General features: G+C 30.5%; 2 protein-coding genes, 2 long non-coding RNA genes and 1 pseudogene across 5 annotated transcripts; 2 read left to right on the forward strand and 3 right to left on the reverse strand.

Moving 5' to 3' along the window:
- Positions 1–9,580: 9,580 nt before the first annotated feature.
- Positions 9,581–16,519, reverse strand: LOC121124480 (uncharacterized). Its single transcript, XR_005866313.2, has 4 exons — positions 16,154–16,519; positions 15,754–16,080; positions 9,927–10,144; positions 9,581–9,864 (listed from the first exon to the last, which is right to left on the reverse strand). It is a non-coding gene; the product is annotated as an uncharacterized lncRNA (long non-coding RNA).
- An 8,821-nt stretch (positions 16,520–25,340) lies between these two features.
- On the forward strand, positions 25,341–26,064 carry LOC121124228 (mitochondrial ribosomal protein L20). The gene has a single exon (XM_040719380.2). It carries the CDS (start codon positions 25,489–25,491, stop codon positions 25,990–25,992), a length of 504 nt encoding a protein of 167 aa, XP_040575314.1. The 5' UTR covers positions 25,341–25,488; the 3' UTR covers positions 25,993–26,064.
- Positions 26,065–31,546: 5,482 nt separating this feature from the next.
- Positions 31,547–32,469, reverse strand: LOC139906316 (uncharacterized). The gene is made up of 2 exons (XR_011781755.1): positions 32,318–32,469; positions 31,547–32,255 (listed from the first exon to the last, which is right to left on the reverse strand). It is a non-coding gene; the product is annotated as an uncharacterized lncRNA (long non-coding RNA).
- A 7,174-nt stretch (positions 32,470–39,643) lies between these two features.
- LOC121124540 (cyclic nucleotide-gated channel beta-3) lies at positions 39,644–96,000 on the reverse strand. Of its 2 annotated transcripts, none has more exons than XM_040719703.2 (4): positions 95,738–96,000; positions 44,992–45,271; positions 42,692–43,909; positions 39,644–40,904 (listed from the first exon to the last, which is right to left on the reverse strand). In XM_040719703.2, exons 2-4 carry the CDS (start codon positions 45,200–45,202, stop codon positions 39,868–39,870), a joined length of 2,466 nt encoding a protein of 821 aa, XP_040575637.1. In that variant the 5' UTR covers positions 45,203–45,271; positions 95,738–96,000; the 3' UTR covers positions 39,644–39,867. The 2 variants fall into 2 exon arrangements, with proteins under 2 accessions (XP_040575637.1, XP_040575638.1); XM_040719704.2 differs by lacking the exon at positions 95,738–96,000 and adding an exon at positions 49,032–49,344.
- An 8,425-nt stretch (positions 96,001–104,425) lies between these two features.
- LOC121124398 (glutamate-rich WD repeat-containing protein 1 pseudogene) lies at positions 104,426–105,785 on the forward strand (annotated as a pseudogene).
- Positions 105,786–144,179: the final 38,394 nt, after the last annotated feature.

Raw genomic sequence — 144,179 nt, forward strand, 5'->3', positions numbered from 1 at the left:
AAAGTTTTTTGAAGTAATCTCCTAGGACTTCGATTAAAACTATTTCCACAAAAAAAAAAAATGCCAAGTATGCCGTGCAACAGTCTCCAGGGCCATAAACACTGACCTGAGGATGAATTCATACAGCTTATACAAAAGACATATCCTTGCACACAAAATGTAGACCACCCAGGCTGACAACAGAAGAAAGTTGCTGAACGATTTGGAGTCCCAAGGTAGCCGAATCATCTTTTATTCGGATGAGAAAACAATGGACAATTGGCCACAGAGAGAGGTAAGGTCCCCACGTCTTTAAAACCAAGTTTCCAGCCAGCATCATACCCCTTGGGGTCATTTGGCGCAAGGGCAGTTCCATGCCCACATCTTATTTGAGCCAAAGGAGAAGGTGTGTATCGACATGTAGTGTGAACTCCTTTTTGACCAAGTGATATCTTCGATGAAGGCTGAGGCCAATGCTGTCAAGTTCCTCTTTCAACAAGACTCGGCTCCCGCTCACAAGGTCCGTAAGATCCAAAAAAAATTTAAAGAAGAGAAGGTCTTCTTTTAGGGGGAGTAAGAAAAGAAGGTCTCTGCCAAGTCATACAACAGCATCGACTCCTTAAAGACCTCCATCATCAAGTATTGGAAGAAAGTCTCCCCCACAGACGTGGTCAAGGCCTGCAAATCCCTTAGGCTTCGAATAGGGCGAATTTATTGGCGAAAATGCGAAAGACATTCAAGGTGTTTTTTTTTATATTGTTATAACTTGTAAATAAAATTTCTATCCTTCAATTGCTTCCCTTATTTATCAGGATGCAATGAAAAGTAGTCCGGATTTACTTGAAGGACCCTGTAGAATTGGCAAAAGTAGTCCTTGCATTGTTGAGATATTACTATTAGTATGCACAATAATGTTTATTAAAATATGTTAGTAAGACTGGAGGAAAAACGAGTTTTGAAGTGGGTACGCGTTTGAATGAAAACTCTTCATTGGATTTCGTGGGCGAAAACCACTAATCTCAAACAAATCAAATAACACAATGATTATGATATCTTCTGAGTTATACTCATTTGGAATATATATGACTTATAATAAGTCATTATCGATCTAATAATTTATCTCATTTCACGAAAAGTTTTCTAAAATAACCAAATTTTTGAAAAAATTTCTATGATTTATATATGCAGTGTTTTATGATATTGATGACTAGTGGATAATTTATGAAAGTTTTTCGTTTTTGGACAAAAAATGACCGAATGATGTGAAAAATTCATTAAAAATATTATTATTAAAGATATATTATATGGGCATTGAAATATAAAATTGTTAACTATGAATAAAAGAAAAAAGGGATTTTTTTTAATTGAATTCTTTGGCTACATCTGATTTTTCTGGGGTAATGCTATTTTAAGATTTTTTCATCTCTTTGTATAATGATAATAATACTTTTTTTTAAATACTAATATAATCCTATTTTTAGAAAGAAAAAATATAGGTAATAATTGGAAATTTTATCCTATTATTATCAAACTGTCTACAATGATTAGCTGATTTTATTAGATAGCCAATAAATAAGTCAAGTCCTAATACAAATATTGAGTTATATATAAACTAAATATTAATATCAATTAGTTGAATTATATAGTAATTAATACTATGAAATTATTCGTAACAGAAGAACTGAAAAGTACCGGCCTTCACACAAAGATGGCACACTTTTTTTATTCATCTAATTTTTAGTTAGTACCAATCTTCAAAAGACAGCCGTCAAAATTTCATAACAATCTGGCTACTGATGGGGGAAAAAATTCCGTTCAAGCTAAGTAATTAATTGAAAAGTGTTACTTTGTTCCATACAAAAAGTAAAAAAAAAGGATAATAATAATTGGAAAAAGGCAAATTTGATAGAAAAACCCGTGTTTTCTTTGTTAAGCCTAGGACTGTTCAGCCCATGTGTTATGTACCTCCTTAAAATTGAGATACAATTCTAGGAAAATGAATCTGAAGCATATTCAAGTATGTTCAATGTTTATATATGAAATCAAGGATCATATTATTCAAGCGTTTTTTCCTCCGTTCCAAAACAAAATTTAAATATTATTTTTTTAAACCAAGATTCTTCACTAGACGATCATTTGTTTGATGATTTATCTATGCTTAAAATATGTATATTTATTTACTTATTACAAAACTATGAAGCATTCACCTATGGCTGTCTTACAAGTTTTTTCAGGTGATTCCTCAGGAGGGTAACCTCATTTAGTTAGTATTTTGTTGTCAACGGTCAATTAGTCTACTTTTTATCCCTTTATCAGTATTTATAACTTAGCTTGCAAGTTAAAATAACTAATTCAAATACAAATAAACGGTTTCCAAAAACTATTGAATACTCTTTACAACGTTGAGAAGAATTGGCAAACTACTAACTAATTGTGGGCAAATTTTCTGTTTATTTCGGTAGAAAAGGTTGCAATATACATATAATCAAATTAACGGAGTGACCTCTCTTGGGTAGTATTTTTTTCATTTGTCGTATTTTTATATTAAAAGTAAAGGTTATTTATAATTTTTTTTCCTAATGACTTTCATCTTTTTATGTTATACTTTTTCGGATTCTAATAGTGTTCAAACTTTGTACTAGACGGATTTGTTTCCAGTTCAGTCTTAACACTATTAGAATCCGATAAAGTATACCAAAAAAAGAACCAATTCTTCACACTGGGAATTTATTCTTATTGATGAAAGCTGAATATTTTTTGATTGATCAGATATAAAAGTTGTTGATCTTATTATTGACAATTTGGTATTCATCACGCAGTTTCTCAGATTTTATCAGACTAAAAAATCAGTTTTTAATTCATTTCGACCCTATTTCCCAAAGACTATCCAAAGGTATTAAATTAGCTAAATACTCTTATCATATATATTTATTTTTTGTTTGTTTTTATAGACAATTCAAGTAATTTTTTTAATCTCATAAATTTATCAAAGAAGAAGAAAAACACGTCCTGCTTTTTCTTTTGCCTTATTTTATGACCCTTTCCAAAATAATTTTATTACTTCAAAAATTACAATTTAATGACAAAGATCCAATTATGTATGGCCTTCAATATGTATATGAAATAGGTACTTATTACTTATTTGAATAAAGAAACATATGATGTTGAAAATGAGTAAAAAAAATCAAAGACGCCATAAAGAACTAACATACGCAGAGCCGGCCTAATGGCACTACAACATATACGTTTGTACTGGTACTGCACTTAGATTAAGCCCTCTATAGGTAATTTTTTAAGAGCCGTTGAAAAAAAAAAAAAATCTGGAAGGATTGCATCCCGGTCAAGCTATAACTGCCTCTGGTATTTTTTGGAATTTAAGCCCCATCTAATCCATTTTGCGTTGGGCCCCGCAATAGACATATGAAGGTGGTCTGAAAAGTTTCCGACCTACCAAAGACACAAGAAATTTTTTATCAACTTTTTTTTTCATAGTCTCCATGTAATTCTACACAATTCTCCCAGCGATGCTTCTATTTCTGTAACCCGTCCAGCGTCGGCGTTTTTCTCTGCAAAATAATTGTTCAAGAGAGACTTTGGGTTGGCTTAGACGCGTCAAATTTTAAAACAACATGTCTTTATATGTTTGCTATTGTTTGAATCTATTTAAAGGTTACACCTTCAAAAACAAATTTTTAATGATAGCAACCTACTCGATTTTTTTCATTTTCACAAAAAAAAAAAACTCACATTAACTCATTCAAACGACTGTGGGATAACAACTGCACGTCTAAATTGATTGAAACTTAGGTGAGTAACTGTCAATAGATGCTAGATGGAGGTGACTAGCTTTTATATACGAGTGCAGCCATGTTGAAGTTAGAAAATTTTCAAATCCCCCTTTTACATGAGTATCTTATTTTTGGTTTGTTTGTGTGAATTGAAAAAAAAAAAATACTTGTTTTGTAGCAGGAAGGATACAAAAATTACCTTTCTTTGCCAACGCCTAATGGATTTTTTTTATAGTATAAGTATTCATTTTTAAGCACATTAATTTAATGTATATGTTGAATGATTTAGTTTGTTAATAGAGTGTTACACTGAGTTTTTCTTCTGGACACTTACACGTAGATACACAATACTTTAATGTTCTCTCCTAAAAAATGAAATAACAATAAAAACAACTTAAGTTAGGGATGGAAAATTTATAAGGAGAGAAGAACATCAATTAAAAATGTTTTAAGTTTTGTGCCTGGTCAACTTTTCTTGAAGAAACATCTAAAGAGGATGATGAGCTTGGTGGAGGATGACTCATGCAAATTGTATAGAGATGAGCCAAAATCTCCTGATCATCTTATAACGAGATGTGACACCCTAGAAAGCGTGGGGAGAAATATATGGGGTTTTAGTTGGGATCTGCAATGGAACAAGAAATACATTTTATCTTTTATTGATAGAATTATTGCCACTGGTACTTTTGAACAAGTTTGTGATATTGACAGTAATGGCGAACTGTCATGAAATGACAGTATGTGTGTTGATTTTACTTTAACAGAGGGTTTTTTTCATTGTGCTGTGTTCATGTTTAATTTATTTTTAGTTTATGTTTTGGATTGAGAGTGGTGTTTATTTTAAGTATTTTATTTAAGTGTTTCCTTTGGGATTGTATTTCTACCAATGTGATGATTGCATTTTGATATGAAATATACCTCAACTTCTGGGGTATATGCTATACGCACAAGTTACTACATTAAATTGGAGTTTGCGTGACCTTAGGGCGGCTTTGTCATCGCATATGCTCCAGAGGTAAGAATATAAAAAAAACCAGCTGAAGAAAAAACAATTAAAATGACATGATAAGTAAAAGAATACTTTGGTCTGGAGAGCACTCCCTCACTATGCTTTAGCTACAAATACTACTACTTCAAGTATTTCCGATTCTTCAAGAATATAACAGCCTTGGAAAATAAATAACATCTTTTCAGGTTGTAACGAAGTTATCAATTTTTTTTTAATTTTTGGTATTAACTGATAAAAAATAATAAAAAAAAGTCTTACAGATGATCAATAATAATGACCTTTTGCTACAAATAATTAGGAAGAGTAATATTGAAATAAGGGGTATCAATAAAAGACTATACCAACTGGAGGTAATCATAAAAGTCAGAAAATATACCAGGATCACTGGTACCAGGATCTAAGATATTTGGAAGCGATTGAAGGTGTGTAGGGGCTTTCTCATTCCTCATGTCGTTCACAAAAAGCTAGAAAACGGACCAGATACTTTCTGACTGGGCCCAAGAGGTCCAACAAAGCAAATCCAAGTATCTCAATGACTGATCATGCTTGGAGAAGGTCTATCAGTAGGAGAACGGGGGCCAGGGAAATCAAGGACGACCTTGGCTTAAAATCTAACATCAGAGGAAGGCGTAATTTTCATACCAGAAGGATATCAGGTAGAAAAGAGGCAAATAACACTCCCAAATGTGTAAATCAAATCCAAAGCATCATAAAATTGATGCATCTATTCAGTGATACGTCAAACTTCACCTTGGACACTGCCGACGCCCCAAAGAATGACCAATGCCTGGTAGAGAAATTAGATTATTTTCCTCAAGTAATAAAAAACAAGTTTTCATCCAAGATAATGGTGTCTGGATTGATCCGCAGTGACTGAACGCCAAACCGGGTCACACTTTTGACAACGGTCTCAAGTTGACCTCCTCAGTCTACTTGGACTGTCGCGTCTTAAGAATGTTGTGATGTCATGACAGGGAAGCCACATTCCCTCCATATATGCCCTGGGTTCCTGTGACTATGTTATATATCAAGTTTTAAGCCTTATTACCCCATGAACAACGGTAGTTGATGAACTTTATGGTAAAATATCCATAAAGCGAAAGAATGGAGCTAACAGAATATATTGATAAAAGAGAAAAAAATATGAAGAGTATGAGTTGATTACATAGTGAGTCAATTATATGTGAAATCATAGATGCTAACTATAAATTATGATTGAATCCTTGCAAAAAAAGAAAAATCCATGAGTCTCTTGAGGTAATTAATAGGTACTTAATACATTCATTGTCGTCTTTTTTGGTCTGATCAACATAATTTATTCATTTTATGTTCATATGCGTTAAAATTATAAGTTAATTGATCGAAATATCAACAAACAACGTACTAGCTCCTTCCTTTTCTCCCTCCTTTAGGATTTTACACTAGGAAGACCAGGAACAGCTGCAATAAACAAGTTGATTCTGAAGAGTTAAAGTAATTTTTGGAGGGAACAGTATTTTTGTATTAAGCCTTTTTTATTGTCTTTTCTCTAATTTATCTCATTTGAAGTATTGATTCTTAAGCTACCAGTATATATTACTTTAGCAAAAATTCAAAACTCAGTGGATAAATTTGAGATGTTGTAACGCCAGTGTACAAAGAGCTTAGTAGCTATAACAAGTGTTGTAATTTTCCTTGATTTATTTTAATATTGATAGTACCAGAAATTGATTGGAGTTATCAAGAGGTTGACGAATTATAATAATTCCTCAAAAGATCCTCAGTGTTAGTCTCCGTTTTCATGAGCACACTCTCACATAATTACTCAATACATAGATGTTATCTCCTCAAGAATAATGATAGCATAGCTTGAGAAAATTAAACACATTGTTCAGCTTGCCTCTTTTAATATAAGGCACAGAACTTAATCTATACAAACAAATCGTTAAAAATGGGTCCTCCCTGACTGACAAACCTAGTTTTATTACTATACGAGTGAATATGTTTATCAGCCAGCATATGGGTTAGTCAGAACTTTTAAAGGTTTTTGAGAGCACCTTTCTCCGATCTATAATATAGATTTTATTACTTATTAATCTGCTATAATACATGGAAAGAAAGTTTTATTTACTGAACACCTTGAGAGGTAAGGTTATTTATTTATTTATAAAAACTGTTGCAACTTCCAGGTGCTTACCCACCTAGCTTACCTTCCGAGTAATGGAGTCAAAAACAAATAGTGTTGTAATTGCCTCCGGTCTCCACTACATTTTGTAAATGAAGAAATATATACATTGATATCCTACTATATAAAATTTCACAACTTTAATTTACAATTATCCTCATTTATTCGAGAGTGTTCTCAATCTCAACAAAAACTTTTCGGTCTAAGCTCAATACGTTAATTAGTTATAAGTTGTGTTCTGTTTCGATCTGAGACGATTATGTTTTTAGTGTGCTCATTTGGTCCTTTGATCTCAAAGAAAAATTCAGTCAAGACCGATCCTATAAATGAGTTGTTAGTGATGTCATGTGGGTTTAAAAACTGTGAACATTGGCAAAATAACATCATATGAATTTAAATATGTTGTATAATTTATACGTGTACGACTCATAAATCAGGATAGAGGGAGTTGGAGAAATCTATTTATCGATTAAGAAAAAATTGACGATTTAAAAAAGATTAAGTTTTGGTCTGTGGTCTGAGATGGCGTCTGGACCCCTAAGAACCAAATTGAATGGATAATTTGGTCTTGGACCGAGCCTCAACACTAGTTTTTTGGTATACATACATCATCTTAACCTACTTTAAAGTCCCGAAATGTACTGTTTTTCAGATAATCCCTCCCACTCAAAAGAATGACTTATTTTGAAAAACAAATAAAATTGGTTTTTTTTTTCATGCTGAGAGCTGTCAAAGTTATTGTGAGAGGTAAATTCATTTTCAATCAATGCGATTCAAGAAGGAGAGAAAATACAATTATGAGAGAATATTTTGTAATATAATATCATAATTTCTTTTATCATGAAACTAATTTTTGCAATTCTTCAGTACTATAACGAAATAAATAAAGTCACCCGTCAACACAAAAGCAAGATAGAATGATTTTTCTCAAAATTGAGCGTGGAATATATTTGTATTCTTCTAAGAATAATCGTCAATTTATATTCACAAATACACCAAAAATTGCACTTAAAGTAGCTAAAATTTATACTCACGATGAGAAATCGATAAATTTTAATTAAAGGGCCAGTATACAAATAAAGGTTCTAAACTATAGCAAAAAGTCTCAAGCATCTTAACTCATCTACAAATTTGAATACAAGGCCTATTTTTGACTCAAATATTTTTATGAAGTATTGGGCTGTATATATATATATGAAGTAAATTAATAAATTTGGATTTGACACTTTTTTTTTGTTCGAGATTGTCTTTATGATGAGACATCACAAATATTTTCTTGAAAAGGTCATTTGAACGTAAAAAGAGAAATGCATTTTAATTTCGTACACAAATTGAGGATTCATTTTTATTTAATTTAAATAAAAAGAATCAAAATTATTTTTCAAGAAAAATAAAATTCTACATTTACTTTTAAAAAGACAGAAGGAAAGAAAATAGATCACGGTACAACGGGTCCTGGGGGCAAAGGCTATAAATATACATACATTATTGCGTTTTGACTAGTTTTAGGGAACATATAATATTTATATATTCTTGAAACTATTATAAAAGCCTGAAATTACTATTTTATTTATCATGGAAAAGACAATTTATTTAACGTTTATGTTAATATTACAACTATACGGAGTCACATGTCTGGCTTAACATTTAAAAACCATAATGGGTAATCTTGGTGACTAACAAACAAATTGTCCAAAGAAGTTGAACCTTGAATAGGCCTTGTTATAATGATTGTTATGCAAAATCATAATTATTTTTAATAGAACACACATGAATTATGTTTATATTTCAGTTGTGGGACACAATAATAGTTTGAGAAAACGGTCCCCTAGTACCCCCATATTTACTGCACAGGATCTTAACCACCGAGGAGCTTGGGCTGAATATGTATTTTTAAGAAATTATATTTATATCCATAGTCAATCCCCTTGCCCAATAACAAAACCGTGATCACTGCACTGTGACATTGGATGTATATCATCTATAGATATCAAACGAATGTTGTTCATTATTATGATGAATTCGAACCGGGTTTTTTTACCAATGTACTTAAGCTGAGAGAAAAGAGGAAGAAGCAATAAAGAATTTGAATAAACACAGTGAGTTCTGCTACTTCAACTTTTAGGAATTTTGTGTCTCCGACTCTGGATAGAAGCTCCATAAGCCTTTCTGGGAGATGAAAAGGTTAGATGTCTCTATGTGTGCTCTGCAATTTTCTACCATAGGAAAAAATGGAAAATTAAGAAATTTAGGGGAAATTTTGAAAAAATCGTTCAAAAGTTTTTGAAGACAAAACGAAAACAAAGACATATTATTGGACATAAGTACCAATAACCTAAAAATAAAAGAATTGGAGAATAAGAATTGAGTTAAAACAGCGTGTTTGACATTGTTATATATTCTTTCGGAGTTTTACAATAGAGAAAAACTAATGAAACTAGTCCATATCTGAAATTGTGAAGTGAACTTCCGACCGTCATTGATACCTTTAGGAGAACGCATAATCCTCCTCTCACATATATTCCTTAGTGATAAGTAGGGATGTCGAAATAATGCATACAAAAAGCAGCTGAAATACGCAAATAATAATACTATTAAATAGTTCAAAAATCCAAATAAAAATGCAGAAAAAGACCAAAATTCCAAATTAATATGGTAAAATATATAATTAAAATTTTTTCATACACTTTTCAAAGTTTTCATACAGTCTAACAATTCATCATTATTACGCATAAATATGTCCTTATAAGACATAAACATTTTAAATGAATTAATTCCAAATGTATCTGAACAAATCTTGGACATTTCTGGGCGAATATCTTCATTCCAATGCGTTACTGCCATATGCAAACTATAATCACAGCATACACGTCCATCAGGTTTTGTTCTTCTCTATTTATGAGCCTCAATTAGTGATTCTTCACCTATTACAAAATATTATTTTAGTACAAAAATAATACATTTTATGTACCTCTAATTGTTTTACCTTTGGCAGGAAAGACAAAGTTTATCACCATGGGTGTTCCACCAGCCAATGCAGCCCTAGTTTCAGTGTATAAATGATCACTTGATGTTGTATTCATGAACGGAATCTCGAAGTAGGTATTGGTGTCAATCCCTCCAGGTATTATTAGTCGTCCAGTCGCATCAATTACCTACGTGTCTTCAGGTATTTCTAAATTCTGGCCAACTTAGGCAATAAGGCTATAAGAACAGAAGAAACATTACTTCAACCCTTATTGCATTACTATATGTATAGGGATATTATTAAAATTTATTTATCAACTAAATCCAATAGTTTAACAAAACAGTTGCTTGTATTAATACTACAAACGAATAAACAATAAAACTAAAGCTACCATCTGAATAACTAACAAATTTATGTATAATAGTTTGGAAATTGTAAGTACTTTATAAACAATATGGGGAGTATAATAGTTAACATTTTATCCCCTCACATATAATAGTTTCTAGAAGAGTAAATAAGGCAGCGTCCCTCACTCCGGATCTTGGGTTTTACAGTATCATCTTGGGTGTCATTTGAAACGTTTTCAAACGTGTATGTTTTAAAACGTTTTGAACACGTTTACACTTTCAATGATACTTTTTCAAACTCTAATGACGCTATGGCCACTGTGCCGCCAAAAGTTTATGATATTTAGTGTTTGAGCTATTTATAATATAAAACGTTTTTTGGATGTTGCAAATCATAACAAATATTCTATTAAATAGATGTCATGTCACTCCTAAATAAATTTGAATAAAATCCAATCCCTCAAATGAAATTTCAAGCAAGACTTTTTGTCTCACACACATATTTTGAGTAGAATGCTCAAAAATAAGGATAAAGGTTTAGAATCATGGCACCACGGTAAATGTCTACACCCAAATTATGTTCAAAATGTGATGGTTTAATTCCATGATTTATCATTGAAATTAGGACTAATTCAATTCAATTTTTTTTTTTTTTGTAAAATGCTTAGAATCTTGCATCCGAAATTTAAGCCTAAAATTGAATTTGATTTTAACCCCCCCCCCCCTTTTAGAGAGATAAAGCCATACAAATAAATTAATTTGAATATGAAGGATCTATAAACATGTTTTAATCCCATCACATTTAAATTATTAATAACAAAAAAAAAAAAAAATGGTTAGTTATAAACTCATAAGCAATTCAATGATAATCAAAAAAACAATTTCTTGATTTTTTGTCCAGAAACAATAAATAAAAATACTTTGTATGTATTACATTGAATATGAGTTTTATTCTCTATTTTTTTTATTACCTATTACAATTTCTACATTTCCCTCTAGTCGATATAATTGTTGGTAGGTGGAGTGGAATAGATTGATGAAGGATAATTTTAAAATCCAATAATTCCATTCCTTTTGGATTTTTTTTTTTGTAAACAATGTGCGAATGAACTACACAAATATCCAAGAGATAAAAAACAAGCCTCAAAAATAACGACCCCCCGATGATTTTCGACCCAACATATAAGTAGTAGTCTTTTGATCCAGAATATTAACACCTCCCATACCAGAGTTGTATTTTTTTCTATCTTTTCTTACAGTTCCAATACAGTATAATCCATTTTCTTGTAATTTATTAACTAATTAGGGAGAATTGAAGGAATTATTGAAATATATTGTACATTCTTGAGCTTTTGAGACAGTCCAAGCACAACACTTTCTCCAAGACAATATTCATTATTTTCTTTCTTCCCAAAGTATAAATTAAACTCATAAATACCTATATCCTGTTTTGCTGCAACACCTATACCACCATTTGAATCCCCATTTTATAGGTTTATTCTTCATATATTGTTTGCAGCACATTTTTCCATTGAATTTAGTCATGTGTTCATCAATCGACTGTTCTGGCGCATCGGACATGGCAGATTAAAATGCTTCATTTAAATGGTCGATAACCTCTAATTTTGTCAGCATTTGTCCGATTTATTTGCCTCTAAGTTACTACCAAAGTGAAAGTTTTTGGAAAAAAACATAAATCGAGTTCTGGTCATGGCATTTTGGATACCCTCAGATGATATAAAATTATCAAAGTTCCAATACGACTTCAAATTAGGAAGCTTCATCACTGATATCATGAGATGAATTCCCAGATGGGGGCGGATTTCTTCTACATTTGTTACAAACTCTCTAATATTTTGGAGAGAATAAATGTTTGTTTGTTGACAGTTATAATTCGAAAGAGCTAGGAAATAGGTTCTTCTGCCAGATATTATGTATAAGAATCTTCTAAAAGATTATGCACTTTTCTTTTTGTTTTACTGTCAATTTGATCGATCAATGCAAATAACTCTACACTGCCTTTTTCACGATCTATATAAATATACTATTTTCCAATCGTTTTTACTACACTCCTTGACATCTTTGCTAGTTTGACAATACTAATGATATTAATAATATCACAAATTTCTACTACGCTTCCAAAGATAAAGAAAAATCAAAAATTTCTACTGAGTTTCAAGAGACAAAGAAACATATAACTTAATTAATAAATTTAGTTACCCCTAACGGATTTTACACTTCAGGACAATAGGGACACCCACGTCCCTTTGTTTAAAAAAAAATGTATATGAATAAAAAATTTCGTATCACCTTGAAAGTTTCACACTATATTAAATAGATATAATGCAATAAAAAAAATGTAATATAGCTTCTAAATGAGTAAAAAATGTCTAAATATAAATAACTTAACTTGATCATACAAATTGTTTAAGACTACCAAAACTAAAATCAGTTTAAATAAGATATTTATTTTAAAAAGATCAATCTGACAATAAAATAAATGAAAGAACAGATGTATTTAGTCATTTTAAAGTAATAAAAAACATTTTTGTATGATCATAAGAAAAGTTATAGCCAGTTAAATAGTTGGGACGCCCATATTGTGCCGAAGGGGTTAATTATTTTTGGGTTTCGTAATATTAATACAACCGATGGCTTAACTAAGAAGTTAGCTTTAAATGATTAAGGACTTCTAAACATAACCACCTGTATAGGATTCAACTCATAAGATTTGGTTAACATTGTAAGCATTACACTTCTAATATCTATTATATGTGAAATTTTATTATATAATTTTATATATATGGAGTGTGTTCGAAAAGTAAGGTGACTTTTCAAAATTTGCGGGGAACATATATTTGTTATACTAGAATTTTATGTTAGTACGTTCAAAAACGAACATATAATGGTTGTTTAACGCTATATAGTTTGTTTGTAAAATGCATAATGGTTAAAAGTATTTTGGTTGTTCGGCAATTTTTTCCCATGGGTTCTTTTTAGGTACATATCTTCAGTTTTGGGAACAGGAAAAAGTAACAAGGGGGTAAATCCAGTGAATATGGTGGGTGAGGCATGCCTGTGCTGTTGTTTTTGGCCAAACAATCTCTCACATGCAAAGATGAGATAGGAGCGGCATTATCATAATACAAAAGCCATTAATTGTTTTTCCACAATTCCAGACGTTTTCTTCGTATTGGTTCTCTCAAGCGGAGCATAACTTGAAGATAATACTATTTATTGACCGTATGAATATATAATAAGATCAGTCATTAAATAAAACAGTCAGCAAAATGTTGACATTTGATCGTACTTGTTGTATCTTTTTTGGTCTTGGTTCACCTGGGCTCTTCCATTTGGACGATTGGACTTTGGTTTTGATATCATAACAATATAACCATGATTTGTAACCAGTTATGCTACTTTTGAGCAAATCAAAATCATGATGCCATTCATAAATAAAATTCCTCCATTCCACGCTAGGTTTAGTAAATATATATATATATAAAATTATGTATATTCTAGGTAAAATATTTTCTAATAAGGACAATCCTACACAACCACTAACCGCGAACGAGGTCTTTTCAGCGCTGTAAGATATTTACGACTAAATAAAGTGTTAAGCCTGTTTTCTTCTTCCTTGATAGCTCTCTCTCCGATCAATGGGAGTGCAGCTGTGACATATGTCATTTGAGAGATTAGTTTAGTATTGTATAGGTCTACCCTTTTCTGAAGCCTTAGAGTTCTCCAGGTTTTTACACCATTTTCGTGCTTGCCAGAGCAGAATGTTCCAATTGATATCTGAAGCTTCATTACTCTGCCACTTAATGCCCAATATATTTATCCTCTCCACGACGCTACAACTGTTTATTTTAGTTGAAGGAATCAAAGGAGACCACCAAAGACCTAAGGGCAAAATAGACGTTTACTCGAAATTAATTTTCATTCCATAAATTTTATGGAATCTGTTAAAAAAAGATAGTAGAGTCTGGATTCTCTTATTTATCTACCCAACTGAATTTCCTTCCATTATAAGAGGTATGTCGTTAGCATATAGATCCAACAGGTGTTTCTTTCCAGCAAAGCAAATGCCCAATTCCCCATACTTCCGTAACAGTACACAGCTCATTTGCTCCATAGCAGCAACAAAAAGTAATGGAGAAACGGGGCATCCCTGTCAGTAACTTTTCCTCAACAATATGGGGTTACTATTAAGTCTGTCTATGGAAAGAGTGGATCCTCCTCTCGTTATAAAGAAGACCTTGAATTGGGTTAAATAACCGTCTTGGGAGATATTTCTTAACGGCTTTTAAGATAAAATTGTGATGGATAGAGTCAACTGCTTTATAGAAATCCACTGCTATTATCGCTCCAAACTTCTTCTTTTTCCTAGTTGACTCTATTGCAGTCTGAATATTCCTAGAAATATCTGAGATACGTCTCCCTCTTAAAAAACCGTTTAGCTCCGTACATAAACGTTTATTTAAAATCAGTTCTATTTGCCTAGCTAAGATACCAGCCAATATTCGATAGGCTTCGTTTAATATAAATAAAGGTATCCAATGGACTAAGCTCGTTCCATCATTTTTCTTTGGAATCAATTAAATTCTTCCACGAGGTAGTGCTTGAGGAAGTTTTCCTTTAAGTTCAATCTCCTCTCCAAATTTTAAGAGATGACTTTGGTGTTAGAACATAGGGTAAAATTTTTTCATTTAATGTTGTCGGGGACAGATGCTTTATTATCTTTATAAAAATGGTTTACGTAAAGTAAAATATTTTCATACGAGAACTCAGAGTAAGACTCTACTTTTTTAGATCTAGAAAAATAATACCTGGGGCATCCAATGATATTCTGGAAATTATTATAAAATAGTTTCAGAATTGATTTGGATTCTGTTATACTTTTGCCGTCAATAATAAGTTTCTTTATTTTTATTTTTTTTACTCAGAACAGTTTCACCATATGCCACTGTCAACATTTCAACTCTTTTGGAGCACTTAATTTCATTTGTTACACAAAATTTTATGAAAATTCTTTGATGCATGTTTGTAATAGCAAGAAATCGCCAAACACACAAAATACTTCTAACCAATATGCCTCTCACAAACAAACGAGGCATATTATATAGCTTTAAACCATAAATATAAGTTATGTTTAATATTTTAGGATAATAAAATATGTCCAAGGTCAACCCTACTTTTTTTATAACAAAATGAAAAAAATTGTGTCAAATATTTTGTTGCATAACTCAATAGCTATCAAATAATGTTTTATATGCACACATCAGATGAGTAGTTTACGAATTAGAATCACAAACATAGGGGTATTCAAGACAATTTGGGATCAAATTCATCAGCACTCAAAGCTGGATTGAGTTACAGATATGAAATTTCAATTTTTGAGCTTCCAAATAAAAGTGTATTTGACCTACTAAATTTTTTATAAATTGGAGGAAAAAAAATAAAAAAATGTTAATTTTCCATGGACATATGTTACCTACCGATCCTCAATATACACATCCGCACAGAATATTCCATCTTCATTGACAACATCACCTCCTTTAATAATAAGTCGACTTTGAGAGTTCTCTAGATGAAAGGAACCTTCTTGACATAAGGTTGTTCGTTCATATTATAAAGTTAGTTCAAATTTATTTGAATAAGCTTAAAAAGAAAATATTTGTTTAGAAGGTATCATGATTTAATTGATTCACTTTTCATGAGAATTATGATGCGTCCTCTGTTATGTTTTCAATACGAATTTGAGCTTATATTCATTTATAGGAGTCCCAGAGTGTGTATTAAAGTCTATAGAAACATAACATTTACTAAAGAGAGACATATCATCAAATAAATCAAGTACGTAAGTACATTCATTTTTAAAATAAGTTCAGAACTTACATTTAAAAGAAGAAGAAGTCTTCATTGCTAGAATCCTTAAATACTTAAGACGGAAGTTGGAGGAAGTATTCTAGTGATCAATGTTTGGGACCTCCTTGAAAAATGAACCAATAAATAAATAAATATCCTTCATAATTGAAAAAGATAAAATATATATTATACTCTAAATACGCGGGTCAGTAATTCATACAGAAAATCACTTGATTTTCTGCAGTATCGTCGCTTATCTAATGCATGTGCTTCCAAATATTATACACACCTACTCACAAACACATACACGGAGAAAAAGCCTCTTATTTCTCTTATCCATGATGACTCACTTGCTCGATTATGCATACCTAGTCACTGTGTTATTGAAATATTACCACATTAAACTCTCCTCACCCCCAAATGTTATCGTGAGGAGAGTTTAACCGAATAAATTATCAACAATGTAACATAGTTTGTATGATCATATATAAAACAGAGTTTATTTGTTTGTGTGTCCCTAATGTATGCCCACACTGTTGGAACTAGGACCCTGAAATTTTGGATGGATGTACCTTTTGAACCTGGCCAGGCTAAGACTTATGCATTACCCAAATCACAAAAATCGTATTTTAGAGTTCCAGAAGACTGGATAGAGTCATAAATCAAAAAGAGATTGGAGTTTCAAATAACAACTATACGAATAACTAAGTTTTCTAAATTTATTGAAAATCAAATAAGTTATAGGGGGAAAAAAAAATCGGTGAAAATTTCAATTTTTTTTTTCAAGTGCAAAAAAAGTGAACTTTTAATGAAATATTGAATTTGCAAATAAATAATGTGAGTAGGTATTTGTCTGGAGATTCGTTTTCATATAAATTTGACCTATAAGAATGGAGGTGTAACTAGAATATCTGTCATATTCTGAATAATTTTTTAGGAAAAGTCTCTTCTTTTTTTTTTTTACGTCAATTTTCAATTTTAAAGAAAAAATACCTCTAAACAATGCAATGTTATTTTAGTCTCATAAGGACCTAAGGATTTTCAATTTCCGGAACATTTAATTAGATAATTTTTGCAATATTTGCGAAAATAAATCAGTTATCGAGGCTTCTTTTTTTCGACGACCTTATTTTCTACAACTGTTAGGTTTTTACAAGTACGGAAAAAATAATGGTACTTTTTTTTTCCAAAATTAGTTGTAAAAAAGTTGTAGGAAATTTCCTTTGCTAATTTCGATTTGACAATTTTTTTACAAAAAAAAAAAAAATGTCCTCGTATCGAAACAACTTTTTTATTCATATATGTTGGTATATTATTTTAAGTTTATAAAACAATAATAAAGGTTACAAGAGCCAATAGTAACAGTATTAGTCTATACAGCATAATTAGTAATGATGAAAATCCAGAGTGGAATGGACATTTAAAAAAAAACAACAACCAAAAATCAACATGGTAACCCTGACAATTGCAAAACTTTTAGGAGGAGAGAAAGAATAATGCTCATAACGTTTCATTAGATAATCTGCAATCAGCTGAACAAGGACATTGACTAAAATTACTACGATGTCGATCCTCAATTCTACTCTGAGTCCAACAAGAGCTTACAATTATCACTCTGCAACAAATCCTTAGGGTTACACTCCGTCCTTTATTGGCATACACAAGTGTTCTATCAGGTTTTGAATATAATTGAATCTATATAGGAAAGGATATTAACTACTCAGGAATTAAATAATAATGACAACTGCTAAGGAAAAGAAAATTCATTCTTCAAACTACCAACTCTAAAAAATGGGACAGCTAAAAAATTAGTATAGTCAATTAACCGATCCATCGTTATTATCATTGTATGAAAATTAGAATTAGAATTATCAGAATCTTTCTCGAAAACAACGAAACATTCAGTTTATAATTATTAGTATATGCAGAAGTGAGAAGTATTTTCTGAATAATTTTTCAACTATTTTACCATTGTCAATGTGATTTCCTGCTCCCTTCTTGCCCCGAACAATGCCGTGGTCAGTTCATTATATAAATAGGTTTATTATAAACATATAGCATGTTTGATCTCTTTTTTCATTTTTGGACCAACATCCACCGAAGGCACAGAGTGGCCCAACTTATGCAATTGTACTGTACCCGCACTTCAATTATGTCCCACGTTATTTAGTTATTTAATGTTTTCTATAAAAATTATTATATTCCAAAAAAATATCAAACACAAATTTTAAAAGTTTTAACCTTTCTAAAGTAAAACCCGAGGACATCCCTGGTCTGTAGCCGTATAAAGAATATTTTTTTCCTTATGTTAGTCTAATTATGACATCTATGACATGCAAGGGTTTTTATTCTTTATAATTATAGATAACGTTGGGTTGAACCTTATTTAGGACCAAGAGCTGCAGTCCAGTTAAATCCAGTCTATTCCAGTCCCAATTTGTAGTCTTAAAAAAAGGAAAACTCGATCCTCGTGACATGATTCATGTGTTTCTTCCTTATAAATTAATATTATTTAGTTGTATTTAAGGCCCTGCCTTTGGGACTGGTCTTATACTGGACTAAACCGTAGAAATTAAGATACTCAACACACTAATAATAGGTGAATGTTATGATAATTTTTTAGAGAGACAACTTTAATTTTGTTGCAAAAGTGAGTGGTCCATTGAAATCTGAACACTTACTAATTCAATAATAAATTAAATTTGAGTGATTGAAATTAATTTATATTCCGATACATTAAAGCATAAGTAATTAGTTGCAAAACAAAACAAACATGAGCTCTATAGCCTTCGTACAAGTCCAGGAAATGATACTTAACGTGATTTACGTATTTCCATTCACACACTACAAAGCAGTGTGGCGTCTCCAGGATATACACCATCAGCAAATCCAAAACGTTGGAAAAGAAGAAAGAGCTTTCGAAGAAGTGGGTGGAGAGAACCTTGTGATCTAAGAGTGGCCACTTTTGACACGAGCAATGAAAGAAACCTCCATTGCAAGACTTTTAAATGTGTCTTTTTGAGTTATTTTTAGACACTTTTGCCTCCCCCCCCCCGACTACACATTTTGGGGCACATCGAGATGAGGGATTGTAGTGTCCATCATCCAAATACCGAGGCCCTCAAAGCCACTGTCAGCCATCACTGGAACACCATGACAGAGGACTACATTGGCAGGGGGTGCCAAATCTTCTGCCGCCACCTAGAAGATATCATTGCTGCTAAGGGCGGCTACATTAAGGATTTATAATATTCTCTTTTTTTTTTGCTATTATATTGTTAATTAATAAGTTATATTTTGTTAAATCTTAAAATTGAAAGTGTTCAGACTTCAATGGACAACTCGATATTAATTAATAATTTGGACTAGGATTTTTTTCAATTTTAAAGCTCTTTAAAATGATAACGTTTTATAAAAGATATTTCCTTGAAATACTTTTTTTCTAAAATACATTTCTTTGATGACGATTATTTTTTTACTTGTGATTTTTAATTTGAATTCATTAATTTCATTTCTGGCCTTTTTAAAGTAATACGACATATTGATGGCCTGAGTATCGATTAGTTTGCTTAAAATGCTAGAGAGTCCCTCCAGTCCTTCCATCTGATTAAACATTAAGTTGTAGCTTTTTTGTGAGTAAATACAACCTTTAATATTTTTAGTGGAAGCTGTTCTTTGTCCTGTTACATACGAGTTCTTTATCGGTTACGTAGAACATCATGACTTATTTGGAATGTATATGCATTTTTGCATTAAACATGGTATTGACACATGTTCGTAACTAAGCAAGTTGTTATTATTTTTTTTTTTATTTTCAAAGCTTTTGTTCATTTAATCAAAATACTCCTCCACATCTTATGGCATAAAAATTGAACAAGCAGTTTATTATCAAACAAGCTTTTTGTACAGATGTTAGGGATGTTAAAGTATTGAATAATCTTGTATCTGCATTAATACGGACTATTTTCTTAGTATCGATACTGATTTAAAATGTACATCATTTTCTCTTAAAGAAAAAAATGTTTTATTTTGAAATACTGACTCCAGAAAAGAGACAATAAGGTATATTGTTAATCAGGATTTTTTTCTTATGCCTTATTCTGATTGGTTTAAAATGAAAATTGCACTATTTTAATTTCTTTTAAAATTCGACAAAAAATTAATATACAAAATTTCTTTTTTTTTTTTCATCCACTCAAAGAAATAGATCTATTTCATTTATTTGTCATGCAGGTAGAAAGTTAAGTTTGATTGCATAAGTAAGTCTGAAGCTCACAATAATTTCAAATTCTTCTCTTCGAAAGATAAAATTCGAATAAGTTGTGAATTAATCTTGCTAGGCGTCACAATTACACTCTAACAAATCATTCAAGACTTTGAAATGCATGGATGATTCATGTTACATTCAATATTAATTGAATAACGAAAATACCTTTTTCACCCTCACTTTGAAGATAAAATGTTTTGTCATTGACCTTTAGAAGGACGGTGGCTATTGGCACATGATGTAGTTCTAACTTATTTCGATTATAAGAAGAAAAAGAATAGTCGAAAACCTCCATTCAATCAAATAAGGATAGAATAGAAGAAGAGCTTACAAGAAACAAATCCAACTTTACTTTAATGAATTGGTGGTTGAAGAAGTCTCTGAGGTTGTAATACAAAAAGATTACCAAAATCCATCAAAATCATGGACAAGGTGTAAACATGTTTGAATAAACTTCTTTAAGAAAATAATGCACAATTTAAACCAAATTTAGTAAATATTTTTTGATTAATATAATGCAATATCACATATTATGAAATCCGAATATATTTTTAAAGTTAAAAATATAACCAAAGTAAAGTATACATCAATGAATGACGAAATTATTTAACAAAATATCCAAATAATAATGAGGAAATATATTAATAACCATATTGAAATCAAACTATAGTTATAATTTAACATCAATTTAATATAGTGATGACAAATCCCTCAATTATTAGTCACTAAATAATAGAAGAGCTGAACATTTGTGTTCATCGTTAAGAGCTTTATGCTGACTGTAGGTGTTTTAATGACATAAAATTATAAAATTTATAAAGGTTATTTGCTGTACTATAATATCTTTGAAGAACTATATCTGTTTTCAGTATTCAGGCTTGTGAACGGAACGCAAAATGGAACTGCGTTCAATGGACGGAACGTTGAACAGAACGGATTTGTTTTTTAACGATGAACGCTAAAACTGAGATTTTAGCGTTCCGTTCCAATAGGTCATAGTAATTTCGGAAGGGGTATAGTTGTCCACGGGATAAGTATCCTAGAAATATGACTATGCAAATTGAAGAGCAATTTTTGAAATTGGGGAGAGACTTAAAGCCTCCGCACCTGATATTGATATTCATATAAATTATTATTTATGTCCCTTTAACGCAGTAATAATTTAATTTCTCTTGTACTCAATGAAAAACATTCTCACGCTCTATATGGTTTGAAAAGTACTTTATAGCCAAAAATAAAAAACAAACACACACACAGCATTATTCGTATGGATTTAAAGTACTTCACATTTAGTATATAATATGTTTAACGTCACCAGCAGTAATCAAGGTCAATAGCAATTCTATTAAGTAATTTTTCAATGTTTCCAACATGTCGGGGGTTTAGATTAAAAAAAATTTTTTTTTTGAAAAATATACGGATCATATAATTGTATATTCAAAAGTTTTATACTTATGTAATGACAGGCAATATTTCCAGAATATATTATGGTCAAATATAGGCAATTAATTCAAATTTCTGGGATGAATTGATATACCCAAGAGTGTTAACTGGAGTTTAAAACCTTTTTTTTTTTCCATTTGACTTAATTTGCCCCAATATTATCTTAGAAATATATTTCATTAATTTCCTGATTCTAAAAATGTGGCGGTGAATTTTGACTACTGTAAGTAAAATTTGCAGTGCATCCAAAGGATTAATCAGAATCATTTGTTCGTTGAAATGAACTATAATTTGTTGAAAAATGTATTGCAGGTTCAATTTTGAGAAGAATTATCTAGCTTCCTTTTGGGTTGACGTGTAACAAATATGCAATTTTATTACAATGACTCTGTACTACTTAGAGTTGGTCATAACTGATAAGTTATATACATATAATAGATTTGAATAATTAATCATAACTTAATTCATCTATATTTACATATGGGATTAAGAAGATATCGATACGAATCACAACGAACATAGGTATTCTACTGTTGTGGAAATGATATATTGTTATTTCTAGTGGGCTATTAGTATTTTGAACTTTCCTTTCGTTTGTTTTTTAGATGATGCCCATGCACATTTCAAACAAAAAAAGCTTTGGCGCCCCAGACATAATTTAGCAATCTCATTTAGAGTATCCCAAGGTTAATAGAAATGCAAGGTTAGACCATCATGTAATCGGGCTTGCTATAATTTTCAATCTGATGTATTGTACCGATTGCTAGGCAAGACAGGAAGATTTTGACAGAACACGTAACCACTCATAGTCTTTGACGTTACTATTGCTATAATTTTCAATTTAATGTATCGTACCGACTGCTGGATATGAAAAACAGATTTTGATAAAACACGCAACCACTCATCTACAATAACGTCAATATTAAAACCGTGGTGGAAGTCAAACATCGATCGTACATGCGTTATGGTATAACCTTGTATTTCTATTAACATTGGCCTGACCATGTATTTCTATTAGCCTGGATATGTGTGACTGTTTTTCATTGAGTACAAGATGAGTATAATGATGAATCGAGTCGTTGAGAGGATAAAATATATTATTTATTATATGTATTTTAACTTAAAAAATAATTTTTACTATCTGAAGTTATTTTAAAACAAAAATACATAATTATAATCATCCACATGAGGTATTTATGTAATATTCTATATCTTTAATTGAGGTTACGTGAATAAATAACATGTTTATGCTATTTTATAGCAATGAATACTTACCTTCAAGGAAGCGAGAGGAGATGGGGCATTTCTATTCTATTTTACTTCATTGATATGTATATTACCGTTTATTATTATAAATAAGATCAGATTGTATTGAATATATTCAATATGAATAATAATATTATACAATACAATTAGACAAGCCAATTTTTATGAAGGTCTCTAATAAATTATCCCTATAATCCCCCCTATCCAATTTTAGAATCCTTTATAACTCTTTTTTTCTTATATTTAAGTTATCTTTTTGAATTCTGTTATTAGTTTTAATATGTTATAATTAGTGAATATATTCTTTTCGATTTTTTTGTTGAAGATAATTTATAATTTATGAAAATATTGAATAACAAAACGTAGACGACTAGGAAAAGTAAGCACTTTACTGAATTTTCTTAGAATTCGATGCCTTGTAACTATAACGGTATTCTAAAACGAAACAAAGACACTTATTAATTAACCTTTGACTAATTAGTGTAGTCAACAAAAATCTTACGTTTTTACTTTACACCAACATATTTAGAAGCATTTAATTGGAGTAAGTGTAAATCGTAGTAAAATAATCAAATATCATCAAAATAAAAATATAATCTTAAATCAATGAAGCACATAGATAAATACATATTTGCATTGTACCATTATTTACAATTGAAAATAATTTTAATTATTAATATCATATTAATACGCTTTACAATACTCAAGGAACATAATCTATTATTTAGTGTCAATGAATACTGAAATAATCTTTCTTATATACAGTTTTGTAACATCGGAAGCATTTAGTGTGATCCGTAAATTATTAATTGAAAATTGATGTGGAGATCCTATATATATATATGACAAGTGATTTGGTAATTTAAAAAATGACTTCCGACTCACTAACTTTGAAAATATGTTAAACGAAATTCATATTTTCCAAAATAACTCTTCTGAAGTTAAAAGATCACCGACAAGCGATAATTTATTAACATATTTATAACGCAAAAACTATTTATGCATCTATGTAGATTGTAGGTAATGGGAGAGCTGAATAGGATTTCCGGCTTTGCTGATAAAGATATCTAGAAAAGAGGACCACATTAAATTCATGGTCCAGGATCTTATTCTACTTTTTTTTCCAATGACAGAAGAGGCACACAAGTAATAATGGAATCGGAAGCGAGGATGAAGTGTCTAGAATTACAGAAATAATTCAGTCTTATAAATGGACTCGGTGTCATAGATATGAGTTGTTTGTTATCTACATCAATAACATTTAAGGACTCAAATCAATTAAAGAGTTTTCTAAGAATATTAGGAGACGAAATAAAGTAGACTTTGGAAGGAGTGTCAATGGTAGAGATGCAGTTGAACGATGATAAGTCTCTTTGTTCCTCTCTATACACTTAATTCCAGTATGCCTATTCTTGATTAAACATATCTTAAGTTATTATAGAAGTATTGCATACTTTTTTCCATACAAGATATAGAGGGACGGATGTGTAATTGAACCAATGGATGATGATGTAAAATATTTAGACGTTAAAGGACATCTTTACAATGACTGATACTTCCATTAATGAGAGGACATCCATCGAGTAAGGCGCAAGAACCTTTTCTAAAGAGATGAGATCCCTGAACATGATAGATATCTCAATGTCATAAATACATAGGAGTTGACTCAGTGTTGCGTCTTGACGAGGGAGAGACACAAACTTATTTATAGTAGGAGAGATCCAGGATGACCGAGAGACAAATGAGAAGAAGAAATGGCGTTGAGGAATAAGACTACACTGTTTATAAGATCATATGTATTCTTTATAATACAAAACCATACTCTGTTTTATTAACACAATACAAGACTATTTATATTACGTAAAACACAGTACTTTAATACACTAAAGAACATACAAGAAAATAAGAACAAGAAAGGAAGTATGAAATACATAACACTCAGATCCATATATTTAGATGTTCCGTGAAAAAGATCCATCCAAATCATCCTTATTGTCCTATAAGTAATTAAATTGATGACTCTAGTTTTTCACAAGAACTGTTTTCGAAAAAAAGTGCTAAATTATTTTATTTCTTCCTCCTTTCCCCGATGAAGTAATGTGCATGTAGGAGGTTTCGTGGGATTTTTTATTCTCTCTTGCTTTGAAATTATTGATAATACTCATTTTTTGTTTACTTTTTATTTCAGCCGTCAGCTGTTTGTCTCTTTTTCCGTTTTAATTTTTTCTTTTTTATATATATTAAGAAGTAATCATTGTTCGACTTGACGTCATAATCCTTTTGAGAATAGCACATTTAATATTTCTTATTATTGTTGATTATTTTATTTTTTAAATACGGAATACCAATATTATTGAATATAAACGTTAAGTAATAAGTGTTACCGAAAATGTTTTTCACTCGACCGCTTTTGGGTAGATTTATGAGATTTAAAGACCATACGGATCCCTTTTTTGGTAAACGCTTGGACTTTGGAAAAGACACTTACTGGCGAAGAAGGAAGGTCTTGATGTTAACTTCCCATTACTATGGTCGACGACGGAACTGCTTTTCGATTGCGATTCGAGGTCTCCTCAAAGCAATGCAATATGTCACCAAGTCAGGACGTCTTCGTACAAAAAATTTTAAAGAACTATCCGACTCCAGGATTGAGGGATCATCTGCAGAGTTAAATTACAATGCCTGGAATATGAGAGAAACTCTCTCCAGATTGAATATTGGGCTTAATCGGAAAGTTATCGTCAATCTTGCAGTCTATGAGCCTCGATCATTCCGATCCATTGTTGATCTTTGTTCTCACAAGGAGTCACAACCCAAATCTATAGGAGGAATGGATATAACTCGTTCCGCAGGATCTCATGCCAACGTTGTGGATCCCAATTCGAGGCTATAACAATTATGTACATACATGCAGTAAATATTTATAGATAAAAAAATAAATACAGTCATACAATTTAATCATTTATATCTCAGTATTGTTACAAATTTCCTTTTGTTGATCCGTAATAGAGTTGTTAAGGAATATTTCCAAGGTAACTTTAGACTTAAAACAAAATCAATGAGCTTTAAAGGGTAGAATTCACCAGAGGAGTTTTTCAATAGACCAACTCAATTTGTAGCTATAACTTCAAATCTACTGGAATTTTATTACCTTTTTATTTTTTCTTTTTCAATCAACACTAACATATCTAATGCATAACGAATTACATCTAAATCTGGCAATTATCTAATGTACAGACACCGAAGTATTGAAAAAAAAGAGTAATCAAATTAGAAAAACCAAAAATTCATGTGATTTGTCTTAAAATTAACCGTTTTAAACATTTTTTTACCCTTTCTTTTAGTTGTGAAGTTTACAAAATAAAAAAAATCATGTTTGACTGTTTGCTATTAACTTGTGACGTTAGCACTCTAAAAACAGACCTATAAATGTGTAATTAGTAATTTTTAAATGAAGTGTTAATTAACTTTGAATTTGTTGTAATTCAATAAATTTATAAAATTAAGTTGGATACTTAAGAAAATTTTTTATTTCTGTAAGATGAGAGACTTGACCATACGGTCGTAACGAACTAACTAAATATATTTAATATCTTGGACTATTAAACGTGGATCTCAAGGAAAGACATTCAAACATGCAAAAATTATAAATGTGAAATTTATACACTAATATACATATAATTTTAGTCTTACATCTTAATCAACTATTATTCATTTTTTCTTATAAATATGTAAAGATTTGTTGAAGTCGTTTTTTAAGCGTCCATTATATACCTACATAACAAAATAGAAACGTGTACAAGTTATTTTTGTGTTGAATATGTAGAAAAGTATAAAATAATTAATTTATAATATTAAATGTCAGTTGAAAACGAAGCATACACGAAAAACGTCCAGTAATGTTAAATTACAGATGACATTTCTATTATAACATTTATTTAATATACAGTTATTATATTATATTATACAAATATAAGGATAGCATTGGACCTTAATATGGGACTTAAAATTGGTCCTATTCCGCCGAGTCTCATCTCACTCCTGTCATAGTGCTTTGAAAAAGTTCAAAATTCTAAAACGTCCTCTACAAGGTATCATATTGATTAATATTTTAGTTAAATATTACAGTTTATCATTTGAGTTATTTTAATAAAACTAGTAGTATGTTTATAACACGTTAATATTTTGCCATTATTCTTTATTCAGTCCAAAAAAAGTCTAAATTTGGCTTTATAAAATTATGGAAGATTGATTTTTGAGGACATCCCTGATATGATGGGCCCGTTTGTTAAAGATTGTTCTATAGAATGGTTTTTAAGTCTTATTAACCATAATGCAATTTGTATACTCCCTGGATTAGCACCCATCTTTAAAATTTAGGACGGGACGGCCAAATTTTGGAATCGATACATATCCCTAAAAATATATGTTATAACAAAGTTGCGATAATGTTACGGAACCTTTCTTGTATTTTTGTTGAAAATTGTTTTTGCACCTTTCGTTTACCAAAAAGTATTTTACTTTCAGTTACATGTAGCGGGCTCATTTTTGACCCTTGTATTTTTTTCTGAACTTTGCTTGTAATTATGTGTCATATATTAAAAATTTATTAATAATTAACTCCTTCTAATCTTTATATTATTAAAAAAATTGAGATCGTAATTAGAAGCTTCTTTTATTTCCAAATATAAAAAAAAACCACTAGAGTAGGTATGCCTGGGACATTGAGAAATTAAAATTAGTTATGAACTCTTCTGTTTTCTATAAAAAAAACTTTTTTTAAAGAATGATTCTTGCTGTATGTTGTATTATGTATGATTACATATTTTATCGCTATGGTCTTTGTAAAGTATAAAAAAGTTTTTAAGGGAATTATAAAGTTTACAAAAAAAACCCATCAAGTTGAATCGTTCTAATAATTTAGAGCCTTTATTTTTGTTTTATAGAAGTAGTTGTTTGTATGTCAAATTCTTAGAAAAATGTTTTTTTAAGGCTGCCATGGCTTTTAAGGCCATTTTTTTAGTTCACAAAAACTAGAATGACCAAATTTGAGTTTGAAAAGAGGGTATTTCGCCTGAAAGGGGATGGGAGGTATAGCATGCCTCACCATGATTATGTGAATGCATAAAAATGTCACAAATGAAAGGATACAAAGGACTCTATATGAACATCCCTCTATTGAACTTTGACAAAATTACAAAGTTCAGATGTAAAGCAACTGTTTTTTGTGGCATTTAAATATGTAAATAATGATAGCGAATAAAACATTATAAATTATTTATTTACATATTAAAATAAGAAAATTAGGAAGCTTTTCAGTCCTCCTCATGTTGTTACCCATATTTCAATCTTACCAAGGGCATGGCAATTACCTATGGAATAGTTATTAAAGTCCTTGCAGGTCATGTTTTTGAAATTTTATTGGATGTACAAAACCCTTTTCAGAGAGTCTATAGACAACCGATTCCTCTCTTTGGGCCAGTGGGCTTGGATCAATGAAAAAAATTGCTCGTCTTTTTCATTGGTAGCAGGTATGTAAAAAAAAACAGAAAAAAGAATAAGGAAAAACTGTGCAATTTTGAGCAGCTTTGAATAAAAATCTACATTTTTGGATTTATACAAGAATTTGGTTCACCTCGGGTGTGCTTCAAGTTCAATGAATTCTTCATCTTTGTTAATTCTTCCAATGAATCTCAAGATTGGCGACCTGATCGAAGCACTTTGCCACATCAATTGTCACCCCCTTTTCGGCTAGGTATCTGATACACCCCTCAAAAAAATTCCAGTCCGTTATCTCACTCATACCCATTCAAATGAACGTGGAGAACTCTTCAATGGGCGCCATCCATCTCTCTAAGTAACCAAGACACCCGCTGTACTGTTTACAGGCCCTGCACTTTAGCACTGAAATTGTTACATCCTTGACCAAATCTATTCTTTTGCTTTTATATCAGATTGCCCTTGACTTTAAGAGGTATGAAGTTGTTTGTCTTCTCTTCGTGAAGCATAGTGTGAACCTTGTCAAATATTTTTTTAACTTCACAACTGAATTGTTCTTCCTCTCCATCTCCTGAATGTGCGTCCGAAATATGCACATGAGAGAATGCATTTACCATAGGTAAATCTCGATAAACTCATCTTCAAAAAACCTTATGATCATCATGGATAGTTTTTTCTTGAGACAACAAGAATGCTTTCAAGGCTGGATACATTTGCAACAATCTCTCAATACCTGAAAGCTACTGTGTCTTGCTGTGAGAGAAGAGAGTTTTGTACTCCACATCAGTAAACTCAAAGTACTCCTTCTGGTTATCTGTGGGCACATTAAAGTTAAAAAATATTGATACATTTTTAATATGAGGTTCTCAATGTCATCATCCAGTATGTCTGCTCCATGAAGAACATAATTTTTGAAAATGTGTAATGGGTAGCAAAGTTGGTATTACAGTTGTCTCCTGTAAATGAAATATATCTCGTAAATATCCCTTTCTTTTCTTGTGTTTCTCGGATTTATTCTGTAATGGTGTCAGCTGATTAATTTTGGGGCGATTTTAATTTCAATTAATTTACTTTGTAGACCATTATTCTTTCAATCAAAATATTGAATGAACAGGTGGAATATTTCTCAGCTCCAGAATTTCTGCCTTCAGTAGACACGCCAAAGTACTGGATTTCTTTAATTGCTTTCAGAGTAACTTCGACAGAAGGTGGGACTATCACGGCATTAACAATAGCTTCTGTCTTGGTGCAAGCACTTGAGATTTTTTGAGCTGTCAGCGAATCTGGGAAAATCTTTCTTAGCAAACAAGTCATGCAGTCCATTGATATGTAGCTGTTGTGATGCTTTATTGTTTGAAAAGCGAGGGTACCCTCTACAGCCTTAACATAAGTGTTGGTTTTACTCATACAAAGTCTGTCGCATTACTTTACAAGCTCCAAGTTCTACTCTCCTTTTGCTGCAGTTTTGTGTTTTGCAGAGTGTACGTCAGTTTCCAAATTGCTGCCACTTTTATTTGCCACTGGTACGTAGGTGCCTGCTTTGCATGTCAGCTTCTGAAGCATCACAGCTGAGGTGAAAACAGGACATTTATGGGGAAAAGAGGACGTCTGGTCACCCTACCAAAACCACCTCTTAGGCTAAAGAACCTACATCCAAAATTTCAGCAAAATCCATTCATTGGGTTGCCCGCGATTTCCGGACACACAAACAAACACACACACTCAGACATTTGCAATTAATATAACAAAACATAAGTATAGATTTTATCCATGTCGTACGGTGCCTCGATGTAATAATTTTATTAGTACAATAACAAATCTCCTCATCTGAATTTATACATGAGGATGAATAATGATATTGATCGACTTATATAATAATTGATTTTCTACAGCATAATCTTGATTAATTCCTTCTCAATATCCGTACAAGTATGGTTGTTTTTTAATCGCTCCTTTATGTACTCTTATATCATAAGATAATTTATATTCTTATAAGTCGTACTTATAATTTAACGAGTAAGTTACTACTTATCATATAAAATATAATCTATTCAAGTTTTTTTCCAATTATAAAAAAATACTTCAAAATAATTCAGTTTTCTTTGCCGGAATTACGCATATTGAAAACTTACACACATTCATAGCAGAGACAAGACCTTATTTTGTGATCCTGTGAAACTTTCGGATAAATAACTCAAAAACTAGAAATGTAAAGCAAAATGTGCAACAATACGTCTAGATGATTGGTTCCAAAAGTGGTCTATATTGATTCCTAGGGGTTGATATAAAACTGTCAGGATTCTATGTTACTAACATAAAAATTTCAAAGGTTTTCAGTACCTAAATGAGGATCTACATATTTAAGCAGGTAACGAAATTACATACAATGTAAATTTTGAGTTCATAATTCTGCATAAATATATTAAAAACATTTATTAGAATGATTTATATGCCCTATTTATTTGTGATGTTCTATTTGATTTGATAAAGCAGAAAATGGAAAGGGATAAATTGTCATCGACAAACGTCTAAGATGATTACGTTGTGGTCTACGTCCAACATTTAAATTTCCTCTTTGCAGATTTTAAAAACAGATTTGGTGATGTTTTAACTATGAACATGCTAGTATGGATTTAAAAAAAAGTAGTTGTAAGATATAACTGTAAAGTTGATAATTCTGTAGAGAAAAAAGCGTGCAAGGAGAAGGGGGGAGAGAAAGACTTATGGTATAATTGTTTAAAATACTGATGTGATTATCAGCTGCCTGCTTTATTATGATTTTTGAGGGTATAACGAAAGTATTTATTAGCAAAATGTTTAATGAACATATACTACGTATAATTAGACGTTTTTTATCCATTACAGTAGATTTGAAAACGTCACACTCCATGAAATTGTAATTCATTATGAACCATATTCTCAAAATAAGAACTAATGAAGCTACAAAGTAGAGTATTTCGAAATATATTTGAAGTTCCAAGTTTAAAAAGAAAGCTTAAATTAAATATAATCTACATACTACAAAATAAACCGTCATGCCTTTATGTTAAATATACAAAATTAAACAATTGTAATCATATAACTAATAATAACAATAAATTATATATACAGAATATTGAAATAATAGATTGATCCAAAAAATATTTTCTTGTTCTGACATGAATTCAGTTAAATATGTCATTACTTTAAGTTGCTAAACACAAGCCAGGCGTGGAGTTTAATCAAAAAGATCATCACCCTTTTTTTCCTATTGTGGAAGTTGCTATATACAATTGTGCACAGGATAGATATATCTCTATCGATGAGATCTAAATGATTATTAATAATAAAGTAAATGTCAAAATCATAAAATTAGACAACAAATATACTAATAAAAAAAATGTTAGAATTATATCCATCGTAATGATTTAGTGCAAAAGCTAATCATGTAGTAATGTCCGGCGATCTTACTCCTTATTAAGGGCATCAAAAATGACCCCCCCGTTATTTATGCTTGTATAACAGCATACTATTATCATGAAGGATACGCGCAATTGTTAATTATAATGCTACACCCAATGTAACTACCCCCGTTGTTGTGACCATTTAAGCAGTTGTGTTTGCCTTTTATGAGTTTTCTGAACACCATTTCTTGGAGCTTATCAACCATAGCTAATCCTTAAGCGATAAAAAAGTAATATTTATTGACTATGTAATATTGGAAAACCTTATGATCATACCCAGGTCTTTAAGTGAAGGAACTAGTGTCAGACAAACTAGTTGCGAACCATCCAATGCTATTCCCGTTGTTGTGACCATTTAAGCAGTTGTTTTTACCATTTAATGAGTTGTGTAACATAATTCTTAATTATTATTCTTAAAATAATTTGGGCTAAAATAGATTCATATTTTATGATTAGATTTAAAAAAATGAATACTTACTTTTAGATAGTACAAAATTCAGAGTTCCATTTCGTAATTTGGTGTGACTCTGAACATGGTGAAAATTATCTCAACTTCACAATTTACAATGGGAGTATTTCTATAAATGACATCCCTACCAACATCCTCCATTAATTAATGATGGTACCTCGGGAAGAGAAGAATTTACCCGTGTATTTCTCCATAAATTTTTTGAACGTAGGATGATGAGTAATGGATAAGGTTATATTACATGCAATAAGTATTTTTGTGAGATCAAAGTGAAAGTCTGACTTGATGTATTCATCGATAACTTGATTTTATAGATGATTATCCATACTCTTGATATGAGATGAGGATAATGAGTGGCGTGTAATTCTAGAGAGTGGACTAAAGGCACATTTATACCGACAAGCCATCTGTTTCTCATCCAGTAAGTATTTTCCAAATTCCTGGGCCTCCATTTTCAGAAATCCCGACAGAAGGCAACGTTGTTTTAGGCATTTTATTCAGTTTTCTATCGACTATCAGCATCTAATATTATATTAATATTGAATAATAAAGGCGGGAATGATAACGTTCTTGATAGAAGAAGATTTATATTATTTAATTAATGATGACATAAGTATTTCTTCCCTTCTCCTCGCACGCTTTTGTACTCTTACCAAAATTATCAACCTTAGATATAATTAGTGTTGTGTCAGTCCATATTTATGACTGAAGACTACAGTCCCGTCGAATTCACTCTCGGTCCAGTCCAGTTACGCCCTAAAAACTTAGAAAGTTCGGTCCTGGATTTCCTCTTGTTTATATCAGTTCTAGTACTGACAGTCCGAAAGACCGACAGTCTTAAGGACCGGTCCAAAAGACTGATAGGAACAGTCCCATGATTGGAGTAGACCGTATAAACTGATTACTGATTCCTACTTAAAAGTTAAATATTTAGATTTTTCCTTACCATAATGTATAATTCTTATAATTAATTTGCACATTCAAAGTACTATATTTTTGGTTTCATACATTATAAGGGACATTGCAGACAAATAAAAACCCTAATATCCCTTTAAAAATGAGATAATCCAGAAAATCTCCTTTAGATATCTCCATGAAAAATATTTTATCAACAAGATGAAGGGCTGGATCTAACCCGAAAAGAACTCTGTCAGAAACTCACCAGATGCAAAATGAAGTGGTTCAACCTCAGAAACAATTAAAAAAACATAGTTTCGATATTCTTTTTAAATGTAAATTCTCCACAAAGTCTTAAACGGAAATTTAATCTGTCCCGACTATTGAATTTCCTAGATATCCCTGGTATACTTGTATTGTGTGATACTCGATGTAACTTAGAAAATAATTTTGTTTTATTAGATTGTTATTAATCTTTTTCATCATCTAATAGTGACTTAGTGAAACCGAAAAGAGGTCTCACTATCTTTATCAAAAAAAATAATAATAATATCCTCAAGTGTAGAATTTCGATACAAAGACGGAAACCTTATAAAGGCATAATGCAAATTTTCGGACACTTACATTGGCATTATAGGAATATATAGTCGGAATAATGATGATCTTGAATTTTTAAGTTCCAAATTCATGTCCATAATATCAAAAAGTCCTACTATAAAAGCAATAGAACTTGATGTAAAGCTTAAAGTAAGTAGGAATTCAACTGCGCTTACGTAAAATTTCCATCCTAGAGCAACTAAAGTTCTTAAGTCAATTATTGCATCATATGTTTTTTCAACGCTGTTAGCCAAGCTGGAAATTATATGCATACTTTCTCCTTGTTAGACAAAATTTCTAGGCCTGTATCCTTCCGTCTTCTATTCAAAAGTTTCTTAAAATAATCTTTGAAGTCATACAGGGTGATGGAAATACAACAATCTGACAATAATGGCATTTTTGTCCAAATTGGCACTTCTTAAAAGTTTTAGTTTTAAGTCTTTAAAAATGTAGTGCCTACTATCCAATATGGTTTCGTTAAGACAAATAATGGATAGTACGGCTTTTACCATACAGCCCCTATTAGAATTTGATAATAATGTATTGGTAATGCCATTTGCTTTTGCTAAAGCTTTTGATACTCTATCTCACAAATATATAGCCATTATAGAAATGTCTTTGGATACTATACTATTCTTAGGGTTGCACCAAGGATACTTGTCTTCTGTAATACTTTTTATTTGATGCATCAACCTAAATCAAAGTTTCAAATCCTAAACTTCTCTTCTCACCTTATTTTTCAAGTCTAGAGGGATTCTGCAAAGGCTCAAAAGGTGTTATGATCTATCCTTAGAATGGGAAATGTCGTAAGGGAATGTATATATCAATTATATACCCAACTTTTGTAAACAAAATAGCATTACAGTAACTGTTATTCTTTATTTTTCAAGAAAATTGATGTCCAACTAGCAATTGTCCCCTTCAAATTGATTTGAGTCTCATTGTTAAAAAAAAGTACTCAATCCCCTTCACTGAACCTTTTTTATTGAGTAGTTGAAACAAAGGAAAATCAAAAGAAACATACATGAAGTTATCGGAGCTTTTAGTAGTAAACTTCTAACTTGAGCAGAAAAATGGTTTACTTATCATAAATTATCCGGTACCCTGGAAGTTGGAAGTAAATTTTATAAAGGCAAATGTGGAGAATCCCTTTTTGCTGCATAATGGAGACTAATAATCATTTCTTGTGGGAATGTCCTCTTTTAAATATAATATATAGCGACGTACTGTCGATTTTACATAACTCTTTGGGATGCAAGATCCAAAGTGACAACTTTTTAACCATTTTTTTTCGCGGGACAAACAGTAAAAAAGTTAACAAAGGCACATCATATTTTGTACGTGGGAGTAAACATTATAAAGCTGTACGCAAATATTCTAAAATATTTATAATACCTACATGGTACTTTTTCATATGATTTTTATTAAGTCTTGAGAAAAAAAAGCCATCTGGATCTATGCATTTGTGGTATATTAAAAAGGGACATCTTGCAGTGGAAGAGGGGTTAAGTAGTCAGGGAAATCTAATCAAGCTAACAAGCGTGTTTTGTCTCTTTGATTTATAATTTTGACGAAGTATCAAAAGTATTTTTAAATCACAATATTTTATTCTTTTACTTTTGTTTATGATTCACTTCAAATAATGCAAACTTATAAGAAGGGTCGACATTTTTTACTCAACTTACTTTCAGTATGAGGCAAATAAAAAGTCAAAGACATCTAAAAAAACTCAGCTCCTGTATTTAATTTATGGGAATGTTTGATTTATAGAGTATACTTAATGAATACCTAACAAACATTAAATGAATAATAAATGTAAACAAATGAATATTTATATGTTAAAGTAAAAGTAAATATCTTTCTCCACACTAAGAAAATTATGATTAATAATTAAAACCTTCCTTGCCAACTTCTTTTCATCAAATCTAAATCTCCAATTCACATACAATTATAGCAACAACACATCCAGATAAAGTTAGATACATTTGGCAAAGTGAGGTCAAAAAGGTGAAATTTTGGATTTAGAGGATTGTCCCAAGAAATTGGTCGAACTTTTCAAATATGTTAATTTTGAAAGAAATAAAATTATGAAAACTTTAATCAAAGTAGAAGGTCAGCTACACCAATTTGAACTAATCAAAACTTTATAAAAAATGTTATAAATTATCTTAATTTAATGCTCTGGTTCCTAGAGTGGTCTAAGTTAGCAAAATAAAAATTCAGGGGTCTACATATTTAGGCATGTCACGCAATTACAAAAAACGCTAACTTTGCGTTCATAATTTTAATAAAAAATTAATATTCCGTATATTTATCCATAACTCTTTATAACGTTTAACAAAATGCCTATTTTATCTTTGATGTGCTTCGGGCCACCTTTCTTGGTAAAATTGATATGATGAAGCAGAAAATGGGAAGGCTTGAATTTTTCAAGTTTCTCAAATGTTCAGAATGATGCCGTTTTACGTTCAACATTAAAATAAATATTTCATGTAGATTTTAAAAACAGGTTTGGTGATGTTTTGATAGTGGACTTACCCCCATCAATGATAAGCCCATAGAATGAAATTGAGAACACAGATGTCATGCAATAAGAAGAACTGATTGGAATACCCTGTAACGAAGAACTTAAGATCCAGTTCAGGAAAGAGCTATCGGCAGTTTTGCCTTTACAAAATAAATCCCTGTCACTTACTAAGGGCGCCCGCAGGCATTTTTTTGGGGGAAGGGGTGTCTATGTGTGGTGTTGAATATTTTATTCTAGAAAATTTAAAAAGCTTTTTTAAAAAAATTCTTTTGAAGAGACTAAATTTGAGCGAATAACCTTTTTTATATATTGATAAGACGAATTGAAACGAGGAGACGATAATTTTATGGTACGTTAACGATACATCCCCTCCACATCACTCCTTTCAGTTAGCCCAACTTATCCTACTTCATGGGCTTTAACAAGTATATTATTGATAGTTTTTTCATCTCCATACTCCATGGATATCGCTTTTGCCAATCTAGTTATAAAAAAAATAAATCAACCTGATTAATTTGAAGCCAAATGTTCACAAATTGTTATCAGAGCCATTTGGGTTTTGTGTTCTTTCAATAAACTTTATTTTTTATTACAATGGTCTAATTTAAAAACACCATCAAAGTAAGAATAACTGTGTAAGCTGTTCAAAATTTTTCAATTTAATAATTTTAAGAAAATTCAATAGGTGGTACCGAAAAACAATTAATTGAGAAGTGCTCTATGGGCTAAAAAGTTTGGGGGCCTTTTACCTTAATTTTGTTTAAGCTTAGCCTTTTTTGAGGAAGTCCATTGAAATAAAAAAAACAAACATTGTCGATTTATATATAAATTAATTAATTTCCTTTTCTTATATGAGTATTATCACCGTTCGACTCCCCGTTAGAAAGAGTTATTTTTTGGGTCATTTAATTTTAATAGGAAAAAATCCATAAAACTCCTAAAACTGTACGATTTAATGTATTTTATGAGCCGATATCAAATTTATATCTATTTTTTTTCTTCGAGTTTGAGGAACTTTAATATAGGGTATTTAAAAAAAAGATACAAATACAACTTGATAGCCCATAGTAGGGTGTTCTTTGCTCTGCTTCGACCTTTTTAGATCTTGCTGGTCATTAACATAGGCCTGAGGATTGATTTATTGAGACTAATTCCGGAATTTCATAAAAATAGGTTCATATCTAGTTTTGGCAGAATCTTATTCCCGATCATTGTTATTATGCAAAAAAAACAAAAAAAACTTTGTTGTGTATTTTCTCTTTATAATATTTTTTTCAATAATAAAAAAATTATGTGCATCGTTGATCTACTATAGAAATGCGAAATACTAACCCATAATTTTTATTACTATAGTGTTTTATCTTAAGTGATGAAACTTTAAACGCCTTTTAGCAGATAACTTCCTTTCAGTGAATATAAAAAGGAAATATGAAGCAATCAATGTGTTACAAATCAGATTTACCGTTTCTATGATCAAGCAAAAATACCAACAATCACTTAAAAAACATTACAAGAAAAATGTATTCTCCCATGACATCGACTACAAAAAAAAATCTATTAAAATTCCTATTGTTGGAAGATCAACTAACAAAAGCGTTTTGTGTTTCCATTAATAACTAATGAAACCATGCCAATCCTCCACAGCAATGTCGAGGAAAATATGTGGAACAGTCTGACAAATAAATAAATATTGTTTTTAGAAGATATGAAGAAAATAACTTTTACTTTTGAACCAAAAGACAAAATTTGTGAAGCTCTTTTATTTAAACATAATATGAGATTATAAAATGAGCAAATGTGCCGCCAGTTTTATTCTTCAACTTCAACAGATTTCAATTTACCTGAAACTTATTCTGGCTTTCTTGTAGATATCATGTTGGAAATAAATTGCTTACATATTCTTGGGATGCTTTAAATATTGAATTATCAAAAAGTCGTTGAGTCCCTTTATTTGGAAGATTTAAAAATAATTGAAATATTAAAGCACGAAATAATGGCTTATTATTTAATACCTACAATAAGAAAAAAGTATGTGATCATTTCACTCTGTAAGCAAGCTTTGAAGTTTGACTATTCAAGAGGGAACTATAAAGAATTTAGTCAGCTCACACTCATTTATCTTGGCGAATCACCTCAAAAAAATCATAACCTAGACCTTTTCACAATGGTGGGGGCATGGCAAAAATACGATACTCAAATTAATTAAAATGATACTATGTACTATCAGTTCAAATAAATTCATATCTCCAAAGACCAGTTTTTCCCCTGTACAATTACAAAAAAACAAAACTATATGTACATTTCTTTGTATATTACTTGGTCGATAACTGCCAAATCTGTAACTTCTACTTCTGTAATATATTAAAGGTGATACTGTCCTAAAATATAAAAACCTATCTGTTGTAAATGATACCACACAGAAGGGAGTTAGGCTTTGCAATGACTATGTACTCATATCCAAAAACGAGAAAAGCTTTCAAAACATATTATTTGTTATCGATAATTGTCATGGTCGTTTACCAAACAAGTGAAAAAATCAATCGTATAATAAATGATTGTATGTAACTCTATGTGATTAAAACCTATATTGAAAGAACATAGAAATTATTTAGATCTGTGGTGTCAATAGCTGTATTGTTTATGTAATACATCAATAAAAAATCCAATATATTTAATGCAAATGTGCCAACACAAGATATTATTCAATCCTCGCCAAATTTTGAAAAGTTGTTCTAAAGGTTAATTCTCAAGACCAAAACAAGGCCCAATCACATCCCGTAATTTTTTGAAAAAAGATGGAACAGAGAGAATACCCCTAGCCCATAGTATGGACTTCACTTAAGTGTTTAAAGGGATTTTCATTTAGCTTTTGAAAATGAGGAGTTATGATCAGAAAACTAGAATTACACCCATTTGAGCCCACCATACCTAGTACTATTTTACAATACCATTTCCGCTATAAACATTGGATACTTTTACAACAAAAAACAAAAATGTCATAAAGGTACTTACAGAGAGGTTTCCGTTAGAAAGTAAGAGCTTAGAGGACATTTTGCCAACAAAAAATGCTAATATCATGGCCTCTTTTAAAGTAAAAAATAAATGATGAAAATTACGTGACCAAATTTGAGGCTTCCTAATAATTCCTCACCAATTATTTTATTTATTTGAATAAAAAAAGTCTACAAACTGACATACTTTTTTACAAAAATAATGATAAAAAATGAGTAATTCATACATGAGATTAATGATCATAATAAGGAAATCATAATTTTTTTGGTCTTTTTTTTTTTGCATTTTATATATAAGAGAAACTCAGACATAGACATCTCATCATTATTGAAAGAAAACTTGTTCATCTTCTGAATTTTGGCGACTGAGAAGTGAATAGGGAGTTGAACCATCAGAGAAATAGGAGCAATGTCTCAGTTTAAACTCTTTTAAAAGTCTTTCATCTGCACTTTTTGATCTCCGATGTTTTTTGAAAGATAGATGAGAGTGTAATTGCTTGAGGGAATTCGAACGACTAACAGGAGCATCATGACACCGAGGTAACTTTTTCCCTCGAAGTCTCATCACAGCTGATAAAAGGGCAGGATCTTTCTTGCGATCAAATATTGAGGCTCTTCGGATTTTGTATGAACCTCTCCTCAGTTCGTTCTCACGAATTAATTTCTTTGCTCGAGCATTCAAAATTCTCTGTGCATCCGGATAGTCTTCCAATACTTTCTCCAAATCAATTTTTTTAAGAACGAATAAAGTTGAGAACCCAATGGATATGACATCCGCAGTACGTCGATTCATTGTATCCATAATACCCAAAAGTGCAATCTCCCCAAAAACGGATCCTCTTTTCAAGACAACAAGGACTTTGTCCTTGTTCATTACATGTACTTGTCCTGATTGAATAATGAACATCTCTGTACCTTTATCTCCTTTGCGACAGACATATTCTCCGTTCAGGTACGTCACGGGTCTTAAAAGAACCACAAGATCTTTCAAAAGCCCCAAGTCACAATTTCGGAAAAGCTTAACTTTACTTAATGTCTTGTAATGAACACGCATAGCAACGTCTGTTCGTATTTTTAGAGGCAGAAATTCTAAAATTAGATTTTCATCAAAAGTTTTGTGAGTATTCCACGTGTAGTTCATCCACGTTTTTACTTTTCCTTGCATCCTACGAGATACTTTATTATCATTCATAAAGGCAGAGATGTCGTCAAGTTTACGCTGATAGGATACAACGTTTCTTCTAGCAGTTCCAACTATATCACGTATGTCACCAATTAGGATAGCAAATATGAAAACACCCATGAGCCATGAAGCTGTCATAAACAAAATCTCTGGAACAGTCTTGGGTTTCTTATTTTTACCTAGTAGAAAATAATATTATTTACGTTAATATATCATAACTATAAAAACACGGAGTGTTTACATTGCCCAAAGAACAAGGATTTTTTTTTAAAACCCGAAAGTTAGATGACCAAAACAATGGAAAATACAGTTATTTGTAATGTTATGTCGGTCTTGATTTAGAATTGAATACTCGATCTGGTCCAGTTCCGTCCTGAACTACTTATAAAGTACTGCCCTTGATGATGTCACTTAATTTTATTCACCATTTTTTTAATCAGTTCTAGTACTGACATTCCTAAAGACCCACGGTCTTAAGGAACAGTCTCAGTCCCAAGGGAGTGAGATCAGAAAGGACTAGACCGATGCAATACTTGTTATTTATACATCAATCCCTCCAAATACTGTGTGGGATCATCCTATACTTATATAAAAACTGAAGAATTCCATAAGGGTATTTCCATTATATTTCAACAAATGTAATTTGTTGAAATATGTGAAAAAAATATTTAAAAATGCCAGGTGTGCAGTTAAACTTACACTTCAAAAAAAAAAAAAAAACATCAAATTCAAGCTCCTCACCCCCAAAAACATATAATTTGTGACCAAAATCATACTTCAATCATAAGTATGACCATCAAAATCAGTGATTAAAGCTTAGTGGTAACGATTTTAAAAAGAGACATATCTCGCTAACCGGTTGGCTCAGCCTATTGAATAAAAAGGAGAAAAGGAGCGACTTGTCTTTCAGCTGTTGAGTACTACATAAATACTACTACTACTACTTGGTTCTGTTTTATTACATAGATATAACATAAATATCAGCTGACGGTTGACTCTCTCCTTCTCTTTGCCTATTGAGTATCCAGCTATTAAATTAGTCGGTCAAAAATACATTGTGTATTTTGTTGTCAGCTATCAATACCCTAGTCTCACTAGATACGTCGTGGCTATTTCATGTTATAGTCTTTTTGATCAATAAACAAAGTCATAACTTATGGTCCCTTTCCAAAATGACAGGAATACAATTTCTTATATAGCTTGTCGTTTATAGGAATCATATAGGAACACAAATGTGTTCACAAATATGTGAACACAAATAGATACGTTTTTTTGTTATAATATTACTGAGTAATATTATACTACACTATTTTAATATTATTAAATAATATATATGTATATAATCCATTTTAAAAATTCTGAAGAAATAAATTGAAAATGTTAGTCTGGTAGTACATAAGAGATAATTAGAAGTTGGTATGATCCCCTTATTTGGATAACTACCAGACGATTTCTGGCCTTTTTTTCTATTTTGTTTAATTATTAAATTGTATCTTAATTTTTTTTTTCAAATAATTTAAATTTTGGATTTTTTTAAAAATACCTTCTTTATTTATTAATGTTGCGCCCCAAAACTACACACTATCATTCCAACTTGCAGAGAATATATATATTTTAGTTTACTTATGCCCCATTGGATTGCCCAATCTTTTTGTTGGGTGGATGTCTGTACACGATATAAGCAATGCTATTGGTAGGTTTATTTAATAGTTTAGCATGTAAAGATTAGTGGCTCTCAAACTGTGGTATGCAGATGATTAAGTAGAGGGGGAATACAACACCCCAGACTAAAATTTTGTTTTAAAATTATACATACATTTTCAAAAATTATCTTTTGTAAAAAAAAGATTATCCAAAATTATGCCAAGGATTGTTTTGATATTTTCTCAAGTGGTGCACAATGTAAAAAGTTTGAGAATCACTGCTATGGGTAATAATTTCTATTATTAAGAGTATAATTTGTAACCTATAGATGTCGCAGTTTTAGTTGCAAAATAAAAGCACCGAATGTAGGCATTTCCCTCTCCGTTGTAAATGAAGGCATTGTCCTTTGATCCAATTCCCTGATAATCCGAAAATAAATAGTAGGCGCATGCATTTAAGTGTATTAGGTAGAGCATGTAGTTGAGTGTTTTGAATATTCGTAAGAAATATGGCTTAGCAAGCACTGAGTCTAACCGCTCAATAAATTCCCAGTATGCATATGCCTTGAAAAGTCTTGGAAGTCTAAGAATAACAAAATTGGTTCCGAACCAAAAATAAAAGAGATCCGTGGGAAGTAAAGCAAGTAAGTCATATTTGAAGCTACCCTTTCGAACATAATGAGCCGTGATTCGTTTTTTATTCTTCACCCAAAATCCGTTTTCCATATATAAGACTCGTCTCTTGTAGAACACTAAATCTAAAAAATGAATGAAATCCCCTAGATAGTCGAAGAAGATCCACCACCAAACTGCAGCCCCCACTTGTACAGGAAAGACAGCTCGTAATGGGATTACCCATGCGTTATACAAAAATATTAATGCTTGTAAAGAAAGCCAGTATATATTCATGTAACCTCGAGGATCAACAAAGTTGCTCAATTTAGTTTTTATATATTTGATGATTCCTTCTGTTCCTTCATTCCCCAATAGATGAATGGTTGATTTTGAAGCATAGCGTGAGGAATTAAAGTCTTCGTAGACAAGGTTTTTAGAATTGAATCGATCACAACTAGAGTTTGAATTTCCTAATGAAGATAGTGAAGATAGGCTTTCACATTGATTTGGAGCTCTTTTTAAACTCTCCTTGATGTACTGAGCTCTTTTTTGCAAGGAGTCCACTATACTTTGCATTTTATCCCCCATAATGAGTTCCTTTTCAGGAATAAGGATTGATTCTATCTCAGATGTTATTGAAAGCGATGATCCTGCAATTCTTCGTCGGATTGATGTCGGCGATGAAAAGGTCGATAGGGAGTTTGTTAGTGAAGGACTATTTAATATTTTTGACCTACTAGAGGCATCGTCTTTGAAAAAGTTATTAAACATGGGCGGAAAATTTGGAGGTTGAATATCACAGTCTTCTTCTTCTTCACTTGGACTGATGCCGGATGGAATAGGATGTATTTCAACTTTTGTAAATTGAGGGTTGGAGTCAAATACTATTTTGCTAATTGAACTCAGATCACTTTCCGATGATTGACCTAAATGAATAATGAAAAGTAGAGATTGGAGATGTTAAACCATTTATATAATTTAACAATAAATATTATATTCATAGAACCTGCACTTTTTCCCCTCCTAACTTTTTTTTACTAAGGGTTATTTTTTCCATACTTTTATTAGTAGAATAGTTATTAAATGAAAGAGATAATCGAGTTAAGAAAATAATTAATAAATGCAATTCTTTAAGTTCCTTAAGAAATTCATTACAAGATTGTTTTTATTCTTTAAAATGAAAAAAGGAATATAATTGAACAATCGTGTAATGTATGTCTTATGGAATAAACAAGATTTTTTTTTTTGGTAAATCTATTTGTTTTATGTAACTAGAATAATAATAGATAAATAAAATTATTTGAATTTCTTAAGACATTCAATGCACGAATTTAATTCTCTCTTTCATGTCATAACTATTTTCCATGTTATTATAAAAAATATCCATTAGATGGTTAAAAAAAAAGAAGGAAAGAAAATAAAAATAGTGAACATTTCACTTACGTCACAAATGAACAGTCAACTGAACAGTCTCTAAAATGAGTACATTTCCTCTAATTTGGTAGCGCTAGTTGTTAATTGTGACATTCTGTAATTTACTATATATAAGAACTGTTTAACTGTTCTGTAGATACACGGTGCTGGTATCGTGGCAAAACTCAATATGATTTCAAAAGATAGTTATGTCTGATAACATAATGAAACTTGAAAAATCTCAGTTCACAGTAAAAATTTACTTTTCAAGAAAATGATGCAACGGAGTAATTTGAGTTTTAAGTCGATTTTTTCAAAAGAAATTAGATTTTTGAATTTTTTTTCCAAAAAAGTAATATTGCAAATTAAATTTTGAAATTTGTTTTACAAATTTTTTTATTTTTGAAATACATATTGAGTGAATAGCTATGCCTTTTTGAAAATTTTTTCAAGAAAATTTAATTTTTAGATTTAAAAAGATAATTCAAAAACCAAACTTCCCCCCCGCCCAAAAAACCAAACATGCGTTCACCCCTGATTAAACAGGTCCCTATACACAGGTTCTTTTAATTAATATTTTATAATAAATTTTTACATGGAAAGTCAAAATCATTCCTTAAGATCCGATTAATCATAATGTTTTGATGGGCACTTTCTTTCCAGCTCTCTTCTTCTTCATGTATCCCATCATTACCAAGGAAGATACTTGTACCATTTTGAAGCTCAATACAGTCTCTATTTGAATGAATTCCTCCTCCTGGATCTTCCTCTTGGCATTGATACCAATTGAAAAGTTTTTTTATCATATTAAATTCCTTGCTGATCAGGAACGGGCTAATAATGTTTAATGCCTAGCCCACTTTAACCAATGAAGTCTGTAAATAAAAAAGAAGTATTAATTATATGTTAATATGTTTATGGATTTCTGTGTTTGGTTGTTATGTTAGTCAATATAATTACATTAGTGAATGATTTGTTTATTAATCGTAGTGTATGTAACATTTACATACATACCGGGGCAACCTTTATTATTTACTAATCCCTATTATGCATATTTTGAGAGGTTAAAAGTCATTTTTTTACATTTCCCCAATGAGCAATGTAATTAGCTGTCAATTGCTAAGAAAAAAATTGTCCTAGCTATCACCATCAGTATCAAGTAGCAGACTGGGGCCTCGAGAAAGACTCGATGGCCTTCTGGGATAATTCCAAAGATTATTTTGCCATATTAGTAAAATCCTTATTCTTCTTGTATTGGATATTTGTATTACTTATTGCTAATCAAATATATGTATATGAAAAAATTGATTCAAGAAACGGATTGGTATGCATTTTCCAAGTAAATCTATTCACTATTCAAAATGTACTTTTATTAGAATGCTTTTTAAAAATGCACTTTTTCTTATAACGTAATATCAAATATAACACTTTTTCTAAACATTTATTTGATCTAACTATAACAAAAATGGGAAACAATTATTTTTTCTTATATTATATTGGTTGTTGAAAAAGTATTTTCGTATTTTTCGCTTTATTTCAATGCTTTTTAAGAAGTGTTATAATCATCCCATTTAAGCCAAGTATGCCCCATTCTGTTTGATAACTTGTTGCCAACGAAAAGCCAACGTCATAATCCCATTCTTGTAGAAGCCCTTGTACCTAATGGCAAAAAATTCGGACTACCAATTTTCACAGGCCTCTATTGTGGACAAATTTGTACCCCCCACCGCGTTAGCAATATACAGGAACAAGTGGAAGTCACTTGGTTTCAGGACCGTAGTGTAGGGTGAATGCATAATAAATTTACAGTTTTTTTTTTTGTATCCAGGCTTCTGCAAATGATTCAAAACTGTTTTATAATTGATATACAACTCCTGGGCGATATTTCGACTGCTAACATGGACGATCTATTTCGATATTTTTCATGATTTTATCAACATTTTCGGCGACAAGCCTGTCAGTGCTTGGCATACCATTTACTTCTTCTATACAACACAAAATTGTTCAAACTACTGTTGTGTAACACGAACCGAAAGTGTATTGTGCCCGTATAAATCACAAATTTCCTTGGTTGTCTTCAACGCGTTTTTCCATTTCAAGTAGTAAAAATGTAAAAAAATGCTGAATTTCTTTCTGTGACACCACCATACTGGGCGCATAATAATTCATGGCTGACAAGTGCAATACTGCTTGGTTGTAGTGTGTACTCACACCTTTACAATGATTTATCGTATGATCTGATGTGATCAGTAATGAACAAGATATATACTTATTTTTAAAAAAAGAAACTTTTTGGTCTCATTAATGAGTTATGAAGGATTATGTGTATATACATACTTATGTTGATGTATTATGATACTTAGAATAATTATGTATACAAAATATATTAATGAAATTTTGCTTTATAAAGATTTACAAAGGCTTTCTAAGTAATAAATATACATATACTACATATTATGTAGATATATACACGGAATTGATTTTCTTAGAGAATCTACTTCTATAAAGCTATACTTAGAATAACCCAATTGATAATCATTACATGTTAATTTAAAACCAATCTATATTCAATTTTTAGTTAGAGCACATTACATCAAAGATGGAAGCTGAATGACAATGTTCTTGTAGTATGCACACACGGTCATTATGTAATTTTTTCTAGATTGCTCAATATCATATTTTGATCCCAACCCAAATTCAAACTGTGGACCAAATTTAGGACACCATTTTAAAACATAATATGCTATGCACTTACTTACATATAATCTACATTTTTATCTTTTTAGCCATAAAATAAACCATGTATACCATGTATAAAAGATCTTTTTTGAACTGCATCAGTTATCCTTTAATAAGGCTAGCTTTTCGTCAACATATCAGTTATATATCATGAAATCATTAAAACTCATTTACGCATTTATCAGTATGAAGAGAGTAGGTTCCGGCAACAATGGAATTCGTTCGATACGAAATAATTAAGGTCTATTCATCTTAGATGATGTTGGCATAGCTTCTTGTTTTAACACGTATTTTGTATCAGTATATCAACCCGAATTGAATCCAATACATGTGGGTTCTATTGATATGATTCCTAGGTCCCCGTCCCTCTCTGAATGTTTCTTTTCTCCTGAAGAAGTTCGTAGCGTTATCCGTTGCTCTTTCTCAATTGGACCTGACAGAATTAACTTCTTCTTTTTGAAAAGAGTTGTTAATAGTGTTGCCTCTATCTATGCCCTTTAATGTTTCTTTTCAAAGGACATATGTACCAAATGACTGGAAAATAGTCAATGTAGTTCCCATTTTTAAGAAGGGAGATCCTCATTATCCTTCTAATTACAGGCCCGTATCCCTTACAATCCATGTCGGTAAAATAATGGAGCGGATCGTTAACTGGAAGCTACATTCATTCCTTGGGAGTAATAAACTTATTTCTAGTAGGCAACACGGATCGGTCCTAAGTTATTGTGCGTCTCCAATCTAATTTCTTTCTTGGATGTTATCGTCAGTCGTCGTTACTGTAACCTTGACTGTGTTGTTATGCACTTTGATTTCCCTCATGGGGAACTTCCCTTTAAATTGTCTCTCATCGGTATAAAAGGTCGGTTGTTACAGTGGCTTAGTTCCTAGCTGACGAATAGGATACAGAGTGTAGTGATTTATTCCACTGTTTCTGAGCCTAGTGACATTACTTCATCTGTTCCAGAAAGTAGTGTACTTGGACCCACGCTCTTTGACATTTACATTAACGACTTAGTAGATAATTTTTCAGAAGATACATTCTCATACGCGGATGATACCAAAATCATATGTTCTGATTTAATCTCTGTCAACAATATCTATACCAAATTTATTAAATGGAGTGTAACTTGGAGAATGCCTAGAAATGTAAATAAATGTGTCCTGTACTGGGTAGAATGCAAACCTCCGCCCATGGTCTTTATTCCTGAATTGAACTTTTTTTTATATAAAACATTTTTGTTAAAACTACAAAATCATAACAATTTGAGCTCTGTACCTTAATGTGTTCAAAAATTATGGTCAATTATGTATTTTTAACGTTTTGTGGAAGATTTGTTTAAATGTGAAAAGAGGGTCAACTTTTTTGCAAGGATTTATTTCCTAAAAAAAGAAAACTTTAAGTCCAAGTTGTGCCCTTGATGACGTCATTCAACTTTATTTCATCTTTTTTAAATAATTTCTAGTATGACTATCCGAAAGACCGACCGTTTTTCATGACTGGTCCTAAGCCTAGACTGGACCAAATTAATATGGACTCAGAGAACACTAATCTAGAGTAATTGTATTTTTATAGTATCATATTACTTTCTTTGGACTCACTCGAACCCTCTTTATCTTTTCTTTTTGGGCTATTTATTATGTAAATATATACTCTATTAGTGTTATTCTAATTATGGTACTAACAAATTTGTATTTTTTTATGTGAAAAATTATCATATTTATTGCTTATTATTTTTTATTTATTTACAAATAGACTCATTTCTTATATAGGCACTAAGTATATTACTACACAGCTACTACAAACGAGTATAAGCAGCTACTCTCAAAAACGATGACTAAACTCAACAACATAATATATATACAAAAAGTATTCAATATACCTAAAAGTTATCTTACCTTCACAACAAAGGGATAATAATTATGAAAGTGTAGCCATTTCAACGGAAATGAATGTACACTTTACCAGAGTTGGGTACTTGGACTCGACTTGATCACACAATCAAAGACTTGGAAGTTAGATTTGAGACTCGAATGTCATTTCAACTTTTGCAATGAAATGTTAAGTACTCTTTAAAGTACTTGAATCGCACTCGATGAAAGTGTTCAAGGGGTTGGACTGGTGAACAAGGAGTTTATGGACTTTTCCCCTACTAACTCTGCACTGCACAGATATTATTTACATGTATAGCTGAAATAAAACTCACTAAATGCTATCTAGAGGAATATATTTTCATTAAAATAATAAAGAAAAAAGATGCTGGAACAGCTACCAGCAGATAATTAAGTGTCACATATTAAAAATGAATGTTTTTCTCCTATTTTATTTATTGATAATACGTAATAATGATTAATGAAGCATAGTTTCTCAAAATTTGGCATTATTTCAGTGTGAGATCTTATTACGGGATGTCATCATTCAACCATGCTTTCAAGTTTTTAAATAAGATCGGATAAATGAAGAATAACGAATCCACAAAAATATTAAACGCCATTTGTATTTTGTTTAATGATCTTTATAAGAGACATGGCTAGCTTCCCTTAGGAAAAATTGTGGTTCCAAATAAGCCATTTGAACAAATGCGTGAGAAATACAATTTGCGATATGAAAGCGTAAAGGTGGGTAACCACATCTATTATGAGTGTACATGCCTAAGTGCATATATTATAAATACAGTATAGGGCAACAAAACTTGGACTGTTAATTAATGTTTATTTTCTCATTAATATGAGAAGGTTTGGTGATTATTTTTCATATTCTGTTTCCACCGTTCTTTTTACCTATACAAGCTATACTAATCATTTAGTCATTTCATCATCATGAGCGAGCAACAAGAAAATGTCAATGCATCTCAAATATCCAAGATGCTGGAGTTGATGTGATGAAGATTACGGACATTGTTACGTGAGCCTGGTTATTAAGTTGGGCAAGTTGAAAAAAAAAAAGAAAGAAGATCTCTCCAGAATGTCAGGAAGTGGAGGGCATAATTTAAAGAGGGATACGAAGTTCTTGTTAATTTTGGAGAAGAATATAAAGAATGATCTTACTAAGTCGACGAATCCCCTCGCCAACGACTTCTCTGTGGCTCCTATGACAATCAGGAGAGCTATAAAGCACAACCTGGGATTGGTTTCTTTCACAAGGACCCCATGCCACCTTCTGACAGAGGGCTTGTAATCCAGAAGGCTAGAGAGGTGCAATAAAATACTCACATGGATTAAGGCAAAATGAAGATGGAATTTAGATGCTTCCGTTTTTTTTTCAAGTCTGGATAAAAAATCGGTCAGGAGGCCTACGATAAAGTGCTTACGTACACCATCTTGCCATGCCCGAAGAACAACTACCCGGAGGGTACCTATATGTGGACCCAGGATGGTGCCCCTTCTCACACGTCCGCCAAGTGCCAAAAATTCTTCTCAGATAACATGGTTCGATTCTTGTCCAAAGAGGATTCCCCCCTTCCTCACCAGATTTGAAACCACTGGAATTTTCTATGTGGGGCACTTTGGAGAGGGAAACCAAGAGGACCCCACACCCAAATCTGGACCCACTGAAGTCCTCCATAGTAGTTGCATAGGACAACATATCAGAGGAGTTTGTCATCAGATTCAGCATGGTCTTCAGGTGACGTGTAAAGTCTGTGATTGATAATGAAGTTGGCCATATTGAGTGACAAAAGTTTTGCAAAATCCTTGTCTACATGTTTTATTATAATTTTTTTTTTTGCCTATTATTGCAAATATAAAATTATTTGTGTATTTCTAAATCCATCTCTCGAGCCCAAGTTTGGCTGCCCTGCCACCTATATATATTGATACCTATAGATACATTTATACGTGTACACGCACAGTAGATGTGGTAACCCTCCTTAAGACTTGAGAGCCTGTACATTGTACATAAGTACCTTGGAACTTGACGCTCATTTGTATCGGAAGGAGTATCAGTCAAGTTCTTACTAAACTTTTCCCCCAGGAAATAACTTAAAACAGATTAATCCGTTCTCAATCATCAATTTTTTACACTAAAATTATAATTTAGTTGTAAAAAAAGCACATAAAACCCCAAAAATTAAAAACAATGTAGTAAAAGCTTAGAGCACATCCCTATAATAATTTAACACCAACTAGCAACATGTGAACAAAGCAAGAGCAGTATTTTGTTTATAATGCTAATGTTAAATGGGCTGATTTTGGGCTCAAATGGTTGATGGTCAGAATTTTCAGTCTTCTAAAAACTAATACGTACTTAATTCTGCGGAAACTGAATAAAAAAAACCCCACAAAACCAACCACCGCAGTGGTTAATATATTGAAATTTAATTTAAACTAATGCAACTTTTTCTCCTTCTCAAAGAATTATATTAAGCCTAACCCCCACTTGTATATCTCTGTTATCCGTAGTCTTAAAGATTTTAGATGTCAATTCTACTCTCCTGTCCAAGATAATAATGTACTATACATTTAATTTGGTCGTTTGTATTTGCGTGCTTTTGTTTCCCACATTTTCAACAGTAAAAAAAAATATATAAACATTTATGTATATATATTGGCAATACTTTCCTTAATTATTTTTACTTTTTGCATTTTTATTAATGAATGTATATTCATAGGTTTGATGCTAATTGTGCCACATGCTTACCACATTACATATGTATATTGCCAAAAAAAAAAAAAAGCAATTTAAACACATTACAGGATATTTTTACATAAATTTCCCATCAAAATGTCATCTTATCCCTTTGTTACATTTAGTTTACAGATCTCTTTATTTTAATATCAAGTATGTGTATATACTATTAGGGCAGGGTCTGGGGCAAAGATACATGAGTGGGGAACTTTTGGCATAACCTTTTTTAAAAGTTTTGTATTTTATAAATATTTTCATTTTTTAGATAATACAATTTACGGCTCTTTCCTTTTAATAAATAGGTGAAGCCTTCTTATTGCCTTTTTTTAATCCCTTTGTTTTAGAAAGAATATTTATTTTTATTTTTAAAAGGACAAATCCTTTTTCTATTTTTGAGATTGTTTAAAAAAAATTATTCTCAGTTTATTTAAATTTTACAAAATCATATCCGACTAAGAGGAGCGCTTGAAGCACGTGCCTCCCTAGAACTGGCACTGTGTACTCCCATATGTATATCCCTTTACCACCTGGATGTACTTTTAAGTCTCTTTTTAAATAAACCGGTGTAGCATTAATTTTTTTTTCCATTCATTAGTCATTTTTAAAGTATGCAGAACACAAGGCCTACTCCAGTATCAGGGAAATAAAGAAAATGAACACAAGGCCTACACCGTATCAGGGAAGGGCCTAAAAGCAGGAATTACTCTGCTTTAGATCCACAATTTGATTCTGAGTCCAACATACACTCGTAGTTACGCTTTATACTTATACGTAGGGATGAGAAAATTGTCAAAATCTTCATAAGTCTACATTTGTATCCACCAAAATATTTTTCGAAGTTGTTGATTATTTCTCTTTTTTTTAAATCAAACGCATTAACGAGCAAGGAGACCTATAGGTTTTTTATTAATCTCTGTCGGAGATATGTCGTCTATAAAAGTTGCCAATATACTCTTTCCTTTCTGATTTACACTCACGAAAATTATACAATTTTCACATATCTACTGGTAACCTGTAAGATATTAGTGCTTTTATTGATTATTTCTCCCTATTTTGAATATTTAAAGGTATTAGCAAGCACTATAGTTTTTACAGTGATCTCTGAAAGAAAATTTGTCGTCTATCAAAGTTGCCAATATACAGTGATGAAAATCTGTTATATTTTTTAGCTGTCCCGTTTTTTGGGATTGGTAATCTGAAGAATGAATTTCCTTAGCAGTTGTCATTATTATTTAATTCCTGAGTAGTGAACATCCTTTCCTATATAGATTCGATTATATTCTAAACCTGATTGAACTGAGGATTTGCAATAATTATTATTTTTGAACTCAAAGTAGAATTTGTGATCGACGTCAGAGTAATTCTAGCAAATGTCTTTATTAATATCCTTTTCTCCTTCCTCCCTTGTACTAGCAGATTGTAGCTGATCTAATGAAACGTCATGAGTATTATTAATTTCTCTCCTCCAAAACATTCTTCAGTTTGTTAGGGTTACCATTTTCGATTTTAACTTAGATTGATAGATTTTCATCATTCTCAATATGCGTATTTTTTTTATTTTTTTTTTCCTAAAGCTTTTCTATTGATTTACACCCATGAGGATTTCGACACTTTTTGTATTACCAATGTTCTCTATTAAAAAACTACTATGTAGGTTGCCAACAACAAAAAAAGCTCGTACGTAAAAAAGTGTTTAGGATTTACAGCCCTATGTATACACATAAATAAATTTTCGAATAAGAACAATCCCCCCTCCCCACCCATTTTATTAATATGATTTCAACCTGTAATAAAAACTAATGGATTTCTTGTGGACTGTGAAATAATATTGTCAACAAAGAAATGCATCAACTCTGTTAAATTGCTCGTGAAAAAAATTAAAAAAAAGTTATTGATACACTATACAAAATTTTTAAATTCATTCATTTTATGGATAAACATTACTCAGAGACAAACAAAACGGAGCGTAAAGTCTTCATATAATGTGTATTATGTAGAAAACTATTACGTTAGTATATTAATGAGATTGAAAGTTAAATAACATCATATTGTATTTTAAATATAAGTACAGTTATTTTATTTTACTTTACATATTTAATTCACAAAATAAAAAAATTAGTCTATCTAATCATTAAAATAAATTTAAAAAATATATTTTGTCAAAGAAAAAAAACTTTTTCCATATTGATAAAAGTATTTTTTTATTTTTGAAGGAAATATACACAAATCCCACTCTGTATGAACCAATGAATCCCTTAATATCCAATAGGGACTTGTTTCAAGAGGTTTCATTCTAGTGACAAGATTCTAAAGTTTTTTTTGAAAGTACAGTTAGTAACATTTATGCGTTGGAGCAGTGAGGAACGTGCATTTACCGTTGAAGTCAAATATTGTTCAAAAAATGGTTTGACGTAATATTTTACAGAAATAAACTTGTTACAATTTAGCTCTTGAGTTTTTATTATAAAAATCAATTAATTGCATCAATTTGTAATATACCAAAAACGATTGGTCCAATTCATTTAAAAAATTTGAAATTCTTTAAACGCAAATTACTATAAAAATAAAGATACTAGATAGCTAAACTTGGTGCCATGCAAATTGCTTGCACTGGTGCAGTTTATCCTAAATATGTTATTGAAACCGGATTTATTTAGGAAAATCCAGCATTTTTAAGACCTTTGTGGAATCGCCAATAACTATTAATTAACAATAATAATGGACTTTTAAAAATATCAACGCAATTTATAAAAAAAAAAACTCTGCTCGAAAGAGTATGTTTGAATAAGTTTTAAAATAATAGCTCTATAATATTTATAGTCAGTCGAATGGTTCTGTGGTAATACTAGATAAAAAGAATGGATTTTATCCACATATCCACGCTATTAATAAAAATATGTTGTGAAAAAAGTAATAAATATTTGAAACTTTTAGATAAATGTGTTGCTTTGCCCTCAATGTTCTTTATGATACTTGTCAGGAGTTTTATAGTGTTTATAAGGTGTGCGAGGTAAATTTTTTGGAAATGATCTTAAATGAATACTGATTACTTTAAGTTAAAAATTTAAAAATACTAGGTTCCGTTATTCAATACAAAACTTTCAAATATTAACAATTGTCAGCATGGAGGCGAAAAAGCAAAAGATGTATAATTTGTACCAACCCCAAGAGAGTGTCAAGGATATGATGAAGATCGTAGGGTGCTCCCATAGTCTTTTTACAAGATAAAAAAACATGCTGGTAACAGTACAGAGCCTTGTGGGTCCCCTGGAAGCCTTAAACGCTGGAAAAATGGGGTCTTGGAAGACATGTACAGTGCAATCATCAGAAGTCCGCCCAAGTGGACGAGGCAGCATGCCAAGGCTCTCAATATAAGTGTTTAGACTATGAGAAGGTATGTGAAGGATTTGGGAAAGGCTTTTTATGTAACACGGCTACATTGGCAACTGCTTTCACTAGTAACTCAGGCCAGCCAGGTCAAGAAAAGCAAGAAATTGTTTACTTAGTTCAATCATAATGCACCCTCCTCCCCAAACGGTTATCTACTCGACTATCATTTCCGTGTTCTACAGCTTAAATAACAATAACAAATGTGAGTTTCAGCCTACGGCGCACCAATACCTTCATTTTGTTGTATAATGTTATAAGTATATGTTAGGATTGCATGTTCAAATGAATATTGTTTGTTTTATTAGTGAGCGCTCTAAATACTAAAGTACTCATCAGTCATCTCAATATATTTTTTTTCAATCTCTTATTCTTTCATTCTTGAGGAGGGAACACGTCATTTGAATTGACATATATTTTTTATTATTTTGAGTAGTTATGTGGGAGCGTGCTCATGAAAAATTGAGAGTAACTCACCGATAATTTCATGGGGAGTAATCTTCTATATAATTAAAGAAAAATTAGTCGCATGGCACTTAATTACTCCGGCCAATGCCGGCTACTACCACTAGTATTATATTTATAAATTATATCACGATTGGAACTCAGTATGAGTGGGCTTAGATTAAGTGGTTCTTATGGCTCCTAAATTACCCTTGTACATAATAACAATAATATTTCTCCTTCAAAAATACATTTTTCCCTTTAAGTATGTTTTTATCGAATATCTAAAAAAAAAAAAAATTGACAAAACTAATGGTTTTTTAACCAACTGTTAGTGAACTGGGATATGATACACACAGAGATTAATTAAAATGATTCTTATTCTACTGAATATCCTTTCAATTTGCTCTTCAAACATTAAATATAAAAATATGGCATTATTTATACAATATCGTAATAATGGCTTCTCTAGAATTTATTCGTATTTTCAAGTTAGGTTTAGTTAGTTTAATTAATTAAAAGTCTTTCCGTTCTTTTGATTTTTGAATGTGATAAATAAATTGTACGATGTATTATAATACATAAAATACACGGGGATCCCCATAATTGGTATACAAAAATGAATATTTAATATAATTCAAAAATAAAAGTTTTATGTTTTTACTACAAGAAAAATAAATTATATCTTGTTAAAACCCACAGCTCGTGTTATTAAAATTATTTTAAAATATGCATGTATTTTTTTGGAGATGTTATATATTCAAACAAGGGTTTGTAGTATTTTAATTGATATTTATGAGTGCAAAATGAATGGAATAGATAAAAAAAAAAAAAGATAAAAAAAATTAAATGATGTAATTAATATAATCGTTCAAATAAAATTAAAAAAATGTAATAAAATATAATCATCTAATTAAATACGCTTTATTTTTGTGGTTTCTTTTTTACCCGGACAACTATTTGTGTTATACAGGGGATACTCACTAATTTAGCTTAAAAAAATAACTACCATTATATTATACAAGTAAATTTTGTAGTTAAGGCTACCTCTGACAACGAAGTTGAACGAATGTTATATTTTTACCTCTGTGTGTTTGTTTGTTAGTCCTCAGGATTATAGGTAACGATACAAATCGATTTTAATCAAACTTGGTATGAATATTATATTTGATCACAGTAAGAGGTCATTAAATTATGAGATATCAAGATCACAAAATCCACGTCAAAATGTATAATCGTTTATTATTTTAAGCGGGGGGCTTAAGAACTACTGAGTTCACATTTAAGCTTTGTCTCTGTGTGTTTTGTAGTTAGTCACCGGGATTACAGCAAAAGTTACAAATCGATTTTGATCGAAAATTATATTGATGACAGTAAGAGGCCATTAAATTTTGAGATGTTAAGGTTGAGGCCAAAATAACACAAAACTTAAAAAATGCATAATGGACCATAACTTTGAAGTACAATCAGATATATGAATGAATTTGGTTTTAGAGGAAGGCTTTTGAAATCTACCAAATGTTTATTCCAGTTTTTTTTGTTATGGTTTGAGCAAAAATAGTCTATTTTAATTGTTCTATGTCTTCCCTACAACTAGTTTCTAATCGAAATGTCATTTTCGTTTAATTTCAATATTTTTTCAATTAAGATTCTATTTTGTACAAATTGTGTATGTTGAATATTTTTATTTTTTTGTTTATGTAGGCAATAAAATAAATTCAATATTTTGCAGGGAAATAATAAAATGCAGGTGGGGTCATGTATTTTTGAACTTTTTCTAAAATTGAAGGTTGAATTGTCATAGTATATTTGTATTTTACAATTCATTTGTTTCTTGCAGCTAAACGGTTACAAGTTAAAGAATTATTATTAGGGGTTTATCGATGCATCGGTATCAGAAGTGGCAAGATTCGGTCTTTCTTGAAGTATCGGAATCTGCCCAATGATGCTGATTCCACAAATATCTGTCCTGACTTAATTATATACATTATTAAGACAAAAAAATATATAATTATATTATTTGAAATAGTCAACTGATAAAAGGAAGTGAGGATCATAGTTTAGACGAAACTAAGTTTAAGAATAAGGGCTCTTACCTACTTGTAGGGGCCCCGGATAAAACTAAGTTTCTTTAACTTTTATAATAACGTATAAGGAGTGAAATTTTATCTAACAAAAATTCAGGTCCATCCTTTCAAAATAAAAGTCTATTCAGTAGTGCAGCAATGTATATGTACGAAACAGGAATAAATTGACTTCTGAATACAGAAAGGGACTAAATTTTTATATAATTTTAATTTCCAATTATTATGATTGATATACTTATGTATTTTCTTGTGAAAAACTAATTCATAAAAAGTAAAACATAAAAAAGAAGTAAATCCTTTTTTTATTTATTTATGTAATTCCTCTATATATAATATTAATAAAGAATTGGAATAATTCATAAAGATGATATGGACATCGAAATCGGAATCGCGTAAATTTTGGTATCGAAACACCCCTAACTAGAATGTATGGTTTTGCAATATTAGGAAATTACCCCAAGGGCAAATTTGCCTGATGTGGAACACATATAATTGTATGCAAATATAAATTTTGGCAAAAAGGCTTCGAACGAAAAGAAAGGATCTGTTTTTTTTTTTTTAAAGGTGAATATACCTTTGTTTCACATTTTTTCTTATGTTCTAAAGCCCACTATAGATAAAATATCCTGATTTTCTGAAAAATTATTTCTCCATGGTGTAACATTTAGAATCTGAATCAATAATTGAGAATTCTTTTTTGCAATTTGGTATCACATGGGAATCTCTTCGAAAAACCAAACGTTGGGGAATTTTAAATAAAACTATGTAATATATATATTCAAAGTCCCTGTTTTTAAAAGCATTACTTTGATTGCTCCAAAAAGCTTCCTAGACATACTTAGATACATTAAAATTCCTATATATCCTTTTAATAATTCCACAGGGGCTTTTACTTTTTAAAAGCTTACATTCGTTTGTTAAAATCTAAATATTTTAGGAAAAATAAATACTTTGACAATTTTTTTTAAATGCAGAATTTTTTTTTCGACTAAGTAGCCTTTGGAATAATAAATAATAATTGAGACAAAAGTATACTCACCTTAGTTCCTTTCATTATTTGGATTCTTTCAAAAGAATCCAAAAAATAAAATTGAAACTTGTCTCTCTTGTGAATGAAAATAAGGATGAGAGGATTTCTGTCAAAAATTATGGTCAAATATGAATTTTAATCATCTCCCTTCATTTTCAATCAAATGCTATTCAAACTTGCTATTAGAAAATTATTATTGTAAATAAAGCCTTTTAATGATTAAAAGTAAATTAAGTTAATACATTTTCATAAAACTAGATTGTCTTTACGATACAACTTTGTTGATTTCAGGCAACAAGAGCTTAATAGGTTTAGTTATAAGTAACTTCGTATGTTCAAAGCTAACTAAAAATGAGGTTTTTTGGACCAATTTTCCTTCTAGGACACTTTTCTACTACGAGTAATTTTCCTGTAAGGGTATACCATAACACGCGTAGGACTGAATTTTGACTTGCACCATACGTTTTAATATTGATGCCATAGTGTAGGAGTGGTTGTGTGTTTTGTCAAAATCTATCTTTTTTGCCTTTTACCATGTTTTACCACATAAAGTCCTTTTTAAACAACTTTTTCTATCATACTCACTCTCAAAAAACTCTCATAGAAAGCTCACATGACGAATTTGGTATATAAGCAATTTATTTTAACTTTCAATATGAATTATTGATTTATATAGAAAGAAGTTCTTGATTTATGATTAATTTTAAATTATATAAATAACAGAAGTACGTATTGTAAAAAAATTTAAGAGCTAGTCTTCTCTTGTGACACATAGCGTCATCACCATAAATTGTATTGTAATTTATTATAAATAATGTGTTTTCATTTTGAGCATGTAGCAAATGTCTCGAATCCCTTAAGGTGTGTTTTATAGTTGTATTCTAAAATATCATTAAATACTAATGATTGTAGATTTGTTTTTATTGGTCTTAATCACAAAAAAGATTAATTTTATTTCAAAACAAAAGTCCTTACCATTTTATACTAATTCATATCCATTGGCATGCCATTGTCTGATAATTATTTCCAATAAGAATATAACTTTCTTTTTTTTAGACTTTATCTCTTCCTCGTATTATTATTATTATTAATGCAAAGTTTATCTGTTTGCATGTATTATAACTACAAGTTGTTGTATCCGGTATTGCCCAGAGTATTTAGGCGTCGGATAGCAGATAAGTTTTGCTTGAATAGTATAGGTGATAACTCCCTAAGAATATAATTCATATGACGTATGAAAGAATAATAATAAGATATACAGGGAAAAATATATATATTGGGTACTTTAGTCTTTAGAGCGCTCATATAAAAAAATTCATTCTAACAAACCAGCGTTTATATTTAATTCAAATCTTAGCATATACGGAAAATGCACATGAATTATAATATAGGAACACATAAGAGACCAATAACAAAAACGAACAGAAACAGTGCCCTTGGTATACAATCTCAGAATCCCAGTCAAGGCCTCCAATATTTCATTATTACGAATAAATTATTAATTTGTTGTATCTAAAACGTTTATACTTTTGATTAAAAGGAGCACTACCTATAGTGTAGCCTGTGTACACGTTTCATGCTATAAGCACACGCCTGCAATATTTCATTTATACGACTATGTTTTTATTTCTTCTATGAAAATAACGTTATGATATACTAATCAGGGTACCCGGCGACTCGTTTTCATACATTAATATGGACAGACTTTGCTTTATTAATATAGAAATGGAACAACTTTTAGAAAATGGTTGATTCATTTAAAATATATATTTTTTATAAAATGCTCTATTTTTACTTTTATTGACTACTTTAAATTAAAGGATTCTATTTTTTCCCTTAAAATTGTGGATTTCACAACTTTAAAATGCAGTGTGTAACCTCTAAAAAACATGGATCAAACTTTATATTTCTCTATCTTTTATATTTTCTATCTATAAAAACATTTTGAGGCTATGTCGGCCAGACATTTCAAAGGAAAAAAATGATATAGGACCCAGTCTCGTCAACATGTGATACGTGTATAGTAATAAAGCTCATAACTTTGCCTAAAGTTTGTGTCTTCAAACCTCAACCATTCTTTTTTCAATGTAAATATGCTTTGTGATTTAATATGTCTATTCTTTGTATGAGTCAAAATGCCCTGATAAATTTAATTTGGACAATAAACATCCCCAACGTGGCATTTTCACTCCTAGAAACAATATACATTTTAATTCACAGAGCCTTTTTACTTTAAAAAGGTTAATTGTTGAGGTTTGAAGATTGTAATATGTATAGTTCTTTTAAATAAATTGCGTGTGTAGGTATGCTAAATGTGGTGTATAATGTTAATATTGGTAAAAATGACATTAGAGACATTTTTGCATTTACAGTTTTTATTATCCTGAGGAGGAAAAAATATAGAGCAATGACATAAATAGTTTAACCGAAAAACGGGACACTCGAACTAGAGAAACATGGAACATTTATGGTTTATATTTTACTCTTTAATGGTTTACATACATATATGTAAATTTAATAGTTTTCATATTAAATGCCCATTGTCTAATACCATAATTATTCAAAAAATGAAGGGTTATTTACTCTATGTTTGATATATGGATAGGGATATAGATATACTTATTTATCATCCATACAAGTCAATTGAAAGACAAAGTATTTCATTGATTAAACAATCCTTTGATGGTTTGAAGCATTGCACTTCCATTAGTGTTGTGTCAGTTCTTATTTAGGGCTTAATACTACAGTCCCGTGTCCAGTTTAGTCTCAGTCCGGCCCAGTTAAGTTCTAAAACTGATAAAGTTCGGTACTTCATGTCGTCAATCAACTAATTTATTTTGCTAAATCAGTTATAGAACTGAGAGTCCGAAGGACCGGTCTTAAGACTAGATTGGACGGAATTATTAAGGACTAACGTAGCACTAACATCCACATGATTATATTTTTTGAGTAAAATACAATTATATACAGGGCCGATTAAATAAATCCGGACTATTTTAAACCTCATCAAAAACTTAATTTATGTAGAGAAAAAATATTTAATGGTTGAATTAACACACGTGAATTGCTATCCTAGCACAATCAAAAAATTGCTTGGTTACTCCAAAACCCCAGTTTATGATGTATACAACTGCTGAAAATGATAACAAGTGTGCTACAGAAGCCTACATGCTAAGGCGTGACAAAAAGATGACCCCTACCTTTGTTACTACTAGCCAAAAACGATCCTTCAGGTAAAATCCTGGAATCCTATCATTATTTTGGACAAAAAAATGCAATTAGAGCCAATCGACGGACATCTATACAAAAAAAAAAGTAACCAGGGTCACAAATGTTAAAATATTTCCACAACAAATAATGAAAATAATATTTTTTCAACCATTGATAGACAATTATCGATTGACAAAAACCAAAAGCTCTGGATAGAAGGAAAATTTATTTACTATGAAGGGACTATTTTAAATGATAAACTAATTTTAGATATATAAAAAAATTAATTTGGCATTTTAAAACTGATTAAAAATATCTGTAGTTCTATTATTTTGAGTCTATGTATTTTTTTAGAGGTTAATTATATTGTTGTTACTTTTATGTGTTTACTTTGACGATAATAAACCACCCGAACTCTAGGGCAAGAAAAAAAAAGTTTTTAGCCTTTAATATGACTCTGAGTGTCGTTGGCATTATTAATATTGACCCTTATAGCACTTACGCATCAATAACCATTTAATTATTTTTTAAAGTTGTCAACCTGAAGAGTGAATTTCTTTTTCAATGCTGTTATAATTATTATTTAATTCCTGAAGAGTCATTTTCTTTTTTTTACTATATCTAATTATATACGAAACCAGATTGAACATTTTTGTGTACTCATACAAGAATTTTTCTCACTACCTAAGGGACTATTTTGGATGGTGTAATGTCGAAAGGGTTTCCAATGAATATCCTCACAGCAACACACTCTCCTTGAGAGCTGGAATAAGGAGGGTGTTCCAGAATTTTTCCGTAGAACGTTTAAATCAGTTAGAAAGTAAAGTTTATACTTATTTTTTCTCGGCTTGCAAACATTTAAGTTAAAACACCCTTTCTATTATTTACTTATATATTATTCGATCTTATTTACTTCCATTATCAAAAATTTCCATGCAAATATAATTATCTAATTAATAGATTACAATTAAACCTTCAATGCATTTAAAAACATGTTTACTGCTCTTGTTGTTGTAAAATGTATAATGAATGAAAAAAAACACTCTGCAAAAACAAACATTGTATCGAAATTTCACATCATTTTTGTTTTTGCAAACATAAACAAATTAAAACACTTATTATACAAAGAAATAACATTTTGTTTTATAAAATTATTGACAATTGGATTGCTTTTTGTTTTTTTTTGATACTTTTCTAAAGATATCTCTAATTATTTAATGAAATATGATTGTTAAGACTATGAAACAGTTGCGATATGCTACTTACAAAAAAACTATAGCCACACAATCTACATCACAATTAGTGTTGTGTTGCTCCTAAATTTTAAGAACGCATCCAAGCCAAACCCAAAGACCATGTCTTGGAACAATCATTAGTAAATGACATTATGATATACAGGCTCTTCCGTCTAAAATACAACACTTTTGAAAATTATAAATTCTTATATTTCATAAAAATATCATCAAATTTGGAAAATGTAACTCATAAATTAAATCAAGATCCCACCTTATTTACATTCTCAGTTAATAGAGTCGTTTTTTGCAATATGTTGTCTCAAATTTTGAAGTGTCTAATTCAAACCATTTACAGTCTTCCCTACATCACTTGAAATTCCAATAATACATAACAGTCGTATGCTAAAATAATTAATTTTCATCCATTAAATTTGCCATAATCAACCATCATATCAATTTCTCTCTATGTGTGTATATGACAATTTATGTATACAATTAGACAGAGAAAAAAAGTGGTATACTGTATAATTAATTAGTTGGAACAGTTATATAATTATTATAGATATGAAGTAATTAAAAATAATCATTCATTAAATGCTCATAAACAAATCTTTTTTGAAGATAACCATATAACATTATGTACTCTGGTGAAATAGTAAGATATTTATTAGTTTGCTCCGTCCAATTTTGTTTTAAAAGTCGTACCATAAAACAATCTTTGTTGAATGATGCAATATTAGATATCATTCAGTACAGTCATTATAAATCAATCAATCTTCAACAATGCATGTAATATTCCTTACTAATCGATTTAAAATCAGTCATATCCCGTTCTAGTTATCAGGCCTAAAAAAAGTTTCAAATTTTAGAGCTGCCTTTAAATGGAATTATTTTCGCTAATATTATAAATGCAGAACATCAGTTTACAAATGGAATTACTTAAGTAAAGCTTTAAGTATCTTGCAAGAATTCAAGATAATTTGGATTTTTATTGATTATTCATATATGGTAGGGTGGGGTCAAATGGGCGTATTTTAGTTTTTTATTCATAACTCTTCAGTTTCAAATATTGTAAATTTAATGGACTAAACTTAAATATAGCTCATACTATGGGTTATCAAACGGATATAAGTATAATGAATATATTTTATTGTATGTTTCTTAGGGCGTTTTAAAAAATATCACTGAAACAAAAACACATAAATTAAAGTTTCTCAAACTCAAATAAAAAAATGATATATAATTTTTATAAAGGCTCATTCTATACTTAAATATAAAGTTTCAGGAATTAATAGGATTTTTTCTCTATAAAAATTAAGTTACACAAGAAATTATTTTTTTTAAGGTGGGATCAAACTGAGTGAAATGCAATTAATACATATCAACTATATCATGTGGCTATGTCAACAATATATAGGGTGTGCCTATAAAAATGGTTCCAAGTCCTTCATTGTTTTTAATCTCCTTAAAAAGCTTACTAAATACACATTCTCTATCCCTCCATAGATTTGCTTGTTTTTTCGGATTATTATACTTAAAATAAAACTCCTTTCTAAAATATTTTATGTATCGAAATACTTAGAAAGCTGTAACCAAATCTCCCTTTTTATAATGGAGTGAAGTCAAGAAATATGATCTACTTATTGATTGAAACCTATATACTAGGGATGTACCGATATCAAAAGTTAAGCCAATTCTGATCCCATCATTATTAACACCACAGGTATTGGTTGAATTGGCATTATTGAACCAATTCTGATACTTCAAAAAAGGGCTGATTTTTGCCGATTCCGATGCATTGATACAGCCCTACATTTAATTATTTTGGGAAGGTAAATTGATAAATTTGACCTTTAAAGCCTAAAAGTAATGTAAGAAAATACACATTATATTACACTCACTAATGACTCAATGACCCTATAGCAGAAAAATAGGTCATAATAACTTCTAAGTCTCATTTTTCCATACTAATATTGACCCAAAAAAAGAAAAGATGTTTAAATGCCTTTTTATCTTTGGTCCTTATTCTCATTTTATCACGACGTTACCTCGATTATTAAAAATGTACACTGCATTGAGAGACTAAATAAAGGTAACCATGTGATATATTTAAAACAGAACTTTAGTTTCTTTGCTTGTCATACTTTTTTAAATTCCAACTAAACTTAGAAGTGGCAACTGTGGAAAAGCTGAAATTTTTGTATTGTGGACTATGAATAAGCGTACTTTGAGTCATTGCTCTGCAATAAAGATATTAAACCTAGTGGCGAAACAAACACAACGTCATCAATATAAGTCCAAATGTGTCTTCTACAATGCACTTTTATTAATTAAAATGTTAATTTGCCAAAAATATAATTTTATAGAAAACTATGCAACTTTCATGAATTCAGCATAAGATATTTTCAACTTAAACTATTTTGCCTTAAAGTCATTTAGTTTATAGGATATTTCGCTTTAATATATGTATAAATAAATGAGGTTTATTGGTCGTTTATTTCTTGTAAAAATTGATGTTTTCTTCAAACTTTTTTATCAAAATATGTAATTATATTACCTGAAAACGCATTAATGGTTGTTTTCTGTAAGGAATATTATAGAATTATGTCCTAAAATTTCAATGTGTACAACTATCATTAATCCGTCATTAATTATAATTCAACGTGATGGATATTATTCATCTTAGAAAAGACTCATGGAATGACGAAAACAACAATATGAAGCAAGTGCATAATTCCATCATTATTCGAAAATAAAAATAAACTCCATTTAATTTGTTATATAGTACTGCACATTATTTTTTATATTTTGATGAAAAAATTCTAAAGAAACATTAATTTCAATCAAAAACACCAATAACGACGTACAAACCTTATTTATTTATATTTGAAGATGAAATATTCTTGATGCAAAATAGCTTCAAGGCTAAATAGTTTAAGGAAAATGTAAGGTGAAAGCACCCGGTCCCCATGAATTCACCCTTTTCAATTGAATTAACTAATGTGATTCCTACGAATATTTGCATACGTCATGTAGAAAAAGGTTTAAGTATCATATTCTGTGGGATCATAAAAAGTGACATATTGTGGGCGAGGTTTCACAGAGATAAGGAATATTCTCAAGCTAACAAGGGCGTTTTGCCACTTGGCTTGTAGCTTTGCTTGCATTAATGTTAACATTTTTTTTTAGAAAACTATAAGCTAGTCTTGCAGCCAAAGGACAATAATTTAAGGAGAGTGAGGAAATTAAATTAAGATAATAATTATTTATCGGTAGAGATATGAAAAAAGAACCCTTCTCGGCTAGCTTCAAGCATTCTTAAAGGCCAGTTCATTATTCTTCTTTAACTTTCATCTGGTGAATGGAAATACATGTTTTGATATAATAATATTTTTTTTTTTTTGATAAGATCGGCCGAATGGCGTCGGAAGCTTTGTCAAATCCGGGCTACCTCATGGTGATACAGCTTAGCCATTATACGGGTAACGGACTTCTTCAAGGCTTCTCCAGACAAATGGTAGTTGGCACAAGTCCCATTTCAACCCTCCTGAGAGATAGAAATCGCATGGGTTCAGGTCCAGACTGTTTGCAAGCTAAAAAGCCGGTCTCCGAAAGGGAGGATATCTTATGGCCAAGACATCCTGCACTTATTTGTCCTGTGCGCCGGTGCACTGCCTTGTTGGAAGGTGTAATTTTTCTCCTTGGGCAACTTCATCCATCCAGGGAATATAAATGAAAAGTGTAACACCAGAACCATTACAATGCAAAGCTGGATCCGAACAAGGTCACCCAGGTCTTTCAAAGCTTTTGGGGCCGTGTGTTCTACCCCATTTAGTTCGTTCGTTATGAGCCTTTCAAGATTTTCCCAATTTACTTGGACGACCCTGTATAGTCGATTTAAACATTTATTTCTTTATTCAAATTGTTTTAATGGAGTGAATTATTAAAAATTTGTTCATTTTTTGAATATATTCTTTTTATAAATGTGATTTGTTGAACGTTACACACTCTCGTTGCAGCATTGTTATTTTGTAGATCAATCAGTCTGGTAGTTCTACAATATTAAGCGCACATTTAAAACTGAGTTATTTACAGACAAACTTTGCTTGATTAATTATAGGCTTTAACTATCGCCGCTGTTGGAAATAAATAATGGATGAAATTAAAAAAAGATATTTCAAAATTTTTTTTAAAAAGTTATTAAAAGTTGCAATCACTGATACTAAATTACTTCTTTCAAAAAAAGATTTAGTAATTTTGCCTTGGTTTTTTTATATTTAAAATTTTTGATTATTTTTTTATAATAATATACATTTTTTTAATAAGACGTGCGGAGTATCACACACACTTGTTGCTACATTGTTATTAAGCAATCCCGTAATTCTAAGACATGAAGCCCATATTCGAAACTGAGCTTTCTACAGAACGACAAACTTTGCTCTATTATCAAAGAAGATAACAATGCTTTAAGAATTCATTCTCTTGTCTTTTGTTTAAATAAGTTTCATTCATAACTTCATTTAACATAAATTCTGCTATTATTGAACAATTTTTCCGTGAAGAAATCAATATTTAATATAAGTAAAAATGCGGCCGGTCATCAAAATAAAATTAAATTGCCTGTTTCACATATCTAATTATATGTATGTACTGGTACATTGAACAATAAACATGCCTTCATTATTTACTTAAGCTTTTCCCATCTACTATGAATACTTTTTTCAATTTCATATCTAATGGATTAAACTTAATGTACTTTTTTACAAAATTTCTAACGGAATACATTTACTGACAATGATTGGGAGATTCAAGTGCTCTTGCTTCTTTTTCTTTTTTTCATTATTTAATAGATTGTTGTGATGCTGACTTCATCCTCAGAAATAACCATTATTGTATTCCTTTGATATAAATTTTTTTTTAAATGTAATATCAAATAAATATAATAATTATATTTTTTCTGCATTTATACTATTTTAAGGTTTGTGGTAATTCCTTTTCTCCCCATAATCAATTAACAGGCAGCAAATGTTATCAAGAATCAAAATTTAGTAATACCATAAGTCCCACTCACCCCTACTCCTCGCACTCTACAAAATCCCATCCTTACTAATACCAATCTTAAATAGTACTCCCCTCGCCTCCCTAGTATAAAAATCTTAAATGCAGACCTGTATTGCTTCATATCCATAATGAGAGTTGGGAAAATATACTAACAAGTGTTCAATATTTTTCTGGTTGGCAATATGAACAGTTTTTTTCTTTTTTCCTCAAGCTGCATCAATACTTTGATGATCTCTTTAAAGTAATTGCTAGTGCATGTGCTCAAAAATGACAAAGAGTAACACTGAAGATTTGTTGGGGGTGGGGGGAGGGGTTATGAGTGTATTTCCCTGTTGGACTCAGCGTAAAGTTGAGGGTCGATAACGGAGTCCATGTCCTTGTTTGATAAGGAGTAGGATTTGTGTTTACTTTCGAGCTTACATAGCTGCTCGCAGCTTATCTTATAAAAACTGATAACAGCTCATCTGCTCTTCTCCCAAACATTATTCAAATTGTGAGAGTTCTCTTCTCATTTATTCTTTTTTTTAATTTTTAGAATACCTATTTAAATATTTTCTATAGCTTTATCCATGATTAATAGCATAGGCTTCAACATTTGAAAAGGATGTCATCTAAGGATGTATATTTCACACCCTTAGGAAAGGAACTATTATGATTATATATAATATCTGGCTTATACTAGTTTACATTTATTCTGTTCAGTCGTTCATTTCTGGAAAAATCCTTTCAAACGCTCATTCGTTAATTTCTTTCAAGCTAAACGACGATTACGTGATCAATTTTTGTATAGTAAAAAGGTTGCAAAAAAAAATAGAAACATTTTTCTTCGCAAGATGTGTCTTTTGAATTATAAACTAAAACGTGACGAATGCAATTTTATCTTTTCTATACAGAAATCATCTGGATATTAGTTATAAAGATATAAATTTTAGCCTTTTCACCTCCGGTTTGACGTAAAGAATTATTTTAATCAATTAAATTTGAAGAAAAAAATGATCCCATTGTCTTCGTTTCTCCCCTTGGTATTTGCTTTGGTCCTAGATCCAAATATGTCTTTGGAGAACAAAATAAAATGAACAAAGAAATAAATCTTTGATAGATTTTTCGATTCAAACGCTCAAAAAATCACTCAATCTTCATGCCTGCATATTAAGTACTGATTATTACATGTTTTTACGATTAAAGTATTATTGTCCGATGTCTTCAAACGGTCATAGTTCCCCTCACAAATCCAAAAGTAAAGTCATTTAACATTTGAGTATTTGGGTTCTACTCCTCTTTTTTTTTTTTTTGTAAATGAGACTTTGAACTTCATATATTTTAAACACGGATAAAATTTAATTAAGTACATTTTTAAATAAAAATATTTGTTGAAAATAGCATGTGCATGGAATTGCTCCAGGCCTCCCTTATGAGAGTTTGTGTTCAATAGCTTGTAAAATAATGTTATAGTAAATAATAGACTTATTATAAAACTAACAAAAAATATTTTGTTGGTTTCTGTATACAAACTTTAATACTCAATAATGTTATAATGATAAAACAATAAATAAATGATTTTCATGTATGATAAATTATTTTAAACATGAATTTTGAGAACAGCTTTTAAAAATGGTTTGGAGAAAATATTAATTAATTACACTTTATTTTTGGAATTCACTGGGGGTTTAAAAAGTATTTTAACACTTTTCAAACGCCCAGTATTTTTTAATCCTAATTGAATACCCAAATTGACTTACAAGTGATTTTGTAGATCTATGCAGTCTGTCTTCTCCAAAATCACCAAGTAGTCGGCTGCACTTAATCGGATGAATAGCATACTTTCTTATTGTGGATATTTCATCCTGCATATGTAGGATACTTCATTAGGGTTATCCTTGACCCAATTATTTTGCGGATTATGACCGGATTAATATGGAATGTCTTCCAAACCAAGAAAAAGTAAACAAGATTTATATGACGCTTAATAAAATTCAATAAGCATTGACCATATACAAAACTCTGTTTTGTATATGGTCAATGACTTAATCTTTAAAATCTTAAATCTTAAAGCTTTTAAATAATTGTACACAGTAGCAGAGAACAAAAACAAAAAGTGTACCGTGAATAATTATTTCGCGAGTACTATTTGAACAGGACTCAGAGATGGGAGCCTCGCTGGGAGAAGTCTGTAAAGTTTTAAGAATACTTTGAATACCTTCTTATAAGAAATACTTTTTCCCGTATGTTACATATATATTAAAAAAAACAGCAACGTTTAAGGGTTGATTAAGATTCAAAATGGTTTTAAACAAGTTGAATAACCTACTTGGCTATTGAGGAGTATTCTGACGTACATAAAATATGTTTTTACTGCTTTAGATCAGTATTCAAAATGTTTAAAAAAACGTATTTATATTTATTGAGACTATTGGAAAAAGGTTGACATTAATTTTTGAGATTAATATAAGGCAAGAATAGTAAATTTAGAATAAAGGAAACATTGTCATTGAAGAAATTCCAATTTCCTTGTCATTTCCGATTACATTATTGAGGCATTACATTTTTTAATACAAGATATTTAAGGAAGAAAATAATAAATGAAATTTAAAATTATTTTGTTTGTCATTGACTCTTCTGTAACACGTGAACTGAAAAGTCCTCGGCTTAACAAAGAAAAAACCAATTTTTGTTCAAAATGAGCTTTTTTTAAAAGAAAAATAATAATTTCTTTTTCATTCGCTTTATGGAACAGAGTCTTCATAAAACTTTTTAGGCCATTGCCTAGCTTGAACAGTATTTTTTTCCACCAAGAAGCAATATAAAATTAAGTCACGCTTTGTTTTTGTTCCGTTTGTTTGGAAATGAAAAAAGTAGCGTCACACTTGGCACAATAACTCACAAACTAAAGAATAGATAATCATGAAATTTTGACAGCTATCTTTTGGAGGATGGTACTAACTAAAGATGAGGTTAAATAAAAAAAAAAATAGCACCATATACGTGTGAAGCCAAATGTTATTTAATCCATGTGTTGAATATCTAGGAAAAAATGATTTAAAATTACAATCATAATATATTCAATATAGGAACTAAGTACATTTTGTCATTTGAGATCTCCCAATCCTCATTTATTAAAAAATGCAATATTTTTTCGTATTTACAATATAAAAAATTCATATTTAAGATTACTCAAATAGAAACAGCAAATAAAGGGTTTGCAATATAGTTTTCAATTTTTGAAAAGGAAACATCCGAATATTTTCCCAGATTTTATCGAAATTTTCAACAATAGCCCTCCCAGTGTGTGGCACATACTTCACTTCCACTAAACCAGAACGAAATTGCTTGAATGACTTTGGGACAACAGGAACCGAAGGAGTATTAGCTTCGTAGTCACGTTCGACTTGTTTATCCCTTCCAGATGATAAAAATGTAAAATATGGCGAATTTCTTCCTTTGGGACCTCCATTCTCGACGCACGATAATTCACTACTAAAACAACTAAGCGTAATACATACTCTCCTAAAAGGGTTTGTAGTATAATCTTACACCTTTTGTATATGTAAAACTTCAAAGAAGCTAATCTACATATAAATACGTACTTATTAGTGTTGGGATTTGGTCTGAAAATTTGAGACCGGTCTGTGAAAAGTTATGACATTTAGTTGACCAAACTAAGTTTTGTCCTTTAAATACGTTCGGTCTGGATGGGTCTTATTTGAAATTCGGTCTGTACCGATTATATGCATGAATGGTTGATGACGTCATATATGTTTGAAAACCTATAATTATCTAAAATGAAATTAACTCTGTGGCATAAATCATATTTCGACAACGCATAAATTACGAGCAGGTATAAAATCTGTTCTTAGGTAGAGGGCGAAAAAAATCTATATTTATATTGAGGACCAACGGTTCATATATACAGTGTATTTTGTTGTCAGCTGTGGATGTGCCTGCATCTTTTTTTGTAATCCGTGTTCTGAACTATGTTGAATTAGGATTAGTTATGTTTAGGTTGACGCCAATTTATTGAACAGTAATTCCATGTTTGGGAAGAATTACTTAACTACCAACTGATTGTGTCCCTTTTTTTAGTTGGAAAGGTTGCGTGATATAATAAAAGTAACGATCTGAGATGGGTCCCAAAGAAAAAAAAATTGGTTTTAATCGCTCTTATTTAAAACATGGTCTAGAACCATTCTATAAATATATTGTTAATGGCGTCATGCTTCAAAATGGTGAAGAACGACCTACAATGATGTCGTATGAAAAATTGGTCTAAATAGGGAGACCGAAAAAATCGATCCAAGTTTTGAAAACGATTATGTTTTCGACCAAAATATCGCTCCAAATTAGTCTAGAAATAATAAAACCTAACCAGGGAATAAATTTGATCTTGGACTGAGTATCAACACTAGTGCATATACTTATTTATCTTTAGATTCATGATTGTAATAAAAAAATATTTTTGCCAATATTGTAGTTATATTAGATTTTTATGTATATTAAATATATTAAATTTATTGTATATAATATATCAAAGATATTAACTGCTAAAAACACTTGTTTTTTATTTGTGCTATTTTCCTAAAAATTCATTGTACAATGTCATTTACACTCTATATTTGTTAGCTTTTCACAATAACATACATTAATAGTAGATAAATGATGAAATTTTGAAAATGTTATGCACTTTTTATGAAACCATGACAATATTCTATAATTTATACAGAAACAATTTGCAAAAAATTATATATCAAGTCTTTTATACAAATACTTTTTGTAAATTTAAATTGAAGACAATAATCGAATGTATCCTTGAGCGCAGAAGTCAAAACGGATAAAAGTTATTCTCTGGGTCATTTTAATTCTAAAATATTTAAAATTATAGTAATTCAGTACTATTATCGTTCAGAGTCATTCTTCACTATTAAATCAATCCTCAAATTAAACGTAGGATTAATAAAACTTTTGTAAAAGTGCTTTTATTTATTCTGTATCTTGTTTTGAACTCGATATACTTACATTTTTAGGCTGAAAAATAATGAAAAGCGAAAATTTTCTTTAGACCCCTATTCATAAAACATAAATATACAAATATTATAGACTATATTTTAGAAAAATATTGAATGTATAATCTAAAAAAAAGATCTATTTAAAAAATATGTATCTCTAAGGATTTTTGTTCCTTTCCGGTTTTTTTTTATGTAATCCCATTTTGAAATACTACAATTATCTGCTCATCGTGAATGGATCGCTTGTTTCTATCCTGGTATCTTATTCCCAACGAAGGAGTCAACTCTACTCCCTTATGAGGTCTGGTAGTTTCACTAAGGGGAATTTGCCTCTCGTTGTTCCTCGAGGAATTTGGAATCCACATTCGAACATATCTTGAGATAGATTATCAAGTTAGAATTATCTTCTTTCGATTACCTTGATCTTCCTTTTACAAAGTATGGCATTATGAAATAGGAATTAAAAATCGGGAAAAATATGATGATAATGTTGAGTATTTACTAGTACACCCCCATTAAAAAAGGGATCACTATAAAATGGAAGAGAAATCCTTAGAGATGCATATTTCTTAAATTTTTATGACCTATGACATTCCTCATCACTATGTTTTAACAATAATTTATAAGGTTCCAAGGAAGAGTGTAGGACTTCAAGCTAAGTCTCCCTGGCCACCGTTCTACTACTGATCGACCTCTTCGGAGCATGAGCAGCCATTAAAATGGTAGGATTTATTTTGATGAATCTCTTTAGCCCGGTCTGGAGATGGCCAGTCTGTTTTATTTTATTTGTGTGAACCACATAAAGAATGGGAAAGCCCCTTGCCCCCTCCTCCAGTCACTTGCAGATGTCATTGATGGTGCTTCTAGCATATTTTGTGACTTTTATGATTGTCTTAGCATCGTTGCTGGTCTTAAACAATTCTTCAAGTACTTTACGTTTATCCTCTTACTCCTTCATAGTGAAAATGAACAGATTAAGTATTAAAAAAATGGTGTTGTCTATAGACAATAGTTTGAAGAGAACTTAGAGCTCAGAAAGATAAACAGACTTGATTAAAAAAAATAAAGTAATTAGAAATATGTCTGGATACCCACCCCTGGGTATATGAAGTAAAATACTAAATTGTCTTTTTCTCCTTCTCTTTTTTTTCCCACAATGGTTTTGATGTTGACACATCGCAAATGTATATTTTGCTTTTGTAGATATATGAAGATAGAGAAGTAGGAGAAGAGAGAGAGTGAGACGACAATAGAAATTGGTATTCCGGTTTGTTTGTAATTTATTTCTTATTAGAAATATATAATCTAAATGATAATATACATAGAAACACTGACCATTCATGTAAATGAAGAGAACAAACATATTTTGCTCCTTCGTTTGTTAGATAACATAAAAGTGTTTGCATCCTCTAGTCATTAATAAACATTCTAAGCTTATGTATGCTTTTAGATACATGTAATTAATTTGAATACACTAAATAATAGTTATTTGTAAATACTCAAAGATCCTACATTACATTTGAATCCAAAGGAAAAAGTAAGGATCATGGATGTTTATGGCCATCATTTCATTAGTCAGATATAGGCATTCAGATATGAAAACATATTTTAGACAAATAAAACTGGATCTAATTCATGATGAACTCTAATAAGAGTACATCATTCTTAGAAATGTATTGAAAAACTATTACATATATGAAGTTATAGATACAGTTGTAAATTCTAAGCACCGCCGGGAATGTAAAAAACGCGGCTCCATGAAATATTGTCTGCATTTTTATTTATTTATACTAAATGTAGGTTCGAACGTTACCTCTAGTCCATAGGTTTGAAATACTTCTTTCTTTCCATCAATGGAGTTTATTATATTTCTTTAAGCTCCAACTTAAATCATTACTATAGATAAGGGGTCATAGTCAATGAGTCCCTTCGATATATACTCACATATATATATATATATATACACATTTATTTATAGTATTAGTATTGTTGTAATTCTATTGTTAATCAATAAAATATATCTTGTTGAAAATTGAAATTCAATGTGTTTAGGTTTTATTGGACCGATCAGTATTGTGTGCCCGATAATTATATTCCTTGTAAATTCATACTGGGACATTTAATTCCCATTTTGAAAAAGGGATATTAAGTTACGTCATACGGCTTATGTGTCTGAACTAATTAGTAGTTTTTATGTAATGTTGTATAAGGAGAGCTTGAGAGTCGGCACTGAAGATGACGATGTAGTAGGCTGGGTTTTACTTATCATTTTTTCGAAAATCAAATACCAGTGTTGTTTTTTACTGTTTTTTTTTCATGTAAATTTAAAAAAATTAATTTTCAAAGTAAAAATTAGAGAAAATACCGTTTTTATGTATATTTTCCAGTACTGGCTTTCTTTATGTAATTTATAGATATTCATATTAAGGGAATGTATATTTATTATCCTTCATCTGAAGAGTTCAAATATGAAGAAATTTTAATAATAATTTAACATTAAGTAAATAAGTTTACGATTTGATGATACTTGAAGTAGATATAAAAGTCAAAATTGAGCCCAAAAAATAAATAGTAAATAATAAACCTAATTTTATTTTATTTTCCTTCTACTAATGCTAATTTAAATGTACAAGGCTTTTCCTCTTTTTAGCAGTAATTCATTTTCTCCCATCAAAATTATATAAGAGGCAGGTGACTATTCGAGGAATTTTTAAAGGAGATCAGCCATGGCATTTGATTAGATTATTAGATTAGTAACTATGAGAGGGCAAGGAAGGAAATGATCACAAATGCAGCACGGTATCAAGCAACTACTCAAGGGTGTCCGCAGGATTATATATATATATACACATTGTTTTTGATTTTTTTTAGAAAAATGATTCTTTTGGAAAAACATTTCAAAATCCACAACTATTCATAAAAAATTTCAAAAATCCACAACTATTCATAAAAAATTTCAAAAATCCATAGATGTTCACAAAAAATGATTTTTTTTAAAATTAAATTTTATGTTTAAAACTTTCCGGTGAGAAATTTCAAAAATCCAGAACTGTTAAAAATAACTGAAATTTTTTGGAAAAAAATTTCTAAAATTCATAGATTCACTAAAAAGAATGAAATTTAGGGGAAATAATTTCTAAAAAAAATTTTCAAGCATAAAATTTTTTGGAAAAAAATTTCAAAGTCTATAGTTATTTACAAAAAATTTAAAAAATCCAATGCTATGCAAAAAAAAAATTAACTTTTTGGAAAAAAATTTCTAAAGTTAGATTCTAAATATATTTTTTTTGGAAAAAAGTTTCTAAAATTAGACTCTAAATATAGTAGGGGGGATTTTGTAATCAATATAATGGAGTATTGGGACTTGAAATTAAAAAATATTCAATTTATAAATTTAATTAATATAAGTTAATATTGAAACAAAGATAAAAATGACTTTCTCGTCCAAAAACATGGAACAGGAACAGGTGGTTGTCACTTGGTGTTAGGTCTGAACGAAGGTATAAGAACTTCCCATACGAGCTCCTAGAGCTTCTGGTGCGTCATCAAAGATGGGTGTGTCCTGGCGTTGTCTTGATGATGTATTGTTGTCTCCTATTCTCAAATGACCGCATTTTATTTGATTGCCAGCTTCAAACGGTCGAGTTGATCACAGTAGAGAAACAAAATTGAGTCAAAAAAATTCTCTGGAACCCCTGTTGTGCAACACGACCAGAAATAGTATAGGTTCTGTATACATTGCAAATTTTCTTAGTCGCCTTCTACGCGTTTTTCCCTTTCGGATAGTAAAAATGTAAAATATGGCGAATTTCTTTCATTGAGACTTCCTTACTTGAAGCACGATAATTTACGACTGAATACGGTAAGCGCAATACTGTCCAAAAATAGTTTGTATTATACAGTGTCACTTTTCCAGGCCTTATCGTATGATCCAATATGACCAACAATGAAAAATACTTAGTTTAAAAAAAGACAGGTAATACGAAATTACTTTTTCCACAACCTAATATATGAATGTGTAAGAGAGGGCTTAAAATTGTACTCTTAATTTAGACCATTGTCAAAATGTTGTATTTAATGGTTCCCGGTATCTTGTGCTCTAAAATGTTTTGCCTTTAACCCAAACAATATTCTTGTTCGTCAATCTATGAGCCTTTCTAACATGAATTATAATCCATCATGCCATATGATAATTAATAACGAGGGAGTGATTATATATTTTTCTTATTATATTACCTATTTTGTCTCTGGCTAGAACTTTTTCGATTTCGATATTATGTATATTTTAAAATTTTTGGGACATAATTTCATCATTATTCCAACAGAAAACAACCATTAAATGCACTTTATAGTAATAAACATAACATATTTTGATTAAAAAGTTCAAAAGGAACATCAATTTTTAACCAACTAATCAAATACGACCAAAGACTAAATAGTTTAAGGTGAAATACCTAGAGCCATATTTAATATATCTGAAAAATTCATTAAAATAAAAATTTAAGTACTATTTAATATAATAACATCTTGCTGAGATATATAAAAATCTTGCTGATTACTTAAAAAATACAAAGTTATCAACCAACTTGATATACTATGGTTAGCTGGTAGATTGTGGTCTGGTTCATAGATGAATAACTCTAAGAACTAACATAGAAATGAAATAAATTATTTAGAAGGGATTTTTTAGCGACCATCAAAATATGGACTCGTTAATAGCAAGGAAAAATACCAAGATGAAAACCAAACTATACTACTTTGGTGTAGCAGTTTGTATTGAAATAAAAAAGTCCTTTATTTATGGAAAGTTTGACAATATATTCAGCATCAATAGTTTTTAAGACACGATACAAGAAATCAACACTTAATAAAAAGAACATAATTTATTTCCATGTAGAAATACGACATCCAATAATAATAATATTAACATCTTAAAGAAATTTTTTAAAATATAAATGTGTAAGATAATCGATACAGTCACAAAGTTTGCAATAATTGAAAAAAATATTTTCTTATTGATAAAAAAATTCAAGGAAATGTAACTCTAAATGAAAGAAAACAGAAATGTAGGTTAATTTTCGTCCAGCACCTGTTTCTATAATTACTTTTATACTACATTTTTTAAATTTTATTACCTTTATCCCACCAGAGGATTCCAATGACGTTACCAAAAAAATAATGAGTTATTCAATATATCTGCTGTGTTTACCCTGTGATTTTTCTTGTTGCCTAACCTTGTTTCTAATAAGATTGATTGTCGGAGTATTTAACGCATTTCTAGTAATCAATTGAGTGAAAAATAAGTACATATACCCGGTTATGATAAGCTTTATTGCAAAATAATCACGGAATCACTTTATATTTTATTCATAGTGCTTTATTATGAACTGCGTGCATTTAGTTTCAAGTTAGACTAATATTTCTCCCTTCCAATTAATTACACAAGTCAACAAATTTTAAACCATATTTGGCTTCTGGATTGAAATGGTTTCTTTGATTAAAAACAGCCCAATTTTTTTGCTTTTGTAGAGTATTTCTTTTTAATGAGCTACAAGATTTAAAATTATGTGTCGCAAGATCTAAATAAAAGAAAAATGGATTAAATATTAATTTTAGTTATATTTTTTCTAATACACAAAATATTAATAAAAAAAAATATTTTTCTGACTCGGAGAAAATTCCTTTTCATCAAAAAATTAATGATGAAAAAAAGGACTCTTTCTTTGAAATTCTATTCTATTTCATTCTCATTTTTGATTTCAATAAGAACAATCATAGTTTTATCGTAGATAATAAAAAAAGAGCACCTTATAAAAAATTATATTTTAAAAGTCATATAAGATTTGTTGCTTGAAATGTATTATATTTAGCAATCAATGTTTATTTATTGCTTATAAAATGTCCCTCTCTATGGGTCACACATCCTTTTTTTTTTTTTGGTTAAGTCGTTATTTGCATCTTTTTCGAACAAAAACAATCAAGAACCAATCATTTCAATTGAAGGGGAAAAATTTGTTGAGTACTGTTTTTCAAGCATAATACAAATATGAGTTTTAAGTGGCACATCACCATAAAATAAGTCTTGATAACAAACAAGAAAAAGAGAAAATCTCCATTTATTTTTTACTTCATATATACAAAGAGGCCAATGTTTCATATATATTTTTGAGTTATTGGCTATTTATTTAAATACATGGGATTAGTTAAGACACCCAAGAGTTGTAGCTATAGTTCAAAGTCTTTATTTGTTCTAAGATACTTTTATTGGCCTTATGTGACCTTTCAAATAAATTATGTCAATTTCTTACACTTTTATTGTGACAATTAATTTTTTCTTACCTTAAATGGAATTTGCGACGTCTTTACAGATTTATTAAGAATAAGTTTGTTGAGATAAATCAACGATGAGTCGTCAAAGATTAAAAATGTATTCTACACTCAATTTTGAGAAAATCCTAGACACAATCTCATTCATAACACAGATTAATTAACTCTTAACAAATTTAGGCGAACTGAAAAAATATTCATTAAATATAACTTCTGAGACAATTATGTATAATAATGTATATTTTTGTAAAATAGATACCATCATCTGAATATTATAACACCATTTATCTCAAAATTGTAGTAGAAATATCTGTGTATCATGAATAGAACCTTTTGTCCTCATTATTTCTATATAATTTCCTATAATAAGACAATAAATTACACTCAAAGGCAGTTAATCTTAGCAGAAAAAGCAAGAAGATTAATAAGTGTGGTATCATTAAAAAAAAGTTACTCTAAGCACGAAGCAAATTATTATTTTCTATATTTTAATAGTTTAAATATTTTACTTTTTTTTTTTTTGATATAGCGTTATTCTAGTATAGTGTTGTTAAAAATTATATTTACTAGAAAAGAATACTTAGTTCTTATGTGTCATAAATTGTTGTTACAAGGAGAGTACCAAAATTAAATAAATTGTATTTTGTATCTTTTTTTTGTTGTGGTGTTGAGTTGATAGATGGTACTTAGGCAGAAAACTTGTCATAATAAATCAAATATATCTGTATATATTTTTTATTTAGAAAGCCTTACTATCGAACATTTATGAATCGTATTAATGTTCCTTAATTAGAATATTAGAATTACATGATAAATATTATTTTATATGGGAATGATTCTGGTCAAAGTATACTTTATAGATGGACCTTTACTTATATTTGTCTCCTTTTTTAAGTAGTAAAGCATTTACTCTTTTATGCTTATATATACAAAGTATTTTTTTAATATCTTGCCCTCTCCTCATATTCGCATATGACACACTTTCAGTTAACTCCCCTCCCTATATAGTAAGCACATTATAGCAATTGTTTGCAATTTCATAACACCTATAGGCCCATCTAAACTACGTAGGTACTTTGTCTCTAGCTACTTAGTAGAATACTCATGATATGAAAGAGATAATTATATTAAACAACAATCCTGTATTTAATGTCTTATACAATTATTTAAATGTATTGAAGTACCCTGTACTTCCCAGAGTAATTAGCGTCGGTTAAATGACAAATTTTGCTTTGGTAGTATAGAACAGGGATTCTCAACCTTTTTTTAGTGATGTATCACTTGTAAAATATTTATTAAATCCAAGTATACCATTCAAAGCACAAAGGATTTTTAGCTTCAGTGACAGGGGATTATATTTTGAAGTGGTGCTTGGTTTTTGGATTTTTTTTTTTTTGAAAATAAACCCAAAAATTAAAAAAATTCCGAAAAAAAATTCAAAAATCCTTTGTTATTAAAAAAAATCAAAATCTATTATCAAAAAATAAAGTTATTTCTAAAAAAACAAAATCAAAATCCTCAGATGGAGAAAATTTAAAAATCCAAAGCTATTCATAAGAGATTAAATTAAATTTCAAATATTCAAACTTTTTCGAAAAAAGTTTAAATATTAAATTTAAAAAAAATCCTTAATTTGAGTACCTAGATCCCTTTCAGCCCACCTTGAGTTATGTGACTTGTAAAATATTCTTTCAAAACTTCAAGTATCCCCTGGAGTGCCTTACAGTACCCCAAGGGATACACGTACCCCATTTGGGAACTACTACTATAGAAGATAACTCCCCAACTTTTTTTATTTTTTGATATGGCGTTATTCTACTGGGATTAACAGTGTACTAAGTATTTTATAATCTGTTCTTGAATGGTCAACTATTGTCTTCTTTTTAGCTTAATCTGTTGAGTTCAAAGTATTTCTTATTAAAAGGATATCCCTATTTTGAAGAAAAAAAAATTGAAAGTAGGAATCATCTTTTAACATAAGCCTTTAGATACAATAAACACAAAGGGCTGCATTTCAAGTCAACATTAGAAGAAGTTTTCACAAATGTAAAACTGAATTATGTACTTTTATTTAAATCTCGTAATAACACAAAGAGTTTATTGTGCAATTATTTTAACAGAAAATCGTCAGAAGAAAAGTTATGCTCTTTAAATGTTGAAAACTGGAAACACAGTTACTTATTCTTACGAATTGTGTGAAAACAATACATTTAAGAAGGCTAAAGACTTTTAATCTTTTTTAGGTGGCTATTGAAAGAAATCTTTTAAAACAAATTTAAAAAAAATATTATGGTCTGTAAAATGGATGGACGAATAAAGCCCTAATTTATACTAAAGAGCCTTTTTATGTTTTACCCGTCCCAACTAACTATTTTAACAAAGAGCTTTTCCTTTGAATGGACACAACAATATTACAAATCCTTTTAACTTGGCAGTAATACCTATCATAAAAAGCTCAATTGAAAAGATCCTTCCAATGAGGAAGTGCGATATGAATATTGCTCTTTTAGTTATTTTCTTAATTAAGTATGCAATTAAATTGGGATGAAATATATATTTCAAAAAATAATTCGAAAGTTAGGGGGAGAATAACGAAATTGTCCTAATTGCATTTAATTTCTTATCTATTTTTTTTTTCTTTTTGCAAGAAAGTTTGATAAACGCATTATGTATTTAACTTTGTTCACGAATCAATTACATAAATTGTATTACAACTTTGAGACAGAGAAGTCTACAAAAACCTATATAATATTGTAAAGAAAGTTTAATGTCTAAACATATTAGCATGGAGGCAAAAAGGCAAAAGGTGTCTGATTTTCTCCACGCCCAAGTGAGTATCAATGAGATCATGAAGGTCGTAGTGTACTCCTGGAATTTTTTTTCCAGGATTAAATGCATAGTCACTTCAGGTCAGAGTCTCGACAGATCCCTTGGTAGCGGTAGACGCTGGAAAATCGGAATAATGGAGAATGTGTGCACTGTGATCATGAAAATTCTGGCCAAGTCGATGAGGCAGCATGCCAAGGCTCTCAATGTAAGTGATGGGACTGTAAGGAGGTATGTGAAGAATTACGGAAAGGGCTCTTATCTAGGACGATATAGGCAACTGCATTCAACAGCAACAAAAATTTTGATAGTGCTATTATAAACATTTTCAATTTCAGTAATAATGATTAATTAACTATTCATTAAACATATTAAGTTTGCAAAAAAAAGAAAAAGGAATATATGCAAATTGCAATTGAAAAAAAATGCTTTTTATATTTTTAAAACTATCCAATTATACCATATTCAAATAATAATGATGGTAAATTATAATTCAAAAGCAAACTGATAAAGTATAAAATTTACAATTTAAATATATTCGGACATTATCATACAATTTTAGATATTTTTTAACAAATGCATGTAATAATACAAAGAGAGTTTGATGCTCCAACATGTTAGCATGGAGGCGAAAAGGAAGAGGGTGATTGATTTGTTTCACACCCAAGTGAGTGTTGATAAGATCTTGAAGGTCGTAGGGTGCCCCTAGAGTTTTCTTTCCAGGATTAAATGCATGGTCACTTCAGGTCAGAGTCTTGAGAGATTCATTGGTAGAGGTAGAAACCAGAAAATTGGAATAATGGAGAATGTGGATACTGTGATCATCAGAAGTCCGGCCAAGTCGATGAAGTAGCGGCAAAGGCTCTCAATATAAGTGATTTGGAGGTATGTGAACGATTTGGGGAATGGATCTTTCAATGAGAAGCCAGAATTGGTTGACTTGTTTAAAGCATAATGGTTCAACACTTTGCACCTGTTCAAGGACTGTTCCTTCCTCAACTAATCCATTTTGTGTGTAGCGGAGAAGAAAACCTGTGCCACACCTCAAGGTATCTGTCAAGCAGTAGTGGCTGCATATTGTCCGAGTTCTTCATCAAGAAATCCACCTTTTTATTCTTGGAAAAGTTTACCCCATTTGTTTTTTATCAACAAGTCCACGATTTTACCTCTCACTCCGTATGTAAAAGTTTTATGGGATATTTCATCCCCAACATAAAGAATTGACAAATGAACGATCTCTTCCCTTCCATCTCATCTAATAGGAGGAAATTGCCAAGTTCTATTGTTATATATCATAACTTATGTGTATATATATACAATTTACATACAAATATGACAAAGCTGATGATAATAGAAGTAAGTAGGGGAATAAAAAAGATCCAAAATTAATAGGATAATAGCTTTTGAAGGATAATATATATATTTATAAATGGAGAGAAAGTTGAGTACATTTTGCTATTTATCTGATGTATGAATCTTCCAAGAAGATGAGCTATTAAGATTTTTGATTGCTTCAATTATTCTATGTAAGGATATAGAGGATACACTCTGTACGTATTTACATGAAATTGTATATTAATATATGCATATGTACAATTTATTTATGTATGAATCATGGTTAGAGATGTGAAAATCTGCATATTTTTAAGTGTGCAAGGATACAACTATACCCTTAGGTTGCACGTAGAAGTATTTATTAGAGTTGATTAACTTGTAATGAAGAAATAAAAAGTGCAAAGAGAAGGTGGCAAGACAATAGAAATACAAGGTTTGACCATCACGTAATCGAGCTTGCTTTTATATCTCTATATCTTTACTTTTCATACAAAAAGTGAAATAATAGACAGCCTAATGTATTTATCAACCTCGAGCCATTTCATCTATGAAAAGATGCAATCAAATAAATCAATTTCTCAAGCAAATTTGATTATTAGAAAGAAACTTAATTGTATAGTTATGGTTTACACATCAAACAGGACTGAAATCCAGTAACTAGTCTTCAAAAGTTTTAGCGCCTTGAATCTAGTATGAATTTAATTAATAGAAACTCAGTGACAAGTTTAACAAATGATTTTTACTTCAATAATATTTATAGTTAGTCAATTAATTATTCATAATTATTGAACTGATATTTATGCAACTAATCATAACTATACGAACATATGTTATAAATTAATATGAGGAAAAACAGTGGCTACAAAATATTTGAGAATAATTTTTTTCTCTAGTCTTAAGTCTAAATGCATCTAGCTGGACTTTTATGTATAGCTGAAATTGTTTTGTGTTTTTTTTCCAAAAAATTATGAATACATTATTTTCTATTGTCAATGTTGTAAAAGTTAACAAAGAATATAACAACATCAAGATTGTTCTAAAGAGTTTACAATATCATGTTCATGGATGGTTAACTTTATTTTAGGTAAAATGTACTATGTTGCTGGGACAGTAAAGATACAATAAAGCATTGTGTAAAAAAAAAAAAAAAAAAAAAAGGCCTCAACGACTGACTGAGCTTACTTCCCTTCCCCTTCCCTTCCACATAAACTTAGATTTAGGAAGTAGTTTGTCAAAACTCTTGATCACAGAAAAAAAGGTTTCAGCTAAATAAATTTAACTTTTCCTGGTCTGACTGTAAAGAAAAAAGGGACTAAAATCTTTGACGTACCTCAAATAAGAAGATTAATGAGAGATAAAAATTTTATCACAGACAGAATTAATATCTTAGAATACATTTTTTTATCAGGTGAATCATTTTCTATAGAATAAGAAAGTAGACAATTATGAAGAGATATTGTGTGAATGGTAATCTTGGTCTTGGATTTTTTTGCAAGAAGGAGTAGCTGTGAGATGAAATAAATAAACACAGGCCTCACTTCATATCAATCAAGGACATAGGCTGGATTTACTCCGTTTTCAATACTCAATACTTACTTCTCAAGCAGTACACATTTTATAAAAGAATAATGATAAAAGCTTAAAAATAAATTAGATAGAAAAGTAAAAAACTAGGATTTACAACCCCATCCGTAATTAATCAAGAGAGACTTTTCTTTTTATGACTGCTTCATTTCTTTCATTTGTGCAACTAGAGATTTACTATGTATACGAATAAGTAGATATGTGAAAATTATCTAAATCCTCGTAATTGTAAAAGTATATTTTGGCAACTTTGATAGACGACATATTTGATGACAGAGATTACTATAAAGACTATTGCGATCCTTGTTCGATGAAACGTTGGAATTCTCAAAGTAGAGATAAATAAAGAGCACTAATATTTTTGCAGGTTACCAATATACTTTTTATAAATATTTTTACTAAATTATCTATCCCCTATTTTTGTCGAAGCAAATAATACAAGTACGAGATTTATATCATGAAATGGTATTTATTCTTCGAATCAATTATAGTATAAATTTCATAAAAATATTATAAAGGACAAATTTAAATGAACTGTAATTTTTGAGTCTTTGTTTGAAGAAGCAAAAACATTTACTAAATTATTCACATCAATAATAGTTCAAAAAATGTCTTTATTATCTCTATTTATATTTGATACAAACCTAGATATCAAATAAATATTTTTCCATTCCAACTAGACAATATAAATAAAATAATTAAATTTCTTTCAAATTCAATTTGGCGAAAGGAATTAATTTTATTGTATTGTGAATGGGTTTGAAAAGTTTATATGATGTAGATCTAGACTTCAAGTATATAAAAGGCTTCTTAAAACAACTGACTCCACTTGTCAAATGTGAGATGCACAAATTTTATTTTCGACAATGTATTAATTTTTTCTCCATAGTGGTGGTAATTGTTTGTACAAACGTTTTGTTATATCTAGAGATGGGATTTTTGCAGAAGGGCAAGAATAAGGTGGGAGCGAGACTGATGGTACTACTGAATTAAGTCCTTCTTAGTCTTACCTGCCTGTTATATATTATGGAGGGAAAAAATGAATTACTGCTTTGAAGAGGAGAACCAACTACATTTAAAATAATATTATTGCAGAGAGAATATCAGAAATACATTTCAATATATATTTTGTTTCTATAATGCACTTTTAAAACAATTTATCCCATATATATGCGAGAATGCTTACTTCAGAGGGAGATGTTAACACCACGACGACATATCAAATATTGAACCAAAATGGAAGGAAAGGGCAATTGCAATATCAATCTCTAGTTAGACACAAGGTCTATAAAAATTAATTTCGAACACATTCGTGATTGGGGGAGTTGTAACTTTTGTTTTGCGAAAAAAGTCATCATTTTGAATCCAGCAGAGTTTAAACTTTTTTACTGGCTTTGTCGATTTATTGTCTTAGGTCATTGTTCGGGATATGATTTTTGTAGTGAAGAATTATATTTTTATTCTCCTTGCGCGTCCTTGTGATTGTTGTTCGATTTCTTTAGACTGAGGTTATATAAATGAGTCAACTTAATTTAGGTACATATGTTTTTTTTCTTGTTGCTGCTTTTTTTATTATTATTTCCTAGAGTAGATCATTGTTTTCCATGATAAAACTTGATTTTGAATTTTGACTGAATTCCTGACAAAAAGTGCCATTGATACATTCATCATTTGATTAATTAAACCGCGCAGTCTTCAATAATGATTTAAAATACGTAAAAACAACTTTTTTAATAAATTTTATCTTAATACGCTTTAGCTTGTTATTTCCTAAATAATAAAAGCCACTAAAATATTTGTATTTGTCTTCTTAAATCAAAACATTTTCATCAAAAGAATTTAAAAAACCTTTTTTTTTATTCAAGTTGTAGGTTACAAATTATAGACAACTTATTCAAAAATATTCGCAAACTTTTGAATAAATTTACTATTAGTTGTGATTTTTAAATTTTCTAATTGTTTGATCTACAATGTCAAATGAAATAGAAAAGTTATTATTCTTATAACATAATTATATACATAAAAAGACATGCTAATAATTTTCACTAGAACATTTCTAATTAATTCATTAGCACAATATAATATACTCGTATTTACAAAAAAAACCTCATATATACACATACATTTGATTCTAATAACTATGTCTATTTGTTAGCCTATTATTATTAGACGAGTCAATTATCTTTTATTCTCTCTCGCTCCTTGAATCAATAATAATTATACTGATTGTTAAGAACAATTGAGTTTTTTTTTTTGTAGTTCTTTATGGATATTTCTCTTAATCAATGATAAATGGGAAAAATACATTTATAGCACTGATTATGAAATAATCAGTTTGATCCTAATAAGAACATACATATAATATATAGAAAAAAATATTATGTGGACATTTGATTTAAAATTTATAGGCTATTTATAATTATTTATTGTACTTGGTCTAATGGATAAATAGTTTTCCAATTTCTATTGAGTTTCTACATGTTATGCTCCAACACTTTCGATGAATAACCTCCTATGATTGTGGTATTAGTAGGGATGGGATTTTTGGAAGGGAAATGAGAAGACCGTAGCAAACCTTTATGGTATTGCTGAATTAAGACCCTTGCTCATATCAGCTGCCTCTTATATGATTTTGGTGGTGGGGGGGGGGCATGGGTTGAAGAAAGAAAATGAATTACTTATAGTTAAAAAATCAAATATTATTATTTTCATTCTCTCACCCACCCTCTCAATCGGTTCTAATAGTAAAAATAAATATTCCTGCGCCAAAAATGTTAAAATTTGAGCAAAAATCAGATGTGGCTGCCCTTGCCCAAAAATGTTGACTGAAATGGCAAATTTCTCAGCATTAGCTGACATTTTTACTTTTAAACACAAATGGAACTTAGAATAATTTACTTTTTTACCACTACCGAGAACTGAAAAGTACACTAGACAATGGTTTATTTGGTAGATAAAGTACTTTCTAATACAATAAATATTTAATCGTTTACATGTTAAAAAAGATTGAATATTAAAACTAAAAAAAAACACTAAACCAGTACAGATATTAGGATAAAATTTATTAATACTTAGAGACAAAGTTGGTATTGTACCAAGTGGTTCATTAAAATCTGAACACTTTGAATTTTAAAATTCAACAAGATATACATTATTAATAAACAATAGACTTTAAACAAAATTAATACAGTAAATGGATGTGTGTCTGAGGTCTCTTAATCATTAATGTAGCCCCCTCCCCTCAGCGGCAATGGTGGGCCGAAGAAGGCATGGCACACGTTGCGGATGTAGCCCTCTGTCATAGCATCCTGGTGCTGCCGGATAGTGGCTTTGAGAGCAGGGTGTATAGATGACGGGCATTACAGGCATTCCCCTCGATATGTCTTGTAACATAGGAGATGGGTTTCTTTCATTACTGGTGTCAAAAGTGGCCTCTTCAGTCTCCATCCTTTTAATAGTTCTGTGGACAGTCTGGTGTAAAACCCCAAGATCTCTTGCATGGGCCGTCATGGACTATAAGGGTTGATTTCTTTAACTCCTTCGGATCCAGTTTGGTTTTTGGACAAAGCCCTTCTTCATCTTCAACGTTTCAGACTTTGTAACAGCATAGACAATGGTCCTGTAGACATCAAAATGCTTGGAGTGCAGGAATGAAAATGTGTAAATAGCGTTGAAGTGTCATATTTTCTACTTGTAAGTAAGCTAGAGACCTCATGTTTGTTTTGTTTATAACTAATTGTATTGAATAAATTAGTAAATGCTCAGATTTCAAAACAGGCAACTTTAAGTTATTAAAACAATGGGATAATTTTTCAATATAAGGCAAAATATTAAGAAGCAGGGTCCAGCATTAAATATTAATTAAAGTCAAAAATATTTTGCACAGCGAAGTTTTAATTGAAAAGAAACTGAATATAACGTTGATGCAAGTAAATGTAAAACATTAATTTTTAAGGCCCCAACTAACCTCCAAAGTATAAATGACTTGATAAATCAAAAGTAAATTGAAATGTATGTTATCTATACTAATAGAGAAGTATTTTTGCAATAAAATAAATAGAAATCTTATGTCAATATAAGAAATCAAATTATACTTATAAATAGATGACCGCAATAAAAAAAGGTAAAATATTATAAAACAAATACCTTATAGAGGAAAGTTTATTTGAGATATGGAAGCTTTCTGCTTACATTGCAAAAGATTCGGGCTACCTATACATCAACTCAGATTTCTATAGGTAATTCAAATTCAAATTCCAAGAGAAAGAAGACAATAAATAATAAAAACGTCAAAACAATTATGAAACAAGTCACAAGGGCCTTTTGGGGGCCTCAATCTCCCTTCCCAATTTTTAAAATTATATATATATATATAAATATTAGTTGTGTACAAGTTGAGATGTCTGGGCATGCTGTAAATTGTATACGCTTCCTGTACGAGTTTCAATTTCTTCGTCTTAAAATGCGTTATTCAATTACAACATTGATCATTCTAATTACCAAGTATCCATTGATACTATCATTTATTTTTGATCTATTAAAATTATGGTTTTTTTATATTAATGACTAATATAACTCTGGGCATTTGAACTTTAAAATGTAATTTACATCATAATTATATTTTGTATTTTTATTAAAATAGTCAAAAATTAGAGGATTAATATATTCCTCATCCATAGAATATTCAATTATTGCATGAGCCTTATCTCCCAAGTACTGTTACTCTTTAATTACTTAATTATTCATCTCATATTTTTATATGCAACTTGTATATAACATATTAAAATAAACCACTTTTATAAGTAATTCTATGACGGTGTTAATAATTCTTTAGGCTAAGCCGCCCCCCCCCCCTCACCCCAAATTATGCCCTTGGAAGAGGGGTAAAATCCCAGAGGTTGGGCATTGGTACATTCATTAGTAAACGGCGTTTGCATTAAACTGTGGATCTTATATTTTAACAATATAATATATTGTTTATATTATTTATATATTATTTACATATAATTACATAATATATTATTTACATATAATTATAATACATATATATAATATATTATTTACATATAATTACATAATATATTATTTACCCATACTTCATATGGACTAAAGAGGTTCCAATATCCAATAGCTACATTCTAACTCTAAACAAACAAGTTACGACTGGAAAAAAAATTAGTAGAGAGGTGATTTAAAATTCAAGGTGCCTCTTCTCTTTTTTTGTTCTTACGTACAGCAATTTTTTAACAGAGTGGAGAAGATTGTACATAAAAATCGGACTGCAAAATCACGAAAGCTGACTGGCTAGTAGCAATGGTGTCCAGAGATGTCAACGCTCTATTTCATTCAAATTGTTCAAAGGATTGAATTTTATGAATGTAAATGAAATTTAGTAGATTTTAATTTCAAAATATATGTTGAAGTTAAGTTTATTGATAACAGAGTTTAAAATGTACCAAAACCAATAAAGAAGTTAAAAATAAAAATAGACGGAAGTAAATTATGTTTGAAAGTCCTCATTTATTTTTTAGAAAGAAGGAAGGATTTGTGTTGATTGTGATGAGTGAATTAATTATAGGTCAACAGGTATTTTTATGGCATAAAGCAAATTGCAAACAGGCAGAGTTCTTTTTATCTGTAGCTATTTTATGAAATAAAATAAACTGCGATAAAAACAATATATCCTTAAATTTTTATTTTTCAAGAAATTGTGAAATACATGAATTGCATCAACATAAAAACATCTTGAACGAAAATCAAGAAAATGTGAATATCTTGATATATTTTTTACTTCTTATGTACATACAGACCAATCATATATTATGGATTATTTAAGTCCATTATAGGCTTTGTATTCCAATTTGTGTGATACACCAGGATTTAAGCTATAGTTTAAAACCTTTATTTGATTTATGAACTATATATTTGCCCCAATGGTGGCTTTCAAATAGAATCCATCAATTTCTCATTCTGTTATCGTGATAATCAATTTTGGTTGTTGTAATTGTAAACTACTTAACTGATGGATGTATATAATACATAATTGGCTATTGGGTTTTTAATTTTAATTGCTTATAATTTCTTTTGTAACAAAACAAATTTATTAATCCTTATCAAAATGAGCCTTTTTCTTCTTTAACATATGAAAAAACCTTTTATAAACATTTTTCATATCTGAAATTTCTAGACTTTTCCTAAATAAACTGCAACTTTAAAAAAATAATTATTTTTTATCATTCTATTTTGGCTGAAAATGACATATGTACACAAATTGTATTATGAATCATTTTGACCCGGTTATTATAAATGATATTTTGTAGACGAAATAATTTAAAAATCATATACATATGTTAAAAACTAAAAAAAAATATTGATATATATTCTTGTAAATGCCAAATATGATCACTTTGGACAGAGAGCAAGAAATACTCTAATTGTAGAATATGTAGACTTACAGCAAAATGATATTTGAATCACAATATGTATTTACATAAAGACTACACAAATATAACTTATTAAAATATCTTTGATTAGGAAGATTTGTAAGATCCAGAGTTTAAAAAGGATGTATCATAATATATTTTATGCATAAATACATTTTTGTTCTTGAAAGTGATAATTTCTTGTCAAAAATGGTAAGATTGAATGGCCTTAATTGGCAAAAAAATAGAAATGAGGTTAGGAAGTATACTCAATATATCATAACAATGATTCATGGGCCCCAAGATATATCATGCCCCATTCGAATGACATCCTTTCAACTCATCACTCTAAATATTGAAGGAATCATATTAAAAATGATTAGGTTGGAAGGTTGATAAGATTTACATTGGGTTATTGACATTTTCAGGTGTTTATCAATCTTATGGTGAGGTATTTCCTAGCCTTTTGAGTAGTAGGACAATTTTTAGAACTACAATGCTGTTGAAAGAATTTCAGACATACTCCATGATATAAATTTAGCACGTCCAAAAAAGACAGTAATAAAAAATTATTCATGTACAAAAATATATATGTTAAATCAAAACTAAGATTAATATATAGTCGAATATCAAACATCTCTGAGCACTTTATAGTCTCGTTGTATATTTTTAATAAGTTTTTTTCCTTATGGTTTTTATTCTTATAAATTAAATAAAAATAGAAAACATTCTATTCGACTTAGAATTATATCTGACTTTTTATAGTAATTGTTCCTATAGAATGAATTAAATGTAAAAATTCGTTATTATATGGTTAATTTATCGTATAAAATATCCTTTATCAAGAACTTAAAATAAATTTAGTGTTTTATAGTAAATAATTAAGAGAGAGTCATTTTGACCCGTAATGCATAGTGTGTGTATAGAAAGTAAAGAGCACACAAGGGTTAACCTTCCCCATTTTTTGGTCTTAAATATCTCCAATATAATAAAAAGATGAAATCATATTTCACTTAAGGAAAAAATATAACCCATTATTATACTCATAAAGTTATTCTTCCACTCAAACATTGTTCCTTAATTTGTTCAATATTAAAACTATATTTTGTATGGAGTTTGTTTGGAAAAGAATAATGTCTCGATTATTTATTTGTTTTTCAGTCAAAAGAAAAATTTGAAGCGTAAATGATTAATTGGTCTTTGTTAATGATTCTTATCAGCTTGACTAATCTATTAATTCTTATGTATCTCTCTCTCTGTTTCATCTTATAATTTCAGATATTGAAAATAATATGAAATAATATTAATAAAAACTTAAGAAGATAAAAAACTCGCATACTAAAAAAATAGAATTCAACCTCTAATAAAAGCTAAGCCACTATTCTTTCGATAATAAAACCCTACAAAAAGGGATTTGTTAATTTTCATTAATTTTTTTCTGAATTAAATCGTCTTACATCTAACATATTATGAAAAATTAAGTGTAGTTTTTTTTTTTTTTTGCAGATTTCTGATTACAAATGAACAAAAACTTAAAAAGTCCTAAAAATACACAATGTATAAACAAATAATTACAAAATAGTGACAAGTGCATCAAAAACAACTCGAATTAAGTATTGAATCTTTAAGAATTTTATATCAACTGGTGTTATTACAGGGCCGTCCGGGTGGGATAGAGGGGCTGTTTTTTTCCAAAATAATTAATTTTCTGTGAATGGCTTTAGATTTTGAAAAAAAAAAAAAATTCCAAAAACTATTAGATTTAATTTTTTTATTTATATTTAAAATTTAATATTGATTTTTTTTGCCATAAAATTATATATTTAAAATTAATTTTGAATTAAAAATTCAGCCTATTATTAAAATACATCATTACACTTATTTACATATAATCGTGTATTCGTCATATATATTATCAAAAAGGTTTAAATAATAATACAATTGATAGACTGTATTTTTTTTAAACTCCAATTGTAATTTTCTTGAAAAAACCAAAGCATTTATTATCTCCATGTTTACATATCTTGCAGGTGAACAAAATAAAGTTTGATCCACGATGATTTAAAAAAAAAGCCTAATAAACATATCATTATATCTAATTATGACTTAAACAAAAATTATAACTCCATAAAAAATAATACCTAAACATATTTCACGTCGTTACCTTCATTGTATACGGCAAACTTTCTTCCAAAAAGAAACATACAAAGGGCGTGATATTATCTGGTAGTTAGCTAAATAAGTCAATCACATCAACTATTGTGATTTCTTAAATACTCTCAGAGTTCAGACTATTATTGTTATATTATTTCTCCACAATTTTTAAAATGAATGACATATATAAATTTCATAATATTCAAATCCTATAATATATTATTCGATACTATTGTTTTTTAATATAGCCATGCATTGTATTTCTATAGGATTTCTTCATACAAATAATAAGATGGTCAATATAATATATATATGCACCACGAGGGATCAACTAGAAATTGTATTCCTGTAAAAGGGAGCAAAATAATAAATTATGAAATAGCCCTGACGTATCAAGTCCGAGGAAGGAATCGAAATCTGACAAAAAAATAAATAGGGTATTTTTGTATGAGCGAGGTAATAATAATACTGTGATCCAGCATCAATAAAAATAATAGGAAAAACAAGACAAAGTGACAATAAAAATTACAGCTTTTTTCATTTTTTATACAAATATTTAAAATTCCAAGTTAACAACAATTTTATACAATGTCGGAGAATTTTACCAAAAAGTTGAGTTCTTTAGCAATTACAATTTCCAAATTTGTTTGGTATAGGTTTCATGTTTCATCTGCATGAATGAAGGTCATGTCGATAAAACGATATGAATCGTTTTGAAATAAAACTTTTTTCACATATTTTTTTTTTTTCAGAAATACTTTGTTTCTTAAAATCAAACCAAAAGTTCAGATGATCTGAGTATTTAAATTTAGTATATTCGAAACTTTTTTTTTTTTAATTACAAAAATAAATATCTTTCATATATCGGGAACAAATAATTGTATTGGAAAAAAAACCTGAAGTTGAAAGTACAATTATATGTAGATGTACATATACTAAATTTTCATAGAATATAGAAGCTTCCAATGCTAATTTACATTGATTATTATGTTGAATATAATATATAAAAATGTAAAATATATATTAGATTAGGACATTATTGAAACCTCCGTTGGTGAATATTCTTTTTTTTTACGTTGTTAATTAAATAGGGTTTAATGTAATCCCGAATATTATGCAATTTTACTACATGATACAAAGTCGATTAAAACTCAAAATTACGCTATTACGCTGTAATAGGCGCTTAACTATTCCACTTATTTTGCAGTCGACGACATCATTAGTTTGGGGGAAATGATGTTGGAGTTCAACATTTTTATTTTCATTTTTTTTGATAAACAAATCTATAAAATATTAATTTTAACGAATTGTAGATACATAAATGTATTACTTAACTTTGATGAGGTTGAGTGTGATATTTAGAATAACAGGTTATTTTACTATAGTGGCAACCCAAATAAAAATTGAAAAAAAGAAGTAATTAGAGAAAGCAAAAAAACGACTTTTAATCGAACTAATTAATCAAATTCAGCAAACCTCGACTTTAAATTGCAAAATCTACGAATCATTCCAAGAAAATACATTTTCACCACAACAAAAATTACATTTATTCTTAAGGATGTTTCAGCAGTAAACTAAAAAATTCTGGCACTAAAATATATTTTGAACAGATTTGATGTATTTTATAGAAAATACCTGTTCAGTATTGAAGGGTTAAGTAAATTATCCTTTTATCATATTCAGTTTCAATGTATCAATTTCTATAGCTTCTAACTTATTTAGTATATTAGTACATCATATTTCTCCTAATTACCTATATTCATATTTAAAATTTAAAAAAATAACGCTCTCTGTAGTTTTAAGGGCCATTAAATTCATGCTTCCATAATGAGTATAGCTATTATAAATAGATTCGAATAATAACAACATGCATTACCTCAGCTCCCTTAGAAATTTCCATTTTATATATTCGAAGTCACATAACTAATGCACAAGTATCATAGGATAAATAGATATACTAGGCTTCAAACAAGTCACTCTCTTTTAATTAATAAAAAAGATAAAAGTCCTATATTTGTTCACTTATAACTAAATAAATGTAAATTCTTTTTCTTGAGTATTTATGCGTCTATTTTTTATCCAATTAGCTTTTTTTTCTAAAATCAAGAACTTACTCCTAGATCTTTTATTTTCCAACTTATAAAGTAATAAAATAATTTCTCTTCTTCGCTACGAGCGCATCTTTTACATATTTCCTCTGTTTTTGAGTGTTTTGGGCTTTTTTCCGTGATGCTCTTTATTAAAACATCGCCGCGTGGCTTTTTTCTCTTCCTTTTGGTACTAAATCTACGGATTATAGATTTAATTTCATACAGTATATTTATACAATAATAATCCCATGTATATATGCTTACAAAAATAGGCTCGGCGCATCATTTGTGAAAGCAAGAGGGTCAATAAATGTCATTTAAGACATAGGTTTTTTTTCTGATATTAAATAAGTGTTAAATAATTTATGTTTAACTATAATGAAAACGTAACTGTACCATTATATTACATAGTCGTTCTGGGATGCTATTATGTGGTGATTGATCAAATAGTTCCTCTTCTGTCATCTTTTTCATTGCCCACTTACGGGCTTAAAATTGTCATCTTGGAGTAGATTTTTGATCCTTATGAACAGTAAAATATAATTCAAGCCTAGTTCAGGGCTGTAGGAAGGTTGTTCATCGCTCGGGACGCCTCTACTGTCTCCGACAGTTTGTGGGGTTATAAAAATATTCCGGAGCTGTTTGTACACTAGATCGTCTCTCAGGATCCAAAGAATGGTTTTTGATGTAGACAAACGTCTACTACAACTTGTCGAGTGTTCATCCGAGCATTGGACTCCATCAGGTGACAAACATAGGAGATGTTGTCAAGTGGCCAGTTATAACAAGGGCATCGAAGACGACCCTTCTATTCAAGAGTATACGTGACTCTAGTCCAGCTTAAAACAGTCTGCCGTGTAGAAAAAGGAATGTGTTCCGACTTGGTGTTGGAGAGTTCAATGTAGATATCCGTGACTTATTTTTCCATCTTCCATTGGAGCTACACATAGGTGCAAAAAAAAATATTCTCCATCGCGCAGCGGGGAAATTACTAACTAATATATATTTTTTTTTACACTTATAGGGTGAGAAAAATGATGAGGACATAATTTATCATCTAGCGTTTTGGTGTAAAAGTTATGGCACTTGCAAATTATTTATGAATCAAGTTAATATATGATAGGTGATTGACCAATCTTCCTCAGTTGTTCTGATGTGTACTCTTTTTAAATCCTGACCATCCATGGGACTTTTTTATAAATTCATGAAATGTTCATTTTTTATGGGTTAAGTCGATTTTGAGGATGAAAAAAGGGATATTTTCGTGTAAAAGAGAACGATTGGTGTATCTAATATAATATTCATTATTTTTTTTTTGTAGTAATAAAAAAATTTGAAATAAAAGTCAATCTGAAAATATAGGTCGATCCAAATCAAATTTGTTGTCTAAAAAATCAAATCTAAGATAATGACAGAAATCTAAATGTAACTTTAAATTTTACTAATTTCAAAATGTTTATCTTCTTGCCCCTAAAACTGCCACATTCCCTTTTTATAAATCAAAATATGGACAGTGGACACACTAGTTACATGATAAATGTAATTTTTCTAAAAGTACAGTGGCCATGATCCACCTGTCCTTACGCCCTGAATAAGTATTTCATCTGATAGAATCAAAGTACCCACTAATTATTCGATCGTCCGCTACGCGCTAATTCCTTTAATTTTGAAGGTTTATGGATCTGCTAACGCTGAATCCACTAAAGTTGATCCTCTATTTAAATTATTTTGATGGACAAGTCTGTCAAATGACCTGTGGATTATCAAGGAATCCGTCTAGATCAAAGGTTCCTATCAAGGGAGGAATTATGGATATTCATGTGAGGGGGAGAAGTGTCTTTTTCTTGACCTTAAAACTCTCTTAAGACGGTTAAAATCTCCCTCTCTCATCTTAGCAAAAAAAACAAAAAAAACTACTGCCGACCTTCTTTATAAAATGAATCTCTTTCCCCAAAATATGTAGCAACTTTTTATATCTTTTTTGTTACTTGATATAACAAAGTAATTACTAGTTTGTTTTCTTAAAAAAAGACTTCGTGTACTCAATGGTAATATAATAGTTGATCATTTTTTGCAAAAAAAAAAATTCTTATAATATTTTATAAACAAATAAGGCGTTTAGGAAAGAAAACATTAAGTATTAAAATATATTAGATGAATTAGTTTTATCTAGTCGTGGGTCTTAAAATCTAATACGTATTTTGGAAGTAAAATTTGGTTAGCATTTATCGTGATTTAGGAAAATGCCAATAACTTGCGCACGTACTTTTGTTTGCATGGCCTCTTATGTGAAGTAAAATAGTCAAAATATAATATTCATAATGATAAGAGAAGGGGAAAAATATGAATGAAATCACCATTTTAATAACTTAAGTTTTCTTAATTTTATACACTTTTAGACTAATTACCCTTTATTATTATTTAATTTCTGTGCCTTTATTTGCATTTTATTATTTAAATGCAATTATATGCTTATTTATTGAAAATGATTATGTTCACCTGTTTTGGTTGAGAATAGGTGTGGTTAAGAAAATAAAATAATAATGAAAATTAAAAGTTTAATATTGTAAATTAAGCTTTTGAATGATAAAAGTAACTGAAGTAAATATATATAAAAAATAAAAATTCTTATTGATATGTGAAATAAGAAAAAATCCCTAGGAGTCCACAAATCAACAAGAAGTTATGCTGCTTTTTTTTTTGTCAACTATCGATTTTCTATTTTTCTGGGTTTAATTAAAATTAATTATTGGTAACATGTGAACAATTAAATGAAGAGTAGCCTCTCAATGGAAGAGAACTGCCTAACTAATTACTAAATAATTTCAACTCTTTCCTTTTTGGAGGAGAAAAAATAAATGGTATAATACAGATTGTGTGTATTTTATTATTTTAGATTAAAAAGTTTTCTTTTTGAGAAATGCATGATCACCGGAATTCCAATATTCCGAAGAATTTCTTGATTGCAAAATAAAATGCGTCGTTTCTTTTATTAGGTTAAAGAGTATCGGTTTAGTTCAACAAAGGAAAAATACGAATTTAAAACATACACAAACCAGAATGATTAGTCCCAAAATTGAGGTTGGATTAAATTTGTATTCTTTGACAAATATTTGTCAGTCTCTATAAATAAATTGCTCTGAATAGCCCTTTGGATCCACTTCAAGTTGTATTTAAAATACACAAAATTTATCATCGCAATAAAATAATGAGAAATTGATCAATGTTACTTGAAAAAGGACATATCTGGAATAATATAAGTCTCTTAAATCAATTTAACAATGTATTTTTTTTAATACAAACCCTATAATTGTCTATAGAGTAATGGGCTGTATGCATTTATGAAATGAAAAAATAAGTTTGTGCTTTCTCTTTTCCTTGATTTTTTTCAATAATTGTTTTTATGTTGACGCACAAAGTATGTAGAATCACTAGTACATTACATGAAATAAAAGGACTACAATGAATGAATGATAAAATATGGAATTGCACTGATTAAGTATTAGTAAACATTATAGTATTACATTTACTCCAACACACATAGGAATCTTTTGGGGGAATCCTTATACATAAATTATATTAATTTCTCTAGGAATTGCCTGGAAAATTCACGTACATACATTGAATTTAAGAGAATAAATTCTCCCAAGCGCGTTGTCTATGAACTACAGTGACTCCATTTGGCCTTTAAGGCCATGTTGTCCTTTAAAGAACATTTTCTTAAAACCAATTTTTGGACTAAAAAGAGACTACTTCATATATATATATATATATAGACTAAAGGACATAAAAGTTTAAGAAGCATTTTTGCTTCTTATTATTATATATCTTTGCACACTTTGTTAAAGTCTCCCTTTTGAATGTTATCAAGCTTTTAATAAGGCTATATCCAAAGTCTTATAAAAAGTGTACAATGAAATTTTTTAAACTAGAGTTGTGCCTTAATTCATGATTACTGATATCATTACCTAAAAAAAGAAGGATCCTCTCAACTTTGTCAACTATAGACCTATAACACTTCTTGACACATCGTAAAAGATCCTCCTCACTGGAGTGATTAACAAAATAATTAACTTCACTCTTTATCTGATCATACTTCTAGCACAAAAGGTCTTCATGAAAAGCAGGTTAGCAGAATACGTTCCAAGATCCTTTCAAGAGGCTATCGAAAAAACTAAGTCGAATGAAACAAACCTTGCTGCCGTGCTAATCGATTTTGAAAAAGCTATTGATTCGATTAGTGATGAATTCATAATAATATATAGTTATAGTTTCCTTCCTACATTCATAAGTATGATATCTTGTGTCCTCAGAGATTCATTCTTGACTTTATTTACCAAATGCAAAAGGGTAGAAAAGGGTTGCAAACAAGATGATCCTCTCGCTTCTTCGCTGTTTCTGATGGTCATTAATGATACTTACTATAGATATATTCGATTCCAAAGATCTCGTGAAAGGTCTAAAAAATGATGAGAGATCATGCAAGACTCTATTATATGCAGATGATCTCACAATTTTTACAGCAGGATCACAAAGTGAAATCCAAATCTCATTAAACAATATTAGAAATTATCTTACCAAATTCGAAGGAGCATCAAGGTTGACAATTAACAGAAATAAAGAAGAATTAGTTATCTTTCTAATAAAACCATTTAAAATGTCATTTCCAGACTTTCGGTCTGAGCCTCCCATTGAAGAGAATTACGAAAAAATTGTGGAGAAAGGGATTAAGCAAGTCAAGAGATATACTTAGTTGACTACTATAAAATTAATAAAAACTCCTTATTTTGGAGAAACTGATTGCTCCTAAAATTGTCCACCTCTTGAAATACACACCGTTTTCCAAAAAGTAATTCAAGAAAATAGACTGTCTCAAAAAAATTCCTTGTCTGGAGAGATCATGAAAATTTATATCCTATGACCACCTTATTACCTCTCTTAAACGCTGCAGACTGAGATCAATCAACACAGATGTATTTTGAAAAAAAATTAAACTTAGTTGGCTAAAAAGACTCATTAAAACGAAGACGTTTAGGAAAAAAGAATCAAATTTGCGATCGAAAGATCAATTGGATATGGTTTCTTAGACAGAGTATTTACTGAAGTGGATAAAGTCGTTAATGTAATGAAGACCTTGGATAGTTATGTGTATAAAAGGGCAGTTTCCTGCAAAAGTTCCATTGTTGGTACTCTCATTGCCTTAGGTCCTGATGAACCACTCAACTATAACTCTCACCTTAGATCTGTTAATCGATATGATAAAGAACATGCCCTAACATCAACAAGCTATCCGAAAGATTGAAAGGAAATAATACTGATTAGATTCTTTATGAAGGGGTCACTTCCTTGACTTGTTCCACTAACTACCTACGACCATGTCCATTCTTTATAGGAATTGGTTCAGTGGAAAGGAAAAAAAATCATAACCGAATAAAAATGAAAGCAATTGACACCAAGTTTGTAAAGTGTTGGAAGATCCATAATATGAAGGAAGAAACAATCAACCCTAAAATAAATCACTCCGTCCTCTTTAATATGTGGTCGCCGATGTCGTTTTGATATAGGTTGACGACATCCTCGATATAGGTATACTAGCAAGTTGAATAAAATTGTCTGTGAATGTTTTTTTCTATAAAGAAGCTGTGAAATCTTCATTCCATTTATTTTATATTGTGATCGAGTGAGACTTCTAATAACTATGGTGTAGATTATCATAACCAATAGGTTTAATATCAGTCTCAAGGCGTCAGATTGGGTTATTGCTCTCACAATGACAGGAGAAAATAACTTTAAAATGGAGGGGATAATAGCAAAGACTACAACGATAATATACGCATGCAAATCAATAAAGACTCATCTTCCTGTATGTCTGAGCAAATTAATCCTGAGAGGACTCAATGAATTATTAAACTATATTAAATTTCATATTTTTATTGCATAAATGGGACTTCATCCCATATTTTAACAACTCATATCTTTTATGTGTAATTAAATAACTGAAGAAACCTCCATTCTTTCTTAACTTATTTTTGTAATTTTAAACAAGTATACTACTCTTTAAATTGCGCCGATTTTATGATAATAATGAATAAAAAACCATTGTTATTATTTAAGGAGCAATTGAATTAGTAACCTTCTTCTAACTTAACAAGCTGTATAAGTCTCAAATATGGAATAACAAAATCGTTCATCTGATGAGATTTACTGCTTTCTCAGAAAACATATGTCATCTTCTGTCGGCGAAAAGAGAATATTTTCTGTGGTGTTGAAAAATAAAAAATAAATCGGACACAAGGTAGGCGACTCCTACATCCTCCTGAATTGAAGGCTTAGTGATATTGAACCATTTTGGTTAACCTTAAATCTGGGTTAGTTAAAGAGAATCAGGGAAAGCAGGAATATACGGGCGCTGAACATCAAATTAGAATATCAAGCTAAATTAGGAACTAGTTTCTACTATAAACATTATTTTTAAAGGTCCTACTTTCCTATTTCAAATCTTAGAAGTTATTAGCTTGTATTGGAAAAGCTACAAACTGGGAACGTAATAACGGCAGGGAAAGAATACAAAAAGTTGAGACTCGTTACCAAATATTTTAAAATATTTTTACGGGGGATATTCGAATAAAATCAACAATAGGCCCACCAACACTTTTTTACATTGCATTGGAGGACTTAAATAATAAATCATTTACTTATCTAGATCCCACCAGGTTCCTATTCTAATAGATATATAAAAAATCGTAGAAAGGGAGATGGCTATTTTGGAGAACTTTACAGAAAACGGAGAATACTTACTTCTGACGGAGTTTTTATGTGTGCTATTTTTATAATAATTTACTAAACGCTATAATTGTCTTTTCCATTGTCATGATTGTTTTTATTGAATATTTTCCTTTTAAGATATTTATAAGTAGGGATTGGAAAATTTTGAAAAGTTTTTTAGCAAAATATGTTGTGAGTAAGTTAAAAAAATTGCGGATTTTCTGAAGAAAGTGTCAAAGAATGTAATAACTTTTACGTTCTATATTTCACATATCAACTTTTGAGTTTATAAATCTTTGACAACTTTGGATTTTCCATTAGCTTTGCGAAATTCATCCTGTGAATTCCATTAAAAGGGAGAATTTAAGTTATTTATAGAACAATTCAGCACCCGCAAATAGACACAAAAGTATTATAATAAGTTTGAACGGAATTTGGTCACGTGTTTGTCATTTAGCCATTTGATTTACTAGCTGTGGTAAATCGTAAAACTAGGTGGGCTACGTAAATTGGACAGATCAGGCAGGACTAGTACAGCCACAAATTTTAACAAATATGCTTAAAATCTCACAATTTGTGAACTGCTTATTAATGTTCATTTTCTCATTAACACAGGTAGATTTAGTTATTATTTTTTGAAATTCTGGTTCAGCCATCTTTTGTCCATGAACAAAATATAATATCATTTCGACACCTTCCCATCCCAACTGAGGTAAAAGCCAAGAGCCAGCGCATCTCAGATATCCTAGATACATAATCATTAAAAACACTTTTACATAAGTTTTATGAAACTTACTTTTAATTTGGGGATTGTTTTAAAGGCAAAATATGACTCTGAACGATAATAGTCTCAAAATTAATATAATTCCAGATGTTTCAGAATTCAAATAACGCAGAGAAAAACAGAGATCAGTTTTGGAATTTGGCGCTCATAGATAAATTAGATTATTATCTTCAATTCATTTGTACATATTTTTCCGCCTAATTGTTCACCTTTGTAATGTGACAATAGTTTTATGATGATGGCTACATTTGCATTATAATTATTCCTATGATTGAAAACAACTAGATATACATGAATAGGAATCATGTGATTTAAAAAACAGAAATACAATCAATCATGATATGCTTTGATATTCTGCCAAGGTGTGAAGCCGTGGAGTTAAGGGAGGGGATTTGTAGTTGGTTGATATTTATAACATGTTAAATAAAAGTGACTGATGATTTTGTATCTAATATTAGAGAGTTCCCAATTAGAAAACTACCCCACCTTGCAGCATGTAAAGGTCAAATTTATGTTTAGATAACATACATGAAATATCGAGGAATGAGTCCGAGCTAATTGATAAAATATACAATTTATTATTAATAGATTTATAACATATTAAATCTTAATTTTTTGAAATCAATATTTTTATAACTTTTAATGAAGGAATGGAATTATATATATTTATAAAATATACTCGTTAAGGATATTATTGGATATATTCAATTTATAGTAATATATTTATTTTATTTGCAATACTGAAATATCAATATAAATTTACAAACAAACAAAGACAACTATGCTAAAAACAAAAAAACTCATATAATAATTATTTTTTGACTACCATTTCTAGTATAGCTTTAATTTAATACAAGAAATAACGTCAAAGTAGCTATTAAACAATTTTAATTCGAGTTTGTGTTGTAAACATTTAGTTAACTCCATGATTTGTGTTAGATTGAATTTGAGTTCTGAAGAGGCGTCCACAAAAATGGAAGTGGAGGATATTGATGATGAAGAAGAAGAAAAGGAAACTTATTTTTCACCCTCCTCCTCCGAAGAATACAAGAATGAGGAGGAAGAATAAGTAATGAAAGAAGTTTTTATTCCTGGGACCATCTTCTGTCGAAGAATTGGATCATTCCGCCAATTTGGTCTACCATTATACTAGTTCGGATCCTCCTTGCCTGAGTTTTGATGTCGTTATTGATGATGTTGAGTAAAAAAACCGAGGAGATTACTATCCACTTACAATTTACGACGTGGCGGGTTCTCAGGCCTCAAAGGCATCTTCCAACTCCATTATTCTGTTTAAAATAACGAACTTACATTGTAAATCAGCATGCAAGAAGACGATAATGACTTGGATGAGGAAGAAACTCTTCCAGAAAAAATGCCTCAATTGAGAATATTCAAGCATCATGGTGGAATTAATCGCATTCGTTACGAAACTCTAGGCTCAAATCCCGTCGCTGCAGTATAGTCTAGAAAGGGAAGTGTATCCATTTGGAATCTTCGTATATTTTTTCAAAAGCTAGAAGAATCCCCCCCCCCCTGTAGATTGGTAAACAGATCCTGGTAAGGATCCACTCTACAAATTAGCAGGTCACTCTCCTGAAGGGTATGCACTTGATTCGAGCCCTATCTCAAAGAGTATACTTGCATTTGGGGATACACGATCAAAAATTCATATTTGGCGTCCAGATGAGACGGGGTCCACTTGGAACGTAGATCAAAGATCCTTAATTGAATATATGGACTCTGTTGAAGACATTCAAAGGTTCCTTAATGAAGTTAACGTCATGGCTTCATTTTCTACTCATAAATTCATTCGTATTTGGGATGTAAGATCTAGAAAAGATAAATCATATATGCTAACCGTAGATAAACCCCCTCAATCTGATGTTAATGTTATAAATTGGAATCGTTCTGAGCTATTTATTGTATCTGGAGGAGATGACGGAGCTATTATAGTTTGTGAACTGAGACATATCGACAAAATAACGCCAGAAGATATTTTCAAACATCAAACACAGCTTGTGACTTCCGTTGAATGGCATCCTACCGATGGAACAGTATTTGGATCAGCTGGAGAAGATGATCAAGTCGTTATTTGGGATTTGTCTGTCGAAAAAAATGCTAGCCTAAAAGATGCTAAAGTGGCAGATTTGCCACCTCAGTTTTTATTCATTCATCAAAGACTTGAAGACCTTACAGAAATGCATTGGCACAAACAAATTCCTGGACTCATGATGGCTACATCACACACTGGCTTAGATGTATTTAGAACTATCAGTGTTTAATTAGTATGCATCAGCAACATATTATTCTGTAATTAACATTTAATCGTTTTTCTTCTAGATTAAAAAAAAAAAAAAAAAAGTACAAGAAATTAAGAACAAACTAACGGCAAAGTAGCTATAAAACATTTTTAATTAAAATGAAAAGAAAAAAAACTCACTAAAACTTTTGAATTTTTACAAATTAGACGTAATAAATTAAGAGAGTATTTTACAATATTTTTAAAGATAACTATTGTACTGTTAATTGCTTCGAAAGAGTACAAAGAGTGAAGCAGCTTAGTAATATCAGCTTGAATAAGGTGATTTCAAAGAGAAAATCATATCCTTGAATTGGTCACATGGAATGGAATGATTAAGTAACAGTAAACATTGTAGTATTACTAGAGATTCGATTTGTGTAAGAGAATATGGAGAATGTGGAAGCTTTACAATGTTATTACAGAAATAAGACCATTGTAAAAGATCAGCTACTTGTTTTATGGTTTTCAGATAGGAAAATAAATTAATTAAGAATAGAACCTTTTAAATTTAAAAGTGCAGGCAAAATATTGTAATTATATTTAAATTCATATTTTTTTTTTTTTTTTTTGCTATGCCTTTTTAAAACAATTTACACCAAAGATAAGCGAGAATTCTTCTTTTAGAGGGAGATGTTAACACACCCACAACCGACAATGTACATATATTAAAACAGATTAAGCTAGCTAAAATGTTAACAGACAATAGTTGACAATTATAAGCCAATAGAGAGGGTGGAAATGATGACTTATCGTATTGTTTATTCATGTCTACTTTTTCCTGTAATTCTTTAGTCTGAACTAGAGTTCTAAAAATACAACCTTAGACCAATGCGAGGGTTTTTGTAGTTGAAACCTAAAAAGCGTTTTTATTTTATTTTCTTATGCTGTTATCAGTATTCTTTAATTTCTGAGGAGCTAACATCTAAGTATAAAATGCGTGCGCTGGGGAAAGACGGAGAGTAACGCTAAGGATTTGTTTCACTCTTATTAAAGTTGAGGATCGATATTGGAGTAATTATTACATATTTCCTTGTTTCATATGGAGTTGGACTAGTTTTTATTTACTTCCTTTGCTCTCAAACGTAATGACAGCTAAGCTGCTCTATTCCAAAAAATCTTCAAACTGTCTTAATACCACGATACTTTTCGATTCCTTTATTTTTTACATATACTGTCAGGTCATATTTTTTACAACTCTTGTCTGAACAGTTGAAAAACTCTTTTTGATTGTAATTTTAGATATTGGAATATCCTCGAACATTACACCTACTATAGAATTTTCATATTTTAAATCAATCATTGTCCATCATAAATTATCTTGAAGAGGAAGTTATGTATATCGTAGGTAAATATATTAAAAGTACACTTATACAATATTCATCTATTACACAGTAGTGTACCTAATATGTATGCTTAGGTATGTAGTTCCTAAATTTATAATGTTTTACGTCCTTGTATTTCTCCCATGTCTCTAAGTGTAAGTAATATCGGAGCAATTACAATTCTAAAAGAAAACGCGTGTGCGATCTCCTCCGTACCAGTATCAGTGCTAAGAAGGCTGTAGAGACTGTTGGTATCTCCATCCAGACTCCCTACAATATCAAGTAATAAACATTAAGGATGAAAATGTTGTTGAAAAATGTTTACAACCAAGAAGAGTAAAAAATTCTACAGCAACATGGCTGGTTTCTGGCTTGCCTTCATGTGACCCTCCTCTATACATGATGTCAGCCCTTAGGACATTGCAATTTGGGGCTGCAACACCTCCCAACTAAATTTAGATTCACTCCAAGCTACCATCATCGCAATGTGGTAACCCTGGTACACGACCTTTCATCGTCAAAAGCAGTCAATCTATTCACTGGCTGTTATTGTTTGTGAAAGAGGACATATTCCGTAAAATATATAGCTAAATAAAGTGTATAAGCATGTCACAAATACGTTTGGAGTTGTCTTTTCTTGATTCCATAAAAATCATGTTTATCGTAATGAAGTAATGTTTCGGGCCCCTCTCTGTAGTTAATCAAATTCAGATCTTGAAAATACCGGTGGTCTGAAATCCAAATTTGTTATTCATATTTTAGCTGTAAAAGACAAACCTCGCCATTTTAAAACCTTCAATAATCCTAGGTTTGAACTTTAGAGTATTAAAATATCAAGTTTTAGAGTATAATTATAATTCAATGCCATATCCAAGAAAGATTAAAATTAAAGTTCATAACAATTTATAAAAACATTACAACATTTGAAGGATAAATAAGTTATCTTGACTACAATTCTTAATCACTATCTCTTATAAAAAGATTAAGTAAAATGAATCCTTAATCATTTTTCACTTATTGTATTTAATTTGTTATGTTCCTGTTGGAAAATTTACCTTTTTAATTCAATGAGAATGAGCAAAATAAAAAATAAATTATCTACAAGGTGGTGGGATAGTCTACTTGTTGTTTTAAAAAAAAATGTCGTATGCTGCGAATAATTTTCAAAGCACCCTCTATGTGAGTAACATAAACTTATATTCTATATTGAATAGTATTATCATACAGGAAGTTGTATTATTTTGCCATAAGGGGGCTCTCTGTCACCTTGTTTACAGGCAACTATAGGTAAACAATGCTTAGATTTCTTTAAAAAGATGAATTAATTGAAGTTAGGTACTTAATTATAGAGAAATATTCGTGGCCCTCTTAATATCTCTAGAGAACAATAAAGTTACTGTGTGGAAGCTTGAAACTTAAACACTTTTATTATATTAATTGGAGAGATTTAGTGTGAGGAAATTAGAACAGTTTGTCATTGTACATGTAGCCATGCATCTTAAGCACCTGCTGGTTTTTCGATTTTATAAATCGGACGAGAAATATCATCAGACTGGGATTCAAGGCTATGAGACAGGCACTCTTCTTCGTGAGGATCACACTTCAATAGAGATCCACAAATGCAGTAATGACCGTTATTATTAGCTTTGGGGAAGTCAATGAGGACCTTCGAGCTGTGACCACCAACATGATCCATGGCACTAGGCAATGTTGCCTCCAACGGCATTGTGGCACCCCTGATCTGGTTCCGAGAGTATTATAGGCTCATGGCAACAATGTGCATCCACGTTTTCAAGGCCAACCTATTCCACTGGGTCCAAGCCAATTTTCCCTGCTCACATTGCAAAAATTACTCAGACTTTTCAGCTAAAAATATCGCTTCCTGGTACAAGATAATGTGGCCACAATACGTCACGATGTAAGTCCCTCAATTTGTATTTCTAGCCATACATTCTCATCCACGTCAAACTTGTTAAAGAAGCGATTCATGTATTTTGTGGGGTCTTCCTGATCTTCTTGTTCAGGTCCCCCAGAAATTCAGAATCCCTTTTCAAGTTGTTTTCCCCTACTTCTTTCTTTCCTTGAAAGGTCTATTCCATCCTTTTTCATCTTGTCCACCTTGAAAAAGAGGCTCCTGGAGCACTTCAAAATGTCCATAATCTCTACCCCCTTAACAATTTTGGCAAGCAGAAGGTCTGACATCCTCTGCCTTTCTGCTTCTTGCTCACTCATGATGAAAGATGTTTATTATTGTTTACTTATGCAGAAGGGATAGGAGATTTAGAATATGCAGGAAAAAATCATACACCTCTCTATTGTAATTACATAATTAGCATTTATTAGTAGTCCACGTTTTGCTTCCGAATCCTGTATAACTCCTAATTTATAAAAAAGTATGTTTAATATTTATTGTACAATTGAATGAATTGAATTTTATTCCCAGAATACGGATAAATTTAATCATACATTGTATATACTTAATAAGAAATGCAATAGCTTTTTTTAATTATGAAATGTGAGACAAATTATAGGTTATACCTTTTTTATTATATGTTATTATTCAAAAATCATTTTTAGTTATGAATCCATTCATCTAATTTACTATTTATTCAAGTTTCACAATTTCGTTATAAATATATATGAAATAAATAATTCGTAATGTATTTTTAAACTTTGTATTATTAAAAAAATATATATATTGCTAACTTTATTTAGTGAAAAAAAAGATATTTGGTAATCAAAAATATATTTTAAAATGCATTTTTCAAAGTTCAATACTTTAAATTGTAATTATAGGTATACCTTAAGTTAGAGATTTCGACTATTTGAAGAATAAAATACATACACAAAACACAAATACATCATAATGAAGGTGGGTTCGTAATTCGTAATTTGCTAGGTCAGGATATTATCTATTTTACATTGAACACATGGGTTGACATTTCCTGGGTTTAAAAAAGAAAATACTGTATTTTTTTTTTGTTCAAAATTGTTTGTTTTTTTTTAAATTATTATTATTTATTTTATTCCCTTTATGGAGCGCAATGTCAATATCACTTTTCTTAGCTTCGTCAGTATTTTTTCCCATAAAAAAAAACAAAAAAACAATGTAAAATTATATACGAAATTGTTTTCATGCATTTTTTTGGAAATTATAAAAGTAGCGTCAGACTTAGCAGAATAAAAGCAAATTGTCATGATATTTTGACAGCTGTCTTTTAAAAGTTGGTACTAACTGAAAAGGAAGTAAAAAAAATAAAATAACGCCATCTAGTTGTGAAGTCCGGGACTTCTCAGCTCATAAGTTATTCATCTAAATAAGAAAATAACCTTCCATCGTCTAAAAAATGTATTTTTTGTAGTCCAAAATAATAAATGTCTATTAGGTTGCATCAGGGACCCACAAGTAAACAATATTGCTTTGGCGGTATGATAAAAATATTCTACCTATAATAAAAACACACTGTATGAAAAATTTTAGAGGTCCCACATTGAGCATTTTGAGTTTTTTAGTTTTAAATCCCACTAAAGTGATGCAATTTCTTTCATTTGAATCTCTTAAGCCATGAAATCTATTCTTATCATACCGCCAAGGCAATATTTTTTACTTTACTTTGGGGGAGGTCTAATTCACCCTAATAGGTATAATACCTAGTATTTTCCAGGAAGTATAATTGATCATTATATATCATACATTTGTTATTAAAAAAAAGAGATTTAAGTAGTAAAATGAAAAAAGAAATTCAAATGTTTGCACGTAGTAAAAGAGTTTATTATTTGTCGTGCACTATCTTTAGGACTAAAATACTTATAAAGTAGGCCAATTTGAGCAATGCTTTTAAAATATTGTTGAAAGATATACTTTCTATCTGCCATATTGAATTGTATAAAAATTATGTATGTCGATTTAACTCAATACCGTTAAAGGAAGAACATAAAAAATCTTTTTTTTATTTTTTTCATATTTTCAAATCAAAACGCGTCCATTAAGAACATCTATTTTAGATAATTAAGGGTTATTTTCTTGTTTAAATGTATAAAATGGATAAAATAGCAAATGTTACTATAGAAAAAGCTGTACTTTTGTCACACATAATACGTGTATAGACAATTTTTTTCTGAAAACTTTGGATATTATAATCTTCAAAACCTCACCAATTATCCGGTTCAAGATAAAAAGGTTCTGTAATTTAGAATGTTTCTTGTTTGGGGTAAAAAAAACCATGATAAATTAAATTTTAGAAGTACAAAAAATACTAATGAGGCATTTTCTCTCTCTGAAACAAGAACCCTTTTAAGTCAAACACCCTCTCTATTCTCACAGGAAGAGTTGATTATATTATGGACAGTTCTTATTAATAGTACATTGCTTGAACACACATAACAGATGTAATAATAACCCATTTTAAGATCTTTGTTGCCTTATTCAATTTCTCTTGTAAAATAAGAAAGAGAAAAAAAGACATAACTCTACCGGTAGTTTGTCATTCCTTTCAACAGCTGTTTGACAATTCTTTATTAAGTATGTAGAAGGGATATCGATATAGCTTAATTCTCCTTGCCTTTACATTTAAAAGTTTTATATTGATGAAAATTCAATTTTCCGTGATGGAACCTAAACACTCTCCTCAATCTTGAGATAAAAAGATAAACTATGACGATTGGGCAATATTGTAAATTGCTTCCAAGATATTTACTTTTTTACTACATTTAGTTTGATTTCAAGAAATTTTCTTATATAAAACTCATGGGAGGTTAGAGTTGACCCATCCACACCTTTAAAATAAATCGTACACATAAAATTGATATTGTCAACAAAGTTTTATCATAATCGGACCGTAACTTTTTTCCGTGATCCTACTTACAAACCGAGGCGAAAACATAACATCCGTTCAACTACGTTGACAGAGGTAATTAAAGTAATGACAGAACCATATTAAGTGATAAACATTTTGAATAATCAGCATTTTTGTCAATGATCATACCAATAATCATGTATATTAAAATAACATAAAGTTGTCTGAAGGTGGGTTATCAGTTACCAAAACTATCATGAGCGTACACGTATAATAATTTATATAAAATAACTTTAAATAGTATAATCTTCAAACCTATGTGATTCTCCATTTTAAAGTAAAGAAGTTCCCTGATATAAAATAGGTCTCGTTTATAAGAGATAACATGAATTTTGTAACCGAATCTAACAAGGAACAAACAATAATTAAATAGTAGTTTTTTAACAAGGATCATTTTTGAGGCTTGAAGATTATAATTTACAAACTTCTTATCTGTAAATTGCATAGATGGGTAGATGCGTTTAACCAAAATAGCTCTACATAGTAAAGTAATTTCAAATTTTGTTTAAAATTAGCCGAACATGAACACTGCAGTGACAACTGGATCTTTTAAAATGTACCAAAAAGCAATACTAAATCAGCGATACTATTTTAAATTAATTAACATTAGGGATTGGAGGGTACGCTAAACCCATAGTTCGGTCCGAACAACGATACACCTTTCACGGTACCCTGTTCGTTACAGTATAATGGTAAAATGTTATTTTTTTTAAACTAGAATTAATGTAGTTTTCCAAGTTTTTATTGTTTGATAATTTATTTTCTGTACAATTAATAAATTATTTCTAAATATATTTAACTTCTCTAAAAAAACAAACAAAAGGCGATAAAAAATATAGACGGTTTATGTTATACACTTATTCATGAATTTATATATATATATATATTTTGCAATAAAATGAGCTTGTAAACATTTTTTTTGTAATAAAAAAGACCACTTAGCAGTCACAATATCACCAACTATCAAAAAAATTATTTTACTTGATACAAATGTACCTGTATTTGCGAGATATTGTAAAGCTAACTTGGAAGTATTGTAGAATTTATTTAAACTATCTCTCCATCATACCACTGGGTTTTTGTCAACCAGGATTTTTTATATAAAAGGATGCTTATGGAGTAAAATCAAACACCACTATCTAAATTTAAAAAATAATAATATTAATAACCAAAATTTTATAATATCAAAATATTTAAGATGTGATTATACATGTACTACGTACATATATAATCCACAGTACCGCAGTACAACCGCGTACCTTATCAGCTTTAATTTACATTTAAAAAAAACATATCTAAAGAACTAATAATCAATTTTTTTTACCTGTTAGATTGGTAGTTGAAGGTTAAAACTTTCATGTAAACTTAAAACCGGATTGCTTGGAATTTATTACCCCCCCCCCTGATAATTTAAGTACAATAAGCCCACTTTGATCTATAAAACAATACTAAAAATACACCCTACAACTTGTCAATTGCTCGATTGATGAAATTTAATAAAAGTTCAAAATTCTTCATGAGATTGTGCATCAAATTTAATTAAATATTTCCCATCAAGATCAATGAAACACAAATAAACTTTGAGAAATATTGTATAAGTGTCAAAGGCACACCGAGGTGTAGTTTTTGCTTGTAGATAGCGATCTACTAATTGAGTTTGACTATATTGTAGTAGTGTTTCTCAAGAGATTATTTTATAAATTTTTTTATGCACACATTATTCCTTCATTTGTATTTCATTAATTTATTTGTCAATTTTTAAAAGATCCTTATAGTTAATTTATTATTTAAAGATCTTATAATAGTTAATAATCTTTAAATTAAAATGTTTATATATGTTTTGATGAGGAAACGCAAGTTTCCTTTTATGTATTGATTTAAACCATAAATAAGAAATACGTAGATACGGCTTAATGCGCGAATGGTTGAGCAATGGTATCAACTGACAAAAAGGCTATAATATAAAGTCACATTTATTTATTTTTCTAAATTTAATAAAAATCTACATTTCCAACTAGATAAATTGTATTCAACTCTGATGGTCTAATAAAAAATTAACTAATAAAATAATTTTCTTTAGCTGATGACGATGAAATGATAATACAAAGCTTTATACACAGAGACATAATAACATACCTTGACGTAAGACTTAAATTTGTTCCTGTACCGGAGTTTGTAAGTCATAAAAATTTATCCCAAAAGAAGTAACTAAAAAAAAGCTTAAAGTGGCTCTCTCGTTCTGTCACCAACTCTCAAACAGTTTTTATCTTCATAAAAAATCGTAAAATGTGGCACGTGTATCTCATGGTATTACTTGCTTGTAACCTTTTCCATAGCTGACGTTCATCGCTATTGATAGAAGATTTTAATCCACTATAGCCTTACTATGCCGAACTTCCATGCAAAATACCTGGGTTGTCTCTATGTAATTATTTCCGTATGATTTAAACATATATTATTTTATTATGATTATTACATTCCTCAGGGCAGTATAATCTATATAAATTATCTACTTGCAATCGTTTGTTAATTTGTCTGTTTGTAAGTAGGATTCAAGAAAAAGTTATGCACCAATTTTGGTAAAACTTTGAAGGAAGATTAAATATTACGTTAACAGTAAGAAACTATTTTTATATTGAGAGGTATGTAATTCTAATTATCTCTGCCAACGAAGCTCTAATTTGTTTGTTAGTTACCAGGAGTGTGGCTATTGTTACGGATCGATTTTGATCAATATTGGAACAAAAATTATATATTGTCATAGGAAGAATCCATTAAACTTTGAGAGGTCAAAGGTTAAGATAACACAAATCGTAAAAATCGCATAATTGACCATAACTTTCGAACAAATTGAGATCATAATTCTATTTTATTTTGAGTGTAGGGTTTTGTGCTCTACCATGTACCACTTCTAGTTCAAAATATATATCTATATCAAAGACTGTAGTCAGAATAATCGAATAAAAATCAAGTAACATTTAGCTCGTGAAGTAACTTAGAGCATATGTGCTTGCATTGGTGATGCAGATTTCAATTATTCATATATAATTAAATTATCAGCCATACATTTTTTTAAATTTAGAACAGAGACCTTTGATAAAAAATATATTACATTATATCAGCAATCAAAATACTAATTTCTGCATCTTTAAGACCTCAGAACTGCAAGTTAGATTGAGCTTGAAAACCAATATTTTAATTCTGAGTTGAATTACAACTGTGGAATGTACCAAAATTATATTTTTTGTTTTTATCTCATTTCACTATAGGTAAAAAGAAGATTGGAACCAAATGTTATGAATGATATTGTATTTTTGTAGAGTTCTTTTAAAGAAAATGGATATTTCCAATTAGAAAATGTTAAAAATAGACTATTTATATATTAACTAGGAATTAATCAAAAAAAAAAAGAAAACCTTCAAAAATAATATATAGGAAATAGATAGTCATGGCTTTTTTCAAATGAGTATTAAACTTTAATGGTGATTAACTTTAATTCTATTAATGATTGTACCAATACTTATGTAATTGGAAAGATAGGAAACTTCGACTCAAAAGAAATAAAAAACAAACAATTATAAATTACCAATAACTATTTTCTTTTTATTTTGAAAAAAGATATTTAATCCATTGAAATTTCTAGTCTTATAAAGTCGAAGGAGTCAATTCCAAATCAAAGTTCAACTTATCTACAGTTGAACAAAATTAAAATCAAGTTTTTCAACATTTACAAATTTACAAATTGAGTACAACGCGGATGAATAATTTCCATGCCTTCACCTAAGTAATGCTCGATCGATATATAATAAAGGACTGCATCATTTTATGCCGTTTGTCAATTGATAAACTTTTTGAGTACTCTGCGTTTGCATGTTATATATTCATACCCGAAAGATGGCACGGATAACCGGAGTAAACAAACAACCAAGCAATCGATCCTGATAAGTTTTTTTTAATGTCAATATATACAAAAGTAATCTACTGATTTTTTTACGGACCAACAAAATTTTGCCAAATTAAAAGGTGTCAGTTGAACACCAATTATCTACTGCTGGTATGAAGAAAGAAAATAGAATTCACGAAAAGTGTTGATAATATCAAAAACTTGACATATGATCATTTTGAAGTAATGGTCTCTCTTGGTTTCAGAAAAAATCACGTTCAATAAACGACCTTGACTACCATGAAATTAGATATGAAGTGCCCCAAGGGAGTATTTAAGGCCCTATAATATTTTTACTGTTTATAAATATCTCTCTTTTGCTTCAGAATATGAAAACATAAATCACTTTTTAAAAATACCAAAGCTAAATGAAGTAATTGAAACATAGTTTAAAATAGGGATTCACAAATTAATGGATAGCTAATCTGTAATCGGCCACTTTGCCGCTTAATCGGTAAGAAGAATAATTTACTTCTTACGGCTTTGTAATCTTCTAAAATACTGTTTAACACTTGATGGATCCGATAGTCTGTAATACATCCTTCAAAAACAGACATTCTCAGTTCGGTTCTTTTTCTTTTTAGAAATTTATCTGACAGCCATTTACTTGTTAGACTGAAGAAGATATTATTATTTTTAGGATTGTTCAAATGCCCTTGGTTAAATATATATATTTATCTTAATTGACTGAATTGTCATTTTTTGTTTTCACTTTGGAATAATATTGTCAGAAAAATATCTTTGACTTCATATTTGGTAATTTGGAACGGTTAAAATAGCATATGAACAAATACAAAACATAAACATTGATTAATTTAATTTAGAAAAGAATGGAGGATAAAATTCATAAAAAAGGTAAAAAGAGACTCTTCAGGAGCTTCAGAATAGCGCAAGTTAAGGCTAAGACAGGATTGTGAATTGTGGAGTAACATATTTCTAGATCCTCCTCTCTTCCGACAGATAGAATTTAACTATTTGAGAGACTGTGAAGCTCATAGAAAAATATACAACTGAGATTTTACAATTTTATAAAATAATTATTACTTCTATTATGGGCTTATTTGATCTGTATTTAGTATTTATAAGAAAATTAATACATAATCAGCCAATTAACAACTCCCAATTGAACGTACTTAGCCAAATTGTTTATCGTACAGGTATAACAAAAAAAAAAATGCAAATTAACACTCTCAGCTAGAAAGTGAAATGTTATTTTCATTGGTCAGATGAAGTTGCACTGACTAAGCTTTAGCAGATGTAGAGTGAAAAATAATTTCTAAAAGCATCCATGTATATAAAAATTGAAAATTCCCTCTATGAGAATGAGGGATCTTCAAATGAAGGGCACACAAGTCAAAAAGTTTAAAAAAAGAGCATTACATAATGCATTTATGATGCTTTAACCTAAACATAGCTGTTGAAAGAGAGACGTTAAACTGGTCGACCAAATTTAACTTTGTTTTGCTCTTGGATTGTCATGGTGTGTCCCTGATTAAATTTAATTCAGGAATCATGAAATTAACATATACGACCCGAAATTTTTGACAATAACAAGAAAAAGATAAAAAACAAAAGTATAAAAAAGGTTTTCAAATTAAATATATATTTATATTTATGTACCTCTATCAAAATAAGAAAACATGCCTTGTAAGGACAAAAAAATTAATTAAAATTACAATAAATTTATCATTTTAAAATAAAATATTATCTTTTGAATAGTATAGAAATACAACTTCATAATGATAAAATTTAGCACCTTAAAAAGTAATATTTAAAATATTATTTAAGATTTGTTACTTTAAAAAAAATATATTATTTCAATATCTTACCATCGAAATTTGTTGATAGTATATAAAATATACTCTTTAGGCCACAAAAGCAAAAATGTAGGATTTAAAAAAATATATTTTATGTTTTTGGAAATAAGTATAGTTCAGAGCTTATACTCAATTCAAGAGCAAAAATTTGCAAACTATCATAGTTTAAAATCAGTAAGCAATTCAACTTCCAATTTTACATGTCTTTATTAACTTTAAAAAAATGATTTATATATGTACGAAACGTTATAAAGGAGTCTTCTTTGAAATAAATTAAAGGTAATGACCATTTAACACAAGAGAAGAAAATTCTACTTTTGATTTTGGTATGTTGCTTAAACTTTTTCTTACAAAAAAAAAATGATTTAATTAAGATATATATATTTCTACAAACATTTTCTTTTATTCAATATATTTATTTATTATAAGCTTAATTTCTGTTGACCTGGAAGAACTCACAGTGATGCTTGAAAAAAATAACAGAGATAAAAAGTTAATTTCCTTTCATGTACCGAGGTAAGGTTGATTGGTTAAGGGTATTTTTAACCACATATTTAAGATTCGTGGATATAGTTCAACCTTTTATTACTCAGGCCAAAAAAGCAACAACTCCTTTCTTGATATCAATGCTCCGCTAATATTTAAAGGATTTCAACTAGTGGTAATAAATACTGTGAGTATCAACTATTATTAGTAAATTGTACATTTAATTTGAAAGAAAAAAGTTCTTCTGAGTTGAGCATTTATGGATTAGAGGAGACTTTATCTGACAGTTAGGAAATCTTGTAGTCATGTAGGTCAAATTGTTATGATTTGAGATCCAGATTAGGCAGGTTGACACTAAGCTTCCCATTATATAAACGATGAAATGACGTTTTGTGCTTCTATGGGTATTAGACCAACCTTTCTGAGATTCTCTTCGTAATTTTCGTATTATAAATATAACTTTACACTGTGTTTTGTTGTCGACTGTCAACTTTTCTGTTTCTTGGAACTTTTTCAATGTTCTGAACGTGTATTCGTTGAATTTGAACTTGCTCTTGTTAAGCTTAAAGAATAATTCCCAAGAGCTATTGAACAATAATTCTATAGTTGATTTGCGGCTTTTTTCTTCTTATTCCTTTTGAAAGAAAGGTTGTGAGATACTATATAAGGTTATTGACGTACCTATATTTATAGGTAATAAATTTTTAGCACAAACATATCAAACACTACACATAGACCTTTGTCTAAAATAAGAGTATCTAAACAAATTTGCAAAGAATATATATATACGGTATGCAAGCGTTTAAATCAGGCTACAATTGTTAAATGGATTTGAATTTATCATTTTGACTATAAATTTAACTTTTATTTATACATCTCTTTGCACTGTCAACCAAATACCTGTAGAATTAAAACATTTGTATATAAATTTTCTAATTTATTTCTAGGAATAGTATTAACTTTTCAAGTGAAAGTCCTAATTAAATCTTTTATATTCTCACAAAGTAACAATGGAAAGGGGTGTAACTCTACATACATATAAATCTGCTAAGGTTTCTTTCTTGGAATCAGAGGACTTTTCAGGGTCTTACACCTATGAAAAATTCCTAGGGAAAATAAATATTTTATGTTATTATTTCATAATATAAGTTTTATTGGGGGGATTTCATGTAAAGTGTACTCACACTCAACTCAACATTAACGATTTTAATAATTTTTATGAGAGAACTGGGATTCCATCAAAGTGTGGCCTTTCGAAGGATCCTTGACCTTCAGTGGGGCCTAACTCTACTCAGAGTAAACGGTTAATACAGGTGCGTCCTCAAGTGGTGGACTGAAGGGGCTATAGCTCCCCCTCATAGGAATTTTTCCCAAAAAATGTAATAATGGAATGTTAATTTTTGACATTTTTTTCCAAGCAAAAAATTAAAAATTTGAAATTAAAAAAGTTAATTGTTCTAATTTTTGGACTAATAATAGAGCTAAATAATTTCATTGACACCCCACTTTTTTTTTTTTTTGCAAACTAATAAAGCATAAGTAGGGTAAAGCCCAAACAACAAATTGGCTATATCAAACTTGTAGCTTAACTGGGGAGTCATTTTTAATATTTTGCAATATTGTTTTCATTATATTTTTTGGAAAAACGCAATTTTAATTTAAATCATTTGCTCTTGTCAGTATTTAAATATATAAAAAACCATTTATGAAACCGGTTGACTACGAGAAAAGTAAAGCCCCATGGAAGTTCAAGGATCCTTTAAAAAAGTGTATTACTTTGAGGGACTCCCAAACAGGCCCTCGTGCTCACATAAGTCTAGAATTTCAGACATAGCACGCTCTTCTGTTGTGATAAATACCCTAACTAAAAACAATCAAAATCGGTGATGACAATGTCGTAAATTTCCAAAAATGGTGTTCCCTTGATATGGAATAAGGATAAGGGATCCAAATATTTCCTGGAATCCCAATATTAAAAAAAAAAAATCTGAGGTAATGAGAAACTCTAGATCAACCGATTCATAATAGCTTTTATGCCAATTATGGTTCGTATGAATATGATAACGCAAATCAAAGTATTTTATTGTATACATATTATTACACTTATCTAAGTATTTTATGCGTGTAAAAATTTCGAGGTTTTTGTTCTATTAATATCAAGCAATAAGGAAATGCTGTCTAGGACGAAACAAAATAAAGGTTATACCCAAATGAGGAAAGGTATCATCCTCGAGAAGTCAAGGTATTTGTACAATACATAAGGCAAAAACGTTGATTATACTACAAGGTATAAGGAAGGTACAGTCTTGTTATTATTAGTAGAAGCAATAAATGTACCTATAGGTACATTTCTGATAAAAAGAACTGGATAAATATACTAAAGGGATGAAATCAGAGGTATTTTATTTTTGAGAAGTAAAAGGTATGGAGGACAGAAATACCTCATACCTCTATAAGGTATTACCTTGAAAACTATACCTATTCATATGTAAAACGTGGTAATAGGCAGCTTCGAATAAAACATATATGTATAAGGACTATTCGTCTAAACCTTTTCGTATAAGGACATTTCGTATACAAACAATTTCTTATAAAACCATATCGTATAAATTTATAAGGAAACTGGGTATAGACTTTATGAATTGTCATTTTATACCCGAATGTTGGGTGTGTTTTCAGGTACCAACGATGCTTAAGTAACTACTCTAAGTAATCTCTTTACAACCCCCAGTTGTACCCCAAATGTTGGGCGTGTTTTTGGGTACTACTGGGTCCTAAAACTTAAGCAACCCACCGCTGATACTTGAAGAAAATACTAAGAGTCCCTTACAACAGCCCCCGCCCAATCGTACTGCGAATGTTTGGTGGTGTTTTCGGGTACCGCCAGGTCCAAAAACGGAATGCAACTTTCTGCTAATACTTGAGAAACAATTAAGAGTCCCTCACAACCTCCCAATTCTACCCTGAAGGTTTGGTGGTGTTTTTGGGTAATTTTATCTCCAATGGTTGTAGGGGACTCTTAGTAGTTTTTCAAGTATCAGCAGTTGGTTGCTTCCCGTTTTAGGAAGTTGAAGCGAAGTAATTAAAAACTGACTACATCATGAAAGAAATATTACTCCTCCCAAAAATTCCTTTGAAACATCAAAATATGTTTAGTTTTTATACATTATCTGGAAGAAATGTTGAGGAAAAATGAATTACTTTTCCTGCCACCATCATTTCCATTATACTATAAAATTTTGAATTAAAATGTTGTGGGCAGATTTTTTTTTTTTTTTTGATGAAAAGATACTTTTTCCTGTGATATCTTCTACTGTATTTACGTAAAATATAAATAACTTATTGACATAAGGCGGGTCGAGTGAAATATAAAAGTATACTTTAAATATAAAAATGTGGAGTAACTTAAATTTTCATTCAAGTACCTATTAAATTTTATATTCGGAGGTTAAAAAACATGAAAAAGTTTTATGAGTTTTTTAAAATGACCTATTTTAGTGATATTTTTCAAGAAAAAATTTGAGGAATATGGTTCACTATGAATAATTAAAATTTGATTAAATATAAGAAAAAACCTGGGAAAAGATAAATATGAAAAAGGCCAACTATATCAGTATTGATACGATCATTCATAGGTAAAAATGTACCTGATATAAAATTGAAATTTAGCGTTAAATAAAGCGTATTTCTTTTCAAAGTTCTCAATTTTCTCTGCCTCATCCTATCACCCTACAAATCGGTTTAAAACTAACACACACTAATTTAGAGAAAATCCGGTACAAATGCCACTCTACCACTAACGTCAGTTACTCATTATGCTTCCTTACGACAACATACCCCCGTCCTCTTTTAATTAGGAACAAACGGATGATCACTTTTGTAAATTTTGTCCAATTTAAATTGTAAAATAGATAAAGCGTTTCTGGTTAAAGGAGTGTGTTACACTAGTCAATTTGTCCAAAAAACGTGTCGAGCAGGATAGTAAGAAATCACTCACAATTATTTTCTTGGAGCCTTGTGAATTTTTTGTAGAGGAAAATAAATGAGTAGAATTCTAACCCATCCATGAGTACAATGACTGACAGAATCGACATAGCATCCTGTTCAGCTTTACATCGTCTCATCATGGAAGACCTACTGTACCACAACTATTCACGTGGTAAGGGATAGGTTGTAACTCTGTCATACAAAGAGAAAAGGGTCACTCGAAACAAAGGTTTCGATCAAGTTATTACAGCAGCCTCCCCTCAAAGATATTATCTGGTTCTTCTCAGATATTAAATATTTATGTCAACCCCAGAATCATAACTCAAAGAGCAATAGATGGTTGGCAAAAAGTATTTATAACGTCCCTAGGATCATGAAGGTCAAGTACCTACAGCAAGTCATAGCTCATACCGTTGGTATCAGCTAGGCTTACGTTATGCCATCCTTCCTCTTCAAGCAGGGCAGCAAGACAGGATTTTCTTGATTCTGAGAATGTGATGAACGTCCCGCGGAGTTTGAGGTATCTTAACTTGCCATAATTGAACCCTTTTAGACTATTTTGTCTTGGAAAAAATTGAACGAATTTCCAAGGAAGGCACTAAGAATTAGGGGGCATTCCGGATTTTACCAAATGGGACGGGCAAGAAGGCAGTAGCAAGTATCCTTCAAGCCTGGTCAAACAGCATATCACCGCACTAATCAGTCATATCCAGTTTTTAAATTTTAATTATTACAAAACAGGAAACCTGGTTTAACAGAACATTGAGGCTTTATAACAGACTTCGTTATTTATATATCTTTCTATTTTTCAAAATAATTTCCTTTGGATGCTACTATGACCTCCAATCTAGGCTTTAAGGCATCGCAGTCTTGATGAAGCACTCAGACATTGCCGCCAAATACTGCTTAACGGAAGCATTGGGGCGATCCAAATTTCAATGAGGGGTAGTGCAGGCTCTCTTCTCCACTACAATTCAAATGGCTTAGTCGAGGGAAAAATAATCTGTGGAGGAGGGTGTCCAAATTGACCGATTATGTTTTAACCGAGATTGCTATTAAAACTAGTTGTCATAACATAACAAGTCTTCCCTAAATCCTTTACGTACTTCCTCCTTGTCCAATCACAGACATTAGGAGGGTTGACATGCTACCTCATCGACTTGGCCGGATTCTGGTGATCGTGGTGCCCACGGTCTCCATTATCCTAACTTTCTGACGTTTACTTGTGCCAGGGGACCTTTCAAGGCTCTGACCAGAAACCACCGTGCACTTATTCTTGTATACAATACTCCGGGAGCACACTACGCCCATCATGATATCCTTAACACTCACTTTGGCGAGGAGCAAATCAGGCATAATTTGCCTTTTCACTTCGATTCTAATAACTATAGATTTTTGAAAGTTCTTCTAGTTTATTAACCGGAGTAGTCTATATTTTTAATAACACAAACTAGTATTTGAAAATATTCACCTTAAAGTTATCCAGATTGATTTAAAGTCAAGTTCTCAATTTTACCTCGCAGAATGTAAAATATGGACTTATATAATAAATATTACATTATTTATATCGTGTAGTTGAGTGTAAATTCTACGTAAATATATATACATATGTAATTGTATTATATGTATACTAATGACATATTATCTAAACACATAAAATAAGTATAGCCATATTTTTTAAATGATCTCCATGGATATTAAATTATATTTTCCAAGGCTGGAAACAACCACTAAAAACTCCATGCATAAAACTAATTGGCTTCCCTAATACAAATGAAATCCCAAAAGTTGATTTAATTTATCAAAAAAATATATATTCTAAAATTAATCACAAAAGTACATAAATTAAAGATAAGTAGTGTTTTTATTTTTACCATTCATTTTACCAGTTCGTAGTGATGTAAATTAAAAGTAGAAGAGGGGCGGGGGATAATCAAATTCAACTTTAGCCCTAATTTTAAGATGTAAGAACATATTCTAAGCACTCTATAAAAATTAATTTTTGATTTTCGGCCAAAAAAAAAACCCTACAACGAAAATAACTTTTGCTTATAAATGCGCATCTAATTAAATTTTACAGTCATTTTCTTTTTGTTTTTTTTCGACATATTTGTATCATCAATTATAAGTAACTTTTACTACAGGGTTCACGCTACCGGTCGGCTTTGGGGTGGGGGGGGGGGTACAACACCTCACTTTTTTGCAATTGATATAATAACAAGAATAATTTTGGAAATAGGCAATAACAATACATAAATTATATTATAGCTTAAACAAAGGTGGGGAAAAATGAATGCGTTCCTGACGACCGCCACGAGCCAACACTATAGCGTTATAAAACAGTTTATATATTGTATCACCAATATTTTAGACATTCAACAACATATAATTTATTCATTACCAATAGAATTTCAACAAATTAATACTATAAATATATGTGTTCCGGAGCTCTCTTAATCATTAATGTAGCTGCCCTTAGCAATGTAGCCTTCTAGGCAGCGGCGGAATGCTTGGCACCCACTGCAGAAGTAGTCCTGGCGGCAGTAGCTTTGAGGGCATCGATGTTTTGATGAAGGACACTGTAGGCCTTCACTTCGACATGCATCCTTAAAGGTGTGGTCAAAGTGGTTGGAATCAGGGCTGTAGGGAGGCCAAAAGTGTCAAAAAGAGTTCAAAAGAACTCAATAGACTCATTCAATAGAGTCTTGAAACGGAGGAGATAGGTTTCTTTCATTGCTGGTGTCAATAGGTCTTCTTCACACTCACAAGATCTTTTGCATTGGTCGTCATGGACATGATGGGATTTGCTTGGGATGTTTTTTTTAACTTCTCCGTGTCCAGTTTGACCTTTTTGACAGGATATTCTTCCTTTCAATGTTTCAGACTTGCTGACTACGTAAACGGGGGTCCTAGAGACGCCCAACTGGAAATTCGTCTATCACGTTCAAGTGTATTTTTCTCCAGGTTTATGCAAGCTAGAGAGCTCAGGTTGTTTTTTTTGTAACTATTTGTTTATAATTTAATATATCGAAATATGAATTAATTTCAATCACTCAACCTTCAGTAAAGTATTTCATTAGTAAGTTTTTAAATTTCAATGGGCCAGCAATTACAGGGTTTTTTGTTTGAGCTGGGGGCTTGATATCTACTTGTTATATTAAATTAGACACAAGATGAACTAATAATACTTAAAATATATTAATCCATCATTTAATTTCAAATTTCCTAAGCCATTGTAGATATTTCTAAGTACATCCAAATATAAATAGTAAAGAATGAAGTTATATATTTTATTAATATTATACTATTTGAGTGCTTTATTTTAATGAATTAATATTGGAAGAAGATTATAATTTTTTGAAAACTTTAACAACTTCAATTGAGTTCTCTCGTTAATATCAATAACAATTCCATAATAATCAATTTATTGATTCTCTTTTTATCTATTTTTGTTGGAATTAAGAATGAATTATTCTCATTTACCTATTTGTAAATATCTAACAATTAGATTTGGAATTAAGTACATACTAGTATTTATAATGAGACTAAAACAATTACTAAAAATAATAGAGATGACTTTTGTTCTAAGAATCCTAACCCAGTCAGAAACCACTATTTTATTTCTAAGTCGAAACTAATTTGGACACGTTTTGTAGTAAAAATTTAGTTCACAAAACATCTGTCCTGATCGTTCCTTGCAAAAAAGTTTATAAAAAAATTGTTATGTTTAGCTATCATTACGTTTCAGTAGATTAGCTGAAAGTGGTTATGAGGTGAAGGAAATAAACAAATTATTTATGATAACTGATGTAATATTAAGTATGAATATCAATATGTAAATATGAAGTAATCAATTATTTGTAAATATGTATTAATACGTTGGATAAAGAGATTAGACTACTACTGTAAGAGCTTGAGGTGTATTTATTGATTATGATCAAAACATAAGAGTAACCATGACATTTTGAAGAATATTTTGGGGGAAAGGAGGTTAGTTGCCATGCCGTTTTATTAGATTAACTGTGAGATTTAGTAAATAAATACATTTGAGAATTTATGTAAGTAATTTCATGTGATCAATTAAAATCTGAGCACTTGCTAATTTAATAATTAATTAAGGTTGTGTGATTTAAATTAACGCATATTTCGATACATTAAGGTATTAACAATTGGTTACAAAACAAAAGAAACCAAAGCTGTCAAGTCGAGAAAATGACACTTGAACGTTATCGACGAATTTCCATTCGCTCACTCCAAGCAGTTAGGCGTCTCCAAGACCACCGTTTACTCCGTTAGCAAGCCCAAAACGTTGGATAGGAAGAAGTGCTCTGTCAAAAAAGGCCAAACTGGACCTGAGGAGTTAAAGAATACAGTCCAGGCCAATCCCCTTAAGTCAATGAGGACCCATGCAAGAGATCTCTGGGTTTCACAGCAGACTCTCCCGAGATCTATCAAAAAACGGGTTGAAAGAGCCTTGTGAGGGCGGGGAGGCCACTTTTGTCACCAGCAATGAAAAAAACCTATCTCCTCTATTGCAAGACTCTTTAGAATGAGCTTTGAATGAGTCTTTTGTTCTTTTTTTTTTACAAGTTTGGCCTACAGACCTACAGCCCTGTAGGCAACCACCTCGAGTACACTGTTTGGGTCCATGTCGAGAGGAAGACCTACAATGCTCTTCATCCAAACACCATGGCCCTTTAAGCCACTGTCAGCCAGTACTGGGACGCCATAACAAAGAACTACACCTGCAGCGGGTGTCAGGTCTTCCACCTTCGCCTGAAATCCATCTCTGCTGCTAAAGGCAGCTATATTAATGATTAAGAGAGCTGAGACACACATCATTATATAATATTAATTTTGATGAAATTCTATTGTCCATTAATAAATAAATCTTGTTGAAGTTTAAAATTCAAAGTATTCAGATTTTAATGTACCACTCAGTATATGAAAAGTTTGAAGACTCATGGAATGTATAAAGAAAATAGACGGACTTCAAATTTCTAATAGATACATATAAACTATATGTGTTCAAGTCAATGTTTGCTTATTCAATCTATTTTGTATTTGAATAGTATTATTTCCATCAGTCTGATTGATCTTCAATTGATTATTCTATCTATTCCCTTTCTACTTATTATATTATTTCCAAAACTATACCTTGTCATTGTAAACATATTTGATATATATTTAATAAATACCTTTTTTCTCAACAGAATTATATACTAGACGCCCGATGTTAACAAATGTCTGAATTAAGTGATACCATACGTCTTCTTCCTCCTACCTTATCCTTGCACTCATCGAAATGTCTTTCCCTAGACATAGGACAGAAATTACACAGATTTCCATATTTTAACTTTCTATTCTCAGTCCACTATGGACTAAAATTCATATCTCTTCATTAAACCATCCTTGTTACAATCTGTTATTCATCAGCACACACACCTTATATTAAGATGATCTCTTCTCAAGAATAAAAAAAGTAGTGATAACAACTGTGGAAAATTTAAAAAAAACAAAAAACTGTTAAGTTACCTCAATAAATTGTCCCACACTCGTTTTATGTCATATTTTATTATAATTTTAGTTTGCTAAATTTTACATTTTTACTACCTGAAAGGGAAAAACGCGTCGAAAGTGACTAAGAAAATTTGCGATGTATACTGGGCGATACTCTTTTGGTTGGTGTTGCATAAAAGTTTTTCAAACTATTTTTTTCCTGCTCAATTCTGCCCTCTACTATGAACAACTCAACCGTTTGAAGCTGGCAATCGAAGAGAAATGGAGAAGTTTAGGTGAATTGGACACCTCCAGAATTCATCAAAACAACAACAGGCTGCACACATATTTGATGGCACGCCAGAAGCTCTGAGGGCTCGAATGGTAAGTTCTTATGCATCCACTCTACAGTCCGGACATGGGATCAAGTGATTATCATCTGTTCTTGTGTATGAACAACGCACTTGGCTTACAAATTTGAGCTCAATAACGGCCTGTGAATATTGGTTTTTTGAGTTTTTTACCAATAGGGAGAAGGTCTATTACAAGAATGTCGTTAAGAAATTGGATTCTCGTTGGCAACAAGTACTAGAACAGCATGGTGCATACTTGGCTTTAATTGGATGATTGTAACACTTCTTATAAGCATTGAAGTAAAATAAAAAATACGAAATTACTTTTTCCCTATTCTTTCATATTCAGTGTTCGTAACCCAAATCTGAACAATTGTTAGAACAACAATATTTGATCATATATCTCAAGAATAATAAGAGATAGGTACAAACATTAGTTACCACTACAGGCTACAATGATGGAAACCTTCAGGTCATCTACATTCTTTTGGGAGGTTTGATAGACTTCTCCCCTCACAACGTTTCATATGCTGTAATCCAATATATTCAAATTTGGTCGTAATGGGGACCACATGGACGCAGGCCAAAAAACATATAAATTGGACTCAAGCCGAACCTTTAAGTCGACCCAGATGCCTAAGTTCTAGCCCTAACTGCATACTTAGCGGTGCTGCAACACCCCAAACTGGTTGTCAATGTTCCTGGGGTTTATTCCCCTACACTGCAAAATCAGGATATTGTTTGTTCTATGATTGAGTTACAAGCAAATTTTCTTTATCAAATCATAAAACCTCAGTAGATATTTCAAACTTGCAACTCTACTCCTTTCTCCTCAATTTAAACCATTTATATCTGTTCAGATTTCCGTTACGCACAGTGTATGTGCAGAGAATGAAAGGAAATTATTAGATAACAACATAATGTTGAGGAAATATTAGTTATTATTTTAGGATGCAATTCGATATACCTACTTTATAAAAAGGCTCAAGTGTATCAAATTAATCATTGAAATAATAAGCATTGTCTACTGCATGATTCAATAGAACGGATGTAAAATAATACATCTATATTGTTCATTTTTAATGTATAACTAAATCAATTATTGAATCATAAATACACCATCATTAACTCAACCTTCAAATATCCTCAATAAAACATGTATAAAAAGTTAAAAAAACTAATGATGACCTTTTGATTGGTTAGATATCAAACTTTAAATATCCGAACCTGTATAAAGTAATTTAAAAAAAATATATTGGATATAAAAATATAGTAAGTTCATAAAATTCTACATTCTTTGTTGACAAATACCTTCAGGTATTCAATATACCTATGGTGTATTTGGTAGTCTCTGGACTATATTTGCCATGATATAGAGTAGTCCAATAGGTTGAGATCGGAGAGGTGTGTAAGTGAAAGTCCTTTCAATAAAATATTAAAAAATTTTGCCATTCACTTTTAAACAATCTTTGCATTATGAGCAGAGCCTTTGCCCTCTTAGAATACACAACTAAACCTTCCAGACACTTTACTAATTTTGTAAATCCATGGGATATCCTTTTTCTTCAATATCATCAAGTAATAGTTTGTTGTTAATCCGCCACATTAATGACACTTTGAGCTACTACACCCAGCATCATTACTGATATGATGGATATTTTGTCCCGGATATTTAGAAATTTTCATTGAGACTATCCTTGACTCGATCATTCTGTGAATTTATGACTGGATCAATATCAAATGTCTTCAAATCTGGGAAAAAGTAAACACTATTTTCATTACGTTTCATAAAATTCAATCAAGACACGCCACGTTTGGTACGAAGGTCCCTATGCCTTTGAGGTAGAACTGGTCTCTATTAATATATGAAGGTTTTCACACCAGCAGCTTTGATAAATTGTATTCAGTGGCGGGAGACTCGGACTTCTTCACATTTGATTATTCAAATATATTTTGTCACCATAGGTACATAGACCTAAAGTTGCTGCTAATGAATCTGATTTTAATGCAAAGAAGTCAAGCCATTGGGCCAAATGCATCCTTATAAAATGGAAAGAGTTCAAAATATGTGCTTGAATATATTGCTTACTGTGAAACTGATATATATATATATAACGTATAGACTGCGCAGAATATATTTGTTTGTGCATTCCATATTTTAACAAATATTATTCAGGTAATATGAAAAAAAACCTTCAAAATCAGTCATAAAGAGTATGAAGTGTTAGGAAAAAATATTTTTAGTTTCCTATAGTTCTAATAATTCAACTGGAATTACAAGGTGTAAATGGCTGGAGCCAAGAACGATTAGTGCACCGGAACGGCCTTCACATCAGAAACTGCATAAAGCCATAGTACATCAATCCCTCAACATCCACTTCAAATGACACTCATCATCTAGGCATTTCATTGCATCTGACTCCCGTGCTCGTATTCTCCGAGTTCCACTGATATCTTCAAGGGGAGGAAATTTTTGAGATGAAATAAAAATATTTTCGAGGAATAAAAAGTTTGTCATGTTTTGTCAAGTTGTAATATAATATATATGTTAGTACAGATGCCCCATTAATTTAAAACTATCTCTTGGGGAAGGTTTTGTTTTTATTTTCAATTTGGGAACCCCATTTGTTAGCCTTAATCCCGGACGTTGTAGCAAATGTTGAGTTTGTGATGTGTGTATACATTATTAAATTCTCGCTTGATCTGTGATAAAAAATCTAATACTAGTCGGGTATTTTGCTATTTGCTAACTTGTGTTAAATGAGAAGTCTATATTCAGTTTTAAAATGAGAAAATATCACACAAAATCATAACAAGTTGAACTTTAACTTTCTCAAATATACTACATCTAAGGCAGCACACTCCCCTTTACACTAATATTGTTGCAGCTATCCTGTACGAGTGGATCCCCTCTACCAGGAAATGATATGATATATAAATTTCAGTTAATTTGTTCTTCCTGTAACGCTCCATTTTCTCCGAGTTAAGAAAAAAATTAATTTAACTTATACTTGTGTAACCCTTCAATAAATCCAAACAATGGTATACATAAGTAAGTATTCTGTGTAAAAGCTTAACGAGTCTAAATTAAAGAAGATTTGAGTAATTGAGGCAAAAACAAATATATTGCAATTGTTATCAGTCTCCCCTAGATATTAAATATTAAGTTGGGGAAAAAGTAATTTCGTATTTATCTGCACCTTTTTTTTTACTAAGTATATGTTGTACACTATTGGTCATACGATGAGGTGTTGTAAAGGTGTGATTGTATACTACAAACCCTTTTTTGGACAGTATTGCGTTTGACCGGTTCCGTAATAAATTATCGTGCGTCGAGTACGGAGGTATCAAAGGAAGAAATTCGCCATATTTTACATTTTAACACCTTGAAAGGAAAAAAAGCAACGAAAGCGACCAAGTAAATTTGAAATGTATACGGGCCCGATACTCCTTCAGTTCCTGTTTCACAACAGTGGTTGGATTTTTTTTTTTTTTTTTTTTTTTTTTTTTTTTTTTTTTTTTTGCTCAGTTCTGTCCTCCTCTGTGAACAACTCGACAGTTTTGAAGCTGGCAATCGAACAAAGGCATTAGAGAATAGGAGAAAACAAAATATCATCAAGTCAACGCCAGGCCGCATACATCTTTGATGGCGCGCCAGAAGCTCTGAGGGCTCGGATGGGAAGTTCTTATGTATCCAACCTACAGTCCGAACCTGGGACCAAGTGACTGTCTAACTATTCGTGTCTATGGATTGGGGTTACAAATTTAGCTGCGAAGATTGTTTGTCCGAGTTTTTTTTTCAATAAGGACAAAAGCTCCTATGAAAAGGGTATTATGATGTTGGATTCTCGTTGGCAACAATTTACCAAACAGAATGGGGCATACTTGGCTTACTTCTTATAAAGCAAAAAATACAATTTTCCCAACCTATTCTTAAAATGACGAAGCATCTCAATCCAATATCGTTCTTATTTTCCTATCTCAAATGGGTTGAGAAAAAGTACAAGTTCCTAGAGGTACCCATTCCCATTACTTAATCAGGCACATATGAACGTATATGTACTCTTGTTTACTTATAAATTGTTCATAAAATAGTTCCAGATTGAAAATAAATGAATATTGTTAATTAAAAATCTGAAAAAAAGGAATGCCCCTTCGGTGTATTAGCAAATCAATTAATTGTGGTTGAGGGAGTACCATAAGGCTACTGATTCCCATTTACCAAAAACATGCAACAAAACGATACGTATTTAATGTTCTTTAATTAAGATTGTATTTAATTAATCATTTTATGTTATGGATATTTAATCTGGATATCAAACTGTTATTTGGTACTCTAATAGAAATTGGATCTTATATTCAACTTAATAAAATTGTTCATAAAATATAAATATACATATATGTGGTGCGTCAACATGAAACAATTTTGAACAAAAATCAACCCCAAAGAGAAACCCCTAATATCTTAGTTTACTTACTATATAATATATACAAGCCCAATATTACATTGCGATAATTGAGTCAATTATAGGCTTATTATTCAAACTTGTGGCATGATTTATTGTACCCATGTACTTTAGCCATACTTTGGATCCTTTAAGACATTTATATTGTACCCGATTTGCCTTTTTAAATAAAATCTATCAATTTCTCACGATGGATAAATTAGTGACGATCAACTTTGGCTTCTTTAAGTGCAACTTACGACTTTCGAAAGGGTTCAAAAAATTATTTGTCAATATAAATTCAGGATAATTCGTCAAAGAATACAAATGTAATCCTCACTCAATTTAGAGAAAAATCATTTTAGCTTGCTTTTGTGTTGATGGGCGTCATGTTTACTATAAATCATTAGTATTAATACATTGCTCTGTTCAAGATTTAATAAACATTGTTAATAATCTTGTTAATTATGTTGGTACTTCTTAACTAACTACATATATCTAATCATTAATTAACATAAAAAAAATAGCAATTAGACTTGATTGGGGCCTTTTGATCAGAAAAGTCTACCTTATAAATCTGAGTAACTATATAACCGTTTGAAGCTGGTGATTGAACAGAAGTTGCCAGCATAAGTGAATAAGAGTAAACAATATATCATCAAGACAACAGCAGGCCGCACACATCTTTGATGACGCGCCAGAAGCTTCAGGAGCTTGTATGGGAAGTCCTCAAGTATTCTTCCTACCTAGTACCAAGTAACTAACACGTGTTCCTGTTTATGGACAAAGGGCTTCGTTGCCATAAATTTTGCCTCAATAGAGGCCTTTTAAAAATTGGTTCTCCAAGTTTTTTGCCAGTAGGGGCAAGGGTTCCTGTGAAAAGGGTATTATGAAATTGGATTATTGTTGACAAAAAGTTATGGAATATTTCCCCTACCTAATGTATATATTTTTTTTTTTTGATTATTTCATGGGAAGGGGTTTCTAAAGGAATTTTTATCCATTGGAGGATTTTGATAACTCCTACACGAATAATTAAAAATGTAAAGTAATTCTTCTTAGTTTTACTTGTTATAATAATCTTATTTAACAAAGAGCTCAAATTTGTTCTAAAAATCCCATTTATAAATAACTATTGAACATTTCATTCAGAATGAATGCATGTATCAGATAAATATAATTTTATGAATCCGATAGATTTATATTTAATCAACCTCTCAATCAACACCTACAAATCTTTGGACAGCAATTTCAACTGAACATTTCTCCAATACCAGAGTACACTTTTAAATTATGTTTGTTGCATCTGATTTTACGTGATCTACATCTTTCTTTGTGGTTAAACAAACTTTTTGTCTAAAAAGTGTTCATGGGCCTCTAATTACAACACCATGCCCCCCCAAAGCAGGTCATTATTTCGCTTCATTTGGAAGGGAAGAGCTGTATTTTCATTACAAAAGCCCTGGAAGACCTAAATGTGTCCAAATCATCGGTCAACTACACAATCAAGCGGTAGAATGAGACCTTGAATATCGATGATAGGTCAGGGAGTGGTCGTTCGAGGTCTACCAGGACACCAAGTTTGGTCAAAGCAACGAGGTAGAAGCCGTATCATCTACAAAAGTGGCCACTTCTAAGCAAGGCCACAATGGCTAAGAGGATAACCCGGGCGAAGGTGCTTCTGAAGTTCCTCATTCCTTGTACAAACATTTCAACTATTTGTACTGACGAAAAGATCTTCATCTAGGAGATGGTTTATAACAGCCACCGTGTACCTCCTATATTATGAAGATGCCCTTTATTTTCATTCCTGAGGGTGTGAAGATCAATCAATGTTTCTATCTGGAAATGTTACACTGTAATAAGTACTTCTCCAGGAACAACACTGGGAAGGATTTTACTGCTCCAGAAGGACGGAGCATCTTAACACACTGCTATGTCTGTACAAGAGTGGTGCCAAACAACTTTTTTTGAGCAATTTTTGGAGGAAAGACATGTGACCCCTTCTTCTCCGGATCTCAATGTAATGGACTTCACCATTAGGTCCATTTCATAGCAAGAGTTTAGTGTTACCTCCTAATGCAACCTCGACGACTTTAAGGCCGGCATAGTATCCGGATTAGACAACTCGTCGGAGGAGACCATCCGTACAGAGTGTAAAGCAGTTCCAAAGCGTTTGAGAGCTATAGTTACTTGAAATTGTGGCCATGAGGAATGAGCTGGCACTCATTTTGGGAGGAAATTTCCCGCTGATTGCAATTGCGAAAAAGATAATTTGAGAAATAAATACTTGTGTACTTTCTTGGCTGTTGAAGTTGTCCAAAGACTTTTGTGTCACCCTATATATTATTTCGATAACTACAGTTATTTTTTTTATTCGATAATAAAAAAAGTTAAATGACTTTTCGCCAAAACATTAAATTTATATTATCAAAACTTTTAATTAATTTTAAAGTTACTTAAAATGATGAAATTTGTTGAAGTTCAAAACTATTTGAAAAGAAATAAAGAAGTTTGAATTACTTCAAACTTCAACAGGGTGAACTCTAAATACTGAAAAAGAAAAAATAGCTTGTAATTAAACTGATTGTAACTCATATAAATTTAGAGATACTATTGTAAAATTTTTGATATAAGATAAATTAGTGATCAATTGTCCACAAAGTTTAGTTTTTTTTTTTTTTTTTTGGGGGTATCCTTCATTTATAGTTTTCTAAAGCTTTTCTATTGAGGCTCTTCTACACCACTCAAATGATCGGATTTTTGTCAAAAAAATATCTGCTTCGCATTGAGGATCTATTAGATGCGAAAACCAGAGTCAATGATGGTATAGGGTGATATTAGCTCGTCTAGTAAGCTTATCATTATCTTTGTCCTTGCCCTTTTTGCAATGAAGCAAGAGAGACTACTCACCATCTCTTCTGGAGCTGCAGGCATTTAACTTACGAGCGGATTTCATATGGATTGCTGGTGAATTTCGAACCAATAACTGGTAGAGATGATTTTTTAGGACACCATAGTGGGAAGGGGGAAAGTAAAAACAACGTCAGTATTGAAAAGACGCAACAATTTTTATATGCAAAAAGGATTAATAAGGACTTAAACCTCGCAGACGTCATTCTGATAATTAATTTACACATTAAAGATATGGTCTAGTTCTTATGTTAACTGAAAACTATGACGCTAACGTTAGTTAATTTTTAATTATTAATCTGTCTGGTGTTATCTTTATTTTTGGTTTGATAATTTTCTTATTTTAACCCCTGTATTTTTTAGGTTAAAATTTTATGGTTCATTGGATGTGCTAAGCTTTTGGTTTTGTCGAAAAGTTTATATTTTGTTCTGAATAAAGTTAAACATTTGGCCAAATATATATATATATATATCATTGTGCCCTCAAGAGTGCCCAAAAAACTAATACCATTAAGCAGATGGGCACCATCTTGAAGAAAAGTCTCCACCCATAAGCCAATTACCACTTCAGGTAAGATACTTAGACCTTTCAAAAGATGGTGCTCACTCTTACATATTAGGGTGGGCCTTATTTTTTACATGCTCGATGTCCTTAAGGTCTCAAAAAGTTTCTTTTAGTTTATAAATATCATGTGGTAATTTTCAACTTTTGTAAAAAAATATTTAGAAGTAGCACAAAGGCCCTACAATTTTAAAATCAACATTTTTTTTAATAATTTTTTTATTTGGTTTTGATATCATCTGTAAACATTTTAACTTTTTATGTCAAATACCAAATTTAGACAAACAAAATTTATATGAAAAATAATAAATAAATTTTTTAAAGAATCCCCTATCTACGTTTCCAAAAGAGTAATAAGTATAGTTATATGAATAGTAGCTTGCCGCCTCACGTAATGTTCCTAGCCAACCCATTCAACTGATACATACAAAAAAAGTATGCATATTGTTTACTTCCATAAACAAAAAGTAGAAAAATTAGATGACCTTGCCCTTAGTGAACTTTACTTAATTAAAAATATTTATTGAACTAAACTTTATGAAATAAGACATTTTTTTTTTGTAAAATAGGAGTCATGTATGTATAAATGTTATGTATAAATACGACATCCGTGTTCATTTGAGAGCGAGAGTAACGATGCGTTAAACAATATATTATATCATTTTACTATTACAAACTACCAAAATGTAGCAGAGATATTTAATGAAATTCCTAATATATATTTTCTTAAATGTTCTAGAACTTATTCTTGTTATTCAATATTTACTATATAATATTTAAAATTCTTGATTTTTTTTTTGAATCGCCTTATTAACGTTTATGATCTTCAACTGCTTAGAGGATAAATTGCACCTAAAATCGATATGGGGAGTCGATCCCCCTTTTTTTCCTTATAAGACTAGATTTTTTTTTATCATCTTAATGAATTATAAGAGCAATGTTACTTTGGAAATCTGTCTATATAATAATAGTTTTTTGTTCGTCAAAGTTCCGTTCATTTTTAGTGAATTGTGCCTCTATTAAGAACAAATTGATTTATTTTCTGGTTTATAACTTTTATCTGTATTTGCTAAAGTAAACACAGTTTTTCGATCAGGTACTTAGTAATAATAAAATTATACATTTATATTGTTTAGTCCGTTGTTGTTTTTAGCTCCAAATGACCTCCAATGTCATTTTTATATAATAATTACTCTTATGAATATGTTAAAATCAAATTAAATTTTATCCCAAATTTTTAGATGCAAAGGAACTTTTAAGTACTCCGAAAAAAAAATTCATATCCAACAAAAACAAATGCACACATAGTTGGACAACAGATAAAAAGGTTGTTAATTTTGAGTGATGGCTTCTTTTAAAAGAAAAGTATAGACTCAATAAGTTAGAATTCATTGTATTGTACTATGAAATGGAGTTTTTGACCGTATTATATTTGTACATTGTACATCTTCACTCATAATTAATCTGGATGCAATCTGAAAAATGAATTTATATATAGCTACATCAATCCCAAAAAACCCTTCAGCAATATTAAATCATTTTTCTAGGACATTATTTATTTCTTTCTTCATACTCTTCATAAGCAGTTTCCCTTATTAACCGCTATCCAACAATTTGAAAATTTGTTTTTGGCACTCCACTTCATAGTAATTTCAATTACTTTAGCCACTTACAATAAATTTTAGGAGTGAGCTCTGATACTTATTTAATTCGATGTGGAGGTCAGTAAAGTGGTTTTGATCGTTCGAGTATCCGAACTATTTCGTTGGGCTACAATGCGCGTTTTTTTTCCTTTTTCAAAATGAAAAATAAGGATTAAATTTTTCTGTATCACTTGATAAAATGAACTTTAACGAAACTTTTAAAATTCAACAACTTAACTTTATAATTAAAACTTCTGAAATTCAGCAACATAACTTTAAAATTGAAACTTCTGAATCCCTTTACAAACATTACTTTTTCATAAAAAAAGAACAAAATATCGAAACAGTTGGGTATCTCCAGGACCTTCATCTACGCAGTCAGTAATTCCAAAACGTTGGATAGATATAAGGGATCTGTCAAAAAGGCGATACTGGACCTAAAGGAGTTAAATAAAATGGCCCAGGCCAATACCCTCAAATCCATGAGGACCCAAGCAAGAAATCTCGGATTTTCACACTAGACTGTCCAGAGAGCTATCTAAAAAGTGGGTGGAAACAGCATTGTGAAGGTGGAGAGGGCATTTTTGACACCAGCAATTAACCGAACGCGTCCCTTCCATGGTAAGACCCTATTGAATGTGTCGTTTGAGTTCTTTTGAACTATTTTTTACACTTTTATCCCCCTACAGGCCTGACGTCCACCCCCTCGACTATACATTTTTGTACATGTCGAGGGGAAGACCTGGAATGTCCTTCATCCAAATACCAAGGCCATCAAAGGAACTGTCAGCAAGTACTGGGACGCCATGACAGATGAATACATCTACAGCGGGTGCCATACCAGCTATATTAATGCTTAAGAAAGTGCAGAGACAAATATATTTATATTATTAATTATGTTTAAATTCAATTCTTAATTAATAAATTATAACTTTTTGAAGTTTAATAGTCAAAGTGTTTAGATTTTATAAGAATACTCGGTATTTAGGGAAAGCAATTATTTTTAAGACCTTTTCAAAATCGACAGTAACTAATTGTTTCATTAACTAGTTATCCACAGTTTTAAAATAAGATACCTTGCAAAGTAAATTTTGTATTTTTTTGTAAGATATAACTATCCCTCTAAAACGAGGTATTAACAAAGTTCAGTGTATGGACAATGGAGGGCGTTACATGTCTGATACGATTTTCCAAAATCTATAAAACAAAGTTTCAAATGTAAACCATCATTATGAAAAAAAAAAAAAAAAAAAAACTATTCTGATTTGTAAAAACTGTTTTTTTGCGTTTTGGAATAGGAAAATTTGCAGTCCCACCCTGTATTTTAAAAAGTGGAGATTTTATAAATAAAATATAAATATTTGAGTCCATTGTATTTTAGGAAATCTAGTGTAAAATATAACCATGGACATAGAACATGGAATGAGGTCACTCAATGGACAACGCAATAAGTAGAAATTATTCGCTCGAGCACTATGTTCGGTGGTTTGCGCCCGGCCTTTCTTAAAGAAAGAAATATACATTATGTATATAGAGATCAAAGAAGATTCCTAGGTCAGAAATGTAATACTATCATGTTTATTTATACAGGGTGTGGACTCAAAAATTTCAAAAGGCGTTTTCGCCTTAATATATTGTTATTTTGTGCCATTTTTATGGCATAACTTTGGAAGCAAAAGTTGGTAATTCAAAAATTTCTACACTTTTTATTCAAATGTCCCCTCCATCCTGATTGATGGCTTTAATACGGGGACGAATAGAAGCACAGGTGACCTTGATTAACTCCGAGGACAAGTTGCTCCACTCCTCCGTGATCACGGCCTTCAGGGCATCGATATTCAGGTCCGAATTCTGGTTCATTTGCCCTCCAATACACAACAACCTGCAAAGTCCAGGAGGTTTAAGACGGGTGAGGTCGAAGGATAGACGTCTGTAGGCTATAAGGCATCCTTGTGCACCCTTCATAAATGGGCGTGTGCCTGGGAAACTTGCTCTTCAACCATAGCAAGACATGGTACCCTGTAGTAGACACCCATATTGACTTTCTCATTGGCTTTGGACGACACGACGCTGAGGACCATGAACTGAGGTGAATTTTTGGTTCAGAAGTTCCCTCGACCTGAGCTCTCGATTCAGCCAAGAAACGATAATTTTCCTGTTCAGAGCAGCGTTTACTGTGAAGAACTTCTTGTCAGAGATCGACTTGTGCACGGAGGAGGTCGTACCTATGCCGTTTTGATTGTTGCTAGGACATTTTTGATTGCACAAGAACAAAATAAACCCGAAATATTAGGTTTTTGTCAGTTCTTTCGAATGGCGCCAAGTAAAAAATTACTTTTATAACTGAGGCTAGACGGCATCAAAGAAGATTCTAATTTTAGCTTCCTCATCCTGCACTTGATTATTGCAACTCCATCTAACCAATTAAAGGGGCATTGAATAATATAAAAATATGCTGATGCAATCTTGTATATCTAAAAATGCATTTTAATAACATAATCTTTCGATAAATAGTTCATTTTTGTACAACTGCTAATATCTGAGCCTTTATGAAATAATATTCTTTGGCGAAGATTCTACATCATTCGAATATAAGCTTAAACTGATACTAAACTATTAGTTTGTCAGGTAATTTGAAAGGTAATTGCTTAACATAATTACTATATAAAGTCTATTATAAATTATTTTCAATACTCTTGAAGATTAATTATAATCAATGTACTTGTATAACAATTTATGTATAATGCAGTTGAAATTATCGATTACAACTAATTGAAAATGTGTGTTCAATTTGGTATATGTCATCCACTTAATTATATATATTTAATAGCTCATTTAATGATCCTCCTCCATCCATGACCCCAACACTCTAGACTTTACAGTTTGGAGTATCTTAGAGAAGAATGTTTAGTGCACCTCTCATCCAAATTTGGATTCGCTCTGAGCTGTCTTAATGACAGTGTAGTACGTTATTATCACGGCCTTTGTCATCAAGAGCTGTCAATCTGTTCTCCGGCATGTCAAGAGTGTTATTGTTTGTGAATGTAGTCATTTTGGATAAAAATATGTATGCTAAATATATTATTTAAACATACCACAAATTGGTTTTGAGTTGTTTTTTCTTGATTCACCAAAAATCAGGATTTTAGTAATTTTTTTTATCAGCTGTCAATTTCTTTGTCACATAATCAGTGTTCTAAACGATGATTGGTTAAATTTTAATGAGTTCTTGTTAAGATATAAACAATTCAAAGCAAGATTTGGATAATAATTCAATATTGCGAAGAATGGCCTGGCTACCAACTGATTTTGGACCTTTATTTATCTTTCTTTTTGGAAAATATAGAGAACGACGTGATAATATTAAATTAAATTTTTGTGTTGAACATTTCGATAACAGCTTATTCATTTATTTTCATTTTATAGGCAATACAAATCATTTAATAGTATACATAAATAACATAAGGGTAACTATTTCAAGAAGGTCGTTTCGTTTTTGTTTTTTTTTTAAATAAAGAAGATATTTTTTTTAATGCATGATGAATATAACTCAAGTGTTCCCTTTTATGAAAAATATATAACCGTTAAATTAACATTGAATTAATACATTTTTTGATAAAGATTATTATTGGATTTAAGGATTAAAGAGCCTTCCAACAAAAAAAGAAATGATCAATATCATTGATAAAATGAATTCATCAAAGTTTGTTGAACAATTTATATTTGTCATCATTTTTAATTGACTACATTTTTTTAATGATTATAAGTATATTTGATGAAAAGCTATCCCAGATTGATATTTTACTACCGATATAATAATTATAAGCAATAAACTGACGCGATATTAAGATAAATAGGCAAATAATTGCCTTTTTTTTCTGTGTTCAACTTTGTTGTTGCTTTAATTGGTATGTGAATCCATTAAATGTATATTTAACCTATTAATACTTAATTGATATACTTAATTTATCAGATCTATGCTTAAGAAATAAATGATCAAGATATTGATTCCATATTGCTGATGTATAGAATAAATCTATGGTACATAGAAGTGATGAGACTCGATCCAAACCAAAATTAATTTTATAAAAATAAACACACAAAATTGATTTTTTCTCTTTTTAAAACTAAAAACCGTCATTTTTTTCATATTCCGAATATTAAAAAAAAAAAGAAGAAACTGAGGTGGGACCGGATCAAGACCGATTTTGATGGCCGAATTTTACTACGAGACGGTTCAGACCGCAGTTGGACCGAATTAGTTAAATTCAAAACGAACAGTATTAACGAATCGTTTCTTGTGTTTCCCTATCCTAAATTACTTCACACCAGGGCCACAGAGTCTGTACATAAAATGTTCGGCTCCGACCCAAGTATTTTGAATGTCACCGACTCCGATTCTAACACACCATTTTATAACAATATATTTGATAGTCCATATAAGTTTATTCTAAGTTTGAGTGTAAAGACTATAAATATAGATTTAATGTTTTAGCTATAGGTAGTTATTAGTCAAATAAAGTAAATAATTTTTGCAGCTATCAAGAAATTATTGGGAGTATAAGAAATTTAAGAAGATGAACAACAAATGAAATGGATCAAAATGTATCTAATGTTAATATATTGTTAATTTTCTGGACATAATTTATGGACTCGTAACCAAGGAACGACTAAGCACAACCTCTCACTTTAAACGGATGGCACTGACTATGCACAATGCTAAGTAATAAGCTAGCATGGCTAGTAGACACGCTCTACGCAACATAATAATTTAGACTTCAAAGATATTTGGAAATTGTGATTGTATAGTCTATAGAACACGTTTGAAATTTATGAAGTAAACTTTTAATTTAGTTTCAACCTCAAAACTAAATAAATAATTCCTATAATTTATAGCCATTTAGCAAAATAACTTTACGAACACTCAATATCTTGTTTTAAAAATAATTTTTATTTAGATAAATTATAAAAAATTTCATAGGTGGAGTCAGAGTCGGTACAAAATCTTCTAATCTTTTAGTTTACGTACAAGTCGTTAAAAAGACACTTGAATGTAATTGATGAATTTCCATTTGCGCACTCCAAGCAGCTGTGCGTTCCAAGACTACCGGTTACGCTGTCAGCATCTATTTATAGTATTAATTTTGTTGAAATTATATTTTTAAATAAAAAATTATGTCTCGTTGAAGTTTAAAATTCAAAGTGTTCAGATTTTAATGGACCACTTTGTAATATATACAGGGTGGACAAGGTATATCTGGAATAATTTAACAGCTAATTATGAGACTGATAAGAGATAGAAAGATTATTTTTATTCATTTAAAAAGCCACATTAAATGAAAAATTATTATTTATAATGCAAGCCTTCGTTCTCCATCATAATTTCTACATGGTGCCTGAATGCCTTGCATGCCCTTGCTACCTCGTGCGGATCAGGGTCCTTCATTCTATTGACAATGGAGGCCTTCAAGCCCACAATTGAGGTATGATTAATCTTGTAAGCGATCCTCTCTACACTGCCCCACAAGTTAAAATGACATGGATTGAGGTACGGGTTGATGGCTGGTCAATAGAATGGAAGCCAAAAATCCGGCACATTTTGGCCTTATGCACAGGTGCTGAGTCTTGACTGAATGTATATGGCTTCCTATCAGTTACCTCATTCATACATGGGATGACCACGTATGTGAAAAACGTTCTTGTAGACCTCCTTATTCACCCTTTGGCCCTTTTGGAAGAAGGGGGGTAGCATAACTTGTCCTTCCGTGCTGATGACCTCCAGGACCATAACTGAAGCCAGATTCTTTGTTTTCATGACTGATTGGACCTCATCAGGGTCCAAAAAGATCAATTTATCGTTTCTACGGTTATGGTTGGAGCCAATGGTGAAGATTTTATCGTCCAAAAAAAAAAAAAAAAAACGCTCGTAACCACATTTGTACTTCCTTTGGTTAATAAGAATTTTACCTTAGCTGATTACGTCTGCATGATTCCCCTCTGTTAGCAGATGCTTTGACCCTCGACAAGTAACCCAGGTCAATCCTGGTGGTATTTGATGGTCCCTTTGCTCACGTTACGGTCCTTGGCCAGGTTAGCAATCGGCGTGACTGGATAAGTGTAAATTGATCGTTTCAAGCCAGCCATGAACCTTTTAGCCCAGATTTTATCAGATCTTGTTGAATGAGCTGCTCTCTCAGTCTTTCCCAGTCTTTCCCTCCTCATCAAAGGCCAATACATCCCTGATCTTATATATATTTGTAAGTATGTTTTTCCTGTTATCAAAGTTGAATCAAAAACGATTGAACAGATCAGTCTGAAATTTACACAATGGGCGTAAAAAATAGCCAAGCATGTTGATTTGATATTTTTGGCCCTCCAAGGTCGTTAAGGAGGTGTTTTTCACCACTTAGTACAAAATTATTTCCCTTCTCTCTGTATATATCCTCCTCCTCCTCTCTGTTTCTCCCCTGTACTGTTCTCCGTCTATCTGTTTTTGCATGCCTCCATTTTCTCTTTTTTATTCCTTACTTCTATTTCCCTCTATTCAG

The sequence above is a fragment of the Lepeophtheirus salmonis genome, chromosome 9 (genome assembly GCF_016086655.4).
Source record: "Lepeophtheirus salmonis chromosome 9, UVic_Lsal_1.4, whole genome shotgun sequence".
Taxonomy (NCBI): Eukaryota; Metazoa; Arthropoda; class Copepoda; order Siphonostomatoida; family Caligidae; genus Lepeophtheirus; species Lepeophtheirus salmonis.

Excerpts from the sequence above, each read along its gene's own strand:
- LOC121124228 (XM_040719380.2), top strand. The coding sequence starts at position 25,489 with ATGTTTTTCACTCGACCGCTTTTGGGTAGATTTATGAGATTTAAAGAC.
- LOC121124540 (XM_040719703.2), bottom strand. The coding sequence starts at position 45,202 with ATGATAAAAAAACTTTTCAATTGGTATCAATGCCAAGAGGAAGATCCA. Across the intron at positions 43,910-44,991 it reads GAATGATTTTGACTTTCCAT|GTCAATCATCGGAAAGTGAT; the intron begins GTAAAAATTTAT and ends TTATTCATTTAG. Across the intron at positions 40,905-42,691 it reads TAAAACTGCGACATCTATAG|GTAAAAATAAGAAACCCAAG; the intron begins GTTACAAATTAT and ends ATTTTCTACTAG.